This window comes from Vombatus ursinus, unplaced genomic scaffold, assembly GCF_900497805.2.
Source record: "Vombatus ursinus unplaced genomic scaffold, bare-nosed wombat genome assembly UNPS02014811.1, whole genome shotgun sequence".
Classification (NCBI taxonomy): Eukaryota; Metazoa; Chordata; class Mammalia; order Diprotodontia; family Vombatidae; genus Vombatus; species Vombatus ursinus.
In genome coordinates this window covers 5,604,181-5,727,792 of record NW_020954589.1, presented here as the reverse complement: position 1 = coordinate 5,727,792, position 123,612 = coordinate 5,604,181, and the positions used below count along the sequence as shown (strand labels likewise).

Sequence of the window (123,612 nt, the reverse complement as noted above, 5' to 3'; positions counted from 1 at the left end):
CTACTACTACTACTACTACTACTACTACTACTACTACTACTACTACTTACTCCTATTTTCCTGCCCGCCCCCCCCCAGCCCAAGACAGCATGGGGTAATAACTATACTGTGATAGATAACTGTTGAACTTGGAGTCAGGAAGACTTGGGTTGAAATCTAGCATTTACAAGTTGCATGACCATGTACAAATCATGCAATACCCCTTTGAGACTCAGTTTCCTCAACTGTAAAATAGGGAATTTTTAGTATTGTTGTAGAGTTGATTGGAATAATGTATCCGAAGCTCTTTGTAAACCTTAAAGCACTTGTTTTTCTGTGTTCCAAGATTGGTAGGGCAGGGAGCTAGCACTAAGCTTTAGCCTCAGGGCTGAGGGGGGAGAGTAGAGGTAGTTGGTCTTAGTTATAGTGACATCCTGACTTGGGAAATTATTTTCAAGTGCAGGGTGTTGCCATGTGAAAATAATAAAGCAGGAATAAGGGAGTGAACATGGTGTAGTAGAATGAATCCTGGCCCTGAAGTTAGAGAACCTGGGTTCAAATCCTGCCTCTAATTATTGTTCTTGTGTCAACAGGTAAGATTCTTAATGTTTCTGAACCTCAATTTCTTCATTTGAATGAGGGGGTTGCACTAGATGTCCTATAAGATCTCTTCCAGTTTTAGGTCTACAATTCTGTAAACATAGGATCTTTTGAATAGTTACACTCACCTGAATTATAGTAGCAATCTACCAACAATGCAACTTGGTTGAACAGTGGATAGAGGGCTCAACGACCTGGAGTTCAAATCCAATCTCAGACACTATGTCCTGAGCAAGTCACTTAAGCTTACTCAGTCCCAGTTTCCTCATCTGTAAAATGGGGGTAATAATAGTACCTACTTCCAAGGATAGTTATGGCATAATATTTGTAAAGCTCATTGCAAATCCTGGAGTGCTATGTAATGCTAGTTATCATCATCATCATGATTATTATATTTATTAGAATTAGAATGGTTCCATGTAGGCCCAGACTACAGAATGGTGGAGCAGAAATTTCAAGAAGCTAGATCTCTGCTCATAATGAAGAACTGTCTGGAAATAAAATATGCTGCTTTGGATGATAATGCATTTCCTGTTCTTGGAGGGCTTCAATCCCAAGGCTGAATGATCACTTGTTGGAATGTTGTTCAACGAAATAGACATAGGTAAGTGTATTAAGCATCTTCTATGTGTGACGCTATGGGAGGTGCTGGGGATACAGAGAGAAAAATGAAATGTTTCCTCCCCTCAAGGACCTTACATTTTGTTGTTTGGGTGAAGGTTGGACTAAATGACCTATAAGGATCCTTCTAAATCCAAAATCTACTTTTAGGACTCCTGTTATGTTATGGAAAGGGGTCAGAGAATCAGGAGATCTGGGATGAAGTCATGGATCTCTCCCTATCTTGGTAAATTTTGGTCTTAATTTCCTTGTCTGAGAAAAGAAGGGATCAGATTAGATGATCTCTCAGCTTCTGGTTCTCAATCTTACGATCCTATTAATTATACCCATGTCATTAGGAATTCAAGGGGCTAAATAATCAGCAGTTTCCAGAAGAATTCTGTGCTTTGTATCTGTTTATGTACTAGCCTGTAGAGCCATACCCCTTGGCAACTCGTGGAGGCTGGGTTTCATTGAGAGGGGATGAATTGGCTGGCTTGAACTGCTGTGGAGTGTGAGTCACCTCTTTGTGCTGGGCCTATTAAAAAAAAAAAAAGTAACAATCGCAGTCATCCTTTTTCTTTTTTGATCTGTAAGAGCCTAAGAGAGCTGAACACAGACCAGAGAGCAGCAGAGCTGAGTGCACCTGGAACACTATGGGGAATGAGGATAAGGGGAGTTCCTGGGTAGCATTGTCCTTGTGGAGAGAAAACAAGATAGTTCAAAGTGTTTGCAGAGCTGGAGAGAGATGAGATACTAAATACATGATGTGGGGGAAGCAGGAGGTCTGGACTTTGCTCTCTGGTATTACTCTGGGTTGTGTGAATAGGCAGGTCTGATAGGAAAGAGGGTTGCCTATCCAATAATCACAAGTTCGTTTTGTTTCTAGGAGAGATCAGACTCTCCTCATTGTGCCATCAAACCAGATGCCTACTTGTTACCTCTGCAGCAATGCAGGACTTATCAGAAGGTAAAGACAGTTATCCCTTTAGCAGGTTTGTTTCTTTTATGAAAGGGGCCCAAGGCTTCAGGATATTATAAAGATGGGTGCCTCTCTGGGGTCTTCAGGCTCAGAACAGAGACTCTCTAGAGAGGCAGAAGAATTGTGTTGATTGTTTATGGGCTATTGGGAGGGTTTTCTGCCCTTTTTTGGGGGTGGAATAAAGGCTGTCCTGAACCCAATATAAGCATTGTTATTTGAGGGCTCATCCAGGAGCTGTGGACACTTTTACCCATACGTGGAGACCTAGACATGAGCCACATTTGAACCACTTTTGGAGATTTTGCATAGGAGATCCTGGGGGTGAGAGCAACATAAGCCAAGTAGCTTTGATTTTGGAGGTGTTGTTTAAAAGATTGTACTGGTCCATGTAAGCCCATACCTTGGGGAACCCAGTTTTACTTAGGGTAAAGGTTATAAGATGGTTATAAGATGGCATTTACTAGGGATAGAATGTTAGAACTGGCAAGTTCTAAGAGAGCAGCTAGTCAACCCCCTCATTTTATAGTTGATGAAACTAAAGCCCAGAGAGGGGAAATGACTTCTTCCCCATTAAGTGACTCAGGATGTATCCCTTTCTAACACCCTCCTTTTCCCCACCCTCCACATCTCCCCTTTCCAGTACCACAGGAATAACAATTGAGTAGCTCAGTAGACATTCAATAAACTTTCATTCAATTCTACCACCACTGACATGTAAAAGTTAGGAGGTTAATTTGGCTTCAGCATTGCAAGTGAAACACTCTTGGAACAATTTCTATAAATGTAGAGATTTGACTGGAAATGAGCTGAAAAGGGAGGGAGTTAAAAGTCTGCTCCATACTAGAGCCCAGTGAATGCAGGAGTCCGGGAAACAGAAGTGGGGAGATCATCTCCTTTAGGGTTTCAGAGTGAGTCGGGAGCCCTTTTTCCAAATAGCAAAGAAAGGAAAGATTTTGCCTGAGAAGGAGGCAGGAAATGCGAAGATTGTGGTCTGGGTCTGCGCGTCGGAGAGAGTCACGTGTCCCCCATTGTAGTCCAGGGTCACCCGAACCCTGTGGGGAATTTCACTCAATGGTAGATCAGTACCTGGGGAGGTGCTGGCCCAGCACTGGTGATAGGAGAAAATCACAGCCCAGACGCCCTCCTCAGTGCTCAGGCCCAGCTCCCCTTTCCTCTTCATGTCTTCTCGGGCCACACCCACAGTACAACCACCTCCATCACCCAGCACCACCTCGATTTCCCAGGAATGTTTTCCCGAAAAGAAACCTTGAGCGCCCAATACAGCAGGTAGCCTATCAAAACGCCGGGGATTCTCTGGTAGGTTTTGCTTCTGTCTGGTGTATCTCACTGACTTTCTGTCCTCGGAGAGGATCAGGCTCCAGCTAGCGGTCTGGGGATCCAGAGTGACACCTGCTACAGAGAAAGCAGCAGAATATTAAAGCCTGAGCTTTATCTAGGCCAGTAATTTTACTTCAGCTCCTGATGGATTCAGGATCATTCTCCTATCACACCTCTCGGATATGCTCCATTCCCTCCTCCGACAGGGCTACCAGCTTGGTGCCGGGTCTTATCTCTCCTCGAGCCTGGACTACCGCAATATCCTCCTGGTGGGTCTCTTTGCCTTGTCTCTCCCTACTCCAGTTCATCCTCTGCTCAATTGTCAAATTGATCCTCCTGAAATGAAAGTCTGACCATGTGCCTCCGTATTCAATCAACTCCCAACAGCGGGCCGCCTATTGCTCCCAGGATCACATATAAAATCCCATGTTTGGCTTTTAAAGCCAGTCTTAACTGGGTCTGTTCCTGTCTTTCCAGTCTTCTTATACCTCTCCACCCTACCCTGTACTCTGTGATCCAGCCTCCTGGCTTGTTCCTCACACAAGACACATCTCTTGACTTGGGCCATTTTCACTGGCTGTCCCTCATGTCTGGTACTCTCTCCATTCTCATCTCCATTCTTGGCTTCTCTGACTTCCTTGAGTGTCAGCTAATGTCTGACCTTCTACAAGAAGATTTCCCCCAACTTCCTTAGTCTTAGTGCCTTATGCTGTATATATCTTGTTTGTATGGAGTTGTTTGCATGATGTCTCTCCAAGGCCTGTGAGCTCCTTGAGAGCAGAGACTATTTTTGCTTTTTGTTGTGTCCTCAAAACTTAGCATTGTGCCTGGCACATAGAAGGCACTTAATAAATGCTTCTTGCCTTGATTTGACTTGACAGCAGAAGTGGTGATGCTGTCAACAAAGGGATTTAATAAGCATTCAATTTTGGAGTTGAACGCTCCTTAGAAAAGGGCATGGAAATCAGGAGTAAGGTGACTGGGTTCAAATCTCAGCTCTGACTCTTAGCACTGCCATGGCTAAGTCACTTAATCTCACTGAGTTTCATTGTCTTCATCTGTAAGATGGGTAATCACATGGTTGTTGGGAGGAAAGCACTTTGTAAACTTCAAGTTCTCTGTAAATATGAGTTGTAATTATTTTCTTTCTTATCTTACAGATGAGTTCATAGAGGCCCAGAGAGGGCAAGTTACTTAAGATCCCACAGCATGTTAGTGGCAGCATAGAATTATAGGACATGTAGTTGGAAGAGATCATTGAGATTTTCTAGCCCAACATCCATTTCCCTCTTTTATTGTACAGTTTTCAAGGAAAATGAGACCAAGAACTATAGGGGAAATCAATCAGTCAATCAATCAGTCAAAATGCGTTTATTAAATAAATTATATTTATTATTTTATAGTAGTACCATGTGTTAAGCACTTGCTCTGAAGTCAGAAGACCTGGGTTCAAATCCTCTCTGACATTGCGTATGTGACCTTGGGCAAAGCCTGAGATGCCTCATCTGTAAAATGAAGAGTCGTACTCGATGGCCTCTGAAGATTCCCCAGTAGCTCTAGATCTATGATCCTGCGGTAAAAGGACTTGCCCAAGGTCATATAGGTCATCAGTGGCAGAGCCAACACTCAGACAAGACCAGGTTTTCTGCTTCTAAGTCCAGTGTTTTGCCTACTATGTTATCATCAAACAGAAGGTAAAGACCAAATTTGGTGGGAGGGAGTGGATTGGCTGCAAGTCAGATAATTAAGAATTGAAAATTGAGGTAACGAGCTTCACCCAACTGTTCCCTTCCACCCCATCATCTCCATGTGTCTACCTGTATTGGTCTCCAGATGAAGCAGCAAATTTTCTAGGGAAGAGGAGAAATAGAGAGATGAGATTGGATCCAGTCGAGTGTGTCAATCAGGTACCCCCCTCTGTACTGAGGGCCTGTTGCAGACAGAGCTCTTTCTGTCCTAGGCACTGTGGGGAAATCAAGAGGGATGAAAAGCTCTCGGTTTAATGGAAGAGAAATGTTCTTTCTTTTCAGGAAACTCCTAGTCTAATGAGGAGGGGGATATCTGGCACTTGCTCTTAGTGAGCAGGGTTGGGAGGTTAGGAGATTATTGAATAAATACAATGACTGGCATATAATGGGGTCAATTAGGGAAGGCTTTCTGGAAGAATGGAGTTTTAAACCAGGTTCTAAAGGCAGAGAAGGCAAGGGTTTGGTAGGGAGGAGAGGGTCTTGAATTCTTCCTTTCCCCAGAGCTGTGCAGGTGGAATCTGGGAAAGCTACAGTTCCCTTATTCTTTACCTGAGAATTTTCCCATCATCTCCGGGAGAACACATATTTTTTGGTGGAGATCACGAATCTTTCTCACGAGGCCAGGAGAAATAGGTTCTGGACTGATATATGTCCCCTTCTCATACCTGCAGATACAGTTTACTAATAAATTATTAAGTCCACTGAAAGATCAGGGTGACACAATCCCTGATTGTTCTGATGTTTCTTCTTTTTTTTTTTTGTCTTGTGTTTAAAAAGAACATTTGTTATATGGAATGGCTCTCTAGGAAGGAGGGGAGGGAGGATGCCTATGATGATTTAAAAACAAAATACATCAATAAAAATGTATTAAAAATAAAATAGAAAGTGGAAAATGGGAGAGGTCCCACAGGATTGGAGAAGGGAAAATGTCTCAGTTTTCAAAAGAGCAGAGAGAATGGAGCCTGCATAGGCTATAGAACAAGCTTGACTTCAGGCTTCATTTCAGCCAAAATGGTTTTTGAACATCAAGAAAAGCCATTGCATGACTTTTCCAAAAACAAACTTATTGTGGATTAAAATTATTTCTTTTTTGACAGGAATATTAATTTACTAAGTCGAGAGTATTGTAGATATAGTTAGATTGTAGCTACTTAGATTGTAGCAAAGCATTTGATAATCACTTATGTTAATCTTGTGGTAAAGATGGGGAAAATGTGGATGAAATAATTAGGTTGCTTTGGAACTGGTTGAATGGCTAGACCCAAAAGTAATCATTAGTGGTTTGATGTCAACACAGACTGCAAAAGAAAGTCGAAATATCAATAAAGAAAACAAAGCTGCGAAGAGAAGCTGTTCTAAACCAAGTATGTACAGAAGAGGCAGGTAATGGAGGCAACACAGTTTCGAGGATGTTGGAATATCAGTTCTTAATATGTCTAAAAGAGAGGAGCCTTGCAAAAAGTTTCCAAAAATTTCAGACCTTATTATTAGCACAAGAAGATGAACTAGATTATATTAATAACTACTGACCTACTTTCTTATTTCTACAAAATTTTTATGAGAATGTCATACACAGGCATTGAGGGCATCCTTGATGAAGGTGTGAGAAACAAGCAGGTTTTTGCAAATAAGATTTATAAGATAATAGTTTTAGAGCTGGAAGGGGCCTTAGAGATCTCATTGAGCCTAACCTTTTCATTTACGGATGAGGAAACTGAATCCCAGAAAGGAGTACTAACTTGCCAGAGGTGGCCCAGGAAGTAAGTGGCAGAACTAGGATTTAAATCCAGGCCCTTTGACTCCAAATCCATTACCCTTTCTAGTGTACCATGCTATCACTCTACAGTAGACCATACCTTTGCAGTCACATAATTGAAAGGCATAGCAAACACAAGATCCCACCTTGCTTATTGATAGCTTACTAATAGAATATTTTGTACTTCATTGAGGACGATGCCACTTTAAAGACTTTATTCTCCAATAAGCATTTCCCACGTTTGTAATGTGTCACTCCTTGAAAGATGTAACATCAGAGATAACTTTATTCAGAGTCCCTCTGATTGATGTCAGGTGAGACATGAAATTGTTAGACATATGCTTGCTAAAGTTTTTTGTTACTGTCATGACATATATACAATCTAAATCAGAAAGGGCTTCCTTGTAGATAGTGAGTTTCTCTGGATGTGCCTATTTTTTATTTGTTGATTACATCTCCTAAGTGAGGTATCTCCTACATAAATGCTCAAAAGAGTCCTTTATAACTATCTCCACTAAAAGAACCAAGTGGATGAACAATGCCAATTTAATAGACTGTCTGATATAAAATTGGATTAACAACCTATCCACTAGTGTGTCAGCCTTAGAAAGACACTAAACATGAACAGTGAGCCTGGACCCAGAGTTGGATAGGAAGAGGAGGAAAGCAACTTGGATTGCATATGGGAAATTGTGCAATGATTTTAATGATCTCAAGTTTCACTCTGTAATAAAGGCATGTCTTCTAAAAAAATAACATTATTATCCCAGTGCTGTTCTGAGTCATGGAATACTACAGTCTTTGAAGATTTAAAGTTGAGAGTCATTTTATTAGAAGCACTTGATGGGTGTGAGTGGGCTGCAGCATATCATCAGTTCAGAATTGTTGGAGGCAAGTGGCATAAAGGCAATCATCAGAAAGATGCATGACTGGAAAAGAAGGTGGGGCAGTTATATGGTAAGAGCAAGTGTTAACCAGTGTACTACTCATGCTCCAATAGTATCAATGTCAAGAGAACTTCAGGGAGAATCTTAGATGGATCCCATGTGAAGATTTTACAGTAGGATCAATCAAACTTGTCATCACTAAGCCTACTCGATTCCAGGCACTGTTTTAGGAACTGGGGATATAAATCCAAAAATGAGGCAGTCCTTGCCCTCAGGGAGCGTATATTCTATTAGGTAGATACAACACATATCAACTAGTGGTGGCCAAGAAGGAAGCTTTGGTCTAGGCAGTCATAGGGTTTGTGAGTGTAGAACCACAGGGCAAATTGTCAAGCCATTTCTGAGACTTGCATAGGATTAGAGGGTATGTTTACACCATTAGTGAGAACACCCAAATTGATGAGATCACAGATCTATCAATATCAGTAAGTCAACATAATAAGAGGTCTCCAGTGGAATACCCCTGGGGATCTGTGGTTGGCCTTGTACTATTTAATGTTTTTATCAGAACTTGAATAAAGGCACAGACATTAGGCTTACAAATTTGCAGATGGCTCAAAGCTAGAAGGGATAATTAGCATGTTTTGATGACAATCAATATTCAAAAAGATCTGAATATAACAAGATGAAATTTAATAAAGATAAATGGAAAACCCTATACCTGGGCTCAAAAAATTGACTTTGATTATTTTTGTAAAAGATAAGAGAGGCATGGCTCACCAGCAGTTCATTTGAAAAGTATCTGGGAGTTTTAATGTATTTCAAGCTCAATAAATTAATAGCATGAAGTAGTAAGCAAAGAAGTTAATGCAATCTTAGGTTGAATTAAGAGATGCACAATATCTAGGAATATGGAAGGAAACTTCTCTAGTGTGGGGTGGGGAGGGTGGAAGGGAGACAGTTCCGGACTTAAAATGTAACAAAACAATAAATTTTTAAAGAGAAGAAAACATTTTTTTAAAAAAAGGAATAAGGAAGGAACAGTCCTTTTGTTTTCTGCTTTGGTCAGAACATATCGGCAGTACTGTGCTTAGTTCTAGATGCCACATTTTGGGGAGGACATTGATAAACTGGAGAGCATTTGGGGGAGCAATTAGGCTACTAAAGAGTCTCAAGGTCATGTCATATGAGGGCTTTTTGAAAGAACTGGGGATGCTTAGACTGAAGGAGAAAGGCTTTATGAAGACATGATGACTCAAGTATTTGAAGGGTTGTCATAGAAGAATTAGATTCATTTAGCTTGGTCTGCAAGGGCAGAAGTAGGTACAATGTGGGGAAGCTGCAAAAAAACACTTAGATTTGATCTAAGGAAAAACTTCCTAACAATTAGTGCTCCCCCAAAATGGAACGGGCTGCCTTGGGAGGGAGTAGCCTCCTTCTCATTAGGGTCTTTAAGCCCCCATTGAATGATCACTTGCTGAGTATGTTGTAGTGGGGATTCTTTTTCATGTATGGATTGGACTAGATGGTCATTGTGGTCACTTGTAACTCTAAAATTCTACGATTTTGTGAAAATAGATAACTGTTAAAGCAGGAGCGATTCTAATTAGACGTAAGGAAGAACTCCCTGGTGTTATTGATGATAGCATGTTTAGGTTTGCAATGCACTTTCCTTAGGACAGTCTTGTGAATGCATGATTTTCTCCCTTTTATAGAGGAGGAAACTAAAGGTCAGAGAGGTAAAGTGTTTTGCCCATGGTCACACAGCTAGTAACTGATGAAACAGGTACTTGAATTTAAGACTTGTGATTCTAAGACCATTGTTATCACCCAAGATCAGGGATGAAATGGGGTGATCTAAGTGATGGTGTTAGGCCTATCCCACCTCTGTTGTCATCTCCAACTGTTGGCTGAGAGAATGTAGTGCTATTCGATGACCTGAATAATCCTGAAAAGACATCCTTTTCTGTCTGTTTGGTAAGAAAGAATGTGGATAGGGTAGGGGTGGTGTGGGGAGGTAGGGAGATAGAGGGAAATAACAAGGTGTGGATGAGAATGTATAGAGATCAACATCCCAACTTACAAAAGGCCTATTTATGAGACTCCTGTATATGTGAACAGCTGGCTTATTGTACTGCTAGTCACTGCTCCCCAGCCCCATCTTAATGAGTGCCTTATATGGGCATGGGTCTTTCTAAGCACAGCAGGGAGATCCAGAGAGAGGAAAAGCTAGAATTCCTACTGTATTGTGAAAGTGGGGAGCTGGGGAGAATTTGAAGTGACTGGTATGATTCCCAATTAGGTGGAATAGGTCAGGAAAGGCTTCTTAAAGGACACCTTGGAAAGCTGAGGTGGGTTCCCTACAGAGCCCCAGGGACTACATATTCACTAAATCCTGTGTACGTTAGGATCCGCACAGGAATAATTGGACCTGTTTCCAATTTAGCTAGTATATAGCTTGTTTTACATAGTTATTTGCATATTGTCCTCCTCCATTAGATTTGGAATACAACTAGTTCAGTTAGAAAGACTGTGTGTGTGTGTGTATCAGTTTGCCATGGAGCATTTGACATCATAACTGTGTTTGTCACTGTAGGGGTGTGCATATGTGTAAAAGAATATGTGAGACAACATATGCATGTCAGTGGGCTTGAGACTTCATGGGACTGTGTCACTGCAGGGGTGTATGTGTAGAAGACAGTATGTGTGCTCTTGAAGAGACAGACTTTCTTTGACCTTTTTTGGTATCCCCAGTGCCTGACATGTAATAGACACTCAATAAATATTTATTGATTGAAAGCTGCCACGTTGTACCAGAATGAGAAATAAATTTATAAGCTTTATTGTCTGGAGGTAAACCGTGGTCTCACTACTTACTTCTGGGTGATCCTAGGCAAGTCACATATACTTTCTGTGACTCATTTTCCTCATTTCACATGTTGGTGTGGTGCTCTAATGAAATAACATATATTTTGCTGTGTGTTATGAATGGTTCATGTTGCCAAAGGGAAAGACGTATTCACTTCACTTACCTATGAAGTAAAGAAAAGGGGGAGGTAGATGAGTTCTGGTGTTCCAGAGTTCCTTTCACTCAGTCTACCACAGAAAGCTTTCCTCCATACAAACAACTACATACATGGAAATTAGATCCCTGGGGAAGTCCACAAAAATCTGATTGTAGCTTAAAAAAATTTTTTGAGCAGATTTATGATTTCAATGGCATAGAGAACACCTGAAGAAGATTAAGCCAGCATCATGCAGCCACTGTGTTCCAGAAGCAGTACTTGCTTGAACTGAGTTATTCCTTACTCATGGCTGGTTCTCCATCCTCACTGACACTTTTTCTTGTGCCTTAATTATTGTACTAGTAATAATATGGTATAGTACAGAGATGTCAAACTCAGCCCACACACCTGCCAAACCAGATTAAAATGCAATTGTTTAACAAAATAAATAAAAATACAATACAATGTAATGCTAATTTATGGTTTTCTAAATCAGTATGTGGCCTGCAGGGACCCATTTTTATTTGAGTTTGACACCACTGATATAATGGATGGGTACTGGACTCGGAGTCAGCAAGACCTGGGTTCAAATTTTGCTTCAGATATTTACTGTGTGACTCTGGGCAAGTCACTTTACCTCTCTGTGCCTCAGCTTCCTCAACTTCAAAATGAAGGACTTGTATGACATAATGTCCTCTAAGATTCCCTTCAACTCTCAGTCCATGACCATATAACTTCTTTGGATTGTCCTAGAAACCTAACCACTTGTTGATGTGGGGAAATATGTTTGAATGCTAAACAACAGACTTTGGAATACAACTAGTTGGTCAGTTAGGAAGACTATATGTGTGTGTTTGTGTGTGTATGAGTTTGCCACAGTGTTTGTCGTTGTAGGGGTGTACATGTATGAAAAAGAATGTGTGAGAGCATATGCATGTTAATGGGCTTGAGACTTTATGAGGTTATGTCAGTGCAGGGGTGTATATGGGGAAGACAATATGTGTGTTTGAGACCCTGCTAGGCTTGAATTCAGAAGACCTGGTCCTGGTATTAGCTTGAACACTACATTCTACATACATACATACAAACACACATACACATATACAAATGAAGAATGTTTGAGAGAGTCCCCTGCAATTGTAAGGTGTTCACATACCTGTTTGGAACTTAATTATAAGCATTTTTCTCATTTATAAAATGGGATGATAGTACTTGTATTACCTACCTCACAAGGTTGTTTGTGATGAAACCCCTTTTAAAACTTTAAGATGCTATATAAGTATGTTCTGTGACTATGAGAATGTCAGTTTGTCAATAAGTCTGTGTGGATGCTAGTGTAGGTTTGTATTTATGCAAGGCTTAGTGCTTGGTATGAGGGAAGGAGGACTGAGGAAGGAAGACTTACCTGTTCAGAGTCATTCTGACATCCTAGAAGAAAATAAAATAAGAACATATAACTCAGTGTCCCTCCTCCTCAGGAGCTCCCATCCACCTTAAACATTGCCTATTCTGTCCTTCCAAATCCACCCACAAATCCTTTTCTTCAGGGAAACATAAAATCATAGGATATGGGAATTGAAAGGGACCTAAGATACCATATAATCTAACCTCCTCATTTTACAAAAGACGATAATGAAGTCCAGATTAGGGGAAATTCACTTTCAGGTCACACTGAAAGCGAATGGCAGAGCTAGGACTAAAGCTGGCATTCAGTCTAGTAAAGGGTAGGGAAGGCTGGAGCTAGCTTGGACCAGCACCTGGGAGCCAACTGTTAGATTTTCAGTGTAAGCATTTACACTTCGGAAATTGGCAAACATTAAAAATCATAACTTGATTTATTGTTTTGTTGATTGTCTAGACTTAAGAAAATGATGAGGGAAATGTTAACAACGCAGATTAAACTTTAAAGTGTGTCATGCAGACTTTTTTTTTCCTGGAGAGCAGGTCCTTTCTACTGTAACATATTGCCTCAACCCTAATTTGATACCACCCTTCTTTAATATATGTCCACTTATCCTTTTGTACTTGTTTCATGTTTTCTGTACTTTATACATGTTCTTTGGGTGTGTGTCATGTCTTCATCAATCTGGGAACTCCCTGAAGGCAGGAACAAGTTATTAGGACATTGAATCATATATTTAGAGCTGGAAGAGACCAGGAAGGCCATTGAGTCCAACTCCTTTTTATAGACAAAGAAACTGAGGCACAGAGAGGTTAAATGATTTCCCCCAAATCACACAACTAAGAAGTGTCTGAGGCAGAATTCAAATTCAGATCTTCCAGACTTGAAGTTTTGTGCTCTATCTGTGTACAAGTTCTGGATCTGCCACTAACTCGCTGTGTGACCTCCTTAATCTAGTTCTCAATTTTCTTTTCTCTAAAACAAGAGCTCTAGACTAAATGATCTAGGAGGTCCTTTCCATTTCTGATATTCTATGATTATTTCCTTCTTACCAGCAATTCCTTATTCCCTATGCTTAGGGAAGGCTCTGTCCAAAGTGCTGATAGATCGACTGGTCTACATTCTTATTTATGTGGATAAGAGAGGAAGTATTGCTTACCTTTAGGAGCTCACTTGCTGGCTGTTGGCACTTCCCCTCTAACTCCTTTATGTGAGCACCAAGATGGGCAATCTGTTCAGAGATCTTGGCAATATAATGATCTCTCTCCTTCCAGATTTCTTTTTCTAGTTTCCCCAGCTGATCCAGGAGAAGGCGCTGTTGCTCCCCAAGTACTTGCTGCAACTGTTCAAATGCCTCTTCCATCTGCTGCTTCTTGGATTCAATCTGGGTCTGCAGTGGAAAGACAGGGAATAGGGGAGGAGGGGTATGTAGTTGGGAAAAGCATTGAGGGGAGTCATAATCACTCACATCCTATGTCCCAGAAAGGTTCGTCTTTGGGAGTGGATGAGAATGATATAAGGTAATCATTCCAAGACTGATTCTCCAAAGCACTAACTCACCTGTGGTTCCAAGAAGCTGTAGCATGCACAGCAGCTACACCCTGGTAAAAACTTTCTCAGCAGAGGGCCTAAACCAGGTTGAAGGTAATCGACAGGTCTCAAACCCATCGATGAGGTAGGGGGGTGTCTACCCCAAGCATGTGAAGACTCCCCCTGGTGGAAGAGGACGATGAGAACAACTTGTTCTAATGGCCATTAAGATGGCTGAAGCAGGCTCTGTGGAGTGTTTAGAGCTTGGTCTGACATTGAAGATGGCAAGGTCATTCACTGCATCCTGGGCTATTGCTAATCATCTTGACTTTTGTCCTGCCACTGGACTTTGACGACTGTGGAAGAGAGATTGAGGCTGAATACTTTGTGCCACTTTGCCTCACTTAAATCCAGTTCACGCACAAGTCAAGACATCACCCATGATGTCATTGGTTCTCTTTGTAAAAGACAGATGAGGGGTTAGCTAGGTGGTGCAGTGGATAGAGCACTGGCCCTGGAGTCAGAAGGACCTGAGTTCAAATCCGGCCTCAGACACTTGACACTAAATGTGTGACCCTGGGCAAGTCACTTAGCCCGCATTACCTCACAAAAAACAAAACAAAACAAAAAGAAGGATGAGCAACAGCCAAGTGTGTATACTATAACAGTAGGATATACTTAAGTTAGATCCCAGGAAAGACTTATTAATTAATGGTCAGGGATTGGCATCATCTGCTCATCTACTCTAGAAATCTTTTAAGGTTCTTAAGAACATCCCTTTGTAATTTTAATGGTCCTTTTGGATTTTTAGTAGTTTCATATGTATAATCTATTAATGTCCTTATAACACCGTTGTGTGATGTACTGGGATGATTCTCTCTATTTCACAGTTGAGGAAACTGAAGTCAAGTGATTTACCCAAGATCACAGTTTGTTACAGACAAACTGTTAGAATGAGAAGGGAACAAGCATTTTATTAAGTGCCTACCATGGACTAGGCACTGTACTGAGTGCTTTAATAAGATATTATCTTATTTGATCCTTAAACCAACTCTTTGAGGTAAGTCCTACTATTACTCATTTTACAGGTGGGGAAATGGAGGCAGACAGAGGTTAAGTGACTTGCCCAGGTCACACAACTAGTATCTGAGGGCAGATTTGAATTCAAGTCTTCTTGACTCCAGGTACTGTGTTTTATCCACTGTGTGACTTAACTGACTGTTGTTACGGTGACAGAGTAGGCCAGCTGCCCTTAAACATAGATGAAGTAGGTGGCTACCTACATACTGTAATATTAAGAATGCTTAGCAGGATCTGTTGTACTAAAGAATTTTCTCCCAACCCCAGAAACTTTTATACCTGATATTCTACTGTAAGTGGATAATATCTTTCAATTTGGAAACCTTCAAGTCTTTTTTTTTTTTTTTTGGTGAGGCAATTGGGGTTAAGTGACTTGCCCATGGTCACACAGCTAGTAAGTGTCAAGTGTCTGAAGCTGGATTTGAACTCAGATTCTCCTGACTCTAAGGCTGGAGCTCTATCCACTGTGCCACCTAGCTGCCCCCTAGCCTCTTCAAGTTTTTTAAAAAATCTTTCAATCTTTGAACAACCCATAGAGTTTAGACATGATTTAAGGAATGGATGAAACTCCCCTGTGGAAAGTTCCTCTGGCAGTGCAGATCAGCAGTTCATCTGCAACTTACATGTTATCTTAATGACTGTAGCTAATATTTATTTAGCACTTACTGTGTGCTAAGCACTTAAAAATTATCTCATTTGATCCTCACAACAACCCTGGGAGGTAGGTGCTGTTTTCTCCATTTTACAGTTGAGGAAACTAAGGCAGACAGAGGTTAAGTGACTTGTCTAAGGTCATATAGCTAGCCTGAGGCAGGATTTGAACTTGGGTCTTCCTGACTCCAGGCACAGCACTTTATCCACTGCATCACTTAGCTTCATGGAGTACAGAAATGTACAGATGCTTGGAGTACAGAAAGATTATTTATCCATGGTCATACAACTAATATGTATCAGAAGCAGAACTTGAATCCAGAACTTACTGACAGTAAGGTTAGCTTTCTATCAGCTATACCACACCACCTGTCAAAAGTCTCTTATTAGAATACTAATATCCTAATACATAGACAGCAGAGGACAGAGGCCCAAATGACAAAAGACTTAGAGCTTGGAAGAGTAGGTATCATTCACATTTTACAAGTGAGGAAAAAAGAAGTTCAGAGAGATTGAGTGACCTACAATAAGTAACAAGTCTCAAAGCTGGGCTTTGAACTCAGGTGCCTTGATTCCAAATCCATGGAATAGACTTCCTGAATATTATCCCAGAGACTTTCCACTAGGCTACTTTTCCAGGATGACATTTCCCTGGCCTCATCTAAATCAATTGGTTTAGTTAGATTATTGGATTTAAAGTCAGGAGACCTGGGTTTGAATCCCAAATCTGCTATTTATTAGATTTGTGATCTTGAACAAGTCATTCTCCTACTCGTAGGCCTTGATTTCCTCATATATAAAATGAGGAGGTTGGACCAAATGGTCTATGAGTTCCTTCCTAGCCCTAAATCCTATGATCCTGTTGCTTTATTTCTCAGGACATCACTTTTCTTCTCATAAAATGAGGCATAGATCAGATGATCATAAATACCCCTTCCAGCTCAAATCCTCAATTTTAAGGGGAAAGGGAATTTGTGAGAAAGCCAGGTGATGTTTCTGAGCATGAAGACTAAGGCAATGGAAATGATAAATTTTCAGTAATAATAATAATAACAATAGCTGGCATTTATATAGTGCTTTAAAATTTGTGAAGCACATAAGCATCAAATCATTTGAACTTTACGTCATCCCTGTGAGGTAGATATTATTCCCATTTTACAAATGAGGAAAATGAAGTTTGAAGAAATTAAGTGATTTACCCATAGTTATACAGCTAATAAGAGGCAGAGGTAGGATCTGAAGGTCATCCTGACTTCAGAACCAGTACACTACCAGAAAACAGGTGTCCCTAAAGTTTGTAAGGGCAACCTTCAAGAGGAACAGCTGTCTGGCGATGCTTCCTTACCAATAGCACCTGGAGCTTCTGGTCTTCCCGACATTTCATGCCCTCCATTTCTTCTTTCTCCACTCGAAGGACCTCTAATCTACTCCGGAGTCGTTCCTGGTGGAAGGAAGGAAGTAGAGGGGTTCTTGAATTAGTGGTAACTCTTGTGTATCTGATAGGTTTGGTGGGATAATCTCCTCAAAAGCAAATGGTGAAAATTTTTAGAAGACCTGTGGTCAAGTATGAGGTCTGTTACCTAGTACTCTAACCTTGGGTAAGATCCTTTCTCTGTATTTCAGTTTTCCCATCTGCAAAATGAGGGGACTGAACTAATCTCTAAGATTCCTTCCAAATTTAACTTTTATGAATCTATGAATTCCTCTCTCCTAATAAGTGCAGCCATTTCAAGCTATCTTCACAACTGTCTAGGGGCATTATAAAATCATCAGTTAAAGAGCTGGGACCTTGAGATCTTCTCCCAATCAAATTGGATGATTTATTCATTTATGTACATAGGCTTTCCCCCCCAGTCATTTGGTCCCTTTGCTCCCATCTCCCCACACCACCCCCACACTCCTGTCTCACTCTTTTTCCCTCTGGGAGATTTCTGTTCTGAAGAAGGCTCTCCAAATTCTTCCTCTAAGGTGCCAGAAGTTAGTAATTGTGGTTCCCCTATTTGACTGGCAGCTTCCTGTGAGAGAGGAGTATCTACCTCTATTTTCTCTCCTATGTCTTGCCTCTCTCATCTGACTGGGAGCTCTTTCAGTCTGGGGAAAATGTCCCTTTCCTCTGGATTCCTCCTGTCACCTGTACCCAGGACAAGACTCTGCTCTGCCTTACTGACTGTGAAAATGGGGGCCTCTGGGGTTGACCTAAAACTATCAAACCACCCCTACACAACTAGGGATAATAGAGAGCTTCCTACCCTGTAGGGTTGAGTGGCTTCATCCAGGAGTACCACAGCATGAGCCTGGTGATTGGAACTCTCCCGGCAGAGCACGCAAAGGAACTCCCCATCATTCTCACAGAAGAAGTAAATTTTTTCACCGTGCTCATCACAGTGAGTCTCTCCTATTTGGCCCAGGATCTTAATGTTCTCTGTGGCGCAGACCCGGGGCTGGAGGACCTCTGGTTGCCTCTTCTCCATGCAGATTGGACACAGCCTAGAGGGGTTGGCACCCATCGGTGAGGGTGGCTTGAGGCAGGATCTGCAGAAGATATGTCCACAGGGGGAAGTCACTGGGTCCTCAGGGGGGCCGGTACAGATGGGGCAATACACCCCTTTATGAATTGTCTGCAGGGAGGGGGTTGAGGGCATCACGGTGTGTCCCAGCTTGAGCTCCTCTGGGGCTCTTCAACCTTTTCGGCAAACTCCCTCTCTCCTCAATTGACCTTTAAATAAGTCAGTGAAGGAAAGGAATAGGAAAAGGGATGAGCCTCTGTTTCTTCATCTGTAAAATGGGGGGGCTGGTCTAGAGATGATATTTAAGGTGCCTTCCAGCTCTATAAGTCCTGTGATCCTATAGATATCTGGAAAGAAAACTAACTGGCCTTCCACTCTTCCCTATACCCCCAGCCTCCAACAGTCAGCTGAGAAAGTTCAAACTCCAGGGAATCAATCATTCTTTACCCAGCATTCCCCAGGTTCCAGAACTGAAAGCCTTTGCCAAGTGAGTCAAGCTCCTATTAAGGTTTTATTGTAAGGTCTTCCTGAAGGATGGGGAGGGGAAGGTGATGAGAGATGCAAGGGAGACGTAGTTTTCTTGAATGCCTCACCCTGGCTGTTGTGTGTGCAAGGGGCTGGGGAGTGCAGCAGGGGAGGAGATCTAAGGGAGGACAGGAAACAGGAGGAGAGACTTTTTGTTAAATAAACTGGTGAGAGGCCATAAACTTAAGGCAGCAGGGAGTGCCCAGGGCTGCAAAGTCCAAGAGATGGTGATTTGCTTCCGGCATTGGGGGAGGGCCTTACTGTAGCTCATTACAAATTGGGAAAGTATAGGGAGAGATCGCCAGCCCCTTCCAATGTACTCCTTTCTCCCTTCAGCTGCTACTTCAAATTCCCTTCCTTTACCTCCTACTTTGCCTTTCTCCATTCTCTTCCCTGCATTCCATGTCTCTTCCCCCAACCCCTACAGTTTCTGCAACACTTTATAGAAGGTAGCAAGGTGCAGTGGAAAGAGTGGTAGTGGTCATGGCTTCCATCTATATGGTGCTTTAAAATTTAAAACCACAGGGCAGGGTGTCAGAAGATTTAGGTTACAGTCCTGGCTCTGCCCCATTTACCTGTCTGACCCTCAGTTTCTTTATCTGTAAAATGAGGATAATAATTCTTCTAGTGACTTATTGGTAGGTATGAAGTTCAAATGAAATAAATGACCCTAGAGACCACAAAGTCCCATGTGAGCATGAATTATCATTAGTAAAGTTTCCAAAGGAGAAAGGTGACAGAAATATGGAGGGAGAGGTACACTATTGGCAAGGACTTAGTCCAGATACTGTGGAACTGTAATTCCTAAGAAACCAACACTTGATGACTATTTCACCAAGACTGAAAAGGAAGTTGTTGAGAGGCACCATGGTCTAGGTCAGCAGTTCTCAAACATTTTGATCTCAGGACTCCTTTACACTTTTAATAATTGTTGAGAGCTTTTGTTTATGTGGGTTATATCTATTGCTATCTACTACATTAAGAATTAAAGTTGATAAAATTTAAAAATATTCATTTAAAAATAATAAATCTATTACATGTTAATATAAATAGCATATTTTAATTAAAAAAACATTTTACAAAGCAAAAAAAAATTAGTGAATAGAGTAGCATTGCTTTATGTATTTTTGCAAATCTTTTTAATGTCTGGCCTAAGTGAAGATAGCTATATTCTCATATCTGCTTCTGCATTCAGTCTGTTGTGATACATTGTGAGAAAAGTGATTATTAATAACCAATGATTTGGGGAGATCCAGAGTTCCCTCCTCTTTTTAAAGTTCTGATTTCAAAAATTCAGTCTCTAGAAGGACATTACTGATAATGAGATTGGACTAATTTAACAATCTTGGTCAGACCTCACCCAGGTGGGGAAGCCATTATGCTCGACTCAGGTTTGGGTGGGGATAAATTCAAGTTTGGGAGTAACTTAGAATTAAATGATATAATCAAAGTTCATTTGAATAAGTTTAGCCCCTCACTGTAATATTAATTCTTTCATTGTTAACCTATCAGAGTTGACTACCACCCTTGAGAACACCCCTCTTCCAGTGGGCATGTAAGCTGTGAACCCACCTCTATGATTGTCTTTGGTGCAAGAGAGACACCAAATGATCATCCTTTTATTAATAAAAATGCTGGCATTGTTAATAAAATTATTCAATTACCCAGAAATTATGTCTCTTGAACATTTTTAAACATCACAGTCATTTTGGTTGAAGTTTATGAAGAAAGTTCAGCCTTACACAGATATGTTGGGAAAGGAAACATTGTTTTAATAAGCAAATAATGTCTTTTAAAAATTTTTATTTTTTTAAATTAATTTATTTTGATTTATCAACAATCACTTCCATATACTTTTGAGTTTAAAATTTTTCTCAACCTTCCTCCCCACACCTCCCTCCCCAAGATGGTACACAATCTGATATAGGCTCTACATATACATTCCTATTAAACATGTTTTCTTATTAGTGATGTTGTAACTAAGAATTAGAACTAATGGGAAGAATCACCAGAAAGAGGATACAAAACACAACAGGAAAAAAAAGTAGCAAATAGTATTGATGTGGTCAGGGGCTCTGGGACCCCAAAATCACAACACATGGGTCCTGCCCGAAAGAATTCAACCCAAGTCTTCTTTCAGCCAAAGACAAGGTTTATTAGAACATCAATCATGTTAGGCAGACTCATAAGGAGTCTGAACATTAGTAAGCTATTGGCTAGATTTTAAGAATCCGAGCACCTTAATGGTGACAAGATAGACCTTATATACAGAAAGACTGTGGGAGGGATCTAGGAGTGGCCAAGTAGTTTGGGGTGACTGGAGGAGGGGTCTAAGGAGGATTTGGATAGGAGTGGCCAGTAAACTGGAGTGAGCAGAACTCCTGGGACCTGGACCAAGTAGCTGAGGGAGAATGGAGCCTAGCTAGGATTAAGGGTGGGAAATGGCCAGGAGCCATAGGGAGGTAAGACAATGGAGGGGAGATTGGGTGTAGCTACAATGAAAGGCCAGTTGATGGGATTATAGCCTCAGGCAAACACCAGAGATTTGGCCATGTGAGAAAGTCTAGGGTTTTTCCTTTCTAGAGTCCAGATCCCAACCTCATCAGTATGCTTTGATCTGCATTCAAACTCCATAGTTCTTTCTTTGGATATGGATAGCATTTTCTATCTTGAGGCCTTTGGAGATGTCTTAGATCCTTGTATTGCTAAGAAGGGTTAAGTCTATCAACATTAGTCATCGCACAATGTGGCTGTTACCATGTACAACGTTCTCCTGGTTCTGCTCAGTTCACTCAGCATCAAACCATACAAATCTTTCCAGGTTTTTCTGAAGTCATCCTGTTCATCATTTCTTATAGCACAATAGTATTCCATTACTTTCATATACCACAACTTATTCAACCATTCCCCAATTGATGGGCGTCTTCTCAATTTCCAATTTGCCACCACAAAAAGACTAAGGCTACTATTTACCACTGTAGAGATTTATTAAAATTTTTTCCTTTGTCTTTTTTTTGTGTCTAGACTATAAGTTGAGAACAAAATTTTCAACACAATTCTAAAAGGCCAGACAAGTTACTGTTATACTGTTGTGTGTGTCAGTCTTTAAATTTTGTTGCTTATTGCTGAAATGAAATTGTGAAATTGTCATTATACATAGTATATGTTAGCATTGGACTGAATAGTTATTATGGAAGCTTAGAAGAGGATGAGAGGGTCAGCTAGGTGACACAGTGGATACAGCCCCAGCCTTGTGATGCAGTTTAGAGGTTCAGGGGTCCTGGGACCCCAAAATCACACAGGTCCTGCCCGAAAGAATTCGACCCAAGCCTTCTTTCAGCGAAAGACAAGGTTTATTAGAACATCCATCATATTGGGCAGACTCTTATGGAGTCTCAACATGGGTAAGCAGTGACTAGATTATAGGAATCTAAGCAGTTGCTAGATTATAGGAATCTAAACTGTGGCTAGATTTTAGGAATCTGAGCATCTTACCTTATAGACAGAAACACTATGGGAGGGATCTAGGAGTGGCCAAGTAGTCTATGACTATGACATATGACTATGAATAGAATTCCAGGGACCTGGGCCACCTGGCCAAGGGAGAAGAGAGAAATGGCCTGGAGCCATAGGGAGATCCACAATGAAAGGCCAGTTAATGGGATTATAGTCTCAGGGTTATGCCAGAGATTTGACGGTGTGGGAAAGTCCAGGGTTTTTCCTTTCTGGGGCCCAGATCCCAACCCCATCACTTGGAGTCAGGAGGACCCGAGTTCAAATGTGACCTCAGACACTTGACACTTACTAGCTGTGTGACCCTGGGCAAGTCACTCAACCTCATTGCCTAGCCAAAATGCAAAAAAAAAAAAGAGGGTGTGACCCTCATTGAGGACTGTTGGTTTTATATGTAACATTGACTACTTTGGCCTCCAATGCCTGAATTCCAGGTAAGTTACATTTCCAACCCTTCTCCATGGCTCTCCAATACCCTAAGGGGGCTGAAGGGTTTCTCATCTGGATTTAGATCATTTCGATCAAGCTCTCACTGCTTGTATTCTCCCAGTTTGGGGGATCTAGTTCCCCAGTTCCATTTAACCACTTAACATTCAGATCAGCTTTTACAAAGAAATATGAACTTCAAAAATATATCAAGAACATACAAACGTCCTCCCCTGCCAACACCTCAGAGTACTGGGACTGTTTTTTGTCTTTCTTTGTATCCCTAGCATTTAGCACAGTGCCTGGAATATAGTAGGTGCTTAATAAATGTTTATTAACTGATTTACTGATTTAGGGGACATAATCCCCTCTATACCACTAAGAGATTGAAGCCTCTGAGGAAGGAAGAGGGATTAGGTTCTCAGTTTAGCTTTATTCCCGGTTTGCTTCCCTGAACCTTGACTTCTCAGTTTAGTTGTAATGGGATTCTGAAGTCCCCATAGCTTAAACTCCTGGGTCTGTGATTCTATATCACAGAACAGCTGTGTTCTACGTGGACATAGAGTAGCCAGTGGAGCAAGGCTACTCCAAGTGGTAGGCCAATGAAGGATGTCGCCTCCCAGAAGGAGGTTCCTAATGTCTTCATCTTAGGTCATCGGACATGTGTGAAAGACTCATTGTGGAATATTGCTTGTCTGTTCCCTTCTAATTCCCTCATTGAGGATAACCTCAAAGCACATGTAAATTATTCTTATAAAAATTTCATATAGGCAAGAAAATTGGTATATAAGCAGTTATTGATTCTAGTAGGAGAGACAACGGAATAGGGGAATGGTAGCCTAGGAAAGGGATTTTTGTCTGGGGAATCCCCAGAATAGTGAGTGGAGCTGAAGGACAGCCCATTGTCATGTCCTTTCCAGAAACAATGGTAGTATTGATTTGTTTGCAGTTTCCAGAAGTCAAAGAGAAAGCTGGGGGAGAATGGCAGGGCAGATAGCAAGGTAACTCAGGATGTCTGGGATGAATGGATGTGAAGCATATTCTGGGGCTAGTTTTAGTTTTTTCAAATTAAAAAAAAAAACAACCAGACAACCTTGGTTTGAATCCTATCTCCACCACTTAGTAACCATTGTACTTATGGCAAGTCACCTTACTTCTCTGACCCTCAGTTTCCTCATTTGTAAAGGATAAATGCTGGGTCTTAGATTAAGAACTGAGAGAAACAATAGAGGTCATTTAGTCCAACTGCTTCATTTTACAGATAAATTTTAGAGAAGATAAGCCACTTATCTTATTATTTTAGAGAAGATAAGCCACGTAACTCCTGTTCCAAAGTCCAGTGATAGAGAAGAATACTCTGCTTTGTTTGAGGGGTGAGATGGAGTTCATAAGAGTCAAGGGAGTTTAGTTCAAGGCCAGCCCCTCTTTGGAACTCATCAAGCTTCAAGTCACTTTAGGCACTTCTGATTTTGGGCTTCAAGAAAGAAGATGGAAGAGGCCAACCCCATTTCAGTTTGCTGAAGGAAAACACTCTGGGAAAGCATAAAAGGAGCTGGCACTCTCGATCATGTCTCTATTCCCAGTTTGCTATCATAGAAACTTCAGAGGGTTTCCCCTTGGGTGAGATCAAGGACCATCTCTCTTGGTTGAGCTGAATAATCTTGCATCCAAACAGGAGTGCTCCTTCACTCTGTATTGTCTATATTTATATTGTTCATCCACTCTATATTGTATAGATCCTCCTATGTATACCTTCTGTAGTTTCTATTTTAAATAAATAAATCTATGATTTAGATAAATGGGTTTCTTTGTTATTTGTTACATGTGTTCATTGTAGAACCAGGGGTCAAGCCTTGCATATAGAGCTTGGGGTTCCCTTTCCCCACCAAAGGACAAAGTGATCAAAAGTTAAATCAAATCTAATCATATCCCCTAGATGAATAATGTGAAGGGAATTATGATTTTTATATTAATATGATATGTGTAATGAATAAACTAATCAGATTTTTCAGAATTGCCTCCTCTGGCTTTCAAGTCAGAAACTTACAGTGCAGCTTGAAATGATCAATCAAACCCTTGACAATGCTCTCACAATCACTGCATTCTTGTGCCTGTATACTTTAAGTGAAGTGAATCAAAGACGGTAGAACCTGTTCCCAGACCCACCAAGTAGTGACCCCCAAGGATGTGAAACAATACTGTTCCCACAGAACTCCAGAATACCTGATTTTGGTCTTGTCATGGGAAACAGTTTGGGCCCTGAGAAACAACTGTTTGTAATCCACCTCCCCTTTGTGATTTATGTATATAATGTCTGCCTTCACTACAGCAAGGTGGAATTCTGATCAGGAGAATTCTCGATTTGCAGATCTGTTCTTCATAATGAAATTAATTAATTAAACTGCTACCGAATTGGCACTTTGTCTCTGGCCTGCTGTTTTGTCATTCCTGGGTTAGAGATTGGCTCAGTAAAAATCCTGTTAACATTAATATTTAAAGGAACAGATGAATATACTTCTAGCCCAGTGTCCCCTTCCTCTGAGGAGAACAGAGTGGTGGCCTCCGAGCAACCTCCTGCTTCCTGTCCTGGCAGGAATGAAAGTCTCCCTTGGAGAAGGGTGGGGAAGAAGAGGTATAGCTGTGTATTCTGCCTGCCTTTGAACCACTCAAGGATAGGTCTCACTGTAGGCAGGCCCCTCTCTTTATGTGGGACTTATTCTTAATTGAAGATAGTAAATGGCAGAATTAACATTTGAACTCAGGTATTTTGACTCAAAACAGCCCTCCTATCTTATCACACTTTATCCTTATACTTATTACCTGTCTTAAACTGAGTTATTGTGAGGAAAACATTTTTTAAATCTTAATGTGTTGTACAAAAGTCAACCCCTAGAAAGATCATGTCTGAAGAAATGATAATGCCATATTGGTCTGAATACAGGTTGTATTCTCCCTCAAATCTGGCTGGTAGGAGATCTACGTGCAGCCTAAAATTGTTTTTTTTTTTTTGGTTCAGCAAATACTTCTCTTTTTCTTTCTCTTTTTGTTTTATTTTTTTTCCCCCAAATAAATCTCATTTTGGGGCATAGCCTATATTCAGGTGTGGCAAATTTTGATAACAATACCCTGATATTAATTATTTACATTTATATGGCGTTTTATGGCAGAGATTCTTACCCTGGGGACCATGAATCTATCTTTTTTTTTTCAATTTTGATACCTGTATTAGAATATTATTGATTTATCTTGTAATCTATGTATATAATTTTATCCATTTAAGAGCATTATTCCAAGAAAGGGTTCGTTGGCCTCACCAGACTGCCAAAAAGGCCCATGATACAAAAAAGGTTAAGAACATCTGATTTGTAGGTATAAATCCGTTATCCTATTTGATCCTCACATTAATGTTGTAATGTATGTAATTACAGTGATTTTTCATTCCCATTTTACATATGAGGAAATTGAGACTCAGCAGGGTTAAACAAATTGCCCAGGGTCACTCAGCTAATAAGTGACCAAGTCTTCCAACTCCATTGTCTCCTGTCTCCTACTCAAATATCTCACTTTCCTTTCTCCTGTTCAAAGCACTGTTTGTGCTACATGGCCCCATTCCCCACCTCATTTCCCATCCTAATTTGCTTGACCTCATAGCATAAAGGGAAACCAGAGCGAGTATAATCCCTTGAAAACACCAAGGACCAGTTCCCTTATCAGAACTTCCTCACATCCCTCCCAAACAGCTGTTAGTAGCCTGAGGCAGTTGATAGAACCTATCTCCCTAGAGACATCTGGCCCCCTCATGGGGGCTGGGGTTGGGAGAGGTCAGGTTTGTCATTACCCCCATGTGACCCAGGGCTCTCTCCTTTCCTATTGCCCCACCTACTTAAGAGGAGACGCTATTTTTGCAGTGGATTATCTGGTTACCTTGCTGAGTTGAATTTGGGTTTAGCCTCCCCAGTCATAGTTGTGCGGACTGACAGAGGGGGTGGGGAGCACCGGACCATGGAGCCCAAAGCAGAGAGCTTTTAAGGTCATCATCCCTGGAGTCTCTGCAAGTCTCTCTTCTACCATTCCCCCTTCTCAGTTGTTGACTGGTATGGCATGTTGGCTTGGGTTGGAGAAGGGGACAAAGAAACCTGGAGTCCTGTGGCTCCGGGTAGGAGGTAGCCAGCTACTTCTGTGTGTGACTGCATATGTGCTCTGGGGTAAATAAGGTTATATGTGACTGTTGAAATTTATATGTGGCTATGTATGTAAATGTGTTTGTGCACATCAGTTTTCACATATAAATGTGTATTTGAGTATGTGTTTGTCTAAATGTTTTTTTGACTGTGTGCATATCTGAGTATATGTGTGTTTGTCCCCTCCTTGCCTTTCCTTATTCCTATCCCAGACAGTCAAACAGAAAAAGGGGAGACAAAGGACTAGCCCTGAGGACAGCAAAGGGTTATTGAGACCATTATGGCCTCAGCTACTTCCCTGACCATCCTGGAAGATGAAGTCAATTGCCCCATCTGTCAAGGCACCCTGAGAGAGCCTGTTACCATTGACTGTGGCCACAACTTCTGTAGGGGATGCCTTACTCGCTACTGTGAAATCCCTGGTCCTGATCCTGGTGAGCAACCCATCTGTCCACTCTGCAAGGATCCCTTCCATCCTGAAGGACTCCGGCCTAATTGGCAGCTGGCTAATGTTGTGGAAAACATCGAGAAGCTAAAGTTGGCACCTCCTCCAGTCCTGGGAGAGGACCTCTGTGAGGAACATAAGGAAAAAATTTACTTCTTCTGTGAGGATGATGAAAAGCAGTTGTGTGTGAAGTGCCGGGAAGCCCTGGACCACAGGACTCATACTGTGCGTTTCCTAGAGGATGCAGCAGATCCTTACAGGGTAAGAAAGATTGGGGAGAGATGTTGCCATGGCCCAAACTCCCCAGGACCAGATCTCTTCTCTTCAAGTAAATAACCCTGGGACTAGAGATAGACAATATCTAGTGCTTGTGGATACAGTCATCTCTCAGTTATCTGCTTTGTGGATTATCTATAATGATCTAGGGTCACTTTTCCTACCTTCTCAATCCCCCCATCTCCCCATCCATTTGGATGCTAAGCTCCCAGAAGAAGAACTGGTCGTGGAGTATGGTGATTATATGTGTCAGTGTTTACATGAATGAGTGTTTGTTAGGTGTATATTTCAGCATACGTGTTATTGTATGTGTGTATCTGAGTGTACAGCTGAGTACAGAAGTGTAAGTATATGAGTTTGAGGTTGAGTAAATATATTTTTGTTGAGTAATATTCATAGTACTTAAGGTTTGTATTATCCTCAATGGTTACAAAACATTTTTATATTCATTATCATTATTATGTGGAGGCAGCAATGTCTTAATGAAGACTTTTGGGATTCCCTCTGGAGTCAGAAGACCTGGATTCATATCTTGGCTTTGTTACTTACTGTGTGGCCTGGCAAGTAACTTAACCTCTTGGCTTTGATTCTTCATCTGTAAAATGAGAGAGTTGGGTAAGATGGTCTCTAAGTTCACTTTTCTAGTTCTCAGCCTATGATCCTATGGTGTCATTTGACTTTTCTAACTGCTGAGGATTATTATCCTTATTTTAGGGATGAAGAAATTGAGGGTCAGATGGATTGAGTGAATCCTACAAATTCACACAGCTGGCATGGCTGAGGCAGGATTCAAACCCAGGTCTGTTGATTCTGAGTTTATTCCTTTTTCATTACGACATACCCATAGGATCATAGATTCCTTCATTTTACAAATGAGGAAATTGAGGCCCAAGTGCTTCGCCAAAAGTCGTACAGATCTGGTAATTGAATTGAGGTACCCAGTCTCCAAATCCATTGCTCTTTCCACTCTACCACTCCAAATGATTTTTTTTTCTGATGTGTATGTATGTGTGTGTGTATTTGTGTGTGTGTGTCTGTGCGTTTATGTATTTGTGACTTCCTATTAATGGGAGTGGGAGGGATGTCTTTGGAGACTAGAAGAATACCTGCTGTTGAGAAAATTCCTGCTCAGGGAAGGATTGAACTAAATAATCCCTGGGGTCCTTTCTAGTTCTGAGATTCCATAATTCTATATCTCTGACTCTCTTCTAAAGTCAAATGAATTTTTCTTCAAATTATTTATCTTAAAAATATTATCAATGTTTTTCCTGTTCCTGATCATGGATTTTTGAGAATTAGCTTTCCATTTTTTGGAAAGGGATTTAGAGATTATGTAGTCGAGCCTCCACATTGTACAGAGGAGGAAACTGAGGCCCAGAGAAGTCATATGATTTGCTCAAGGTCACAGAGCTAGTTAGGGATCGAGACAACAAGAGCAGTGTGTTCTCTGGACTCCCATTCTAGTACTCTTTTCACTACGCTATTTTGCTTTATTAGGGTCTATTCCCTTTTCCAGGAGGGATGTCAGGTACTCCTGGAGAGACCAGGGGAAATACCCGGAGAGCTTGTGAGTCCTAATAAGACCAAAGCAAATAAGCCAAGGGTAGGGATATATGTCCTGTCAAAAAAAAAAAGAAGGTGGAAAGAAAGTAGATGTTTATTTTTTTTTGGTAAATGTTTATTTTTCAGGAAAGATGGTTAGGGATAGGTATGATAAGATTATATCAATCATGGTAAATATTATGCACATTAACAGAATGGGAGGGAGGAGAGAGATTTGAGACTTTTTTGTTGGCTTTTTTAAAAAAAATCTTTTCATATCTTTAAACACTTATATTATCAAGTTCCTATCACTAAGATAGAAACATGATTCATTGATGGTGTAGGTTATTTTATCTTAGTTTTTAAAAGGCTGGATATAATTTCAACTCTCTGGTACATATCTATTAATATTTAGTTGTGGATATTGGTAAGAAATGGCCTTTGAACCTAAATACCTAATATTGTAAGTTTTGGGGGTAGACAGGGGGAAGGATCAAGACCTATGATTTCATTGGTGTAGGGAACCCTCACTACTATTGCAATTGTTCTGTAACATTCTTAGAGAGTCTCTGGGTCACTGAGAGATAAATTCACTTGATGAGGGTCACATAGCTAGAATATATTTAAGGCAGGGCTTGAATCCAGGTCTTCTGACTCTGAGTAGAGATCTGCTCTCTATCCACTACCCCACACTGTTTCTCTACAGTATAATATCTCATACAAATATCATATCATGTATGTCTGACCATGTATTTCCCTGCTCAAGAATCCTCCATGGCTCCCTATTGCTCTAGGATAAAATAGAAATTACTTAGCTTGGCATTCCAAGTAACCCACATTCTGGTTCCAGTCAACTTTCCAGGCTTATTTCACATTATCCCCTTTTTGAACTCTCAATTCTAGTCAAACTAACATACTTGCTTGCTGTCCCATCTCTCACCTCTGTGCCTTTGTATAGGCTGTGCCCCAATGCCTGAAATTCCCTCTTTTCTCACCTCCATCTTTTAGAAGGCCTAGCTTCATCTCTCACTCCTTGAATCATTTGTGTATACTTTTTTATTCTAATAAAATGTGTGCTCTTTGAAGGCAGGGACTATTTTTCCTTTTGTCTTTGTTTTTGTATCCTCAGTGTATCCACCAGTGCCTTGCACATGGTAGTAAATCAATAAATGCTTGTTATATAGCATTGGATTGTAGTGGAAACACTACCTTTAAAGGGAGAAGAGAAATGAGAAATGTAATGACCATACATGACTGAGGACCAAGCCAGAGGAAATTGGGCCTAAGCTTCAGTGTGATGGATTCACGCTGGCCTTTAGGACAGGCTCCCCAACAGGGTAGGATGCAAGGAACAGACAGAGGCAAAGGAGGAGAGGGCCATCCAATGAAGGATAGTCAAGGAAAGATTGTGACAAGGATCTGAGGAAAACCGGGCAAGTGATTTGGGGTCTGAGGGAAGGAGATTTGAGAAAAGGAGCCCAGGGTCTGAATGTGCTCTGAAAAACTTTGGAAATTTCATATTTTGAATCCAATGTAATGTGAATCCTGGCCCTCCTGGGAACCATTTAATTTTTGTCTTTGTTTCCCCAGATGCTTAATGATTTTTGAGTTGAATGGGAATAGATAACTGAGAATGTTGACAGAATCTCCTTGTCTGGGAATATTTAAATAAATGATCAATCAATCAATAAGCATTTTTTAAGTACCCACTATGTGCTAGGGGCAGCTAGGAGGCTCAGTAGATGCAGTGCTGGGCCTGGAGTCAGGAAGACTTCAGTTCAAATCCAGCCTCAGATACTTATTAGCTGTGTGACCTTGGGCAAGTCACTTAGCCTCTGTTTGCCTTAATCCACTGGAGAAGGAAATGGCAAACCATTCCAGTATTTTTGCCAAGAAAACCCCATGGACAGTATTTGTGTGCTATGGTCCATGAGGTCATGAAGAGCTGAACATAACAGAATGACTAAACAACAACAACAACATGTGCTAGGCCCTGGGAATACAAACATAAAAACAAAAAAAGTGCTTGTCCTCAAGGAACTTACAATCTAGTTGTGAGAGATAGTGCATCTATATTATGTATAAAACTATATATAATTATTTATTATGCATATAACTATATATAGTTTTATATATAGTGTATGTTATATATAATATATAGCTGTGTGTGTGTGTGTGGAGAGAGAGAGAGGGGGAGAGAGAGAGAGAGAGAGAGAGAGAGAGAGAGAGAATTATATACAAAATAGATACAAAATCATTTTGAGGGGAGGGCACTAACCACTGAGGACATCAGGAAAGGCCTCATATGAAAATGATGGCTAAGTGGAGCCTTGAAGGAAACTGGTCATTCCATGAGATTGAGACAAGGAGAAAAGCATTCCAGGCATGGAGAACAACCAATGCTAAGATCAGAGAGGGACATCTATGTATGAAGAACAGCAAAAAGGCCAGTTTGGCTGGATTGCAATAGATTCTGGGAGGAGTAATCTGCCATAAGACTGGAAAAGTAGTTTAGGGCTATGCTGTCAAGGGCTTTAGACGTCAGACAGAGGAACTTGTATTTGATGCCTGAGGTAAATGGAAGCCACTAGAATCTATTAAATATGGGAGTAACATAGTGAGAACTATGGTTTAGGAATGTCACTTGGGCAACTGTGCAGAGATTGAACTGGAGAGGAGAGAGACTGAAGGCAGGGCTTCCATTAGAAATCTTGTATAATAGCCTAGGGGGGAGGTGATAAGAATCTGAAGTAGTGGGGTTACTGTGTGTATTTGTGGAGAGAAGGGGGCAAACATGAGAAGTGTTGGGGAGATAAAAATGATGAGATTTGGCAACTGATTTCAGGTGTGGGATAAGTGTTAATGAGGAATTAGAGATGACATTGAGATTGTGGACTTCGGTGACCCGAAGGATGGTGGTGCCTTAACAGAAACAGGGAAGTTCAGAAGACAAGTGGGTTTGGAGAAAAGATGATGAGCTCTGGTTTGGCCGTGGCACTTATGGGGCATCTTGTTTGGAACGTCCTATAAGAAGTTAATGAAGTGGGACTGGAGCTCAGAGGACAGACTTGCAGGGGTGGGGAACCTGTGGCCTTGAGGCCACATGTGGCCCTCTAGGTCCCAAAGTACAGGCCTTTGACTGAATCCAAACTTCACAGAACAGATTCGTGGCCAGGCCCAGAAATATAGATTGGGGAGTCATCCTCATAGAGATGATAATTAAACTCATATAAGCTGGTGAGATCGCCAAGGGTAAGAGTGTAGAGAAGAGAGGGTCCAAAACATAGTCCTGAGGAACACCCGCATTTATGAGTAATGTTATATCCATCAAAGGAGCTTGAGAGGGAACAGTCAAATAGACATAGAGTTAGCTAGTATTTACGTAGCACTTTAAGGTTTTCAAAGCACTTTGTATATATCTTCTCATTTGAACCTCACAACAACCTTGGGAGGTAGGCACTGTTATTATCTCAGTTTTGCAGATGAGGAAACTGAAGCACAGATTAAGGGACCTGTGCCCAGGGTCACATAGCTAGTAAGTATCTGAAGCAGGATTTGAATACAGATTCTCCTGACTCCAAGATCCATGCTGTAGCCACCGAATCACCTACCTGCCCTTAGGAAGAGAATCAAGGGAGAACAGAGCCTAATTTGTAGGGCCTGCCGGGAGGCAAGTGACTGAAAAAGATAATTTCCCTGACCCTCAAAGGATTCCTCTGATTTTCCATCCTAAGGATTCTTTCCCTCTTCTTTTCAGGAACAAATCCATAGATGTCTAGAATCTCTGAAGAATGAGAGAGAAGACATTCAAGGAATCTGGTCCAGGGAAGATCAAAGGATCCAGGTCTTATTGGTAAGTCACTCATGTGCCATCCTCTTCTTGCCTCTGGTGATCTCCTAGTAGAGATTCCGTCTCAATCTGGACAAGGCCTGGGAGCTCATTTTACGCCTCCTCTCTGCCTCTAGACCATACGCATATGAGGGATAAAGGAGATGGTTTCTCTGGGACTTTTGAGTGTGTCTGGTGCAGGGGAGGATCAGCATCACTAAGTTGAGGCAGATGGAATGGGAGTGAAGGAGGGAAATGGGGAAAAGGAAGAGCCAAAGGAGAAGAGGAGGAGGAGGAGGTAGGGACCGTTTTCTGGGCGTCTCTCTGTTGTTCCCTCTCCCTGCTCCCCCAGACTCAGGTAGCCACCAAGAGAGAGAAGGTCATGTCAGAATTTGAGCACATGTGCCAGTTCCTGGAGAAGCAGCAGTCCTCACTTTTGACCCAGCTGGAAGACTTGGATGGACACATTTTGAAGCAGAAGAATGAGTTTGAGTCCCTTGTCCAGAGTGAGATCTGCCGTTTTAATGCTTTGATATCAGAATTGGAAGAAAAACTGGAGCGCCCAGCAAGAGAGCTCCTGAAGGTGAGCGGTGTGGAGACAGACCCACTTTTTTCCATCTAAGCCATTTGGATAGGCATTGGGGCACACTGCAAATGTCATTATGTCTGGCATTTCAAGACTACAACACTTACTATGTGACCAAGGGCAAGTCACTTAATCTTGAGCCTCAGTTTCTTCTTCTGTAAGATGGTTACAGTATTATTTGTTGAGGTAAATGGGAACAGATAACTGAAGGAGCCTATAGAATCCCCTTTTCTGGGAATCTTTAAATAATCAATGAACAAGCATTTATTATATACCTACCTCACAGTCAATCGATAAACATTTATTAAAGGCCTACTATGTGCCAGGCACTGTGGTGTTCTTTGTAAAGAACTATAAAATGTGAGTTATTATTACCTCTTTTTTCCTGTCCCTCCTGTACTTCCTCTCTCCCTTCTCTTTCGTTGTTTTTCATTTTTTTTTTTTTCCAGCGAGGCATTTGCCCAGAGTCACACAGCTAGTGAGTGTTATGTGTCTGGGGCTGGATTTGAACTCAAGCCCTCCTGATTCCACGGCTGGTTCTCTATTCACTGTACCACCTCGCTGCCCCTCCCTTCTCTCTTTTGTAGGACAGAGATAGGACCAATGAGTTCAGGAAAGCAAATTTCAACTCGATATTAGGAGGAACTGAGTAACAATTTGTTGTTCAGTTATGTCCGACTCTTCATGGCCCCATTTGGAATTTTCTTGGCAAAGATCCTGGAATGGTTTGCCAATTCCTTCTCCAGCTCATTTTACAGATGAGGAAACTGAGGCAAAGAGGGTTAAGTGACTTGCCCAGGGTCACACAAGTAGGAAGTGTCTGAGGCCAGATTTGAACTCAGGAAGATGAGTCTTCCCGACATGAGGCCCAACACTCTGTCCACTGCACCACCTAGCTGCCTGGTAACAATTAGAAGGAAATAATGACAAAATGGTCTACCTTGTGAAGCAGTCACTTTACAAATATTCAGGATTTCAGAGCTCGAAAGGATCTCCCTCCCTCTTTCTGCAGTAAAGATGTTTTGGACTTTCAAGTGGGCAGCAGGAGCATGGGCAGTACCATGGAGGTCAATTCCTGCCTCCCCAAGGGCTAGCAAAAATAATAGGTAGAAGTTATGGAGGAAGGAAGTAAGAGAGAGATTTAGTTGTGTGCAGGAGCCAACTGCTAAATTTTCAGGGTGAGCATTTTACATCTCAAAAATTAACAGATGCTACCAATTAGGGCTTAATTTTGGACAGCTGGGTGGCACAGTTGATAAGGTGCTGGCCCTGGAGTCAGGAGGATCTGAGTTCAAATGCAGCCTCAGATACTTTCTAGCTATGTGACCCTGGGCAAGTCACTTAACCCTGTTTGCCTCAGTTTCCTCATCTGTAAAAAGAGTTGGAGAAGGAAATGGCAAATCACTCCAGTATCTTTGTCAAGAAAGCCCCAAATGGGCTCACAAAGAGTCAGATACAACTAATTGACAAAACAACAATAAAAGGGCTTAATTTATTGTTTTGTTCATTGTGCAGACTTAATAAAATGATGGAGCTAATGTTTATGATGCAAATTAAACTTAAAAGTGTTTTATGTATACATTTTTTTCTTCCAGAGAACTGGTTGTTAAACATTTATACCCAGAGGGAGAGTAGGGATAGGAACGACCACCTCCCCTATCTTCCAGTCCTAGCTCTGCCCCTGGCCCCTGCCATGATAAGAAAAGAACAAAAGAAAGACCAAAAAGAACCACAAATAGGACAACTTTGAAAGTTACATATTTAATTTTTTTAATATTAAAAAGAAAAGCAAGCTCAACATAATGGAGATTCACATTTGATGTGTGATGCTTTCCTTCTGTTCCACATTGAATGTGGAATGTTATTTTTATTTGTTGTTTTAAGTTCAGAATAAAAAGAAAATAAAATGGGGGAAAAGTCAGTAGAGAGAGACAGATTTCTACCTAAAATAAGGGAAAATAATTTCCTAATAATTAGTTGTCCCAAAGTAGAACAGACTGCTTCATAATGTAGTGAGTTCCCAGCCTCTTGGAAATGGCAAATCAGAGGTTGGATAATTGCTAAGCACTAACTAGAAATGTTGTAGGTGAGATTCATACTTCAGATAAGCCCTGAATTAGATGTGACTTTTGGAGTCTCTTGCAATGATGAGATCCTATGATACTGTGCTCAAGAGTTTTGAGTGACCTTCAGGAAAGATGGGAAACATGGGAACTGAATGCTTGGTATTTCTCTTTCTTTTAGGACATCAGGAGCACCTTGATCAGGCAAGTGATTCTTGCTTTTCCCTTCTTCCTATCTCACACACAAATACAAAAAATACATATACATTAAACATATATGCATGAATTATATACACATATATTATACACATATATTACACGTATGTGCACATAGTCAATTTTAATTTGATCATCATCATCATAATATCATCATCATCATCATCATCATCATTATCTGATTCAGACCTGTGATTTCACTGGTGTAGAGGATTCTCAGTGAGGAAACTGTCGACCAATGCAGTTATTCTTAACTTAGAGTTTTGAGAGTTTCGTGGAGGCATTGGATGGTGGAGTGGGCTTGCCCAAAAATCAATACTCTAACCAACCAAACAAATACCTACTATGTGCTGAGCACTGGGAAGGTTCCTGCCTTCAGGCTACTCATAATCTAACAGATGCAATAAAGTACTTACACAATAACTAACATAAATAAAATATGAGAAGAGCATGAGAGGGATGGGGCAGCTAGGTGGCAGTGGATAGAGTGCTGGACCTCAAGGCAGGAAGACTCAATCTTCTTGAGTTCAAATCTGGCCTCAGACACATCCTAGCTGTGTGACCCTGGGCAAGTCACTTAACCTTGTTTATCTCAGTTTCGTCATTCATTACATGAGCTGGAGAAGGAAATGGAGAACCACTCCAGTATCTTTGCCAAGAAAACCCCAAATGGGGTCACAAAGAATTAGATACAACTGGAAACGACTGAAGAACAATAATGAGAGGGGTACAAGGAAAGGGCTATGTGATGTTTCAGAGGCAATATACATGCACCAGACAAGTAAGCTCACACCTGTATACATATAAACAGACATATACAAGTACCCACAAACCCATGGGGAAAGAGAGAGAGAGAGAGAGAGAGAAAGGGAGGGAGAGGGAGAGAGAGGGAGGGACGGAGAGGAAGAGGGAGAGAGCAGAGTGTGGAAATAATCCTGGAGGTTTGAGTTCCAGCCTGTTACTCTCTAGTTATGTCATCTTAGGTAAGTGACTTCCCCCCCTCTGAGGCTTAGTTGCCTCATCTGAAAAATGGGAATAATAATTCTTATACAGTGTTGTTGTGAGGAAAGTATACTCTCATTCTTAAAGTGCTATTTAAATTTGGATTATTAGTATTATTATATATCCATATAAGAAGAGAATCAGCATACAGTGGATAGAAATCTGGCCTTGGAGCCAGGAAGACCTGGGTTCAAGTTCTGCCTCTGACGTTTTCTGACTGTTTCTTCTTGGGCAAGTCACTTAACTTCTCTCTGTCTAGACAGAGACTATAAGTTGCAAAGATGGTGTTGACCTGCCTTGATACAAGGATTTTATTCACTGGGGTGTGAAATCATATGCCTATGAAATCATTAGTCCAATCCCTGTATTTGGGGCAGCTAGGCGGCACAGTGGATAGATCTCTGGCCTTGGAGTCAGGAAGACCTGAGTTCAAATCTAGCCTCGGACACTTGACACTTACTAGCTATGTGACCTTGGGCAAGTCACTTAACCCCAACTGCCTAAGCAAAAAAAAAAAAAGCCAATCCCTGTATTTATTGCATATATATGTATATACATATATACATACACACACGCACACATACATACATCCCCAACTTTAAAAAAGCCTCAAAGGGAAAATTGGGTTGGCCTCAATCTTGGCCTTTTGGAGAAAGTGTCCCTGGGCTGTGGGACTTGGGGCTCCAGAGCTAAAAGAAACTAGTGACCAGCTCAGAGTGCCCAAAGAATCTCTAAGAAGGGTAATAGCTAGGATCTCATCGTTTTTCTTTGTGTGTGTGTGTGTGTGTGTGTGTGTGTGTGTGTGTGTGTATGTGTGTGTGTGTATGTGTGTGGTGTTTTTCTAGGTGTGAAACCAGGAAGTGCCGGAAACCAGAGGCTGTGTCACCTGACCTGGGTGAGAAGATCCGGGACTTCCCTCAACAGGCCGTTCAACTGCAGAGGGAAATGAAGATGTTTCTGGGTAAGAGGATCCACATATGCCCAGATCCTAGGGGCGTTTGAAAGGTTGTCCCAGATCCCACATGTTGTAGTCTCAAGTGATGTAAAGTTCTTTCTTGATAGACAGCACCTGGATTTGCTTCGTAGCTCCCCTGCTGATTTGCTGCATGATTTTTGGCAAATTGCTGTACCGGTTTGGGTCTGAGTTTCCCCATCTCCAGATTCGATAATACAAGGAGGATAATCTCTGTTCCCTTTCATGGTGATGATGTGAAGAGAATGTAAAATGATAGTTAACATTTCTGAGGGGAAAAAAAGTATCTAAAGTGCTAGAAAAAATGGATTCATATCAGTAGTAAAATAATGAAAATTATTAACAAAAGTAATCCTCAACAATAGGAAAAATCAACAGCATTTATAATAAATATTGATAATGAAGAATCAAAAATGCTAGGTCTGGAAGAGACTTTAGACACCATCTAGTCCAACTGCCTCATTTTACAGATGGGGTAACTCAAGGTGAGAGAAGGGAAATGGTTTTCCCAAGATTGCACAGCCAATAAGTAACAGAGCCAAGACTTGGATGTAAGTTTCTTGACTTCTAGTCCAAGACTGTCTTTATTATTTCACACTGCCACCAGTAATGTTAACCCATCTCTTCTCTGTTTCTCCCTTGTTGCTAACATTGACCCCAGGGGTATTGTGAGCTTCAAATGAGATTATGAATGTAAAACACTCTGCAAACCTTAAAGCACTATATAAATGCCAGTGATTATTATTATCAGCCTATAGTATGTGTGAGTGTGTGTGTGTGTGTGTGTGTGTGTGGTAAATATTTAACAGCAGGCTGGGGGTGGGGATGGGGAGGGGGGACGGTACAAATATATGCATATACACTTAATAATCTGCATTTTGAACATTTTCTCCATCACTTTCTTAAATTTAGACAATGAAAATAATAAATCAAGTCCTGATTTGTAGTAATTACTGACTTCTGAGGTATACATGCTCACACTAAAAATTTAACAATTGCCTCTGGAAAGCCAGCACATCCCTGCATGGACTTCTATGAGCCTCTTTCCCTCACTTTCTGCTTCTCAGCGTCTGACAAAAGAGGAGTTGAACTCTTTCTAAGTGCTCACTTAGATCTGGCATAAATCCCATCTGTTTTTTTCCCCTCTTTCCACAGAAAAACTGCTCTTTGAACTGGACTATGAACCAGGTGAGTGTCTTGGGGCCAAGAAAAGTGTGGACATGTGCGTTAGGGTTATCCTGGTTTCCCCAAACAAGAAGAGAGAATTGTGTAGGACCTCTGTATGGGACATACCTTAAGGAGATGCCAAAAGAAGAAAAGACAATATTTACCGTTGGGGACTTTCTTGGGTGGGCTACATATATGAATAGTAGATTTAGTCCAGGGCTTGAAGCCAGGAAGGCTTGAGTTCAAATTTGGCCTCAGACACTTACTAGCTGACACTGGGAAAGTCACTTAACCTCTGTTTGTCTCAGTTTCCTCTTTTATACAATGGGGATAATAATAGCACATATCTCCCAGGTTTGTTGTGACAACCAAATGAGATAATAATTTTAAAGCACTTAGCACAGTGCTTGGCACATAATAAATGCTAATAAATGTTAGCTATTATTATTAGGTTTGCTCCTTTACTAAATCTCCAAGTACTGTTTATTGAAGGGCAGCTAGGTGTAGTGAATAGAGCGCTGGCCCTGGAGTCAGGAAAACATGAGTTCAAACCTGGCCTCAGACACTTCCTACTTGTGTGACCTTGGGCAAGTCACTTAGCCATGTTTGCCTCAGTTTCCTCATTTGTAAAATGAGCTGGAGAAGGAAATGTCAAACCACTCCAATTATCTTTGCCAAGAAAATTCCAAATGGGTTCACTGAGAGTCTGACATGACTGAAACCACTGAACAACAATACTATTTGTTGAATTGAATGGTGAATCCAAGTGGAATGGATGTGCCTTAGAGAAGGCTTCCTGGAGCCTTTAAGTCAAATTTGGAAGATGGGACTGGCCTTTACTGGGCAGGCAGGAGGGGAGAGGGCACTATAGATATGAGAAAAGACCTATACTAGGACTCAGAGCACATCCTCATCAGTCTACTAAGAATGGAGTCCATGTAAGTGGATCATGGCATTGCAGAAGATCAGGCCTTGAAATTTGGGATGTGCTGGTAAGTGTTTAACAACTGGTTATCTGCAGGAAAAAATATATATATATTCGTGACACACTTTATCACTTTCTTAAGTCTGCACAATCAACAGGACAATAAATTAAGCCTTATTTGTAATGTTTGCCAATTTCCAAGGTATAAATTTTTGTTGTTGAGTTGTTTCAGTGGTGTCTGATTCTTCATAACCCCATTTCGGATTTTCTTGGCAAAAAGTGGCTTGCCATTTCATTTTCCAACTCGTTTGACAGATGAGGAACTGAGGCAAGCAGAGGTTAAGAGACTTGCCCAGATTCGCACAGTACATGTCTAAGACTGGATTTGAATTTATGAAGAGGAGTCTTCCTATCTCCAGGCTTGGCACTCTACCCACTGCACCACCTAGCTGTCTAAGGTGTTAATGCTCATATTGAAAATTCTAGCAATCGACCCTCCAGAGCTGAATAATCTAACTCCATCTCACCTCTGGTTTGAAAGGACTTTGTTGACTATCTAGACCAATACCCTTAATTTACAGAAAGAACTAAGGACCAAGTATCAATAGTTGATAAACATTTATTAAGTCCCTACTCTGAACCAAGCATTGTGCTAAGTGCTGAGGATACAGATATGAAAAAGACAGGCCTTGCCCTGAAGGAGTTTACAATCTAATGAGGGAAGACACATAAAGGAAAGCTGAAAAGGGGAGAGAGAAGTATCTGGCATGGGGGTACAGTGGAGAAAGCAAACAAGTCCAAAATGAGTGCAGTGACATGGGAAATGAGGAGACGGCAGTCCTGTTCCCAGATGGAAGAATGCTGGATTTTGAGTCAAAGGACCTGCGTTTGAATCCCAGCTCTGCTACTTACTATATGTGTGTCTTGGGCAAATCACTTTGCCAGCCTGGGATTCATTTTCTTTTGGAAAATAAGAGGGTTGGGTTAAGACCTGTGATGCCTTTTCTCCTAGGTAAAGTGACCTGTGTAATGTCACAGGGTAAGTTAGTGGGAAAGTTTAAGATTAGACTTCAGGTCTGTTGATTTCGAGATCAAGTTTTCTTTCCAAGAAGGGCAGACTAGTTGAATAAAGGAAGGGGCCGTCTTGGTCCCATAGGGTAGGTTGGAAGTTAGTAATATATATAGGGTGATCTAAGGGGCAAGGGCCTAGGCTGCAGTGAGAAATTGATGCCAAATGCAATTTTTATACCTTCTCCATGCAGTTATGACATCAATGTTAATTGTATGCATTCTTCTCTTCCTCTCAGCCCATATCTTCTTAGACCCCCAGACATCCCACCCCAAGCTCCTTCTATCAGAAGATCAACAGCGGGCCCAGTTTTCCTACAAATGGCAGACCTCACCAGACAGTCCACAACGTTTTGACCGGGCCATCTGTGTCCTAGCTCAGGCTGGCTTTGTGGGAGGGAGGCACACATGGGTGGTAACTGTGGACCTGGCCCATGGGGGCAGCTGCACTGTGGGTGTGGTGAACCAGGATGTCCGACGGAAAGGAGAACTCAAGCTTAGGCCAGAGGAAGGGATATGGGCCGTGCGCCTGGCCTGGGGTTTTGTTTCAGCTTTGGGCTCCTTCCCTACCAGGCTGTCCCTGGAAGAGAATCCCAGGCAAATCCGTGTCTCCCTTGATTATGAAGTGGGCTGGGTGACATTTAGCAATGCTACCACTCAAGAGCCCATCTATACCTTCACTGCCTCTTTCACTGGGAAGATCTTTCCCTTCTTTGGGCTCTGGGGCAGAGGATCCAGTTTCTCCTTAAGCTCTTGAGAGGGAAAAGACCCTTTTCTGGATGAGGTAGGGGTGAGAGGGGTCAACAGTGTGTCACATATAAGCTTGGTCCTAGTCACCTGTGAAACTAGGAGAGATTGTGTCCAATGTCACACATTAGTGAGAAGCAAAAGAGGAATTTGAACCCCTATTCTCTACCTTCCAAATCTACTAGTGACTCCCAGAGACTTTCCACTGTCCCTTTCCTCCCCAGAGAGGCTCAGGTTATGGCTATTCTCCCTCTTAAACTACCTTAGAGAATTTCAAATGATTCCCCCAAGCCTACCCATGGAGGAAGGGGAGTCAGGAGTTCAGTGGTGCCATCCTATGTGCCTGACAGTCTCAGACCCCACTGTCTGCCATTCTGGATAGATACTCAGCCTGAGGAGAAGAAGATAGAGAAAGGAACCTTGCCCAAGACTGATGGGCTGAGAATATGAAACCAAATGCCCTTGTCTATCTTACCCATCTTTTTGCCTCTGTACCAGGATCACACAACCCCTGGGGGCATTTATCTCTCTCTTGCTCTCTCCCACCCCTAATCTACTTACCATCTAATGCCAATGAAGGGAAATAGTGAGAAGAAGGAAATGAACAAAAGATGTCCAAATGGTAGCATAAGGGTAGTGAAGCCATTTGCGGGGTCCTGAATGCAGCCAAGGGGTTTGTGTTCCATGACCCATGGTCTCCAGCCCAATGAATGGCAAATGAATTCAACATTCTCTTCTAACACAGGACAGTAAGGGTTGTCCGAGGGGGAGGGAGGAAGGGAGTTGGAAAAATTCAGACTAGAAGAAGATTAGCAGTGGGAATGGGGTTGAGCTGAAGTGATGAGTGAGGTCTTTGAGAGATGGGCTTCCCTGTGGAATTCTGTAAAGGCGGCTATAGCTACATGTGTGATGTGTGCAGAGTAATAGTGATTCCCAGAGATCTGCTTCACTGTTGCTGGGACTTAGTATATGGCCTAACATTTTACTGCATGGGTAAATAGGAAATAGAATGATACATTAGCTTTGTTTGACCCATTGTTGAATCTTAAGTTCTGCCAACAATAAAACATCATCTTGATTGCAAGAGGGACTTGAGTTCTATAGCATAAAGAACTTCCCATTTAGAAGGGATGTAGGGCACTGGAGAGAAGGGGACTGAGGGAGTTAAGTGATATCTTCACTTTAAGTATATCCATCTACAGTGATTTCACTGGGACTCTTACCTAGAGATGGATTCAGATGTGATGACCCACCAATAACAGAATCCACCTTTATTGATAGCAAAGATGGATTCTGATTAATCTTGCCTCTCTGGAGTCCACAGGCAGCCAGTCTGCTCAGTTCCTTCTTCTGTTTACAATCAGTTCACAATTATCCAGAGTTATGGTTTATTTGGAATAAATCTTATTGTCATTATTATTTATTTGTTTAACTGCCTTCTTTATTAAAGCATTCAGTCATTCCACAAACTTTTATGAATTGCTCTCTCTACAAGACACTATGTTAGTCCCTGAGGGAGATGTCAAATTTATTTATTTATTTTTTAAAAAATCTTTAGGCGATTGGGGTTAAGTGACTTGCCCAGGGTCACTCAGTAAGTATCAAGTGTTTGGTCTGAGGCCAGATTTGAACTCAGGTCCTCCTGACTTCCCGGCTGGTACTCTATCTACTGTACCACTTAGCTGCCCCTGGAGATGCCAAATTTAGTTAGGGCTTGGTCCCTACTCTCATGGAACTTACAGTCTAGTAAGGTAGATCATATATACACAAAAAACTAAAATACAAATGAGAATGTCAACAGCTGGAGTTGGTCCAGAGGCAATTCCAATGTTAATTAATGTAAGAGAAATCACAGAGATCACATGGATCATGTTTGGGGACTGATGCATAGTGCAGTTTTGCTACAGTATAGAATCCATGAAGGGGAATAACAATAGATAAGCCTAGGAAAATAGGTTGGAATCAATCAATCATTCAAATAAAAATAATTTATTAAGCAGTGACTATGTACTGTGCTAAACCCTGGGGTTACAAAGAAGGCCAAAACTAGTCCCTACCTTCAAGGAGCTCACAGTATAATGGGAAGAGGCAATGAAACTACACACAAGATATGCAGAGTAGGTTGTGGAGGGCCTTGGATGTGAGGCTGAGGAATCTAGTCTGCGTTCAGTAGGTAAGGGGAAACCATTGAAGTCTTTTGAGTGGAAGAGTGATGCAATCAAAATTGTGCAGAAGGAAAATTAATTTAGGAGCAGCATAATAATAACTAGCATTTACATGGCCTTTTAGGCTTGTAAACTACAAACATTCTCATTTTATTCTCCAACAACCTTGGAAGGTAGAAGCTATTATTATCACCCCTTTACAGATGAAGAAACTTAGTTGACCTGTCCAGTTGATGTCCAAGGTCAGATTCAAACTCAGGTCTTCCTGACTCCAGGTCTGGTGCTCAATCCACTGAATCAGTCTGGATTGGGGTGTGAGGGACCTGGTGGAGGCTAGAGATGGAGCAATCAGTTAAGAGACTGCATGTTATAGTCTAGAAAGGAGGAAACAAAACTAAGCAACAAGCTTGGTGTTGGTAGAAATAGAAAAGTGGGCAAGTGTTGAAGAGGTGTGAGGAAATTGGAATTGAATTAGATGAGTACAGGATTGGAGGTGGGAGGAGGGTGGAGTCCTAGATCACGTTCAGGTATAACACTATTTCCTCCAGACCAGACCTAAACAAAAAGACCTTAATTTCTCCTCCTCTAACAGGCAAGGAAGAAGTGAGCTGACAATATGCAAATAGTGTTCAGGCTGGGACTTTGACTCCATCTAAGGGAATGCTGTCCATTCCAAGCATGATTAAAGAGAGGTGAAGTCAGAAGGAGTGAGATAGAGAAATTGGCAGCTTTTCAAATCTTTGTGAGTCAGTTCTCCCTTGGGGGTTTTCTTTGTGTAATGATAATATTAATAATAATAATAATAATAATGACCATGATGATGCAAGATTAGCCAACTGTACCAATGTATGTAGAACATTTAATATAAAAGAAAAATAGAAAGCGGCTTATCTTTCTATATGAATTCCCACTGAAGAAGAGAATGAGAATTTAAAAAATAACTCACATTTATGTAGCACTTGGAGGTTTGTAAAGCACTTTCTTGACAACACCCCTGTGAAATAGATAATATATGCCTATATAACCTATAAATAATATAGGTATATGACAAGCATTATTATAACCTTTTTATAGATTAGGAAACAGAAATCTAAAGAGGGTAAAGTGACTTGCTTAGGGTCATGTAGCAAGTAAGGGCTGAAGCCAGGACTCAAATCCAGATCTTCTGTCTCCAAAAACAGTATTTACTCCATTATGAAATGTTACTTTTGAGGGATATACCCAGGATATCAAATATACTTAAGTTCATAAATACGGCCGAAACCACATCTAGTGGTCAAAGAAAGATTAATTTGAGTTTATTTGTATTATCTTCTGCCTGTTGATTTTTATTGCTTTCAATTGGGTCATTAAAATTATTTCTATTGCTTTCTATGAAGAATAGGGGTAAAGCTGGCAGACTTTCAGACTGGTCCTTTATAGAGACTACACCTTGACAGAATAACTACGGTTCATTGTTCCATTCTTAGCTGTGCAGTTCCTTGTTCTAATCAGTTCAATTAGGCATGGTCAGGTTCTGGTAAATGAATTCATGCTAACCACAAAGATGGCCTCTGGTAAGGACAAGAAATACTTGAAGCAAAAGCAACATTCCCATTTTACAAATATGGAAACTGAGGCCCAGGGAGTTTTCAATGACTTGCCCATGGATATACAGCAAGTAAGTGTAGAAGCAGGATTAGAACTCAGGTTTTTCTGGTTCCAATTCCATTCCTCCATCCATTTTGCCATTCTGGCTTAACAGAGAGTTTTAGTCCAAGGTATCCAGAGTCAGAGTCAATAAATACTCATTATTTGCCAGGAACTGTGCTAAACACTAGGGACACAAAGAAAAGTGTAAGGCAATCTCTGCCTTCAAGAAGCTTATAATCTAATGGGAGAAAACAACTAAAAAGGAGCTGAAAAGGGGGTGAGAAGTGTAGTTAGCATGGGAGGCATGATGAAGTCCAGCAGCTGGGGCAATGATTTGAGGAGGTGAGAGTTAGAGTTAATTTTCTCTTGCAGGATGATGGGTTCTGCAGATCATTAAGTCCAGGAGAGTAGCCTATCTTTTTTTCTGAACCCTTTTTAATCTGCTTCCGCCAACTTTAGGGTGCACACCAGGCTGTTCCTGGCTCTCCTTCCTATCTTTATGACAAATTCTCATATTAAGTGATCATGTCCACCTTAGGCTCCTGGCATTTCTACGTTAGCTACATCAGGTGCACTTCTCAATGGAATTCAAGATTCCTTTAGGTTTTTTTTGGCAGCCACATCACACAGCTGACTCACATTGAGCTTGCAGGCCAGAACCTCTTTTAGAGTAAGTGCTGTCTAATCATGCCTCCTCCACCTTGTCCTTGTGAAGCTGACTTTTGTACTCAAGTGTAGGACTTTACATTTATCTCTACTGAATTCCCGTCTTGTTAGATTCAGCCCAAACGCTCAAGCCTATCAAGATCTTTTTGGGTCTTGACCTCCTTGTTGGTAAGGATCAGATCAAGACTATCAGTTCTCCTCACTGCTTCTTCTAAAGAAGGATTGAAATAACCACTAAGTCGAATACATTTCTATTGATTGTGGCCGTGACTAGGTTCAGTTCTGGGGAAGCCTGGACTCTGATAACAAGTTATGCTCCTTTTCTCAAACTCCTTGGCTCCTTATACTCCCATTCTGGTGCCTAGGAGACGATTTATGAGAAGATTAGATTTGGGATCACATCTAGGGTTTCCTCAAAGTACCTGGTAGAAAAGTACTCAGCGGACAATGTGAATCCCAGAATTTGAGAGTTCACAGGGTTCTCAGTGGCCATCCAATACAGCCCATACATGCAAAGAGCCCCCATTATTACATACGGGCAACCTCTGCTTGAACATCTACCAGGAGAGGGATCCCATCACATCTCAAGGCAGCCCATTCTACTTCTCTTTGTAACCTCCACCCATTGCATCAGGATCTTCCCTCTGGGACCACACAGAACAAGCCTAATCTCTCTTCCACACGATAGCCCTTTACATTCTTGAAGACAGTTATGTTTCCCCTGGGTTTTCTCTTCTCCAACTTAAACATCCTTACTTCCTTCAACTGATCCTCATACAATGTGGTCTAAAGGAGAGGGAGAGGGGGAAGGAGGACAATGGGAGGGGATGGGAAAGGGGAAAGGAAAAGAGAGCGATCCAACAAGTGCCTGGATAATTGAAGTCTTACACTGACACTAAATCTTGCTTCTGTGTCAGGTTTGTGATACCTTCTTGTAACTCTTCATCTATTACCTCTTTCTGTCCAATTCTAATGACAAAATCACTTCAGTTTCTCCCTCCCTCAGATCTTCCCCTTTCTGGCTCCTATATTTCCTCACATAATTAGACCTTCTTAAGATACAGTATCCTCCTATCCCCCTTTTCCTAACCTGTTCTTTTGAATCATTTGAATCAACCCATTTAGAGCCATAGTCCAGTCATGAGTTTTAGCCCACCAAGACCCAGTGATACTTATGAGGTTAAATTTACCTCCTTGCATTAGGACCTCTAATTCCTTTTGTTTATTATTTAGATTTGGGCATTTATGTAGAGACAATTGAGGCTATGTGTTTTATTATTGACTTTTTTAGATTTTGTGTCCTGTAAATTTTGGAGTACTTCAACTACTTTTGCTTTGTTGCTGCTTTCTGTGGTATATAACTTGGAAGACATACACAGGTAGTCTTCTCCTTTCCTTGTTTCTTTTAGTTTGAAATTCTTTTGATTAAATTTGTAAGGCATCTAGAAAACACATTCTTATCAGCCACTGTCAAATGCATTCCATTTCAGGTAAGGAATCTCTATTTTTTAAGCTATGGTCTAGAACTCCAAATCCAATTTTAAGCACTACTGAGTCAGCTATTCACTTTCCAGATTAATTTTTCTCTTCTGAATCCTTTGACTTCACTGGATAACAGTGGGGAAAAATACAGCCTATGACCCTATGGTCTTCAGTTTCTTGTCCAAAACTTCCTAATTGTTGGCAATATTTTTTATTCCTTCTGGAAGTGTCATTGGTGCCCATGTAAATCACTAGAAATGGGTAGTTAACATTTAATTGGTAAGTCTTGAGTGTTTCCCTGTTATGCCTTGGATACATGCCCTGGGAAGATAGCATATTTCTTAATTGCTGTTCTAAATTGGATAAATAGCTGCCTCAGTATCCCTGAGCAGGGAATCATTGACTACTAATATTCTTCTCTTCCTCCTTGGGTGTTTACTGGATGATCTTTCACCTGATGGTTTCAGCGTTTCTACTTTCTCTGCCATTTGGAGGACAAGCAATTTCTTTCTCTTAAGAGCCTCCAGCTCCTTCCTCTTCAGGAAGAATCTCAACTCTTTTTAATCCCTAATTATACAATTGTCTTTCTTTTCTTCTGTATAATGCTCTCCTACTCTTTAACACCTTGACAAGCAAGAATCATCTTCTCTCTTCAACTCCCTCACTTTCCCTCTCCTCCTCCCCTTCCCTATTCCTTCAATTGAAGCCTCACTTCTTATTCTCACCAACAACCTGGAGTGTGGAGAGGCATTCTTTTAGAAAACAGATAACAGAAATCGTTAACAGATGAAAAAATTCTCGTCTTCTTGTTCAGTCATTTTTAGTCGTGTCCAAGTCTTTGTGATCCAATTTAGGATTCTCTTGGCAGAGATCCTGGAGTGGTTTGCCATTTCCTTCTCAAGCTCATTTTACAGATGAAGAGACTGAGGCAAACAGTATTAAGTGACTTGCTCAGGGTCACACAATTAATAAGTGTCTGAGGTCAGATTTGAATTAAGGAAGATGAGTCTTTCTGACTCTAGGACTGGCATCCTATCACTGTGCCACCTAGCTGCCACAATTCACATCTGGAAGAGAGAAAAAAGGCTTTGGTAGAAATATAAGCATTTTATACAATGCAAATTTCTGCAAACTTTTCCCTACTCTTCATAATTATTGAGTGCTTCAGTCTTGTTTTTTTTTTAAATACTATTTGTGGATGTCTTACAGTCTAACTCTAATCACCTTTTCAGTCAATTATTTTATACACAGAAGAAATACTTAACATAAAACTCAAGCAAGCTTTGATAGAATACTTACGCTAACTAAACAAGCAACAGTAATAACTACTGTTAATACTGCTGAGAAAGTTGAGACTTAAAACCATAAAAATACAAAGCATTTGAAAGGACTGCCAACTAAACATTGTATATCTCTTCTTGACTCTATGCTATGCCCCTTGTTTTCTAGCAAGTCAGGCAGGGGATTAGGTTACTCTGTTGGCTGACCACCATCTATCCTCTCCCAGATCACTGGCATAGTTGCTGGAGATTCATTTTGAAGTACAGCCTGATTGAGGACTCAGAATCTCTGGACTTTCCAAACTCACAATCTTTTTTTTAAGATATATTTTTAATTTATAGGCAGTTGGGGTTAAGTGACTTGCCCAGGGTCACACAGCTAGTAAGTGTCAAGTGTTTGGTCTAAGGCTGGATTTGAACTCAGGTCCTCTTGACTCCAGGGCCATCAAACTCACATTCTTGTCTCCGAGCCTGGAGGCAAATCCATCTCAAGTTTGATTTTCAGTCACCCAGGATGAGGAAAAGAAACCCAAAACTAAAGATGTTGTCCAGGGCCTATCCTCAAGCTTGACTAGCTGAACTTCCTTTCTCTAGCTGTTATGCAGGAGTAGCTGACCTGCAGTTAGTGTGAAGAAGGACCAGAACTTCCTCATCCCCAAGGAAGTTCCCTAGTTACATGATGCTCCCTGGAGGGTGGAAAGAAAAGAGAGCCAGAGGTAGAGCCTTTTTAATGGCCCATTGAGATATTGGCTCTTTCTGTTCATCATTCCCAAAATGTCCAAATATTGATTTGCACATGACTAGTCAGAAGTAACCAGGGAGCTTGTCATCCCCAAAGTACCCAAGCACTGAGTTAACAAATATGGATGGCCAGAAACTGGCAGGGCAGCTCAGGGAATGCCCTGTTCAATCCCTGGCTACAAGTTGTTCCTGGGATTGCTGACGCAAACATTTTGAAGAGCAATATACAATGAATCACAAAACTGATCACAGCTTTTGACCCAGCAATTCTTTTGCTATGATTCTATCTCAAAAATCATTAAAAAGGGAAAAAAGGACCTATATTTACAAAAATTAATGGTTGCTTTATTTGTAATAGCAAAAAGCAAACATATTTAAGAATTGTAAAATTACTGATTAAATTATTATACAGTAATAGAATGGGATACTTTGATGTTATAAAATAAAGGTACATATAAAGGTACATATAAAATAAAGGTACTATAGAGTGGTGTTTGAGTTATTTGACATAAACGATAGTTTTGATATGGTTTCATCTTGTGATAGCATTCATCTTTTATGTATACTTCTTCAGATAGTAGTAGGGGGGCAGCTAGGTGGCTCAGTGGATTGAGCACTGGCCTTGGAGTCAGGAGGACCTGAATTCAAATCTGGCCTCAGACACTTGACACTTACTAGCTGTGTGACCTTGGACAAGTCACCTAATCCCATTGCCTAGCCCCCCCAAAAATTATTGAACACATACTCTGTGCAAGACACTCAGCTGGGCAATGGGGGATGCAAAGAGGTATAAGAAGTGATCTCTGCCATAAAGGAATTTATAATCAATCTAGATGGTCCTTTGGTTCTTGGAAAAAATGAAGTGACATTGGAAAAAAGAAAAATACGATCTTATTCAGATTGATCATGTTCTTTTCAGTTTGGATCAGTTTGGACCCTTAACCACATCATGAAATTTTTCAACAATACCACTTAATACATTTGATGAAAACAAATTGATACTATAAAACTCAATGAGAGTTGGAGTTGAACAAAAAGGTTTTATATCTGGATGGAATTGAAATGGATTGTAAGACAAGATGTATAAAAACTCTGTAGACCTCTATCCAACCTCAACAAATCTGAGGTTTCTTTTTCTTGTTGTTGTGCACATCTGATTTATCCCCATTGCCAAAGTCTCCTATTATGGAGCAATCAGCACCCTCTGGAATATTTCCATTTGGCTGGAGAAGTTTAGAATTTGGTTCTTTGGTGGGGAATTTGGTGGAAGTTTAGAATTTGGTTCTTTTGGCAAAGCCTTGAGTAAAAAAGTAAGTTTCATCAGCAAAAATTACCTTTTTGTGCTTTAAGTCACTACTGATTAGAGAAATGCAAATTAAAACAACTTTGAGATACCACCTGTTGAAGCTTAATGACAATATATTTTTTTTTAAAAAAGCACCAAAAACCAGAACGAGAATGCTGAGGGTCTTGGTAAACATACTTTCTGATGGCAATGCAAGATTTTTCAAGAAAAAAAAAATCAATTTCTCTGTCATTCCTACAACTGCTATTACAATTACTATTCCAAAGATGAGCAGACCAAAATAAACATGAAATGGCAACAAGAATTGCTCAGAGAGCCAGTGGAGCAAAGGGAAGCAGAAATACAAAAAAGACCTAGAAAAGGTAGACTGATACAAAAGATAGCAGCAACCAGAACAATTCAGCGTCAATAGGAAACAAGATCAATTGCATCAAAGGAAAGTGTGGTAGAAAACAAAACAAAAAATGTCAAGAACTGACAAACTATTGCTGTAAAACTGTGTAATCGACCCCTTAGAAAACAAGCAAAGGTCTCTGGAAGGACCTACAAGTGGATGAACTTGTTATTAATTCTTCTACAGGGTTTTTTGAAGTTGGAATAAGAATGAGGAGGCCAACAAAAACAAATGAACAGCAAGCTGCAACAACAACCACAACAACAACAAACAACCCAGCTGCTGTTACCATGAAGAAAAAATACTTGACTTGTCATGGGCAGGACAGTACAGATTGAAGTACTGAAGATTGCAAAAGATAATTTATTTTATGTTATTTTTTTCTTAATAGTATTTTATTCTCCCCCTCCAATTACATGTAAAGGTAGCTTTAAACATTCATTTTTGTAAAATTTTGAGCTCCAAATTTTTCTCCTTCCCTTCCTCTTGTCCCCCCCCCACCCCCCAAGTCAACAAGCAATCAGATATAGGGCATACATGTACAATCATGTTAAATATATTTCCACGTTAGTCATGCTGTGAAACAAGAATCAGAACAAAAGGGAAAAACCACAAGAAAGAAAAAAACAACAAAAAAAACTCCCCCCAAAATGAAAATAATATGCTTCGATCTGCATTCAGACTCTATAGTTCTTTCTCTGGATGTGGATAGCATTTTCCATCATCAGTCTTTTGGAATTGTCTTGGATCTTTGCATTGCTGAGAAGAGCTAAGTCCATCACAGATAATCATTGCACAATGTTGCTGATGCAGTGTACAATGTTCTCCTGGTTCTGCTCACTTTACTTAGTATCAGTTCATGTAAGTCTTTACAGGTTTTTTTCATCATCATTTCTCCTCATCATTTCATCGTTTCTTATAGCACAATAGTATTCCTTTATATTCACATACCAGAACCTGTTCAGCCATTTCCCAATTGATGGGCATCCCCTAAATTTCCAATTCTTTACCTCCACAAAAAGAGTTGCTATAAATATTTTTGTACACTTGGATCATTTCCCCTTTTTATGATCTCTTTGGGCAGGGGTGGGGAACCTATAGCCTTGAGGCCACATGTGGCCTTCTAGATCCTTAAGTGTGACCTTTTGACTGAATCCAAATTTTACAGAACAAATCCCAACATTTCCAAATTATTCTCCAGAATGGTTGGATCAGTTCACAACTCCACCAACAATGTATTAGTGTGCTAAAAGAGATTTGTAGAAATATACAAAATGATGCCACCTTTTTGGAAAACAGTTATCTGTATCAATATGTAATAAAATTGTTTAAAAATTAACACATTTTAAAATGTGTGTTTTAATTTCTAATATGGTAAATATTGTTATAACCTATATAAAATTTTTTTTGTTTATATGGGTCCTCTTTGGGGTTCTCAATAATTTTTAAGAGTGTAAAGGGGTCAAAAGTTTAAGTCAAAAAGTTTAAGAACTGCTGTTATAGAGGGTTCAGTAAGTACTTGTTGATTCAATAAATCAATCAATTGATAAGCATTTATTAAGTGCCTACTATGAACCAGCACTGGGTTAGGTGCTAGGGATATATAGAAAAAAATAATGAAATAGTCCCTGCCCTCAGGAAGCTTACATTCTATCTGAGAAGATATTTTGCACATAAATGAGTAATTATGTCAATTCTTCTTGGCAGTATTGCTATTCTATCTCTTCCTCTTTATTCCAACTTTTAACTATTCTAGATTAGGTAATCATTTCTTCTTACCTAGATTATTCTAAGAACCTCCTCCTTGATCTTTCTTTCTTCAGTCTCTGCCCTTGCTTATATATTCTTTACATGAATCACTGCTCAAGTATTCTTCTGGTGACATTGTTTATTTCATTCCTCCCTTGATGCTAGAATTCAAGGCCTTCTATAATCTGGCCAGCCTTTCTAGTCTTATCTCATGCAATTCTGCATATTCCATGTTTTGGCTAAATTGCATTATTCTCTGTTATATCCCTCCTTACCCTGTCTGCTCTCTTCTCTATGCCTCTGCTTATATCGATCTCTATGCCTAGAATGGACTCCCACACTCCCCAAATATCTATCCATTGAATTCCTTGCCTTCCAACAAGGCCTAACTCAGTTGCCATATCCTCCATCATTTACCTTTTTATTTAAAAGTGATTTTGTCCTCCTCAGTTTTTCATTGTACTTTGCCTGGATGTATAACGTCTCCTTCCACTTTCCACCAATTATATTGGCAGCTCTTTGAGAACAGCATCTGTGTCTTTGTATTTTCATTGCTCAGCCCAGTGCCTCCCATCAAGTATAAGGGTCATATATTTTTGTTAAATTGAAATGAATTAATAAACATACTTTCTATTTGCATAGTAATTTACCATTTATAGAGCTTTACACATATAGCTTCTCATCTAATCTTCACAATTCTGTGAGCTAAATAAAGTAAAAATTTCCATTTATAGATGAGAAAGCTGAATCTCATAGAGAATAAAACTCCAGAGAAATTTCAAAGACACTATAAGGTTTTCCCAATCACTAGTAACAAAGAACTCTCCCACAAAAGCACTTAATATACAGTACAGGTATCAGGTATAGGACAATGGTTTATTTCCTCTACCACAGAAGCTACATGACATGCAAAGAACTCACAGGTACACATAAACAAATACAAAAACATCAAACAAACAAATAACTCAAACCATAACAAATAGTCCATTATGCTTATATGCTGTTCCTGGAAGGGAAAGACCCTTTGTGGGATTGCTGAACAGAGAGTTCACATTAATAACAGACCTGGACTGCTCCAGCAACTCACAACAATTGTTATGGAGGGTTGTCAAGGTTCAGATTTCTGGCCAGCTCAGGCATGGTTTTTGATGGTTCTTCGGTGCAGGATTGTCCTGGGAATGATGTTCTTCCCTGAACAGTGAACTGGTAGAGACTCTCTCTGATTGTCTGATGCCTGGATCAAGAGCTCTTAACTCACAAGGTAATCATCAAGGCTGGAAATGTCTGTCTTTAAGGGTCACTAGTCACTGCTGTGTATTTATGATGGAAGATGCCAAAGCCAATTCAGGTAGAGGAGAGAAATCCCTTTGTCTCCCCGCCCCTGCCCCCTTTTGCTGGAAGGTAGAGAAAGTGCTAGGAGAATTTCTTAAGGATAAGTTGGAGCAATTTTTCTTTGGATTTTTCACAGGTCATAGAGAGAGGTGCTCTTCCTACATATATCTATTCTGCTGGGCCTCTGTCAATCCTCAGGAGAGAGTTCTAGCCACTGAGGACCAATAAGGAATTTACTATGTCTTCCCAGAAAGGTGTCAAGCATGCATTTTGAGCTCGATTGGAGGTGCTTCTGGTAACTAACAAGGCTTCTTGGCCACAATTTCATGTGGTGGAACCAGGGCGAGATTAATCAAATCAATCAAGGGTTTCCATGGTCACCCCTGCTATAACTAAGGCCCCCAACTACAAATTTAGTGCTCTTCTCTCTACATTAAATACCACTAATGTCTGCTGCATATGCCCTTAAGCAACCAGGATGTTCTCATTTCCAAGCTGCTGGTGATGGTGGGGGGAAAGTAACTGGTAGCTACTATTATTTTCTCAGCAGCAGGAGAGGTAGTTAAGAACCCTGAAGATGTGTGCCATCTTGATCTCTGTAGGTGGGAGTCACAGGGTAAGGAGAAAGGAGTCTAAGAAGGAACTTATTGCCATAGGCCAAGTGTAAGTGGGTCAGGAATCAGGGAGGGACGTAGGGACAGGCCCAGGAGCTAGTGCCAAGGAAGAATCAGTCCAGCCTGGAAGTTGGTTGGAGGAGGATGGTGGAGGAGAGAGAGGAGAGTCAAACAGTTCTGAGGTAGGGGCGTTCACAGATGAGGACGTCTGTTGAAGCAGCTTTCCTACTTTCTGCTCTAACACAGAAGAGTTGGCCTCTGGGTAGCATAGTTTTCCTGGAACACTCCTAGAAAGAGAGAAAATTCTTGGGTTTTTATATTGGGTTATACAATTTATAGATGGCTAACCAACCTTTTGGGCAACTAGGTGGCGTAGTGGATAGAATGCTGAGCCTGGAGTCAAGTAGACCTGAATTCAAAACTGACCTCAGCCACTTAGTAGCTGTATGACCCTGGGCAAGTCACTTAACCATCAGTTTCTTCATCTGTAAAATGAGCTGGAGAAGGAAATGGCAGACTATTCCATTATCTTTGCCAAGAAAACCCCAAATGGGGTCACAAAGAGTCTGACAACTGAAACAACTGAACAACAACAAGCCCCACCTTTTATGTAGTAGTGTAGTATAGATAGAGAATAAATTGCATGTCCCCACTCTATGTTGGTGAGGGGGTCTCTATTCTTGGCTCCTTGATAACAATGCCATTCCCCCGCTCCAGCTCCATCCTCTTGCTAAGTATGGAGACCCCAGACTCCAGTTTGGAGAATCTGAGAGGATTTCAGTGGCCCTAGATGGAGAGGGAGAACGGGAAGGAGAGCCCTTTCCTTGGTGAGTCCTTAGCCCTAGTTGTTGTATTTAGGCAAAATTTTGATAAAAATTACAGAACAGGGTTAAATTTTTTCTATCAAGTTTGAATTTGGAAACTATGAGCCAAACAGCTGTAATGTACCTATTTGAATAAATTCACAAAAGTGATATAACTCCTAGGATTTAAGAATAAAATCTTTACCACTGGAAAAAAAAAAAAAGAATAAATTGTGTGCTCCATGACAATTCACTGTTGGAGGAGAAGCACATGGGAGCAAATTGTTCATGAATGGGAGTAAGGGAAGCTCAAGGCCTGAAAAAGCTCTGTTGATGCTCATCCATAAATGCAATTAAGTAAGGGATAAGTAATGATCTCTCCCCCTCAGTTTAGCTTTGTTTCCATGCTTTCCCCTTTCCTACTAATTTTTGTGGTATAGGAAAAGTTTTAGAACTGAGAAATAGGGGCAGCTAGGTGGCACAGTAGATAAAGCACCAGCCCTGAAGTCAGGAGGACCTGAGTTCAAATACGGCTTCAGACCAAACACTTGTCACTAACTAGCTGTGTGACCCTGGGCAAGTCACAACCCTAATTGCCTAATAAAAACAAAACAAAACAAAAACTGAGAAATAGGGATGACCCTGACTCCCAGATCCCTAAGCAGTTCACTAGAAGAATCTAGATATATTGCAACAGTGGCTAGCTTAATTTAACTACAGGAAATTAAGCAGGGAGTCATATAGACTTTCTATCTCTAAACTAGGGAGCATTTTATTTTTTGTTTGAAAGACTGGTTCTCTCCATCTTTACCAGATTAGAAATGAAGTTAGTACTTATGGGCCTGATCCCACTACTAATCAGCACGGGAGATTTGACCTATTCTGTTTTTTTCTCTCCTTAGGCAACCTGGTGCCCCTTCCCCCTCTCTGAGGGGCTCACCGTATTAATACTGAACTCTTGATAAGCATAGCTGACTGCAGCTCAAGAGACCTGAGCTCAAGAGATCTTACCAGCCTCAACCTCCCCAGTGTCTGGGATTACAGGCATATGAAACTATGTTCAGCTAGGGTTTAGGACAGATTCAAACCACAATGGCTAGGAAATGTAGTTTAAAAAAAAAAAAGAATTAAACCTGAGATCACTAGGGAGTTGGGTAAAGCCCTGCTCTGTGTTTCAGAGATGTTGGATCCTGGGGTAAGAAAAATCCTGGAGAGGAAAGCTTCTTCTAGACAAGTTTCTAAGAAACATAGACCACTGCTTCAGAAAAAAAAATAGTAGGAAAAGTTTTTTCCCCTTTACTCTGGGAAGATTTCCATCCCCATCACTCTGTTCCTGTCTAATGACTGGGTGGGTAAGAGTTTTTGCATTTCTGAAAGAGCATTAACATCTCCTCATTCCTTGCAAAACCCATGGACTTAAAATTAAAGAAGCAATGCAGAGGCCACTCATCCTCTTAAGAAAGGGATAGAATCCCACCTAAGGTCTTGAGCTGAAGTTTGAAGCTAGGAGTGGAGAAACTCCACCAACTCATTCATGCCCAATGGAGTTGTCCTTGGCAGTAACCAATGGTAGTCATGGGACCAGTAGGAAGCAATGCCCAGTGGAGACTACACATCTGGCAGAGATTATGCATCTGGCAGAGAGTACATGCTACATGAAGAATTTGGAGTGGTGGAGAGAGGATTTGTCAGGAGAAGATCATTGGTATCACCAGAAGACATCAGTGACATCAGTGGTCCTATTGTGTAAGAGGCATGAGTCATCCCTCTCCATTCTTGCATTTTGGTCAAATATGTTCACTATGTATATACCCCTTTATGCAAATTCCTTGTGCATGTCCACTCTTCCCACTGATTATGTATGTATTTGTGGGAGAATATGCTCCAGGTTTATGTTTTATTGCTACTTGTTTTTCTATGTTATTTCATTAAATGTCATTGCTTTAAACTGTTTGTGTCCTTTGACTGACTAGTAGAGGTAACCATACTGGGGGCTTGTGAGATTCTGGTGATCCACATGCAAATTATATTGAAATTGTGTGTCTGTATGTATATTATTATACACCTGTGTGTCTGTCCATATATCTGTATGTTTGTGTTTTTCTGTATGTGTTTAATGAACAATTGTGTATGAGTCCAAAGGAAAAGGGGGGAAATAGAGAAAATGAAGTTCCATACCTGTTCAATAAATCTCTGACACTCTAGGAGAAAAAAGAGAAAATAACAGGAATTCAGTTCCAGATATTATGTCCATTCTACCATCCCACCCAAGGGTTACATCTACATCCTTAGGAACATAGGAGACGATTATTTCCATTCCCAGGCCATCTAGCTCAGGAATTACCTCTCCAAACTGAGGGAAACAGGGTGTGGTCAGTCTCCTCATTGGGCTATGAGGAATAGAGGCCACGTAGGTGGCACAATGGGGAGAATGCAGGGCCTGGAATCAGGAAGACCTGAGCTCAAATTGGACCTCAGACACCTACTAGCTGTGTGCCCTTTGGCAAATCATGTAACCTCTGTCTGCCTCAGTTTCCTCAACTGTAAAATGAGGACAATGATAACTACTTCCCAGGGTCATTGTGAGGATCAAAAGAGACAATATTTATAAAGCACCTAGCACAGTGCCTGGTACACAGCAGGTACTTAATAAATGCATTTTTCTTTTCCTTATTTTCTTTCTTCCTGCATGTCCCATTCTACTCTTACATTACAGATAAGCTGTGTGACCTTGGGCAAGTCACAGAGTCACTTCTGGGTTCCAGTATCACTCTGTGTAACTGGGGAGAATCACACAAATCTTAGAGACAAAAAGGAGATAGCTGTAGTGCTTCAGAGGTTCCTAATTTGGGGGCAAGCTATTGACCTTTAGCAAGGTGATGTTCAGTTCCTTAGATGTCTTCTCCAATTCAGTGATCAGGTCATTCAGATAGGTTTCTGCCTCAGAGATTTTGTCATGGAGTTCTTTCACCTCTTCTGAGATGCTATTCAGCCCACGTAGCCACTGCTGAAGGGGAGAGCCCAACTGTTCCCCTGTTTGTTGTTTCTCCAATACAGCCTTCAGCCTATGCTTTTCTGAATCTATCTGTTTCTGCAGAAAAAGAAAATCCTGGAGCTTAAGGAACGCAAAATGAGTTCATCTTTCAGCCCTGGAGGAGAGGAGATAAAGTGACTATCAAGAATCTGAATTGGCGATGGAAAGAGAGCCATGGAAAAGGATAGGTCCCTCAGCCTCACTATCACTCCTCTGGGACAATTGCATCAGGCAGCTGTTCACTGGCAAAAACAATGGGTTTGGAATCAGTGAAGTGTCCTTGTGTGGTCACTTCAGCTCTCTGACTTGTATCTTCCTCATTTGTATGAAATGGGGACACCAGCCCTGCTGGTCTCACAGGGTTACTATGAGAATCAAATGAGACAACTTGAATAGAATGCTACATGAACATCAGGTGATGCAGCATGTCATCATGTATGAAGAGGTGACCTCAGAAACAGGGAGACGTGGGTTCAAGTCCTGATCTGACACCTCCCCTCCAACCTTTCCCATCTCTTGCATTTTACTTCCTGCCATATACTTTATGATCCAGCGCCACTGGCTTCCTTGCTCTTCCTCGCTCTTCCTCACACAAGACACTCTATCTCCCGATTTGGGACATTTCCACTAGCTGACCCCATGCCTGGAATGCTGTTCCTGCTTATCTCTACTTCCTAGCTTGCCTGGCTTCCTTTAAGTACCAGCTACATTCTCATCTTCTACAGGAAACCTTTGCCCATTCCCCTTAATGTTAGTGTTTTCCTTTGTCTCTAGTTTATCCTGTACATATCTTGTTTGTACCTAGTCTGTATGTTGTCTCTTCCATTAAACTATGATCTCCTTGAGGACAGCAACTGTTTTTTGTCTTTTTTTGTATCCCTAGTGCTTAGTACAGGGCCTGGCATACAGTAGGCACTTAATAAATGCTTGCTGATTTGAGAGAAGGTGCCCACCTTCATTAGTGGAGGCTTTCCTCCATTTGAAAGTTTCCTATGCCAATGAAATCACAGGTCTAGTCCCTATTCCATATATAATATCAACTCTAATTACCCCATTTCTGCTCCTGAGAGACATGTAACCCACAGACTGAACACATGCCACCTCTCTTTGATCTCCTTTCTATAATCATTAGTAAGTAGCTTAATTCTCTGAGTCTCGAGTTCTTTATCCGTAAAACAGGGTAATATTACCTCTATGCATGTGCTATGTATCCTTCTCCCTCCCATCATCATTTCCCACCTGGTTGCACTTGCCGCTTCACAAGTACCCCCCTCTTTCTTTTCAGCTTTGTTTTATGTGTGATGTTTCTTTATTTGATTATGAGCTCCTGAGAGCAGAGACTGTCTTTGCTTTTCTTTGTATCCTCAGTGCTTAGCATAGTGCCTGGCACATAGTAGGTGTTTCATAAATGTTTATTGACTAATAGATAGATGGAAATCACAAAACATGAACACAAGCACAGATTTCCTCTACCCCTACACTATAATATACACCTTCATGTTCAAAGAAATACATTTGCCCTCAAAGTCATGCCATAAGAAGTAAACTTATGTACATAAGAGATGTTTCTTGTTAAGGTTTTGGGGACCTACCAACAGAGTCTGGAGTTTTCCCTTTTCCTCGGGAAGGTGGCAAAGTTCCCCTAAGAACTTCCGGAGCTTTCTGACTTTTCGGTGGATCCGTTCCTGAGGAGACAGGCACTTCTTTGTAATTATTAAGGGAATGGTACATCTACTCAAAAGAAGGAGTTCAGTGTCAACTTTCTGAACCCTAACCTCCCAATTTTTTAGTCAAAGTCACCTCTTGAACAGATATCCATTCAAGGAGAGGAAAATACTTCTTAGCTTTTCATTCATGAAATTATCTCATTGTATTTATGGAATGTTAGAACTGGAAGAGACCCTGAGGGTCATCTAATCCAACCCTTTTGTTTTAAGAGGAGGAAACGGAATCCCTGGAAGAGAGGGAGAGAGTGATTTGACCATGGTCACATAGATAATAAATGACAGAGTTGGTGTTTTAACCTAGACTTTCTGATTCCAAATACACTGCTCTGACTCCAAACCCTTTGTGACCTTGCCCTAATCTACTTTTTCCAGGTTATCTCTCACTGGGTTAATAGACAGGACAATATTTTTCCTTCAGCAAGTGTGTCCCTAACTATATTCTCTGACTGCAATGCCCTCTCCCCCAACCTAATCTCTACTGTTGAAATCCTACCCATCCTCCTTGACCTAGCTTAAATGGCGTATCTTCCATGAAGGCTTCCCTGATTGCCTCACTTAGAAGTGATCTTTCCCTCTTCTGAATCCTTAAAAGCATTGTATGAATCTTTCCTATGTATTTAACACATTCTATCTTGTACTATAGTTATTTGTATGCCTGTCTTATTGACCCAGTAGGGTCATAAGCTGCTGGAGAATAGTGCAGTTTGGGGAAAAGGATATTGGATTGAGAATCAGAGGCCCTTTGCTCCAACCCCGGTTCTCTTCCTTATTACCTGTGTGAGCTTGGACAAGACATTTAACATTTCTGGGTCTTAGTTTCTATATCTGAAAATGAGGGACTTGGATTAGTCATCATTTCCAGCTCTAAATTTATTGTCTTAGGAACCTAGGCTCTAGTGTTGTCTCTGCTTGGTTGTGTGAAAACAGGCAAATCACATAACCTCCCTGGGGCTCAGTTTCTTCATCTTTAAAATGGGTATAATACTTTTTATTTTTCTACTTCCCTCACAGGAGTTTTTTTCTTTAATGGAGAAAGCATCTTTGAGATCTTAAGGTGCTTTAGAAATGTGAGTCTTACCCATGGTAGGTACTGGGAAAAATGTTAATTGAATGAATAAATGACTGTCATACATTGGGAACTGAAGGGAACCTCTGAGGCTCTTTGTAAGGAAACTGCTTTGTGAAAATTGAAACACACTATACAAAATCGAAGTGGTATTATCACCTAGCTTTTTACATGTGGGTGAAAATGGACCAGAGCCCAAGGGAAGGAGGGCAAACATTTTCTTTCACCTTTGTGGACAGTGCAGTATGAAGGAAATAAGTTAGACTCAAGGAAGAATATTCCAATTAGGAGGACATGAAAGAAATAATGAATATGATAAAAGTAAGAGTGACTTGGGGGACTAAGGATACTGTATGCTCTGAAAATGGTGCAGAAGAGGATAATGTCCCAGAGAGTCAGATGATTGGCTCTTACGGACTTACCTTATAGTGGATGATGGCTATATCAATGGATAGCTCATGGTGGGTTCGGTGTTCAGGAGATGTACGGCAGTGAGAACACAGGAAAAGTTGTTTTTCTTCACAGAACCAGCCCACCAATTTTTGGTGGTCCTCACAGGAGTAGCCTGCCCCTAGAATGTTCGGAGACCAGGGCTTCCGGCAAACAGAACAGTTCAGGATGTCCCCATCTGAGGCCTTTATAGCTTGCTGGATGAGGCAAAGTTGGCAAAAGAAGTGCCCACAGTCAGTGCTCACTGGCTCCCTTAGATGCTCTTGGCAGATGGGACAGAGTCCTTTCTCAGGACTGTTTGCCAGCTGGGGATCCATAGCTGCAATTCTGTTGTGGTCTCTCTGCCCAGGGTCTACTCTGTTTCCTTAAGAATGGGTTAGATCCAGCTCCCCAACCTCAATTAATAAGGATAATATTAGCATACATAGAGATAGAGCTTTAAAACTTCATATTTGTAAAGAGCTTTCATTATTCCAAAATGCATTTCTTAGAACAACCCTGTGCGGTAAGAAGTGCTAAACCTCTTTTGTTGATTAGGAAGTTGAGGTTTTGAGAACCCAAGGTCAAACAGCTTGTATATGCACAGAGGTCAGATCCAAACCCAGGTCTTTTAATTCCGAGTCTACTGCTCTTTCCCTGACACTACACCATACACTTCTTTACTCCATATCTGCCAATAAGAACTCTATAAACAGGAAGAAGCAGTGGGAAAGATAATCTAAAAATAGTAGATAATTTTAAAAATGTCTGTTTGGCTTTGGAATTCATCCTATGATGAAGACTCCTTTATCCATCTTCCAAATGGTGTTGGGTTTGTTTGTATTGAAGGTGGGGCGGGAAGAGGCCAGTTTATGGCTGCCACAGAGCTCGGAGGCCAGGCCCACATGATGCCACCCCTCTCTTCCCTTTCCAGGCTTTACTCTTTGGTAAACCAATTCAACTTGTCAATATCTTCTCTTAAATCCATTTACTCCTTTTCCTTTTGATGATCATGGCTTGTCAAGTCCTAACCCTGGATTAGCCTCACTATCTGCTTCCTTTGCTCCTGTACATGTGCTACTAAACAGAGCTTGAGGGAGTAATGAAAAAATGCTGATTGGTTCCTCTACACATTTGTTGTATAATTTCACCTGTTTTTTTTCACTGCTGCAAGGCAATACTTCTTTTGTTGCTGTTACTTCTCCCTAATAGATTCTCTATCCCTCTCACCACAGTGGTTATCTAGTTACCAAGCATTCCCTAAGGGATGTCTAGGTGGTTCAGTGGATAGAGTGTCAGGCCTGGAGTCAGGAAGACTCATCTCTGTGAGTTCAAATCCAGCCTCAGACATTTTCTAGCCGTGTGACCCTGAGCAAGTCACTAAACCCTGTTTGTCTCAGTTTCCTCATCTGTAAAATGAGCTGGAGAAGGAAATGGCAAACCATTTCAGTATCTTTGCCAAGAAAACTCCAAATGGGGTCACAAAGTTGGACACGACTGAACAAAAGCATTTACATCAAGTACCTTCTTGTGTTCCAAGCCCTGTGTTAAGCACTATTCCAACTCTTTTTTCTCTCTTCAAATCTCCCTTGGTACTTCCTCATCCTCCCAACTAAGGACTTCATGTCATATATGCTTTACTGAAAAATTTGGAGTCGTTCACCAAAAACTCTCTCCTCTCTCCTCATTTCACATTCCTCTGACATCAACTCCCTCCATCTCCTCCTTCACTCCATTCTTTGTTGGCTTTCTCCCTGATGAGGTCATTTTTTCTACATATACTTTCATTTCTATCTCTTCCTGCCTTCCCTAGCAAATTGCTACCACTATCATTACCACTCTCTTCCTAATATTCCATTTCTCTCTGCCTACTGGCTTCTTTCCTACTGCCTGAAAAATAAAATATCCATGTCTTCTCCATCCTCAACCCCCCTAATCTAACTTTATCCTTCCATCCCAGCTAGCTATCATCTTATATCTCTCCTTCCTTTACTCAGCTAAATTCCTTGAAAAAGCCATCTATCCTCAATGCCTCTACTTCCTCTCCTTTCATTTTCTTGAAAAATTTCCTGAAACCTTGACCTGAAAATACACTCTCAAGAGTTACGAAAGATGTCTTTCAGTTCATTCTGGTGGTCTTTATGGCACACAGGGAATAGTTGATTCAATTAGGTGTGAGTGGGTTGCTCCTGGTATCACCTCAGTTACTGCCTGTATAACTTAACATTGCCCCATCTGTCTGGCCTTTAATCAACACGCCTTTAAGACTACAGCTTTTGGCGGCCACCCCCTTGCTCATACCCCTTTTGAGCATTTACTTTATAAACTTAATAGATTTTATAAACATGCCCAAGGCAGGATATCTAAAACACTGTTTGCTTATAGTTGATCAATTGGCTCACTGGGTAGAAGCTTTCCCTACTTCAAAAGTCACTGCTGTTTTTGTTATTAAAACATTGCTTAAAGAAATTATGCCTGGATATGTCCCACCTGCCTTCATTAACTCTGATAGAGGAGTTCACTTTATTGACTCTGTCCTCTCCCAAATGTATTCTAACCTTGGAATCTCTCCCAAATTCCACATTCTGTATCATCCCTGGAGTTCTGGTCAGGTTGAGCATATGAAGAAGTAATTGAAATCCCTTATTGGAAAACTGTGTTCTGTAACTCATTTGAAATGGCCTGATGTTCTCCCTTTGGCTTTCTTCCATCTCAGAAGTAGACCAAGGGGGAAAGTCATGTGTCCCCTTCTGAAATGCTTTTTGGACACGCTCCTATAAAATCAAAACCTTTTTCTTTAGTGTACATCTCATTGCTTGGAGGGGATACTTTTGTTGCCTCCTACACTCAGGAGTTATAGCATAGACTGAAGGAACTTCAGCAAATAGTAACTATGGTACAGATTGGGCCACTGGACTTCTCCCTCCATGACTTTCAACCTGGTGACTATGCTTACATTAAGAATTTTCATCGGACTAATGGAATAGAACCTACCTGGAAGAGACCATTCCAAGTCCTGCTGACAATTCCAACAGCCCCAAAGATAAGAGAAAAGGACTCATGGATCCATTGTTCACACGTAAAACCTGTGCCATTTTCTGATCAATGTTCTTAGGGGATTCTTCTGAGGGCTTTCTTAATAAGACTTTTTTAAATGTAAAAGAATCACCTTTGCCCAAGTGGGTATGGATGATTTTCATTATTTTAGCATTTACCGGCTTTTTGCTTTTGTATTTCACAATGGCATTAGATGGATTAAGACCCTATCATACTGTAGTTGTATTTTTAATGCTACACCTGATGCTTACCATGGAGATATTTTCCCTTTAAATTACATCTGCCCTTGCACAGGAAAAGTAAAGGCAGCTTCCTTATTTCCTTCCCAATGGATAGAAACTGCCTGCTATTTAGTAACCCCAACATTCTTACTATTTTTCACCATGAAATGGGGATAAAGAAAGGCTAGTCAGAGACACAGGCCTCCCTTGACATACATTCCAATGCTAATTGTGGCCTAAATGCCTCTGCTTTGTACAGGTATCTACCCACTAACTGTAAGGCTGAAAAGGATGAAGTCTTATTTGTGCTTCCAACATAATGTTCTGGAAGCAAATCGATACATCTGTGTTTTGCTACCCCAGAAGGTCTTCCTCCTCTGACAAGGAAACTATGGTTATTAGTGTCTGTGGAGATATAGATTTTTTTTTCTAAGGAGGAGGTAGCCTGTATGTGATAGACACTAAGTTTGTTTTTTTTTTTTCCTCCGAATGGCCACCTGCAGATGGCTTAACACATCCATGCTAGAGCCCACACAAGGGCCAGATATTCTTATTGCCTCATTAAAGAGTATACCTAAGCAACACCTTGGTTATAATACAACCTTCAATAATAATACTGGCAATAATTTTCTCACAACTATTACTGAATCCTCCATGACTAGATATCTGTCTGATTCACTTGCTGACCCTTAATGAGCTTTCTTATGAAAACTCAACCAGTGAATTCTTTTATGATAATCCTGCTAATTTGACAAATGATCTTACTGCAAATCCTTTCTCTTTAGATTGTCTTCTTGGAAAATTGAGAAAATACATTTCTAAAAGTTTGCATGACAATCACAATTTTTCTTTTGCAACTGTCACCTATAATGGACGCAACATTACTAATGGAACTGTTAACATTCCTGAACTGCCATGGGGTTTGGTAACCCCTGGACAATTTTTAATCTGTGCTGGTGTAGCTTTTTTCTTCCCTCCCATGAGGATGATATGGGACTTGTGGGACAGCTTATTTGATCCCACCGGTGACTGTGACTAATCACTCTATAAGACTGGTAGGAATAAGAACAACCAGGAACATGGGAGCATGGTGGTATTGCCAGAAGCGAAGTAATCTTTGGGGAGATGGCAATCCTATGGCAAAGCGAGGGGCTGGTGGACCCTCATTCCTAGTGTAGGTACATTTGCAGTGATAGATTCTGTTAGGAATCTGTCTGCTATACTGGAGAGTTCCAAGACTTGCCCAAGACAGCTCTGCTGTCATTCAACATACCACTGCTGCCATTTCAGATTTGCAAGCAGAAATTGACTCTCTGGCTCATCTGGCAATGGAAAACAGAATGGCTTTAAATATCCTGACTGCTGCTCAGGGAGGTGCCTGTGCGGTTATTAATCAATCTAGCTATTCTTATGTAAACCATTCAGGCGATATCATTGCAAACATAAATGAACTTCGGAGGATTCTGAGTGACACTCAGTGAATAGCACAACTGACTCATGTGCCTACAGTGGTGCAAAGTGGTGGGACTCTTCATCCTGGGGGTCTTGGGTTGCCTCTTTCTATCGGGGTGGAGGAATTCTTGCGTTGATTCTTAAATGGGGCTTAGCTATTTCATGCACAATTATTCTTTTCTGGGTATGCATTAATTGTTGTACAACATGTACCTCCAAGCTAGCTACCAGATGAGCATCCAAAGTTTATCGCTGATTGTTTTCTTTTCTCTTCTCTTATCTCTAAAGACATTAATGGATTCTTACTCAGTTATCCTTCTACGAAAGACAGAAGTCAGTGTTTCATCCACCCTTCCTGTAACGCTTCCTGAGAGACCAGACTGTATTTCAACTCCTATTGATACTAAGAAAGTTACTTGTGATGTTTGTGGGGATCTTGCTTATGGCTTCCATGATGGAGCCTATACTTGTGAAAGCTGTAAGATACTCTTTTGCAGACCACAGAAAGGGGACATTGTTTTCAAATGCTTTTCTTCTGATAATAATTGTCCTCTCTCTTATATATGAAAATGTCCAGCCTGCTGCCTGAAGAGATGCTTCCAGACAGGAATGTCAAGTAAGAAAAAGAGGATCAGAGGCCCTGGTCCTTCATTATCATCTCAACTTTTTCAAAGCTTAAAGAAATTACAGGGACCTAATGTTTCCAGTTTATCCAAAGCAACTGATGAATTATCCCTCCAAATTGACAGGTTATCGGGGATTGTTGAAAAATTTAATATTTCTTTTAAGGACCAATTAGTTACTTTATCTCTGCAGGCCACAACCCTTACAACAGAAATTGGTCAAACTAGAGAACTTGATGTTTCTTTTTTCACATTTATTTTTTTTTTTTCGGTTACTCTAGGCTTCCACAGACTTTTGCTTACTTGGCTACTTATCCAGTATGACTTCCTTGCAGAGGAGGGGCTCCTCACCGCTTATGTTAAATCATGTCAGAAGATGAGCAGATTCAAGATCTCAATGAGGAATTGATTCCCTGTGCTATTTCAACAGAGGACTCAAATCACAATCAGAAACCTCTTGCTGTTTGCACCAGCCCATCTGGTCCTCTCTTTCCATTCCCTGATATGGCACAGAACTTAGATACTTTTCTCAAAAGTATTGATGAACGCTGTTGTGTTGTTTCTTATGAAAGTGTTTATCTGGTGTGTGGGAGTATTTTCTCTCTTGGCCAAAATTACGGAGTCGTTACTTGTGGGCCATGTGCCACCTTTTTATATGTAAAGGGAAATCCAACTGCCCCATTACTCCCTATACCAGAGGACATTGTTCTGTGTAAGACTGCACAAATATTATGATCTGGGTATGAAGTTTCAGTCTTGGACATGGCCAAACTAGATAGGGCTAGATTTTATTCTTTGACTCTTGTCTCTGCAAGATCATGGCTGAAGCTTCTCACTCTTCCTTGCAGCTGTCCTCCTCCACTCTGAAAGAAGATCCTACTGCTTTTGTTTTACTCACTGTTCCCCCTGGCTCATCTCATGTTCATTCTTCATTATTGCCTCCCTTATCTGCATCTGGGACAAGGTGAGTAGTTCCACAACAATTGCTTTTTTTTTTTTTGTACAATTTGTGGTGGGTTTGCTGTGGGCTATTGCTATGGGGCTTTGTGTTATGATAGCTGCAGAAACTTTTAAAAAACTGCTTCAAGGAAGCCATACAGCCCCATATGCCACTTTAACAATAATTGCCTCAGTTGTGCTGCATGTAACCTAAAAAAGTGCCACCTTGCGGGCATGCATCATGGAGTCCTTAGGGTTGTGTTTTCTGTGGGGCATCATGAAATCTTCATGAGAGGTATTAACTCTAATTTTCTACCATCAACACCCTCTCACACTTCATGATCTGTTCCACTAAGCATGTCATTTTTATCATCATCATCCTCTCCACAAATAATTTCTAATCCACCTGCTCCTGAACCTGCCAGTGGCTGGAACTTTGAATCCTCCTTTTCAGTCTTCTACTTTGGCTTTTGCTCCACCACCAACAGCAGTGACTGATACTTCTTTTGTTTATGGACCTCAACCTATTACTCATTTACCTCTACTTTTTATGTTGCAGTCATCTAAGACTGCTAGTGTCTGCAGGAATGTTGCCTCTTATCACCATCATAGAGCAACTGTTTGTTAAAATTGTTTGAATCATTTTCACAAAATCAAGAAATTTCCAGAACCTGTGTGTAGGGCAAACAATGGTTGTGCTGCTGCCATTGAACAAATGCCTTATGGCTTCCTGATTTATATATCTTGTAGGGTATGTTTTATTAAGAGGTATTTGTCCCTCCTGATTCTTGGATAGTGAGTCACCTCAGACATTTATTATCACATTTAGTATATTATGAGTTATTATCTAATCAAATGGAACATAATCAGTATTTTATAAGTTGTGCTCATTTCCCTCTTTACTAATGTCTACCTCAGCAAGGGGATTGCTTCCTACTGGTTTTGAGTGGTCCATGGAGGGACTGCCCTCTATGCATTTAGATTGTAATGATCCAAAGAAAGACTGGGGTCTTTCTGTAGATTGAAAGGGGGAATGAGAAAGTTGATTCGTTGAGGACCCCTACTCAAACTCTAATCAGTATTATTAGTCCATTATGATTTTATAAGGGGTAATGATTGTCAGTAATTATTTTAATGTATTAATTTAGTAATACATATTTAGTCAATCACCTACTAATAGGTATAAGAATAAGCAGTGTATTAGTCCCATATTTTATGTAAGTTATATAGGAATAGAGATTTTAATAGGAGGGCTTTATAATTGACCTCAAATTCTAATATAATATTTACCAGCTATGGAGCTTACTTGCACAAGAATGCTGACATGGATATCTCCATCCTGTTTTACTCAAATTCCTTGAGCAAACCAAGCATGGGTAGTGGCATGGTATAGAAAATCCCCCCCAATATGTTCTTGGAGAGAACGTATAGCTTGTACCATCTCCTCTTGCCTAACCCAAGGAGGAGCTCATCCATCTCGTGACCACATAGTCAGAGGCAATATTTCTTGCCTCACCTAACTGATGACCCTTCTGACACACCATTTTTGTTTATTTTAGTTTATGAGTCATGTGTCAACCAATGGAATTATGCTGTTTTTTGTATAAGCACTTTAGAATGTCTAGGAATTAAACCCTATAAAAATGAAGCCCTAGAAGGAGGGGGCATCTCAAATTGGGAGGAAGGTCTGAGGTCTACTTCATTGGAGGGGCCAGGTCCCTTTAATAAAGTGTTCTGGCTCAGACCTCTGCCTCAGTTTCTCTTTTAGTCATTTGGGGTGATTTTTGTCCCCACACATTTTAAACAGGATGTCCTGCAAGCAACATGTCCAAAATAGGAAATAATTATCTTCCCCTTGGCCCTAAACTCACCCCCCTTTTGAACTTCCCTACTGTTGAGGAGGGTACCATCCTAGTCACCTTGAGGGAGAGTAGATTATATATACATCAATATATATATAGATAATATACATATATATATATATATATATATATATATATTTCTCAAACATATACTTCCTATAACCATTAACCAAAACCAAATAACCCTGGCATTGTAATCTGACCTTCTGATGCAATCCAAGGTACCTGCACTTTGCCACAGCTACACCCTTTGGATTTCTGGAATTTACCATCTGCCTTGCAGCTGAACTCTCTGTTATGAGTTCATTCCCCTACATCTCTTCCTGACCCCACCCACATTCCCACTTCTATTAGAATATGAGTTCCTTGAGAGCAAGGACTATCTTGTTTTTTTGTATTTGTATCTCCAGTACTTAACACATTGTTTGGCACATAGTAAGCACTTAAGTGCTTTTTCAGTCATTTAAGATGCTCTCTCAAATAATAATTTGAGACTGAATTTTGAAGTCAGTTAGAAATGACTTTATTATCTCTTGGCTTGGATTTTCTTTAGCTTGGGATTACCAAGTATTTGGAGATAACCAAAGCGGTGGGTCGCTGCCACTAGCAGGTGGTGTGAGAATTAACTGTTGTCCCACATAACTTTACTTGCTTATCAGCCTTTCTCTGTATTTCATGAGTAGATTTCCAGAGTTAGAAGGAAGAAGAAGAAAGAAGCTATCTTTCTGATAAATTATTTGGCTTGTTTTGTGAAAGAGAAGAAAAGATACAGAGCCCAAAGCAGAGAAAGCAAGACACAACTAACTCTCCACAGCTTAGAATCACCCTGGAAAGTCAACTTGTACAATTCCTTGATTACAAAGGACTATTGAGAGATGGGAGAAGGGAGCAATGGAATAATCATTTATTAAGAGCCTGCTATGTACCAAGTACTGTGCTAAGCATTTTACAAATATTATCTCATTTGATAAGGAAGGGGGTTCCTTGCTTGACTTCAAAATTTCCCAGCTTTGCTCATTTATCCATTGCAGCATAACCCAGCTTTTTCTCTTCTAGAAGTACCTACTATCATCCTACCTTGAACAAATTCAGGTGATTTTCTTTTGATCCAAGTCTCAGGAAGTTGGTGCCTAGGTGACAAGGTCTCACTCTTGAAAGAGAGGCTCAAAAGGCTATGGAGCAAGAAGGAAGGGAACATCATAAACCAGAGATGATGTCTACCCTTTTGGGAAACTTTGAGTCAGAAAGAAAAACTCCTCATGAGGCCTGTTATCGTTGTTGTTTTTTTTTTTTTCCTTACGGGTGTGGAGAAATGGACTTTGGCTGGTCAGGGGTGTGGCAGTGTTTGTTTTTGGAGAATAGAAAACCCTATGTCAGCCTTGTCAACCTAGGGCTCCTGCTCTTGGCAGCCAAATAGGACAGAATCTTTGCATAGAATTATAGAATGACAGAAGCAAACAGAATCAGACAGTTCTCAGGTATAGTGAAAAAAGCACTGGATTTGGAGTCCAAAGACCCTGGTTAAGAGCTTAGCTCTTTCTACCTGTATAACCTTGGGCAAGTTACTTTCCCTTTCTGGGACTTCACATTCTTATCTGTATGTAATGCAGATTTGACACATTCCCTAGACCACCTAAGATGGTGTCACTTATGTGGGAAAAACTAGGAACTGGATTCAGAAGAATAGAAAAGTGGAGCTCGTGTGGAATTCTGTATTGACACATGGTTGGGAGCAGCCATTGGCTGCATAGCTGGAACTGTAGGTATATTTAAAATGACTGGACTCAGAAATAGCCATAGTTTTGGTGGCATTCACATCTGAGGATAAAGCTGCATCCTTCACTCACAATACATAAACAAGGGGTAAGGTTCCTTTTCTCCCTACCTTCCCTCCCTGCTCCCCTCCCCTTTATATGACTATATGTGCCTGAGAAAGGGACTTAAGTCTTTGGTCTTTTCAGTAATTCTTTTCTGGTCTAAGGGTCAAAGAACACAGTCCAGGAGGTTGAGCCACAGGAAACTTAGAGTCTAGGAATCCAGCCTAGCCTACCAGAAATGCCCTGAGGAGTAATGGTCTAGAAACAGCCAGGCCAGCAGAAGCCTGCATTGCCAACTTTTGACTTGAACTCGGTAGAACAAATGCTATGTAGAAACTGAGCTAAGCTGTGAGTCTAATTCCCCCACTCCTCCTCTACTCCCTCAGAGACTGAGAAAGTATAAGGGGAAATTATTCCCCAAGGTATCGGGAGAAATGTTATGTATGTTGTTTTGTGGTAACATTGAAGTAAACATCCCTTTGTAAAAATATAATTCCATGCTAAGTAATTAAATGGAAGTGGGGTGTTAGTCATTTGACTCCTCAAAAACAGGGGGAACACAGCCGGGAATTTGAGCCAAAGGAAAAAAAAAGAGACAACCCCTACCTCTTAAGGTTAGAGAACCAGAGAACAGAGTGAGAAAGAATACACCCAACACTTCTAAGAAAAAAAAAAAAGGCCTATGCTGCAAACTCCAAGATACATAGTAGTTAAATTTAACAATCCCAGTGACAAACATCAAATTTTGTTAAGTGATCAGTATGAAGATCTTCAAATACAAAGGAAAGGAAATTCTGATAGCACAGGACTATTCTGCACGCACCAGAAACCAAAGGAGGGAACAGAATAATACATTCTGAAAAGCAAAGGAACTCAAGATATAATCCAAAGTGACTGACCTTGTAAACCTGAACCTAATCATCAATGAAAAGAGATGAATGTTCAATAAAAAGAGGCATTTGAAGTTTTCCTTCAAAGAAAACCAGATCCAAAGAGATTATTTATTTTGCAAACACCTCAGATAACAGAAATACAAGTGAATCAGAATTTTGTTTTATTTTTTGGTGGGACTAAATAGAGAATAGTAGGGTACATAGAAGGAGGGGGTGGGGAAAGAAGATAGAGGGGAATATGTAATGTACCTTAATCAAGTCAATGGTTAACAATGAAGGGAAAATACCTACTATAGTCTTTCAGGAAGAAGAGGGCTTACAGGAGAATGAGTAAGGTGGGATAAGGTGAGATTGAAACAGGGTAAAAGAAAGGGGGAAATGTCAATTCAGTGGTGGGTTGTAGCCCCACATTGAAAAACATTCACATGAGGAGAGAAAGGTACTCTATAATGGGAGATGAGAACATTGCAATGGATATAATCTTCAGGAATCTGGTATTGCTTAGAGAGACCTCTAAGAGAGTGCATGCCTCCATGGATAGCATCCTGTTTCAAAAGAAGGGGAATCAGAGTCCCCAGGGGCAACTGACACCCAGTAGAGTGGAAGGACATAGACCTAGAGAGATTTCATGGCACATGGTGAAAAATGATAATGGGGAGGGCAAGGGGCAGTAATGAACTACCCAATCAGGGACAAAGGAAAATTTCTACCATAGGGTAATACTTCTATTCTCTCTGTCTCCTATAGACAGAATTACTGTTTCTAAATGTGAGGCACAAAAGAAAAGGGCAAAATCTACAAGGCAATACCTTAGAAACTATTTAGATGAGGGAACTCGAGATAGGTACTTGAGAAGCTTTAATTGCACAAAAAATTAAATGAGACTAAAGAAGGAATAAGCATAAGGGCCATGAAACACAGAATAAAAGTTTAGAATAGACAGAAAGAGAAGAGACAATGAAGAGAATGAGGGAAATAAATCTGAAGAAGAAAAAAAAGAGGGGAGTAATTAGAGAGCTAGATAAAAGGAAGAAAGAGAAAGGAATGAGTAAGTTAAGACAAATGAGGGAGGAGTGGGGTGGGGAGTTTGAGTGAGAGGTGGAGAGCCAATGGGAATTGCCTTAAAGTAGATTAAGCAAAAATAACTGAAGATATAAAATACTGTCTTTACAAAGAAAGAACAATGAGGAAAAAAATCCTAGTTAGAAGCCCTCCCTCCCAAATATTAGAAATAATAGGAGGAAAATATAAACCTAGCTTTTATACCTTTAAATGTGAATATATAAACAACCTAAAAAAGTGATAGATTAGATTAAAAAAAAACCACTCCATAATCTCTGGCTTATAAGAAACACACCTAAAAACAAAGATACATACAGAATGAAAAGAGAGGCTAGAACAAAATTTATTAGGCATCAGGTCAATGCTAAAAAGCAGTAGTTGCAATATGTTATTGGACAAAGCAGAAATCAAAATTTGTGACATGAACAGAGACAAAGAAAAGAAACTACATTATAAGCAAAAAAAAAAAATCAATAACAACATTAAATTTATATGTTCCAAATACCTTTGCTTCTAAATTCATAAAGGAAAAATTAAGTGAATCACAAGATGACATAGAGAGTAATAAAATAGCAACAGGAGATTTTAATGTAGTTTTGGTCAAATCTAACAGAAATATAAACAAAAGGGAAAATTTAGAATTGAACAAATTGATGGAAAAACTAGAGGTAAAATACTTAAAGCATCTTCTAAAAGGGACTGCTAAAGAATATATGTATTTGTCAGCACCACGTGGAACTTTTTTGTTTTGTTTTGTTTTTTGTTAAGCCATTGGGTTAAATGACTTGACCAGGGTCACACAGCTAGTAAGTGTCAAGTTCTGAGGCCAGATTTGAACTCAGGTCCTCCTGACTCCAAGGCCAGTGCTCTAGTCACTGCACCACCTAGCTTCTCTCTCCCACCCCCCATATGGAACTTTTACAAAAAATTGGCTATGTTAATACTTGGTCAGAGATATTGGAAACAAATGTAAAAAGGCAAAAAAAATCATGTGATATAATTAATAATAATAGCTAATGTTTATATCAGGCCTACTCTATGCCAAGCACTGTGCTGACCCCATAAGTGATACAATAAAATAGTAATCATTTCAGCAAATACAAACAAAAGACATAAACCCAAATGGAGACTGAACAATGAAATCTTAAATAATGAATGGGTCAAAGAACAAAGCATAGAATCAATTAATTGTGTGAAGGAAATAATAATGATGAAACAACTTGCCAAAATTTCTCAGAGGGAGTTAAAGTAGTCTTCAGAGGAAAATTATATCCTGAAAACATACATTAATAAAATAAAAAATGAAGAGGATTAATAAACTGACTATGCATTTAAAAAACTACCATCCATCATGGTTATTGGTAATGGTAAGATCTTTCTTGTATAGTTCTTTGTGTATTTTTGAACAAATCACTTAATCACTGTTTACCTCAATTTTCTCAGTTGTAAAATGTGGGTAATAATAGCATCTACTTCCTAGGATTGTTATGAGGATCCAATAAGATAATATTTGTAAAGCATTTAACACAAGGCCTGGCACATGGTAGACATGAATAAATGCTTGTTCTGTTCTCTTTTTTGTATTTTGGAAGGTATTCCTCTTTTTCTTTTTGCATTCTCAGTTTTGTTAGCATATATTTGTATATAGTAGGTTCTTATCGTTTTAAAAATTTCTTCTGGTTTTGTTGTGGTTTTACCTTGTTCATTTGATATTTTGTTAATTTGATTTTTATTTCTGTCCTCTTCTTTTTAATCAAGGTGGCTGAAGTTTTGTCAATTTCACAAATCTTTTCAAATAATCAACTTTATTTATCATTTCAATAGTTTTTATTTCCAACATCTACTTTTATTGTTTCTTGATGTCTCACAGAGTCATTAGTTTCCAATTACCCAATTGTAATTTTTAAGGAATTATTTTTCTTCATTGAGCTTTTATACCACTTTTTCCATATGGCCAATTCTGTTTCTTAAGGTGTTATTTTCTTCAGTATTTTTTTTTCCTTTTTGGTGAGGCAATTGGGATTAAGTGACTTGCCCAGGGTCACACAGCTAGTAAGTGTCAAGTGTCTGAGGCCAGATTTGAACTCAGGTCCTCCTGACTCCAAGGCCGGAGCTCTATCCACTGTGCCACCTAGCGGCCTTCCTTTAGTATTTTTGTGCTTCTTTTTACCAAGCTGTTAATTCTCTTTTTGTAATTTTCTTGCACCACTCTCATTTCTTTTCTCAGTTTTCCTTTTACCACTCTTATATCTTTCTTTAACTCTTCCAGGAATTCTTCTTGGGTTTGGCTCCAATTAATATTTTTCTTTGAGGCTTTGTTTGTAGCTGTTTTCACATTGTTGTCTTCCTCTGAGTTTATGCCTTCCTCTTCTCTGCCTCCATAGTAGCTTTTTATAATTAAGTTTTTTGTTGTTTTTTTTTATTCATTTTTGCAGCCTATTTCTTGACTTTGAACTTCATGGTTTTTTTTTAAGATTTATTATTTATTTTTAACATTCTTTTCATTTTAAAATTTGCATTCCAAATTTCTCTCTTTCTACCACTTCCTCCCCCACCCACTGAGAAGACAAACAATATATCAATCATACATGTGAAATCATATAAAACATATTTCTATATTAGCCATATTCAAAAAAATGCAAGAAAAATAAAGTAAGAAAATTATAACTTCAATTTGCACTCAGAATTTATCAGTTTTTTCCTCTGGAGGTAGATAGCACCTTTTCTTTTTTTCTTCTTAATAGTATTTTACTTTTTCCCAATTAAATGTCGACAATTTTTAGCATTCATTTTTACAAGATTTTGAGTTCCAGATTTTTCTCCCTTTTGCCCTCTCCTCCTTTTTTCTTAAAATGGTAGGCAATTTGATATATGTTATGTATGTGCAATATTAGTCCATTATTATTAGTCCAATTGGTCCATATTAGTCACAGTTGTGAAAGAAGAAACAGATCAAAAGGAAAAAAAAAAGTACATGAAAAAAGTATACTTAGATCTGCATTCAGAGTCTATCAGTTCTTTATCATGATGTGGATAGCATTTTCCATCATAAGTCCTTTGTACTTGTTGATCGTTGTGTTGCTGAGAAGAGCAAGTCATTCATAGTTGATCATCATACAATGTTACCAATACTGTGTACAGTGTTTTCATGGTTCTGCCCATTTCATTTTGCATCAGTTCATACAAGTCTTTCCAGGTTTTCCTGAAATCTGCCTGCTCATCATTTCTTTTTTCCCCTTTTTTCTTTTTTAAAATTTAAATAGTATTTTATTTTTTCCCCAATTACATATCAAGAAAAAATTTTAGCATTCATTTTGACAAGATTTTGAGTCCCAAATTTTTCTCTCTCTCTCTTCCCCTACCCTCTTCTACCCTCTTCTGAAAATGGTAGGCAATTTGATATAGTTGATACATGTGCTATCATGTAAAACATATTTCCATATTCATCACAGTTGTGGAAGAAGAAACAGATCAAAAGGAAATAAAATTATGAGAAAGAATAAAGTAAGTTAAAAAAAATGCTTTGATCTACATTCTGAGACCATCAGTTCTTTATCTGGATATGAATGGCATTTTCCTTCGTGAATAACTTTGTACTTGTCTTGGATTGTTGTGTTGCTGAGAAGGGCTGAGTAATTCATAATTGATCATCACACAATGTTGCTGATATTCTGTACAGTATTCTCCTGGTTCTGTTCATTTCACTTAGCATCATTTCATGTAAGTCTTTCCAGATTTTTCTGAAATCTGCCTGTCCATCATTTCTTATAGCACAACAGTATTCCATAATGTTCATGTGCCACAACTTGTTCAGCCATTCCCCGACTGATGGGCATCCCCTCAATTTCTAATTCTTTGCCACCACAGAAAGAGCTGCTATAAATATTTTTGTACATGTGAGTCCTTTTCCCTTTTTTATGATCTCTTTGGGATACAGACCTAGTAGTGGTATTGCTGGGACAAAGGGTATGCACAATTTGGTTGCCCTTTCTTTGAACTTTATTGTTAAAGTTGGGCTTTGCTCACCTGGGGGTAGGGAGGCATTGTCCCAAGCTTCAGGCTTTTATGTGCTGCTGTTTTCAGAGCTAGCTCTGGAGGTCTGCAAGTTTTTGGTGCTTCCAGAGTGGTATGGTCTGGGGAAAGGTATGGGCACTGCTCTCTTGGTCGGCTCTCTGGTCTTCATCCAGGAAGTACCTGACCCTGGTCCCTTGAAGCCATAAATGCTGGAGCTCCTCTTTGCCTTGGAACTGAGACCAGGGCCTCTGCTTCCTTTTGATCAAACACCAACAATCCTCTCCATTTTGGAACTGAGACCCAGAGCTGTGCATGGGCAATAGAGTTGCCAGTTAGTGCCAGCTGTACCCAGTGCCAGCAAAGGACCCTCTATAATCTCTTTCTGGACATTTTTCTGACCCCCTTATTGTCTCTGTTCTGAGAGCACTGGAAGCTGCTGCTGCTCACCCCATCTCTGCTCTCTGGACAGGCTGGAAAAATCTATCGCCCTGAACTTTTGTTGGCTGTGCTGCTCCAAAATTTTATTTGAGGTGTTATTTTAAAGTTGTTTCGAGGGGAATGTTGAGAGAATTCAGCTGAGTTGCTGTGTCTAATCTGCCATTTTGGCTCCACCCTCCCCCCCCAATTTATTTTCAGTCTGTCTACTGGCCACTTCCCTACTGCCTACAAATATGCCTATATCTCACCCATCCTCAAAAAAATCCCACCTGACCCACCCATCCCCTCTATCATCTTATATCTCTCTTGCCTTTTCTGCCTAAACTCCTTGAGGAGGACATCTATAATAGGCATCTCTACTTTCTTTGCTCTGCCTCTCTTAGCTCTCTACAATCAGCTCTCGACTTCAACATTTGACTGAAACAGCTTTCTTCAGTTACTAATGATCTCTTAATTGCCAACTCTGATGGCCTTTTCTTAATCCTCTTCCTTTTTGACCCCTCTGCAACCTTTGACAATGTTCTTCACTTTTTTCTGCTTGATACTTCTCTCTAGATTTTCCTGACACTGCTTTCTCTTGGTTCTCCTACCACCTAATTGACCACTCCTTTTCAGTCTCCTTTGCTGCATCTTCTGAAAGTTCCCAAAGTGAGCAATACTGCCCCCTGGAGGGTGCTGGAATAGTGCATGTGTGTGTGTGTGTGTGTGTGTGTGTGTGTGTGTGTGTCTGTGTATGTGTCTGTGTGTGTGGTAGTGGCCTTGGGTGCAATTGAGGGGTGTTGAATAAAAATAAGGGGGTAGTGGAAGCATAAGGAAAGAAGAGAAGTGATTTTACCTGAAGTCACACAGCTAGTTAAGTGTTATGTGTCTGAGATGGGATTTGAGCTCAGGTCCTCCTGCCTCTAAGTCTGGTGCTCTATCCACTGTGCCACCTAGCTGCCCCTGGAGAAAAGGGGATATATTAAAAAATGTTGTGAATGTAGAAACGACAATATTTAGCACCAGATTGGATATGTGGGGTGGGTGAGGGAGAGGAGTCTGACAAGGAGGTTGTGAACCAGGGTGAATGAGAAGATGATGGTGCCTTTGACAATAATAGGGATGTTAAAAAAAAGAGTGAGGTTTGGAGAGAAAAATAGTGGGTTTTGATTTGGGGATGTTGAATATAAGACATCCAATTGAAAATTTCTAATAGGCAGATGGTGATGTAGGATTGGGACCCAGGACAGAAACTAATGCTTGGATATATAGAGCTGGGAATCATCTGCATAAAGATGATAATTCAACTCATAGGAAGTGATAAGCTCACCAAGTAAAATAATCTATGTGGGGAAGAGAAGAGAGCCCAGGATAGAACCTGGAGGGACATTCATAGTAAGTGGGTGTGACATGGATGAAAATACAGCAAAGGAGATGGAGAAGGGACTGTCAGACAAGTAGGAGGAGAATCAGGAGAGAGCAGTGTCATGAAAACCTAAAGAGGAGAGTGTATCAAGAAGAAGAGTATGATGTCAAAGATTAAACAGCATGAAAGGACAAGACGTATAAGAATTGAGAAAAGGCTATTAGATTGGGCAATTGTGGTAAGTTTGAAGAGAGCAATTTTAGTTGAATCACGAGGTGGGAAGCCAAATTACAAAGTTTAGAAGAGTGAGAAGACAGGAAGTGGAGGTATTGATTATAAGTGGTTTTTTCAAGGAGTTCAGCTAAGAAAGGGAGTAGAGATAAAGGATGTATAGTATATACATGTACTTGTATAGATAGTAGGATCAAGGGAGGGTAAGATAAACATGTTTGTAAGCATCAAAGAAGGAGCCATTAGGTATGGAGAGATTAATTGTTAGGGGGAGTTATTAGTGGGGATAATAGAGGAGTCAATTTACTGAAGAAGACAGGAGAGGACAGAATCAAAGGCACATGTAGAAGGGTTGAACTTGATAAGGAGAAGGCCATCTCTTTGTCAACTGGAGTGAAAGAGGAGATGATAGTAGGAATAATGACAGAGGATGTAAGAGGAAGAGAAAAGGAGAAGAGGGAGCTCTTGGCAAATAGTTTCAATTTTCTTTAATAAAGTATGAGATGAGGCCTTCAGTTGAGAGGTGGGAGGAGGGGTACCATGGGAAGACTGAGGAGAGATAAGATATCTGAAATAGCTGCTGTGGTGAGTAGGATAGAGAATTGATTAAGGAGGAGTTGAAAGCTTGCCTTGTGTCAGTGAAGGTCCACTTAATAGAAGCGATCCTAAATTTGAAATGAACCCAGTCAACACAGTTTCATGACTTCTAGTTCTATTCAGAAGCACATGAGTAAGAACAAGGTAGGTAGATGGTGGGAGTAATCCGGGTTGGGGTTTGGAAAGGTGTGATCAAAGACAGGACAATGGGGCAAGGGATTCAAGGGTAGAGTTGAACTAGTTAACCAAAAAGTTGAGTTGAGAAGGGAGGAGAGTATAGCCAGTGAAGGAATGATAACCTTGGAAAGTATTGAAGTGTACTATGAGTAAAGAGCAGTTAGGAGGCCAGTCTCAACTGGCCAGAGTATAAGAAGGGTAGTAATATATAACAAAGCTAGAAAGCTAGGTTGGAGTCAGTCTTTGAAAGATTTTAAATGCCAAATATAGGAATTTATGTAAAAGGGAACTGGTCCTTGAAAGCCCAGAACCTAATCACAGAAAAGGAGCCAATAACAAGGTGAGACTTTTGTGAATCCCAAAGTGGTTAAGAGTTTCTCAAGGACTTTATATTCTATTGGAAGGATATATCACATACACATAAATACCTTTAATACTTTGATGAAAATATTTATCTATGTATATGGTATATATACCTCTTGTTTCAAGAATTGCTTTTAAAAAAAATTCTAAGCATCTACCACAGTGCCTTGCACACAGTAGGTATTTAAAATAAATGTTTGTTGAATTGAATTGGGTTAAGTTACCTCAGAGGTGTTCTCAACAGTTAGGTTTTATGATCCTATTATTCTAAGAAAGGGCTAAAAGGGATCTTTGAGGTTACTGGGATTTGAACCCAGGTCTTCTCATCATTCTGAATCCAGCACACTTCCCATTGTACCAGACTGACTCCCCTATGAGTCCAGGAGATTCCAGATCTTCATTTAATGTTGGGGCTGTGAGGCATACTGGAGTGAAGGAGAAGGAAGTCTCTCCTCTGGAGCACTTTCGGAAGAGAAGAGTAAGTTGTCATCCTGGCTTTCTAGTCTTCTTTCCTCTTCCCCCCACCACACAGGGAAGGCAGTGGATTCAAATGATCTTCAGAGAGCCTATACAACTCAAGGGAAAAAATCCCATAGGTCACTCTTCCAAATCAAGTACTTGCTGTGTGATGTCGGGCTTTTGGTTTTAATTCTTGGGAGTTTCTTCTATTCTCTCTCTACAGGAAACCTGGGAGCAGAGATCCAGAGAGACATGGCCAGATTCTTCAGAGGCTTGCCAACCTGGAAGGAAGATTTGAAGATTTCTTTTACCCTCTGGGGAAGGGGGAAAATGGAGTTGATTCTGGGTGGGCTGGACAAAGGAATGGTTTGATCTATGTACTGACTTAGAGTCATTAACAACAATGCCTTGTGAATAGAAAGTTGTAGAGGCAAAGGATGTTCACACATGCAATGGATAATCCAGAGCCAGCAACTGTGTGAGGTGGGTAATGAAAGTTCAATTTTACATGTGAATTAACTGAGGCTAAAAGAGATGAAGCCTAAGATCACCATTACTATACTGACAAACAGAGTCAGGATTTGAATTCAGGTTCTCAGATTCCTAGCTTGGAGCATTTTGTCCGTGGATCATCTATAAAGAAGAGATCATTAAAGCTATAGCAATGGATCAATTTGCCATGGATGAGAGTGAAGAGAGGGAACATGAAAGTCATTGCCTTAGGGAGTGCCTAGACCCAGGGAGCAAGAGGAAAACTAGAGACCACTGTTGCCCAAGTTAAGAAAAAAGTACTTGGGAAAGAAAAGGACTTCAACAGGAGTAAACTACTTAGAGGTCAATTAGGAGAAAAAGTTTGAATTTGGTGATGAAAAGGTCATTGTTGAGCTTGGATATAGTTGTTTTGTCAGTGTGGTAGTGGTGGAAGCTGTACTGCAAGGTAGGTTGAGGAGTGGGTGGTGAGGATATGGAGGCGACAAATGTACCTAGATCAAATGAGATAATAATTGTAAAGCACTTGGCCAATAGTGCTGTATAAATGTTAAATTATTGTTATTATCATTATTGTTATAACCATCATTATATATCATTATTCCAACCCCTACCTTCATCATTAGGGACTTCAACAGATATATTGCTGTCTCCTCAAAGGCCCTGGACCCCCCCCCTTTGAAATGAACTTCATGAAAGTAATTCCTTTCTGCTTAATTGTACCCAAAGATCTCTTTCTTTGTGTCAGTCATGTAATCATATTGTCACCTTTCACTTTTCCCTGGGTTGCTTGGGATCTTCAGTCCACACCTGGTCAAGAGAAATCCTTCCACCTCCATCAAGAAGCCCTGTCCTTATCCCTCAAAGTTCCCTCCCAGTGGAAATGTCCCAGGCTCCTCTCCCTCCTCCTCCACCAATCCCATTGTCTCGCCCTTAAGGGTTGAGCTGGAGCAGTAGCTACAGAATAGGAGGTGGATCAACTCCTCTCTTACCTCCCTCTTCCAGTAACCCTGTTCTGTGACTCTTTAGCTGGACTACTCTCCCCTGCAACTGCTTTGAGGGTATGGGTTGACAAAAGACTGAGGGGGACAAGTTGCTAGGAATATGGTCTTCAGACCAAAGCTGGGAGGAAACACCGCCATTCCCAGATATTAGTATCCAGGAAAACCCTCAGAGCCCCTGCTCTAGTTACAATTCTGGCTACTATTATCTGGCTTTCTTGCACAAGATGCCCAGTTTCCCCTATTTCTTATTCTCTGCTGCCCTCTTATGGTTCTCTTAAGTCATGACTGAGTCCTGCATTCTTTGTTAATTAAATAAATTGGCTATTAATGAGCCTACTATGTACTGTACAATACAATGTACAATACACTGGGCTCTGGGATCATAGTTTTGAAGACAGAAGTAACCTCAGAAATCACTTAGTCCAGCCCCTTCATTTTACATTTAAGAAAACTAAGACTCAGAGAGGTTTAGTAACTTGCCCAAGATCACACAGGAAACAGAATTAGAATTCAAATCCAGATCCTCTGATTCTAAATCCAGTATTTGGCTCCACTATATACTCCCACACAACTTCTGCTCCCTTCAGCATACTTCCCCAACTCTTGTCCTGAAGGAACAGAAAAATCAGAATCCCAGAACTCGGGAAATGGAGGAATGACTAGAGAGTTCTCCCTGTCCCCTATTCTCCTCCCTGCTCTGCCTTTAGCTCTGTCTCTAGCCTCTAGCTTTTACATCTGTCTCCACATTGGAGAATTATCCAGGTCCTGAAATTCCTTCTTACAGATGAATCCCAATAATTCTTCACTATAGGGCGTATGTAGTTTGGTTTTTGGAGTGGGCAAATGAGAATCTAGCCTTCTAAGTCCCATTTTGAATACAGAGAGTAGAGAGGAAGGAGGACTGAAATGACAATTAACTAAGTCAGTGAATAAACATTTATTAAGTACCATCTTTGTGCCAGGCACTATGGTAAGCTCTGAGGATACAAATATAGAAAAGAAAGCAGTCCCTGTCCTCAAAAAGCATACAATCTAATTGGGTAATTACCCTGTGCAGGGGGTATGATGGAGTCCAGTCTAAGGACTAGATTGAGGTTAGTCTACAGCATTAACTTCGTTCTACCCTTTAGGCCTCCTAGTTTCAGCAAACCTCATGTGTGCTCAGTTCCCTGGGGGATTTCCAGGAGCTGTAGTAACACTTGAGGTTAGCTTTCTATGAAAACATACATGTACATTTTCTACATTCCCTGACATTTTTCTTTATTGGGTTTTCTGTTTTCCAACTCCTGATGCCTGCAGCCTAGATCAAGCTGAGCCTCAGAGAGGCAAGCCCGGCTGGTCTCTGACTGTCCCTACTTCTGGGATTCCTTGGAAAGCCTGTTAGTAAAAGGAATTCCTATTAGGGACTAAGGATTCCTTTCCAGGTCGTGTTTTCCCATTTTTCTAGCTCTTGAATTTCAAGATTCAGCTCACTTAAAGCTCCCTTGTGTAAAACTATTTTGAAGATGTAGCTGCTGGTGGGATGAAAGTTTGAGATTTATATGAATGACTGTCCTGAAAGATTGGGACCGTCTAGGGGAATTGGCACAAGGATATAAAAGGATGGAGGAGTGATATATTAATGGGAAAATTTTACCCCTTTTCTGGGTCCTACAACTGAAGAACCAAGTTCATCCTAAGCCCCAGAAAGGTGTCCCTTTCCACATCACCCTCAAACTCTGTCTTGTTTCATGATTGAGCATGATAGATCAAAGTCAGACCCTAAGAAGGACTGCTCTTATTTCCCCCCATAATCATGAGGATTTAGGGCATGGTCTTGGAGGAATGATGGGTAAGAGGAAGAACACAGGAACGAAAGAACAGATGAGGGCATGGAGGCAAAGGGATGGACAAGATGATTACAGAGGAGCTGGGCCAAGGAGCATATGCCTGATTTGCAAAATGATTTTGGGCTTCTTAACGTTTTACTCACTGCCCTGGGGCAAAAGTGTGAATCTGGCTGAAGTGTGTGAAGGCGATGGAGAGGAAGCTCCAAAAGTTTTTACAGCAGCTTGTTAGTGTTCAGAGATTTTCAGATAAAAGGTGAAGTTCAGAGGCCAACTCATGGGCAGCCCAGCACGTGTCACTCCCATGGAAGGGCAGAACCAGCAGAGGGCTGAGGTGTTGAAAGGCAGGAATGTGTCAACGCCCCAGAGCAGAGATTCCAGGAGTCACGAGTCACACCCTGGCCCAGCTCCCCCTTCCGGTTCCTCTGGTCGACAGTTTGACGCCAACTTACATAAGGTTTCAGGCTGAACAGATAAGCTCATCAACTCCAATACTTAGCACAGTGCCTGGCACATAGTAGGTGCTTAATAAATGTTTGTCGATTGACTAGAGAAAGGGGTAAAGAAGACTTGGGGTCTCTGAGATCCCCTTCTCACCTACATGTTCCATTTTGAACCTCTATCCCCCTTCCTCAGCCTTATCCACAAAGAAGGGGAGAAACAAAACAAAACCTCACAACTAAGTCCTCTATTCAAAGCATTTGTATAGAAAGCCTCTGAGTCAGGAAAATTTAGGTTCAAGTTCTGCCTCTGAAACATACTGGCTATGTGACCTTGGCAATCAATTAACTGAACACATTATCTTTGTCTGCAAACCCTCCCCTCTTCCTAACTTCCTTATTACCGTAGAGGGTACCACCGTCCTCCCAGTCACTCAGTCAAATCCTGACATTTCTACTTTGCCAACAAACTCTCACACACACTCCTTTCTGTTCTCTGATACTGCTACGACTTTGGTATAGGCCCTCATTTCCTTGTGCCTGGACTATCATAATGGCCCACTGGTTGGTCACCCTACCTCAGGTCTTTCTCTTCTTCAGTTCATTCTCCATTCAGCTATGAAACTGATCTTTCCCATAGCACAAGTCTGACCATGTCACCCCTTATTCATTCAAGTCCAGTGATTCCCTATTACCTCTAAGATCAAATATAAAATCTTTTGCTTGGATTTTAAAGCCTTTTGACTCTATCTTACTTTCCCAGTGTTTTACTATTATACACCAAATTCAGGGTATTTTTACTAGCTGTCCTCTGTGGACACTATGCCTTCTCATCTTTGTCCCCTGGCTTCCCTGGCTTCCTTCGAGTCTCGACTAAAGTACGGCTTCTGCAGGAAGTCTTTCCTAGTCCTCCCTAAGCTTACTGCCTTCTCTCAGAGACTACCTTCAATTTAGTCTGAATATACTTGCTTGTTGCTTTTCCCATAGACTCTGAGTTCTTTCAGAGCATGGACTGTTCTTTGCTTTTCTACGTGTTCCCCTCCCCCCCACTGAGCATAGTGCCTGGTACATAGTAGGCGCTTAATAAATGCTTGTTGACTTAAATGAAAGGGTTGGACTAGATGATCTCTGTGGTCTCTTCCAGTCTTAGTTGTGTGATTCTTTTAAAACTTCAAATTATTCCTCATTCCTTTCCCCGCAAAGGGCTGCATTGTAGAACAAAAGATTAAACTAAGATTGTTAGGTTTTCCAACAATGGAGAGGGTTAGGATGGGTAGATGTTCCTACTCTCTCTTTCCTTCCCTTTGCAAACTCAACATTAATTCCCAATATCCATAGAACTATATATTGATAGAGCTAAAAGAGATCTTTGGAAATCATCTGATCCAGCCTCCTTTTTTTTTTTTTTTTTTTTGCAAGAGAGTAAACCAAAACCCAGAGAGTGAGTAAATGACTTGTCCAAAGTCACACAGCTAGCTAGTGCCATAGCCAAGGCTAGGCTCGCAAGTCTCTTCATTCCTAGTTGTTTTTTTTTAAACAATATAGTTACTCCTTAGCTTCCTCATCTAATCCTCTCTCTACTCCCCCAAAAAATGGAAGATAGGGGAGAAGCAATGGCAAAGAAGGATTAGAAGGAAGAGACAAACAAGCGTCAGAAGGGAACTAAGGAAGGAGAGAGGAAGGGCACAGAGAGGGTCTGGAGACAGAGGGTGGAGTTGTCAGAGAGAAGGGAAACAAGACCCTAGGATGGAGGGGAGAGTTGGAAGTGCAAATGATCAAGAGAAGAGAGGCGGCTTTCAAGAAGAGTTGGAAGTTGAGGAACTAGGAGAAATGATAGAATTTCTTGGCTCTCTAAAAGGGGAAAATAAGTTATCTTTTTCAAGGGGGTTTCAATACACTCCATGAACATTCCAGTACACACCTCTCTTTCACTCCCACTCTCCACCCTGAAACTCAAGGTGGGACAGAACTCTCCCCATTTCAAAAGTTCTGCTTCAAGAGATTCTTTGGTACCCTGTCCTCTGGTCCTGGCCTTAAATGAAATCCATTGAAGTCCTTGATACAGATCTGTACCTTCCTCCTCCACAACACTCCCAAATATGGAAACCCATGTGCTAGGATTTCCTTGACAACTAACTACCCCTGAAGTGGAATGATTATAAAAGGAAGACAATAGAAATATCTCATATATAGATAGTACACTAATGTTTACAAAGTACATTCCCCACAAAACCCCTGTGAATAAGTCAGTAAAGTAGTATTAGCCCTCACTTTGCTGAGACATAGAGAGGCTAAGTAAACAGTTTGTCCAGGGTCACCCAGCTAGTAATATCAAAGACTGGAAGGCAGGTTGCAGGTCAATATTCTTTATCTGGCCTCCTAAACTGCTTTCCTTCCTCAAATGTTCCTATTTCCCCCGCATCTCGCCCCACTCTCTCTTTTTTTTTATTCCTACCACACTGTACTTTGTATTCTATTTAGTTGTGTACATGCCATATACTCATATTCCCATATTACATTGTAAGCCCCTTAAGAGCAGGAAGAATTTCATTTTCATCTTTATCTTCTCCCCAGAAACTAGTACAGTGCCTTGCACATAGTAGGCACTTAATAGTGTTTGTTGAATACTGAATACTTGGTTCAACTCAACTGACTGAGAAGTCCCTAGGATCCTGGAGATGTGTCTACATTGGTGAGGTTGTGCTGGGGCTTCCGGAAAGGTCAAGGTTTACCTTTAGGGCTGAGCTCAGGCTATAATTTTTCCTCAGCTTCAATCTCCTACTATACCTCAGAGTCCCTTGGGGAAGAAATTTAGGAGTTTGTTTTCCTGGTAGACTATATTTATGTTTGTCTTCTTCATCTTTTATTGTTGTTTCAACAGTGACTCTCATCCATGCCCCTTTAGGTACCCTGGAGGATACCTATTATCCTCCAATTTTTATTTGTTTTGGGATACTAAATAGGCTCTGCTCCTTGGATGAGTGGGGCCAGACAGGTTGGGCTCCCTGAACCCTAAGGGCCTCATTGTCCTGGGGTGCCTACCACTCCAGGCTGTGACATCACTCTTGTCTCCAGTTTCTGGGATTCAGTGACTCATTTCAGAATGTCAACAGGATGTTTGGAGAGTTAAGGTATGTTTTCCAGAGATGTGGAGCTGTCTCTGCTTACTCTTCTCATCATTCAATTTTTCTTTAAAGTTATTTGTCTCGAACTCCCTTTGCTTCCTTCACCCCTACTTCTTCTATTCAGCCTTCATTATCCTCCCCCATTTTATTTTAATCCCATTGCTTTCTAAAGACTTTATTGTCTCTATTCAACATGCTTTCACTCTATTCTCAGCTCCATTGAACTCTCTTAAAAATCTGTCCTTGGTTTCTAGTTTCTTTTGGCAATTAGGGTTAAGTGACTTGCCCAGCGTCACACAGCTAGTAAGTGTCAAGTGTTTGGTCTGAGGCCAGATTTGAACTCAGGTCCTCCTGACTTCAGGGCTGGTGCTCTATCCGCTGTGCCACCTAGCTGCCTGGTTTCTAGTTTTTTTGCAGCTTTCTCTCACTTCTATTTAGCTCCTTGAAACTCCCCACAATTTGCTAAAAGCCAAAAGCAGCTGTTAACCTCTTAAATTGCCTCACGATAATTTCATCCTTCAAAAAGTGGAGGTACCAACAAGAGGAAAATCTATTCAGATTCTCACTAACAGGAAGGAACTGGTTCTTGGGGATGGAAATGATGGAAATTTGGGAGGGAAGTGACCATTCCTTCCTAGAATTTGTGGAGAGGAAAATTGGGCACATTCTGACATACACCCAGATTTGAAAAGAACAGATTTCAAAGAATTCAGAGAAAGAATAGATAGGATGTAATGAACTAAAATTCTATAGGAGAAGTCAGCAAAGGAGGGATAGGAAAATTTCAAGAATGAAATTCTGAAGGCACAAAAGAAAACAATTCCATTGAGGAGAAAAAAATGGAATTTGTCTGAAGAGACCAATCTGGATACACAGAAAATTCTCTAACCAATTAGGATTTTACTTTTAAAAATTCATTTTTATATGCATTTATAATCTTTGCCTTAATTTCCTCATCTTTAAAATGAGGAGTTGAACTAGATGATTTCTAAGGGCCATTATAGGTTCATGATTCTGTAAGTCTGCTATCACCTCACTCCTCTTTTTCACAAATTTGGTGCAAGTCTCTGCCTTCTTCCGAGTCCTTCTTCAATATCTGTGACTACTTTGTATTCTCCCTTTTCCTCCACTGAGTGTCCTAGTCACTTTCTGTGCAGACTTAGAAATTGCTTTCCAGAATGGTTGGAACATTTCCCAGCTCCACCAGCAGTGTATTAATGTGCCCATCCTGACATTATTTTTATAGAATTGTGCCATACTCTTATATTAATCCTGTTACCCACCCTTGCTTTTGTACACTTTTAAAAGTCTAATTTGGTTTTGAAAGCCTTTATGACTCTGATCAATTCAGTGATTAAACCATGACTCCAGAATACTGAAGACAAAATACTTCCTTAGGGTGGACTCCCTTCCTACCAGAAAGGTGATGAACTTAAAATAGGAAAGTTTGTATTGCTGGACTATATATATCGGGGGTTTTTTTTTGAGGCAATTGATGTTAAGTGACTTGCCCGGTAATATATATTGTGTTCTATTCGTTGTTTTTGTTGTTGTTGTTCATTGTGTATATGGCTAGAAGTTGGGGGGGAAGGAAGAAGGGGTTTGCAATTCCCTCACATTCATTACTTCCTCACAACCTTCCTCAAAAGTTTTGGTGGCTACTTTATTCTTCATCACCTCCAACTACACTCTGATGGATCCTCCCTATACATGCTCCATATGCCTTAGACCTGAGGAGAGGAGCTAGATCAGGGGAGGGGTGTGAATGCCTCTCCCACAGCCTCAGTTTCAATGATGCTCACTAAGGTGCTTAGAGATCATTAGATAAAAAGGTAAGAGATGCCACACTCTGGGTGGGGAGAGTCTTGGTTCAGAGGAGCCATAAACTCCATGGCACTACTCAGATGTCTCTGTTGCCCTCTTCAGAGATGCAGGGCAGGGTAGGGTAGGGGTGTGTGGCAAAGAGGAACTGGAAGTACTATGTGGCTCCAGAGGATGCTGGAGGGAGAGGCTGCCAGGACTAATTGCCAAGCTGAGTGCCAGCAGCATGCCATTGATATTTGAGTGACAAGTCACCAGAGGAGAGGAAGGAAGCCAGGAAGGGAAGGAGGGGCAGATCAGTCCCTAAGAGAGTTGCGATTATGTGATACCACTATGCCCTTCCTTAGATGCTCTCTGGGTGTTCCACTCATCACTTAATTTGTGGCTCACTTTCTGTCTCTCATGATCATTCTTGACGACTCTATCTTTCTAAGCCTTTTTGTCTTTATCTTTCCCTCTCTGCTTCTTCTCTCTTTTCCCATCATTCCATGTTTCTTCCTTTGCTTTTATCTGCTTTCTAGTCTACATCTTTCTCTATCTGAGCTGTCGGTCAGTCAATGAACGTTCACAATGTCTATTATGTGCTGGAACTCTGCTGAGTGCTGACACAAAGGAAGAAGAACACAGTCTGTTTTCAGGGGTTTACAGTCTAAAGAGGGAGACAACGTGCAAATAACTATGTACAAATAAGCCATTTATGGGACAAATTGGAAATAATCACCAGAAGGAAGGCACTAGAATGAAAGGCTTCCTGTAGAAGGTGGGATTTTAGCTGGGCCTTGAAGGAAGCCAGGAAAGCTAAGAAGTAGAGATGAGAAAGGAGAGCACTATGACAGAAAGACTGGCTCACTGACCCCAGTTTGGCTGAGGCTCAATGACTCTCTGTCTCCCACACTTTGTTTTACTTTCTCATTCTTCCTCTATATTTTTTACAGTTAAAGCGTAAAGGTGAAAGAAAGAGGCAAGTAGCCACTCAGCCTAGGCTCCATGGGGAAGCTAGGTGGTACAGTGGATAGTGCATTGGACATGAAGAGATGAAGACCTGAGCTCAAATTTGACCTCAAACACCTACTAGCTATGACCCTGGGCAAGTCACTTAATTTCTCTCAGCCTCAGTTTTCTTATCTGTAAAATGGGGATAATAATAGCACCAGGATTGTTGTGAGGATAAAATGAGATAATAATTGTAAAATGCTTGGCACACTGCCTGGCACATAGTAAGTGCTATATAAATGTCAGTTATTATTATCATGATTGTTATTATTGTTATTAAAATTGTGCTTTGGAAATCGTAAAGCACTGTAAAAAAGCTAACTATTATTAGAATACTGGGTTTGGTCATAAGCTTTGTAGGTTCAGAAACTTGATTTTATCATTCCACTAAATGTGTTTTATGTGGACTATGGGGATGAATTCATTATATCCACACAAGATTTACTGCCAAACAGGAATGACAATGTATTTACTTACACTGAGCAGTATAAGTGCTAAGTGGACAGAATATTCTTATTATAGAGAGACAGAGGCAATATTGCATAGTATAGGTTCTGAAAGATACTGCATGACTTTCCTTGTGTGACCCAGGGAAAGTCATTTAACCTCTTAGTGCCTGTAAGCAACTCTCTTCAAAGAAGTTGCCTACCTTCATTGGCAGAGGGATTTTCTTCATCTGGGAATTCCCTGTATCAATGAAATGAGAAGTCCAGTCCCTGTTCTCCAAAGCACATTCTTTTTGCACTGAGGAACCAGTCCACTATTAGAAGGTGGTTTGATGAGCTTAGAGTCAGAACAAAATGATTATAGGATTAAAATCTGAATAACAGTATATTATATTTGGAAGAGATCTTAAATCATTTAGTTGAATCTCTTCATTTGATAAAAACAGAGGCCCAAAGAAGTCAATGACTAACCCAACATCATAAATGTAAGTAGCAGGGGTGGGATTTGAACCCATGTCTTTACACTCCAAATTCAGATCTCTTTCTTCTACACCATGAGCCAGATGATCTGACTCCATAATGCCATCAGATCAAAAAATGTATCATTGACATCTGGTGGGATGAAACCTCTGACTAGAATATGGCTATGGATGAGCATACCTAATTCAAAAGAAACAGGATAAGCAAAAGGAGCATATTAGTGGAATAGTATTGTATATTAAAAAAAAAAAATTCTCAGAGGAAGAAGTTCAGGAGCTAGCAGGGGGAAGCATTGTGGAGATCAATGAGAGAAGAAACAGAAGGATTTTGTCATTGTAGTGTACTATAGACCACTTGAACAGAAAGAGGAACCAGGTGGGGAGTTCAGGAAATACAACACAAGCCTAACACAGAGGGATTTTATAGTAATAATGTTTAATCATATGGAAATTTTCTGGAACTTTCTCTACCAAAAGTAGAGTAGCTAATAAGCTTCTTGATTTGTCTTAATGACAATTCGGTTCTTTAAAAGATGGAGAAACCAATGAGGGAAATTGAATTCTGGATCTGCTGCTCAACAGCAGGAAGAAATGGTTGCTAGGAAACCTTAGCAGAAGTGATGATTTCCTCCTAGAGCTTGAGATAGTAATGACCAGGAAAATCATAGGCTGACATGTCCTCAAGGTTTAGAGAGAACAAATTTCAAAGGTTTCAGAGGAAGGATAGACAGGATCCATAGACAAAAGTTCTATAGAGAAAGTCAGTTGAGTAAGGATTGGAAATCCTCAAAAATGAAATTCTGAATATACAAAGGAAAACAATTCCAAAGGGGAGAAAAAATAGAATTGTCTTAAAAGACAATTGAGACAATAAGACACAATCCTCATTGGTATGGGGATGGAACTAACCAACCAATTTAGACTTCTTAAAAGATACATACAAAAAATGAACACAAGAACAGAGTTTGACTATAAGAGCATGGCACAGTCATACCATAATGAAAGGCAAAGCTCAGATTGAGCTAAGCTAAGGACAATGAAAAGCGCTTAGTCAGTTTTTTTTTTTTTTTTTTAAGTTAAATTGGTGAAAAGAGGAAGATTAAAGAAAGGATAGGATCTTTGCTTGAAGTGGATGGGATTATGATAACTGATAGAAGGCAAATCTGGCTCCTTGCATAGAACTTTGGACTTAGAGTCAGGAAGACCTGAATTTCAATCCTACCTCTGATCCTTAGTAGCTGTGTGACCCTGGACAATTCACTTAACCACTCTCAGCCTCAATTTTCCTTATTCTGTAGGATGCGGATAATAATAGCATCTACCTCACAGGATTGTTGTAAGGATCAAGTGTGATAACATATGTGAAATGTTTTATAAATCTTGAAGCAGTAAATAAATGCTAGACATGACTACTTTGCTTCTGTTTTCTCTGCCAAGGAGAATGACTTTTGCATTGTAAATAACAAGAAAGAAAGGCTAGTGGGGAGTTTATATTCAGTTTACATAAGAAGATTATAAGAAAATAACTATTTAGTGACATTGGTGAATTCAAGTCACTAGGCCTAGGTGAACTACATCCTTCTTTCTGAAACAAACAGTGGAACTGACCTAGCGTTGAGTCCCTGCCACCCTCCCCCCATCACTTTCCAGCATTCTTATACCTTACTCGCCCATGTATGCTTTTCAATTCAGTGACAAAAGCCTCCTGGCTGTTCCATGGACCAGACACTCCATCTCCTCTCTCTGGGCATTTTCTCTGACTGTCCCCCATGCCTGGAACGTTCTCCCTCCTTTGCTTCAACTGCTGACCTCCCTGCCTTCCTTTAAGTCCCAACTAAAAATCTCACCTTCTACAGGAAGCCTTCCTCAACTGCTCTTGATTCCAGTGTCTTCCTTCTGTTAATTACTTCCCATTTATCCTGTATATAGCTTGCTGTGTGTATATTTGTTTGCATGTTGTCTCTCCCATTAGATTGCAAACCCATTGAGGGCAGGGGCTGTTTTTTGCTTCTTTGTTTATCCCCCAGAGTTTAGCACAGTGTCTGGCATGTAGTAGATGCTAAATAAATGTTTATTGATTGATTCCTGAGCTGTTGTCAGTGATATTTGAAAGATTTTGGAGAATGAGAGAGGTACAGCTGGACTAAAAAGGGCAGATGTCCTAGTTTTCAAAAAAGGGAAGAGAATAGTCTCCAAATTACAGGCTAGTGAGCTCAATTTAAATTCTTGGGAGAACTTTAGAACAGATTATTAAATAGAACTTCTAGGAAAGGAAGTGGGGATTAACAATGAGCCACCTTAGTTTCATTAAGAACAAGGTATGTTAGACTAATCTCAATTTCCCTTTGTAACAGGATTACTAAAGGAATAGATCAGAGGTATACTGTGGACATAGTTTATTTAGACATTAGCAAAGCATTAGATAAAGTATCTTATACTATTCTTGTGGAAGAGATGACATGATATGGACTTGGTGATAATACGAGAACAATTAAATGGATGCAGATCTAGTTGAAGGCCCAAGTAGGATGATTAGTTAATAGTTTCATGTCAGCTTGATAAAAGATCTCTTCAGCGACTTGAACAAAGGCATAGATATGAATGCTTAGCAAATTTTTAGATGACTAACCCAAAACTGGGAGGAGCCAGGAACATTCTAGATGTCTTACATTTGGATTCAAATCATTATCACAAGTTCAAAATGGGAGAGTCATGGTTAAACTGAAGTTTTCTGAGAAAAGATCTGGTTTTTTTTTTGTTTTTGTTTTTTTTTTTAAAGCAGATTGCAAGCTCAATATGAGACAGCCAAAAAAAGCTATTGGAATCTTGGGATGTATTAAGAGAAGTCTGGTGTCCAGGAATGGAGAGGCAACATTTCTACTGTCCTTTGTCCTCATCAGACCACATCTGAAATATTGTGTTCATTTCAGGGTGTCACAGTTTAGGAAAGACATGGATAAACTTGTCCAGAATGGGGGGCAACCAGGATGGTGAAGAGTTTTGAGTCTGTGTCCTATGAGGTCTTCTTGAAGAAGCTTGGGATATTTAACTTGGAAAAGATAAGATGAAGGTAGAACATGATTCAAATATTTGAAGGGCTGTTGTGTGGAAGAGGGATTAGGCTTACATTTGGTCAGAGAGGACATTATTGAACATCTAGGAAAGGAAGTGGGGATTAACAATGAGCCACCTTAGCTTCATTAAGAACAAGGTATGTTAGACTAATCTCAATTTCCCTTTTGTATCAAGATTACTAAAGGAATAGATCAGAGGTATACTGTGGACATGGTTTATTTAGACGTTCTATCCCTCTCTCCTGTTTTCCCACCCAGAGCAGACATGCAACTCTTTGCTTCAGTGTCTTCCTAGAGATCTATTTTACAGGTAAGGAAACTGAGGCCCCGAGCAGAAAAGTGACTTGCAAAAGATCACACAAGGAATAAATAGAAAAGTCAAGCTTTGAACCTATATCCCATGACACCAAATATAAGACCCTTTCCGCTAATAATAACAGCTGACACTTATATAGTACTTTATAGCTTACCGAATACTTTATAAACATTATCTCACTTGCTCCTACACTTAAGCTTGCTGTCTCCAAGCTGCTCAGGACATAATATCCATATATATCTAGCTTTGTATCACTTTCCGGCTCTCTCTTTTCTTGGTGTGATTTGACATCTTTCTATATTGCTGCTTTGCTTTCAGTTTTTCCCCTCAAGTCTATATTAGCCTAATGTGGAAATGTGTTTTGCATGACTTCATATGTATAATGGATATTGTTATCTTTTGACTTCTCAGTGAGTAAGGGAGAAGGTAGAAGGAGGGAGAGAATTAAGAACTGAAAATAAAAATTTAAAAAAAAGGTGTTTTTGTTTTTGTTTTTGTTTTTAAATCTATTAGCCCTAAGGGACAATCAGAAGGACAAAATAGACAGGGACAAGGAGCTGAGAGACACAGAGACCAGAAACCAAAGGACAGACAGAAACAGAAACTCTTTCCAAAGATAAAATAGTTTCTTGCATTCAGTGATCACTCAGTTCCAAGTAAGTTAAAGCAAAGGGAGCAGGTTGATCGACTTTCTCAATGCATTGTTTCACCTTTGTTCCACTATGCAGGGAGGGGTTTGGCAAAAGCTGTACAGGAGATAAATGGGGTCCCTATAAAAGAAAAGGCAGAATCATAGGATCATAGAATTAGAGCTTATTGATAGAGGGGATTGCAGAGCTGAATTAATCCAATCTCTTCACTTTACCAATGGGCAAATGAAGCCCAGATAAGTTACGGGATTCATCCAAAATCACACAGATTCAGAACTCGAACACAGATCTGTTCTTTCCACTGCACCCTGCTGCAGATAAGAAATAGGAAGGGAACGTGACTCTGTGAGGGATGAAATGTAGCCAGGAAGGTCAGGAAGTATAAATTGAGCAGGAAGTCAGATCACCTTACCCTTTTCATCTTCTGCATTTCACCTTGAATTCTGTAAGCTACTTGAAAGCAGAGATGGTATCGCACTTCTCTGTATCCACTACAGAGATTAGTTCAAAGTATTTTGAGATAGGTAATAGACTAATCAACAATTTTTTTGTTTTGTTTTGTTTTTTGGTAAGGCAATCTGGGTTAAGTGACTTGCCCAGGGTCACACAGCTAGTGTCAAGTGTCTGAGGCCAGATTTGAACTCAGGTCCTCCTGACTCCAGGGCTGGTGCTCCACCTACCTAGCTACCCCTCTAATCAACAATTTTTGTTTTTGTTTTTGTTTGGTTTTTTTTTTTTTAGTGAGGCAATTGGGGTTAAGTGACTTGCCCAGAGTCACACAGCTAGGAAGTATTATGTGTCTGAGGCCGGATTTGAACTCAGGTCCTCCTGACTCCAGGGCCAGTGCTCTATCCACTTAGCCACCTAGCTGCCCCTCTAATCAACAATTTTTTAATTGAGTTGAATTAATTTTGAATTTAAAGGTTTCTTTTATGTCAGTTACTAAGCTCTTGCATTTAGTGTGGTCATTAAATGGACAAGGACATGTCAATTAAGAATTAGTTCTGTAACCTCAAAAGGGTCTTAGATGGGGTGTTCCTTAAGCATATGAAGGGGGGAGATGGCAATAGTTATCAAAGACAATGGGGAGCAGAAGAAGGCCAGCTGTTCCTTACCTTTGCCTCTAAGCATCCCTGGCTTCCCTCAAAACTCAGCTCCAACACCACCTTCTTCCTGAGGCTTTTCTTTTCCTTTTTTTTTTCTTGGAGAGGCAATTGGGATTAAGTGACTTGCCCAGAGTCACACAACCAGTAAGTGTTATGTGTCTGAGGTCGGATTTGAAATCAGGTCCTCCTGACTCCAGGGCCGGTGTTCTATCCATTACACCACCTAGCTGCCCCACGTGAGGCTTTTCTTGTTCCCCCAGAGTGGAAGAAGGAAGGAAAGGAGGGAAGGAGGGAGGGAAGATTTATTGAGAATCTACTATGTGCCAGGCACTATGCTAAACACTTTACAAATAACTCATCTAATACTCACAACAACCCTGGGAGATAGGTACTATTATAATCCCCATTTTACAGTTAAGGAAACTGAGGCAGACAAAAGTTAAGTGACTGGTTTAGGGTCAGATGACTGGTAAATGTTTGAAGCTGGATTTGTCATGTTTTCCTGACTCCAGGCCCAGTCCACTGTGCCATCTATCTGCCTATTTAGGCTACTTTAAGACTATTTTCCGTGTACTCTGGGTGAATCTTGTATATGTCATGTGTGTATGTGCATATATAATATATACATATGTGTATATATAAACACATAAGATATGACATATACATATGATATGTGTATATATACACCTATACTTATGACATATACAAGATATATGTGTGTACATATTTTTCTTCATATCCTCACAGTTGAGGACAGTGCCTGACACATAGTAATTGATTAACAAATGCTTGTTGATTGACTGACTGGAAGAAGGAAAGGGTCATGGCCTCAGTGGCATAGGGAAGATTAGAGAGTGATGTTAGGTTAAAGTGCAGGAACTTTTGAAAGAAGATGGGAAATTTTCCAATGAGGATAAGGAGGAATTGGAAGGAAGGAGGGTCACTGGGAAGGATTGGAAAGGAGAGTGTTAAAGAAATTGTATCCACTGAGGAGGGGTTCAAAGGAGAGGGATTGGGAAAATGAATGGAGGTACTGAGAAGAATTTTAAGGAGAAGCAGGGTGAGACTGATTTGGACATAGGAGTCGAATTTGGTCCTGGTTCTACCACTTACTATTTGTGTGAACATGGGCAAAGTTCTTTATTAATTTGGCCTTCATTTTCCTCATGTGAAATCACAAGGCTTGTTCCTTACCTAATGAGATTGTTTTAATGAATATGCTTTGTAAAACCCAATGTGGTTTAGAAATCCATTACCCTTATTAAGGGAGAAGGAAGGGAAAGAGAAAATAGTCATCATCAGTCATCAGAGGAATTTGGCCTACTTCCTTACATTCATATGCTTATAGATCAAGAACTAGAGATGACTTCAGAGCCTATTTGGTCCAATTCTTTTGTTTTACAGATGAAGAAACTGAGGCCCAGGGAGGTTAAATGATTTTCCCAAGGTCACTGGAGTAGTAAGGTGGGATTTGAAGCCTGATCCTTGGACCCTGAAATTCTGTTTTTTCTATTGCATTATGAAGATTTTATTCTCTGGGCTTTTTTCCCCTGCCTTTGCCCCAGTAGCCCTAAATTTGTAAACCAGGGTTTTTCTCTTCTTGCCCATCACACCTCATCCCTCTCTTCCTTGACATTGTAGGTCCACTTCATTTTCTTCAGACAGCCTTCTTGAAAAACCTTGCTCTCTCTCTGTGTCACTTAGTGCACCTACATACTTTGGTCATCATAGATTTCAGATGATGACATATACGTATACTTTGTTGCTCTTGTCAGGATACTTGAGAACGAGGACAATGACTGTCCTGTAATCAGACTCTTAAATGCCTACCTATACCTCTTTGTAGGCTCAATAAAACCTGTTGACTGGTTTGAAAGAGCAAGGAAGATGGCACAGAAATGATTGACATTAAGAGATTGTGAAGGGAGTGGCATCAGGTGGAAAGGTGGGAAGGTGAGGAGGTCGAGGAAAAAGCAACCACATTTAGGAGAGATTTGAAAGGGAAGAAGGATTAGAAGGCAGAGGCATTAGAAGGGGAGGGTGATTTCTCTTTGCTTGGTTACTCAACTACATCATGGCTAGTTCTTAGGACTTCAGTTCTCTCATTTCACAGAAGCACAGAGTGTTAGATTTGGAAGGGATCTTAGATTAGTCCTTTTGAGCTGTCTTCATTTGCAGAGGAGGAGATTGGGGCCCAGAGAGGAGAGGAAACATGCCCAATGTTTCACATTTAATGGCAGAGTTGAGAACCTAGGTCTTTCAACTCCCAGCCTCAAACTCTTTCCACCATGCTGAAATCCTTCTTTAGTTTTAGCTACCCTTGTAGCAAAATCCACAGAGGATTGTGGATGAAAGGTGCCTTTCAAGTGGACAACTATTCTATATTTAAAAAAAAAATACTCTTTCCAGAAATATTCTTCCTAGCTTCCCTTTCCTAAAAACAAAGTGGTGGGTTATTAGAAAAGGATCTCTCTATTCACATATTAGGGCGTTTCCTAGAACAGGGGTTTTCTAAACATCTGGGAGATTAGGGAGTTATCACAAGGGGTTATCTCATTAAATAAGCAAACATACCCTGTATAGACTTAATTAAATAATCTGTATGATACACACAATTACAGTTTTTCAAATGTATGCTAATGCCATTGGTATTGATAAAATACAAATTCATTTGAAAGTGGAAAAAAAAGAATTGGAGGGTAGAAGGAATCAGTTGATACTGAAGAGGAGATGGTTGGCAGAGGCAGGAACTAGACTCCATGAATTAGAGCAAGGAAAGTAAGATCAATCCCAAAAGACCAATTTCACCCGTCCGCTTTCCCAAGTACCATGGACCCAATGAGGATTGCAGGATATAGTGTAGAATTAGGCATTAATAATGGAAAGGGAAGGGATGCGACCTGGAGTTGAGACATTGATTAAGAGAGCCTCTCCCAAAATGCTTTGCTCCCTATGTCACTGCTTGGGCACAGTGAAGTAGGAGTTAACAACAACAGTAAAGAAAAAGTGGGGACATTATTAGTATCAATCAGTAGCTGGCAAAAATCAGATAGACTGTGAGTTTGTCCACCTAGATTGGTTGCAACTTGAAGGCCAGGAGTGCAGTTTATACTCTTTTTTTGGGGGATGGGAGATGGGTGGGTAGTGGTACTCACAGCATCTTGTTCAATAAATAGCTGTGTTTTTTCTTTCTTTTTTAAGAAATGTCAGATCCTGACATTCCACAGAATCACAGTATTCAGGAGTTGGAAGAGACCTCACAGACCTTCTAGTCCAAGGATGGGGAACCTTCGGTCTCGAGGCCACATGTGGCCCTCTAAGTCTCAAGTACAGCCCTTTGGCGAAATCCAAACTTCACAGCACAAATCCCCTTAACAAAAGGCTTTGTTCTGTAAAACTTCGACTCAGTCAAAAGGCCACATCCGAGGACCTAGAAGGCCACAGGTTCCCCACCCCTGTCAATCTGTTTATCCATGAGGATGAAGCCACTAGGCCATAAACTGGAGCCCTGGAGAGCCTTCTCTGGACAATTCTCAATTTGTCAATGTCCTTCCTTAAACATGGCCCCCAGAAAGGAACACAATGATCTAATGATGTGGTCTAACCAGGTCAGAGTACAGTGGGACTGTGGTTGCCCCAATACATGGATCACAAAAGCAAATTAGCTGTATGGCTGCCATATCGCACCATTGACTTATTCCAAATGTATTCTTGGCTAACAGGCCCAGATTTTTTTTCACTCATAGGAACTCTTGTCTAGCTCTACTTCTCCCATCTTGGATTTGTCAACTTGGTTTTTTCAACCCAATTGTAAGACTTTACAGATCTAATCCTTCTCACTCTGCTCCCCACCTCCAATTACTTAGAAGGGTAGAGATTGAAAAAGGGGATGAGATGATAAGTGAAGAGAGACTCACCTAGAATAAAGAGGTGTCACACTCAAGGTCACAGAGGAAAGGAATTTGAGGACATCCTGCCCAGGGTGGTTACTGAGTCTATTTATCCTGTTACATGAAGAGGTGGAAAAGGTCAAAGGTTTCTGAGAGTTCCATGCCTCAGAATGAGCCAAGCTCCTAAATTGACCTAGATTCCTAGTCTGTTCCTCATGATGTGAGGATCAAGTTCAGAGTCCCTTGAAAGTGTCTGTCTCAGGGGGCAGCTAGGTGGCACAGTGGATAGAGTACAGGCCCTGGAGTCAGGAGGACCTGAGTTCAAATGTAGCTTCAGACCAAACACTTGACACTTACTAGCTGCGTGACCCTGGGCAAGTCACAACCCCAAATGCCTTAAAAAAAAAAAGTGTCTATCTCCTCATCTAGTGAATTGAGCAATGAGGGTCTATACTCTTTTGCCTGCCCCAAAGAGAGCAGTAAAGGAATTGAAACAAAATTAAAGAAAAACAAACTATACATTTCTTAAAATGCCTGGATTTTATGCCAGTCAGCCAGTCAATAAATATTTATTTACCTCTTACTATGTGCTAGGCATTGTTCTAAGGGCTGGAGAACAAAGAAAAACAAAAATATTGTCCTGACCCTTACAAAGCCCACATTCTAATGGGGGAGACAATATGAAAACAACTAAGTACATGTAAGATATATACCGCGTAAACAGAAGGTCATCTCAGAGGCAAGACTCTAGCATTGGGAACGGAGAGGGCACTGGGAAAGGCCTCTTGTGGAAGGTAGAATTTGAAATGAGTCTTAAAGGAAGCCAGGGAGGCTAGGAACCAGCATTTTAGAAGGGAGAGCATTCCAGGTATGGAGGACACAATCACTGAAAAGGTACAGCATCAGGAGATGCAGTGCCTAACATGAGGAATAGCAAGTAGGCCAGTATAGCTGGAGGGAAGGAAAGTCTGAGAAGACTGGAAAGGGAGGAGGGGGTCAGGTTGTGAAGGACTTTAAATGTCAAACAGAGCATGTTATATTTGATCTTGGAGGTAATAGGGAACCATTGGAGCTTATTGAGTGACATGGTTAGACCTTCATTTTAGGAAAATCACTTGGGCAGCCAAGTGGCTGGATTGGAATGGGGAGACTTGAAGCATGGAGGAGACTAACCAGAAGGCCCTTTCAATAGTCTGCATATGAGGGGATGAAGACCTAAACTGGGGTGATGATTGTGTGAGAGGAGAGAATAGGATATACGTGGGAAATGTTGTGAAGGTAGAAAGGACAAGAATTGGCAACAAATCGGATTTGTGAGATAAATGAGCGTGAGGAGTCACGGATGACACTGAGGCTCCTTGCCTGGGTCAAACTGTGGTGTCTTATAAGAAAGCTAGGAAGAAAGGAAAGGGTTGTCTGGGGAGGCACTGAGTCTGTAGCCTAGTTTGTAGATGTTTGAAATGTGTTTATTATGAAATGTGTTATAATTATTATGCACTGCTTATCTATTCTATGCTAAGAGGAAATTCTGCAGAGTTTGAGCACAGGTGTTGGTCTTCATGGATGGTCAATTCCATTATGCCAAGGATGGTAACTAGCAGCCACTGAAATACAACAAATTAAGAAGAAAGAAATGGGGTTTCACTAGTGAGTGGTGAATTAGAAAAAATAGAGCTAATTTTGATTGAATAGATCCATAAATTCCCATACTTGTTTAATGCAGTAAGTCAGGATGCTCCAAAGAAAGAATTGGAGTTAAGGGAAAGAAAATTGCTGTCTGGTGAATAGAGAAAGCATAGTAGTTACTCAGTCCTTTTACTCAGTGGGGCATATGAAACTGTCAGGGTAGACGTGGGGCTCCTCTGTGAATTATAATAATAGCTACTATTTACATAGAGCTTTAAGGTTTGCAAAATGCTTTACATCTGTTATCTCATTTGATCCTCACAATAACCCTTGAGGTAAGGCCAATTATTATCTCCATTCTGCAGATGAGAAGACCAAGGCTGAGAGATTAAACGACTGGCCCATGGTCACACAGCTTATCAGTGTCTGAGGCAGGATTTAAACTTCATGTCTCCCTAAATCCAAGTTCACCACTCTATCTGATGGGGTGCTTGAGTATTTGTGCTTGGACCCCAATTTCTCCCTAGCCCCAGAAACACTATCCTTGGCAATTTCCTTACATCCCAAAGACCCTATCTCTGGCAGTGACTCATGAGTGGGCCCAGTGAGGCAAACTATCTTTCCCTGTTACAAGAACAAGCCGACCTCTGTAGAATTTCCCTTGTACTGTCTTGTATCAAGAGAACTATCACGTACTGATTCCCACAATTATCGTGTACAATCCAGGGGTCAAGTTATAGACATCAACTCCTGAAGCTATCTTGTCACAGATATTACAGACCAAAAATACACCCCTTAGAACCCCTTCCCCAGTTTCCAGTAGTGAATGATGTAGTTGTATGTTGTCACCTAATTAGCATACTTGGCACGTAATCTACTACTTTTCCCATATAAGCTTTAGTATCGTTCTTGTTAGGTGGCAGGTTCCTTAAGAATTCTTGTCCGATAAAAAGCATAACAATAAACTTTTGACAATTTGACAAAGATTACTTGAGTTTGTGAATTCATTCCAGATGACCCCATCCTATACTCCGGTCCTTGAGGGGTCAAAATCTCTTGGTCCCACCACATGCACAATCCCACCTAAGCTGCTGCCTAACAGCCATCCACCACCTAGAGTTGGAAAATTTGTCTCTTTTTAGAAGCAACGACCACGTGCAAAGGGGGAAACAAAACCATTATCTCTACCTACACCATCCAAGAGAGAATGCCAATCAGAGATGGCAAATGCAGATGGATGGAATTAATTATGTGGCTTCACCATGACCCCTAGGCAGACACATATACTCCCAGTTCTGAAAGCCTTTATGAGGGGAGTGTTTTAGTGAATGAGAAGAATGAAGAAATGCAGAGGGTAAAGGAGAGAGGAATAAAGAGAATTACAGAAAAGTAGAAGAGAAAGAAAGACCAAGACATGGGTAAATAGAGACAGAAGAAGAAGGTGACACAGAAACAGAAGACTAAATACAGATGAGATAAAATGGTTGTTAATTCATCTCTCCCTAAAGTTCTTTGTTTATACTTACATTTGTATTTCTATAGCTTCAAGGATACACATAATTTCCACAGCATTTGTTATAGACCTTGATAAGTATGTGTGTTTTTGTTATGGTATCTTTGTATTTGGGTGTCTACCTCTGCTTGGATCCTTACTAATATAAGTGTGGTCCCTCCCCTCCCCAGAGCCGTGTCTGCAGTGGTGCCTAATAAAAGTGCTGGAGTTCAATAAAGGTTTATTGTTGTTGTTGTTGTTGTCCTTATTGACAATAAAAGTAATGACAGTCTCTCTGTGTGCATTTTATTTGTGTAATTCTTTATCCATGAATATCTGTGCCTGGCTCTATGAGGTATATGAAGTTAACTAAGCACATTTTGTCAGTGTTATCTGTATCTGTATGAGTGTGTGTGTGTAAGTGTGTAGCTGCTTATCCCTGATCATAGTTGCATGCAACTGGGTGCTTATTTATTTATAAACCCTAGAGGGTAATCATAAAGAGGGACCTAGCAGGATGAGCAAAGAAATGGAAAGAAAGAGAGAGTGTGAGGACAGAGAGACAAGGGAAGGGAGAGAACACCTGAATGACAGATTGGCAGAGCCAGAAAGAAACAAAAGGAGAGAGGCAGAGGAGCACCTAAGTAGATGGAAATAAAAGTAGAGAAATAAGAAGAAAGAAAAGTGACAACAAAACATAAATGGAGACAGAATGAGTGATAGTGAAAAGCCATGTAGAAATGCACAAACATGTCTCCGATGGAGACAGCCAGCCAGAGAGACTCCCAAAGATCAGAAACTTGGTGGAAAGCTATATCTGGGAGGTCCCACACTAGAATTCTGTTGCATCTGGACAGAGGGGGACTCCGGACTGGTGAGATTTCAGTTGATTCACAGGAGTTCATGAACTAACTTACAGGGGTGTGTGTGTGTGGGGGGTGTTTAGTGAAATCTTCCCTGGACTCCAAAGCAAAAAGGATCCTGGAAAGACAGTAGAATGAGTGCTTGATTTGGAATTGGAGAACCCATACTCAAATCCTGACTCAGTCACTATCTCTGTGATCCTAGACAAATCATTTAACCTCTCTAGGCTTAGGTTTTCTCATCTTTGAAAGAAGATTAAGCTTAGATGACTTTTAAGTTTCTTTCCAGCTCTAAATCTATGATCCTAGATTTCTGCTATGGCTTAGGAATCTTTACTTAGCTGGTGTGGAAGGTCCTAGGAGGTCTGTCAGGTAAAGATGTGAGTTCAAACACCATTTCTGTTATTTGCTAACTGGGTGACCTTGGGCAAGTCACTTAACCTCCATGTGCCTCAGTTTTCTGATCTGTAAATGGCAAACCACTCCAGTATCTGCCTAAAAAACCCCAAATGAGATCACAAAGAGTCAGATGTGATTGAAAAAATGACTGAACAAAAAAAAGAAAAGAATACATTGGACTAGATAGTCTTTGAGATCCCTCTAGATCTGTACTATGAACAGAGGCAAAAGGAGTAACTAGGAGAGGAAGAGGAGTAGAACATTTATTGGGTTTGGACACAGATGGCCTGGGTTCAAATCCCACAGAACTGGTGCCATTGACAAGGTCCTTGGAGTTATAGTCAGAGCACATGGAACCTAATTCTGAATCTGCCACTTACTACTTTTTGATGCTGAACAAGTCACTTAAACTCTCTGGGCCTCAGATTCCTCATTTGCAAAATGAGAGAATTGGTCTAGATCAAGGGTGGGGAACCTGCCAAAAGGATTTGTTATGTGAAGTTGAGATTCAGTCAAAGGGCCAAACTTGAGGACCTAGAGGACCACATGTAGCTTTAAGGCTGAAGGTTCCCCACTCCTGTTCTAGATGATCTTTAAGGTTCTTTCTAGCTAAATAAATAAATCTATGGCCTGCAGAATGAAAAGGTTGGATCTCCAAGATCTCTTTTATTTTAAATCTTACGAGCTAATGAACTGGGAGACAAAGTAAAAAAGTCATTCATTCAACATTTATTGAGTGCTGTGTATTTGGGACAGTGCTAGGGTTGTGGATGCTTAAAAGATGAGTAAAACACGGTTCTTGCCGTCAAGAAACTTATAGATCTGTAGGGATATACGTCTTGTTCATAGCACAGAAATAATTATAGCAAATGAGAGTATTAATAAATTCTTAAGACAATATAAGCACAGTGCCATGAGAGTTTAGAGGAGGGAGAAATCTCTTCTAATTGGACAGATCAGAGAAGGCTTAATGGAGGATGAGGAATCTGAGCAGTCTTGAATGATGGGCAGGGTTTGGAAAAGTGAGAATGGAATGGAAGAACAATCCATTAGTAAAGTAAAAGAAGGTGAACAAATGAGAGAGAATCCTAGTATGGCAAAGATGAAGGTGGTACACAAGACATCCTTCCCTCCTACTCATGAACCAAAGTATCTTTGAAGTCAGGAAGATGGGGATAATGGAGATGCAGAGCTAGGAGTTAGAGCTACGTAGACGCATAGACACAACCAGAAACAGACAGAATGTCAGAGAATGCAGCACAGAAACCATCTGGCCTCTTCCAGAAACCAGCCTCCTGAACAACCGCTCCCCCGTCTGCGGCGGCCCGCCCCCCCTCGCTTCGGCCCCCAGTTGAAGAAGTGCCAGACACCTGGAATGACTCATGCCTTGAAGATGCTGGTGCAAACGCCAAGAGTGCACCTGGGCATTTTGCCCACCCTTCATTGGACAGATGCTAGCGGTGGGAAGAAGGCTGAAGTATAGAGACCACTGGGTAGATGGGGGGCACCAAAGAGGTTCAGAGTTACTTGGCTCTGCTTTAGCTCCACAGTGCCCCCTAGTGTATCTCTCTTTTGCCCTGGGGACCCAGGTGTCCTATCCTCTCCTCCCCCTTCCCCTTGGGAAGCCGGAGAACCAGATGCGCTGTTGCGCAAGGTCTCTGCCTGCTGTTTACCTCCCGCGGGGGCCTCCTCCCTGTCTATAAAGTCTGTGCGGAGCGGGGGAGACGCGGAGGGACAGAAACTGAGACTGTCGAAGAGAGGAAGACAGACTAAAAGAGATCCAGAACGGAGGGAAAGAGAAGCCCAGAAGCTAAGGAGGCAGAGGAAGAGAAATAGACAGATCTTGTATTGCGCTGGGGTGGGGAGAAAGAGAAAGAGTAAGAGTAAGGGAACCCACTGTGGGGGTCGAAAGAACATCAGGTGGACCCTTGCCACATCTCCCCATGGAGGTTTCGGAGTTGGGTCCCGGGCTGGTGGAGCGTTTGGAGCAGCTGTCGACTTGCCCGCTGTGTGGGGGCCCCTTCCAGGACCCAGTGCTTCTAGCATGCGAGCACAGTTTCTGTCGCGCGTGCCTGGCCCGCCGCTGGGGCGCCCCTCCAGGGCCCGGTGACACTGACACGGCGCCTCCCACGGTTTGCCCCTGCTGCAGTCTCCCGTGCCCTCGCCGCAGCCTGCGGTCGAACGTGCGCCTGGCAGTGGAGGTGCGGATCAGTCGCGGGCTGCGGGAGAAGCTGGCAGAGCCCGGGGCTCGGACCGGGAGGCGCCGTGGGGGACGTATCCCTACCATGGGCTGTCAGGATCCTCACGGAGAGGTGAGGACTTGTCCCTGGAAAGATGGGCGGGCTAGTAAGAGCTAGGGACTAAGGTTCAGAGTGAAGAGAACTGGATACTGGGAGGCTGTTATGTATGCCTGGATCTGGGGGCGGGAGGGAGCGGGGTAGGCTGGTTTACTTGGCTTCCAAGGGAAGTGTGGGGGCAAGAACGGGGTACCGAAGGAGATAGAGGCTGGAAGGCCGTTTGGAACACACTATGGAGTGCTGAAAGTTGGAGATGAGAGAGAAGGGTGGAGTCGAACTTGAGGAGAGAAGGAGGATTTGGGGGAAGGGCAAGGAAAGTAGATTTCAGCTGGGGTCCTGGGATGAGTGACGGTTGAACGCCGGAGATCTTAAATGGAAAGAAAGATCAGAAAGTGCCGGGTCCAGCACTTGGGGCCTGAGAGGCAGGTGGGACCTGGTAAAGGAAGGCGAGGTGGAAAATGAGAGGTGTGGGCACTTAAAATATCTGAGCCCCGAGAAGGGATTTGGGGGTATAGGGAAAAGCAGGGAGTTAGACAGATTCTTGGATGGACTGTAGGATTTCCTGAACACAGCTGGCATCTGTGAGTGAGTGCTTGGGCTTGTACACCTGGGCTGGAGTAGAAGCCTGGTTGTTATTGTTGTTGATCTGTCCTTCCCAGAATACTAGGTGGGGATTGGGGGAGGGGAGGGGGTGAGAGGAGGTGAAACCAAGGCTGAGGGCAGCAATCTGGTGTATGGGTTCTTTGGTTTTCACCTTGAATCCTGGCTACCTGGTCCCAGGCCCTCCATTCCCCTTGAGGACCCAGGTAATCTGGTCCTTGGCCTCCTTCCCTTCCTGGGACAGAGGAGTTTAGAATCTCTAGCAGCCCTAGCCACTTCCGCCCTTTGAAGCTCTCAGAGACCTAATTAGTCTTGTGGCAATTAACATAATGAGGCTAATTGCCTCCTCATCCCCATTCCACCTTGGCTCCAGCCAAGACTGGTCCACACCCTTGCCAACAGCAAGAGACCCCTGACTGAGGAAGCTTGGGGCACTTCTCCCTGTTTCTCAGACTTCTCAAGAAACTATGTGCCTCAGTCTCTTTAGCCTCTGTTGGGGGCCACACCCCACATCTAAATGCCTCTTCAGGTTGTTGGGGAGTCCCAAAGTTTAGAGAGGCTAATAAACACTATTAGGGTTTTATGGTGAGAGGGGAAGCAGCTTTTATTAGAGAGCCTGGGAAAGGGATGGGGGGTGGGGTGGGGGGAGAGGTAAGGGAATAATGCAGCATGAAAAAAAGTTCTATAAGCAAAGAGGCTTCTAATACCTCTCTAACAGAAAAGTTTGAGGAGTTGTTTGTTGAAATAAAGTTCTGGAGGATATGGCCATGTAATATGGTGAAAGATCAAGGAAGAAAGGATGAGCCTAGCCAGGCTGGGGTAGGATAAAGGAAATGACAATGTAAGAGGTTTGATGGGTGGGTCGAGAGACAGACATATTGAGGGGAAAGGTTGGGGATTGTACCTTTAGAGTTAGAAGGGACCTTGGAAGTCATCTAGACCAACTTTTTCATTTTACAAATGAGGAAACTTCATCCCAGAGATATGAAAGATGACTTGCCCAAGGTCATTCAGGTAGTGGCAGAGATGGAATTCCAACTTTCTACCACATTGTGCTGGAAAGTATTGAGAGGGGGATAGCCCTGTGAGGGATGGAATGGGAAATCTCTAGAACAGGAGTTCTTTACCTAGGTTCACAGACTGGATAGCTTTCAAGTGGTCCATGAAAGTGGATTAAAAAAATACATCTTTATTTTTTACCACTCTCTAACTGAAACTTAGTATTTCCTTCAACTATTTAAAAACATTTTTCTGGGAAGGGGTCCATAGGTTGAAACAAAAAATGGTTAAGAACACTTGCTCTAGAAAAAGAGTTCCTCCAAAGGAGGAAATGGGGTAGGACTTGAAGGACTGGGTCCTGGGATAGGGTCTTCCACAGCATCAAAGCCTAGAGCTCACCTGTGTTTTCTCTTCTACCCCACCCCTAGGATGTGAGGAAGACATGGAGAAGGTGAGTTCAACTCTGGATGTTCCTCTTTCCCTACCAATCAAGTGAGATAATATGTGAAAAGTACTTCTTAAATCTTATCTTGATATAACAGCAACTGTTATTAATAAATAATAATAAAAATTCCTTAGCCTCACCTATTATGGTCTTCCCTCCCACCTCTATTTCTTCTTTCTCCATGATTGATTAATCATGAAGCAATGAGTTCACCCATGCTGTACCTTTTTACCAATTACCAGTAGCAGGACATTTAGGCTTTCAGAATGAGGGTTAATGGGGTTTTTATGTGCGTGTCTATAATAACTACACCTTTCCCAGACTTGATGCCACAAAGCCCAAACCAGCGGAATCAGATGAGGACATCCCAGAAGATTATCCTGTGGTCAAAAACATGCTCCACAGACTCACAGGTGAGTTGGAAAACGGGAACAGGGAACCTAAACCAAGACTGGGGAGGTTCCTCAATCAGGAAGTCCTTGTTGATGTCTAACCTCAGTTGCTCTTCTCCCCTTACCTAGGTCCCTCTCCCTTTTTACTCTGCCCCACCCCTTCCCCAGTCACCTTATATTCCTAAGATCCCTTCTTCTCCTCCTTCCTACACCATTATTTTACCTTCTTAGGAAGTATCCCCTGGCAACTGAGGAAGGCCATACCTGTATTATTATTATTATTATTATTATTATTTTGGCTAGACAATGGGGTTAAGTGACTTGCCCAAGGTCACATAGCTATTAAGTGTTATGTGTCTGAGGCCGGATTTGAACTCGGGTACTCCTGAATCCAGGGCCGGTGCTCTATCCACTGGGCCACGTAGCTGCCCCCATACCTGTATTATTTTGGTCAGAGATTATTAACCTTGTTGGAGGTACCCAAAGAAAAAGATTCTCCACTTATTTTGGTCACTGACCCCAACCATCACAGGACTCCTTCCCTTCACCACTGGTAAAGATGTCCCTCCTTATGTCTGTCTTCTGGCTTTCCTGCAAATTCCTTTTCTCTCACTACAATCACCACAGAATGTGCAGCACAGTGACTGCTTATTCTTGTCTTCATGGGTAATGCCACCTCCCCACTCCACTCAGGAGTTAGGTCCATCCACCCCATTGTGTTTCAGTGGGTGGGTGGGCTGGTTTCTCAAGATACCTCAGATTCCTCCTCAGCTCTCACTCCTGGTCCTTCCCTCCTAGCTCCTCCACCTTAGGTTCCTGGTATCAATTGCCTTCACTTGGTTTCCACCTTCACGGTCCTGTTGGCCCGGCTCCCTCAGCTCCACCCAGATTTAGTTGAAGCTATTTCCCCCACCCTTTTCTTGGGAGCCTCCTCTCGCCTTCCCCACACTCACTCATTTCCGACAGGACCCTCAGTTCTCTGCTGTCAGTTCCGTGCACGATGCCCCAAATGGCACTCCAAACACAACCACCATTCTCAGCCCCCATTCTTTTTCCTCTTCCTCCGCCTTCAGTAATTCAACTGTCTTTTGATTTTCCATCTCTTTCCAATAGCTTCCTCAGCTCCTCCCTGGCTGGCTTCCGATCTCCCATCCTGGACACCCACCCCCACCCCCACATTCACCATCCTCAGCTCTATTAAACTCTTCGTGTTTTCTCTTCAAACTTTATCTCCTTTCCATTCCCAGCCTTCATTTTTACTTTTTTTCTGACAGGCCCCTTTCGCCCTGGGTAGCAGAAAGCGCACTAGATTTGGAATAAGTGGACCTGGGATTCTAAGCTGTTTTCCCCATTTTTCTTCGTCTGTCAAATGAGGGTTAGCTTATATGATCTCTAATGGCCCTTCTAAATCTTAAGATTCTTCACATGTATCTTCCCTTCCTTGCTCCCCAATCCACCAACCAGCGGACTTGACTCTGGACCCTAGCACTGCACACCGTCGCCTCCTTGTGTCCCCGGATGGTCGAAGCGTCTGTCTAGCCCCACCTGGGACACCCGCACCACCGGATGGACCAGCCCGCTTCGACCAGCTCCCGGCTGTGCTGGGCGCACAAGGCTTCAGAGCTGGACGGCATTGCTGGGAAGTGGAGACAGCTGGCGGAACCTCTTCCGGGGAGTCCTCTGGTGAAGAAGACAACAGAGAGAGCCGCTACGCCGTCGGTGCGGCTGGAGAATCTGTGCGGCGCAAGGGCCGCGTGGGGTTATGTCCCGCGGGGGCCGTGTGGGCTGTAGAAGGCCGTGGGGGCAGGTTATGGGCACTGACAGCCCCGGAGCCTACGCCCTTGGGGGGCGGAAGGCCCCCGCCACGGAGAATTCGCGTAGACTTGGACTGGGAAAGGGGCCGAGTAGCTTTCTATGACGGCCGTTCCCTTGACTTGCTTTTCGCCTTCCAGGCATCCGGGTCCCTTGGGGAGTGTGTCTTTCCGTTGCTCTGCACCCGGGACCCCCGGACCCCACTCCGTATAGTACCAGCTGATGGCTGATCCCTCCACCCTGCACTTTTACTAAGGGATTCCGCGCTCCTCAGTAACCACTTGCAGACTCTAGCTCTCCTGGACTTGCGTCGCCTACTCCCAAGAAATTCCCAACTCCCTCCCGGCCAATTTCAGATCAAGTCTGTATAGCTCGATATGTAAACTTGAGATCCATTTCCCCCCCAAACCTCAAAGCTTCCTATCCTAGAATTCTAATATGCTATACTTCTGAGTAAAGTACTTTCTAAATAAACCTACAAACCACTATCTTCCTACATCCCATAGACCACTCTAACTCCACCCACTTCCACAATCAGGAATGCTCCCGTACTTAGTTCGCTTCCTACTAAGCCCCGCCCAGCTGGAGAAACTGCTTTCCCAGCAGGTCCCCAGGACTTTTCACTCTTCCATTCCCTTTCCTAGAAAGTATAAAAGGTACTATTTTTCTCAACTGTTTTCAAGACCCTTTTCCTGAGGTCGGTTATTACTTGCCTTCTTTTTCCTGATGAGTAATTTCTACCCTGCAGCAACCTGTAAGGTCTTTCTACCATCCAAATTTCTCTGATCTTACCCACTTGAGGATAAAGCTCTCTTATACTCACTGCCTCCCTTTCCTCTGAGGTCTGGCTTGATGCTATGCAAGCCCTCTCCTACATTCTTCCTACTTCTATTCAGGATGGGGTACATGGTACTACCTCTCCCCACTCTGGGGGTTCTGGGCACAGCCCAAACTAACCCTCTTGTAAATACTCCCTTTACTATATAATTGGCCCCATATTTGACACATTCTGTGATGTTGGGTTATTTATTTTGAGAGCCTGTAGCAATAAATGAAATCTCAGTGAAGAGGTGGAGTTGGTTGACCTTTGCAGATAAGTGGAAGAACACAGGAGACAGTGGATGACTCACTCCCAGGTATCAAGTAGAGGGGCCTATTAGTTGGTGTTGCTCTTCTGGGCTTATTTGGGATTTGGGTGGGTAGAATACCAACATCTTTGATCCCTCTCATCCTCTCCTAGGTTCCCCTTAATATTATGCTGGATCCAACCTCTGCAATGGGAAGACCAGAAAGCTGAGGGAATCAAATCCAGGCAACCCAGAATTTCAGCTTCCTTTGCCAAAAGTCCTAGAAAGGACACAAAAACTGGGAGAGACTGCCCTTCTCCCTTCAACCCCTTCTGAAGACGTTTCGGGGAGCAGTAGTTAAGAGAGGGATGAGGAGTGGGAACTCTCTGCTGTCAGCCTCTTTGGAAGGGGCAGACATTTTCCAACCTACTGATGAGATTTTAAGACATAACCTGAATCCCTTCCCAGCTGATGAGTAAGAATTAGGATTGCATAATACTTTGGAGTAGGTGTTTTAAGCCAGGATTAGAGTTCAGCTTGGCAGCAGGGCAACTGGCCATTAAGGGGAATGGACATCTGGGTCTTGGATGGGACAGAGGCCTGGCAGTGAAAGCTGGGGTTATAATGAAGCCCACTCTGAAGTGTGCTAGAGATTCAGAGAACAGGGGATTGAGGGTTGGGAGGATTTGAATTCCAGGAAAGGGAATTTGGCAGTGAGAACAAAGGGCTGGATAAGAATGGGGCTGGAGATTAGGATAAAAGATGCCTGGGTCCCTGAGAACAGGGATGGTATGGAGGAAGAGGAATGAGAGCTGAGGGAGCTAGATGCCTGAGTCCCTCAAGGGTAGAAGGAGCCTGGAAGCCTGGGTTCTGGAATAGCAGCAAAGTCAGGACTCCAGGATTTTTGCCTGTCTTCCCCTCCCCATTCCCTCCAGCAGGTAGAGGAGAGGCAAGGTGAGGGGATGGGAGGGAGTGGGGGTGGGATCAAACCATGGGTTTAATCCCCAAGTAGTGACACAGACACGTTCAGGTCCAGATAAACGGAGGGACAAGGGAAGGAGAGTGAAGCTCAGTGCTGCATGGGCCCAGGTGGGGGTTGGGAGGGGTTAGGGAGGTGGGAAAGAGTGGTTGGGGGCCCAGTGGCGATACGACGCTGTCCCTTTCGGTGGCCCCGAACACAGTGAGTGTGACCACAGCCTTCATCATCTTCATCATCGCTCTCTGTGGAGCTCTCACCAAAGGCCCGAGGCTTTTCGTAGATACAGCAACCTATGGAGGGAGGCAGTCAGAAAGAAAAGAAATTCAGCTCTTCAACTCAACTCCTCCTTTACTCCACTCCTCCCCTTAGACCAAATGGAATATTTCCCTTTACTGTATAATTGGCCCCATATTTAACACATTCCATGATGTTGGGTTATTTATTATGACAGCCTGTGTCAATAAATGAAATCTCTGTGAAGAGGCAGAGTTGGTTGACCTTTGCAGGTGAGTGGCAGAATATGGGAGATAGTAAACAATGTACTCCCGAGATTGAGTGGAGGGAGGGGCAGCTAGGTGGCCTAGTGGATAGAACACTGGCCCTGGATTCAGGAAGACCTGAGTTCAAAACCGGCCTCAGACACATAACACTAGCTGTGTGACCTGGGCAAGTCACTTAACCCCATTGCCTAGCACCCCCCCCAAAAAAAAGATTGAGTGGAGGAACCCACTTCTACTTGTACCCTCCTCTCCCTCTGCAGAGTAAAATTCTTTGAAGTTTTCATTTCTCTCCTAAAATTCAGGCATCTAGTCCCCTATCTCCTGGCTCTTCCCTTAGAGTATTGGGGATTCTTCCACTACCCACTCTCTCAAAGTAGAAACACACCATGCTCCAATGCCTTCTCTCCTCCATTTCCACTAAAGACCTAGGCATTCCCCTAACATCACTGAACAACCATCAACAGGATCTGGGACATGTGTAAGACTGGGGAGAGAGGTAATGTCTGGGATTTGGAGGGTCTGAGTGCTTTAGGGACAGGCTGAAAGTACTGTAAAGATCCTGTAGGGAGGTTGCTACTCACATTTTGATGAACGGCGTCCTAAATGTTCATTATCCACAGTATCACTTGACCATTCCACCTTCTTGTCTGGCTTCCGTTTCCGAAGTTTAATAGTTAGGCTACGGTTTTCCTGGGAGGTGGGAGAATAGGGAGGAAGAGATTGAGGTGGAGTGATTAATTTCCCCATGTAAGTCTACTACTTCTTATCACTCTCCTTTGGGGGCTTCTAGTCAGTCTCCCCCTGCCCTGTTCATGTAGTTCATACCATAAACATTGTATTATATATCCTAGAGAGCTAGGAGATAGAGGTACAGGAGCACACTCAGGGTTTCTCAGTTTAACAGAAAAATATTTCTTTGGGGGTAATCTCTGGACCTTGGAGAATTACTCAACTAATGAAGGCTCAGAGGAAAGAAGTTATTACCCTCCATATGTTCCCTGAATGTTCATTCTAATCATTATTATTAATATTAAAAGTTATTTTTCCAGTCTCCGATGACATCTGAAGTTTCCTATGGAATCCTACTTGATTTTTCATGGCTAACCTCTCCATTACCCTCATCTCCTTCCAAATCCCTTTCTCTCCATCTCTACCTTTATGTTTCCACCTAAGTCAATGAGTAGAAGATGGGTGAAGTAGGGGATAAGATAGGAATCTCTTCTCTCTTTTCTTAAGCCGGGTTTTGACCATCCTATTCTCTTATTTTCATTCTCTTGCCTAGCATTCCCTATATCTCGTTCTAAGTCTAACCTCCCCAACCTCTAGCCTCATTAGTTTCCTAAACCCATCACGTCTCCCCATCTCATAGCCAAGCTGCTTCCTGACTTCAATTCCCTCTCCTTCCAGCTCCTTTTTCACATTTGATCACCCAACCCTGCCCCTCTTCCAAATCTTTCTTAGGAAAGACCCTGCCAAACACCTCATCTCCTGATCCTAACACCCCCATCCAATACTTCTTCCGTTCCCTGAAACTCCATGACGTATTCCTCCCAAATCGGCTCCCCACCGCTACTGACCCCTCCCCGTGGCCGCCCAATCTCCAGCCCAGCCTTTCTCTATCCTTTCCCTTCCTCTCCCCTCCGCATCCTTTTCCTCCCCCTCCCTTCCCCCATCCTTTCCCTCCCCCTCTCCTCCGTCATCCTCTCCCTGTCTACGCTATGTGCTCCACACCCCTGTCCTCCTCACGGGTTCGGTTGTCACAGTAACCGATGTCTCGGTGACGGTCTCGCTCAGCCCAGCCGTGGCCTCGGCCATGGCGGGGGCTGAGGGTGGGACAGGGACGTCGTGGGAGGCGTTATCTTCGTTTCCCTGGCTCTCTGAGTGAGTTTATGCCTCCGGTGTCGGGGGAAGTAGGAGTCAGGGTCGAGTTGTTGTTGCTCCTCTTTGGTCTCGACTTCCCCGCCCCCCGAGGACAAGCAGCCCACCCCCACTTCCGTCTCTTGGCTTCCGGGTATGACGTTCCTCCGCACCCGGCTTGTCCCGCCACCAATCGGAAACGGCCAAAGGCGCAGGCGCTCCAGAACTACTTTCGCCGTAATCAGTGAGCCGAGCTACTTGACCGAGAGCCTGTGAACGCTTGGGGGCGCCCGCTGGGTGAAGAAGGCGACGCAACTAGCAACTGTAAGGGCCAGATGCGCAAGCGCAGCAGAGAAGCTATCGTGAGGCTAGTGCCTGCTTGGTGGGTAGGAATGTGGTTCTGCACACGCACTAGCTGCTCTCAAACTTGTGCTGCTGCTGGGAAGAGAAAGGATCCCTCTGAACTTGAGGTACGGCGAAATCTTAGGTGCTCTCATCACAACAAACATCCCTTCCTCATTCAATGCAGGAATTGAGGCAGGAGGAAATGGGTGAGACTGTAATGGTCCGTTAAGAGCCAAAAACTCAGGTGTTTTGTCCAGGCTGTGATAACACTAACTAGCCGTGAGATTTGGAGCGCGCCACAAGTTCTCTAAGATGCTGTTTCATTACCAGTAAATTGGTCCTGCCTTCCCTCCTAGATCATGCAGTTTGATAGTGGATGTAGTTAATGTACACCCTAATTCGTTGAAATGCCTCAAGTCTTGAAAAAATTACCAATGATTACAGCGGTTGACATTGCTTAATATTGTGCAGTCCATCTCAGAGTTTCGTCCTCATCCCCGGCAACTAATGCTCGTGAAAAAGCTGCAATTATTTTCCTAATAATTTTTTGTAAGCTTTTTTCATGGTCATTACTCCTCCTCTGGTAGCACTTTCCTCCCTTTGAAATGGTGACACTGTAGCATGTCCTATACACTGCTCATGCCTTCTCAATCTTCCGTCTCGAGTTACCTCTTGCCTTCCGGGTTGCTGAATGACAAAGGATGTCACACTACAGATTTGTTAATCTCTGCTGGGTGGGTTCTCACTGCTGAATTGCAAATATTTTACTTTTCCTTAAGAGATTCTCCCCATTGTATTCCCCACGTGGGTAGTTTCAAACTTTCTTTCCTTAAAACACTTACCCCATTCTTCTTCCCTCCCCTCTCAGCAAAGTACCTTAACTGTGCTTTACTAATAAAATTGAGGTCATTCATTGAGTTACTTTTTTCCTCCAATTCTTCACTTCACATCTTCTTCATCACCACTCTGGTGCTTCTGTAAGAAGAGGTAGTTCTTCTCATCAAGGCCAACTCCTTCAACTTGTGCCCTTGATCTATCTCATCTCCTGCCATCTTCTTTTCGAGCTTTTCCCATTAATTGTCCCCTTTCTAATTTTCAATCTTACCATGCCCAGATTTGCTATTTCCTCAAGCTATCAATTATATATAGGGTGCCCCAAAAAGAGTTTAATTTTAAGCTAATAAAATTAATATGCAATAGCTTAAAACTGCACTAAGACTTTTGGAACACCCTTTATATGTATTCCTCTTTTTACTGCAAAACTCCCAGAAAGAAAAGCTATCCACAGTGGATACTGTATCCACACTGCATCCATTTAATCCTTTGCAGGCTGGCTTCTGAAGCCACCAACCAACTTAAACGGTTTGTCTGAAAAGTTACTAATGATCTCTTAATCTTTAAATTCAGTGACTTTTCCTCAGTCTTCATTTTTCTATTGACCTTAAGTATGACATTGTTGATACCCTCTACCCCCTCCCCCACCCTTCTTGAGTACTCTCCTTGGGTTTTCATGACACTGCTTTTATAGTTCTCTTCCAGTATGACCCTTCCTTCTCAGCCTCCTTCAATGGATTGATTGATTTTAAAACCTTTATGAATGGATGTAACCTAGAGCTGTTTTGGGCCATCTTCTGTCTTGATCTCATTAACTTCTATGAGTTTAATATGTAGATGACTCAAAAATGGAAATGTTTAGTCCTTATCTTTTACATGAGATCCAGTCCTGTATCACAAATTTAGCCTTACCATGTCTAAAACAGAACTTGTTCATCCCAAACCCCTATCTTTCCTCCTTTTGTTTGTGTTGTTATTATTCAGTCATGTCTAATTCATTGTGACCCCATTTAGGGTTTTCTTGGCAAAGATACTGGAGTGGTTTGCCATTTCCTTTTGCTCATTTTACAGATGAGGAAACTGAGGCAAAGAGGGTTAAGTGACTTGCCTAGGGTCACATAGCTAGTATCTGAGCCTGGATTTGGACTCAAGCCTTCCTGAGTTCAGGCCAGCATCCATTGTGACACCTAGTTGCCATTTTTGTTGATAGAATTACCATTAACAATGAAGTTCTCCTCTCCTCACCTTCACCTCTTGTAATCCCTAGCTTCTTTCCAGGTTCCAGTCACCTAAATTACCTATCCTGGCCCCAGCCTCTCTGCTGACTTCTAATCTTGAATCTCCAACTTTCAGACATCTCAAACTGGATGTCTAATAGACATCTTACAGTCAACATGTCCAAAACAGAACTCATTTATCTTTCCCCCTAAACCTAACCACACCTTACTTTCCTTATTACTGTATAGGGAAACACCATCCTCCCAGTCTCTAAGGCTCAAAACCCAGGAGTCATCTTTGACTTCTCACTCTTAGCCCCTATGCCCAATCTGTTGTCAAGGCCTGTCAATTTCATCATTGCAGCATCTCTCAAATATGCCTTTGTCTCTCCTCTGACACTGTACACCCCTCTACAGTGTCAGATCCGCACCCCTCTGGTGCAGGTCCTTATCACCTTATGCCAGGGTTATTGCAATAGTCTGCTGGTGGGTCTGCCCACCTTCTCTCCCTATTTCAAGCCATACCTCAAGTGTAGGTCCAACTATTTCACTCCTGTGAAGACAGGATAAACACTACTTGGTGTTCAAAGCCCTTTATAGCCTAGTTTCTACCTTTTCAGTCTTTTTACACCTTACTCTCCTTATTCTTTGATCCAGTGACATTGTCTCCTTTTTGTTCCATTAACAAGACATTCTATGTCTTGGCTATAGGAATTCTGACTGCCCCCCATTCCTGGAATGCTCTTCCTCTTGTCTACTGGCTACCTTTAAGTCATAACTAAAATCTCATTTTCTACAGGAAGCCTTTACTAACCTCTCTTAATTCTAGTGCCTTCCCTGTTAATTATTTTCTAGTTATCCTAAACATAGCTTGTTTGTATTTATTTATTGCCTTCCTCCATTCCCTCTGAGGGAAGGTACTATCTTTTGCCTTTTTGTATCCTCAGTTCTTAGCATAGTGTCTGGCATATAGCAGATCCTTGATAAGTGTTTGATCCTACATGACACCTATCTCTTGTTAGTGCTCTTCCTTCCCACCTTCACATTACTTTATACATTTTTTCACTTATCTATATACTCTTTCCCCTTCAGTAGAATGTAAATTCCTATAGAAGGCAAAGACTGACTGGGTTGTTGTTTTTTAGTCTTTGTATCCCCAGCACCTAGTCCAGTGTGTGGCATGTAGTAGGTACTTAATTATAAGCTTGTGAATTGAAATGAATACTGCAACACCTGATGACCAAATGTCCCAAAGGTGTGTTGCCTTTCATGTTGCCTTTGAACACAGGATAAAACTAATTCTCCTAACTCCTTTATTTACTTTTCCCACGAGAGCAAGTGCAGCATACTTCTAGTTTTATTCTCTGGTTTAATTTAAAATGAATGTAAAGACTGATACAATTTTTCTAGTAGTATGTTTACTTGTTGGTCAATGGACAAAGATCTCTATTTGAGTTCTTGTCTCTTGTCACTCTACCACTCTGACAGTGCAGAAAGGGGCCACTGTTACAGTGACAGCATTTCATATTTTTCTGTTTCATGGTTTGTGGTGGCCAAATGACTCATCACCAAATGGCAAGTCTATTAGGAATGAGCCTCTGGTTTCTTGGAACTAGGCTAGTCCTTGGAAAGCAGACATCTGTTTCTGGGATTGTATCTGAAGCCTTTCCAGCACGGTAGAACCTGCCAGAGCTTACACTTCGTAGCTCTCAAGAACCCAGGGGTCACCTCTGTACAATGATGATAACATAGTAGGGCTTCGTGAAGAAGAATGCCAATTGTCCAAGCTACGATAAACCTTTGGATAGACAACCCATTGAGCTTGTCATCTGTACTATATTTCTGGGGACCTTAAAAATGGATAATGAGCTAAATCTAGAATTGAAAAGAGAAGAGCTGGACTGCCTTGGGAAACTGCATAGTTCTTTTAATGGACCCCTCCAGGTTTTCTCAGAAACAAAGGCCCATTCTCCTAATTTCAATATTCTTCAGTGATGTAGTATGGTTGTGAGTAATGGAATCATATAGTCTCTAAAGTTGAGGATCACCCAAAGTGCACCTGAGGTTACACTCCATAGCCTTCAAGAACCCAGGTCACTTCTATATCATGAGCCATCGAAGCAGGACTCTGTGGAGGAAGAATGCTGAAACACATTACAAATGAGGAATTATGTGGGAGAAGTGGTATAAAATATGACATCAAAGAGTATGACCAGAATGAAGTGAACACAGACAACCAATGAACAAACATTGCTCCACACAATGGCAAAAGGATGCCAGAAGGGGTCCTGTGGGCAGGGATGGGTTACACTCTGTACCACTGGAGGGAATACCTAAATTGATGAGAATGAATATCCCTCTGAAGATATTTATGTTGCATGTGCATTACAGCTCATTTGATCCTCACAATAATTGCAAGGTAGTATATGTTATCCCCATTTCACTGATGAGAAAACTAAGAATTAGAAAAGTTAAGTAATTTATTCATGGTCAGTCACACAGCTAGTAATGCCAGAGGCAAGATACAAACTCAGCCCACTCCTGACTCTATATCCATTTCTCTTTCTCCCACAATGGCACACAGTAATAATACCAAGTAGCAGTATTACCTCAAGGACTCTATCACCCTGCACTGCCTTGCTCCTCTCCTCCACTCCCTTCCTGGGATCCTGACTACAAAAATCTGAATGGAAAACACACTAGAGGTTTACAGAAAATATATAGTTTAATCACATACAAGAAGATGAAAGACAAGGGAGGGTGATACCACAGTAGCAGACAGGGTCCAAGGTGTCAGATAAGGAACTCTAGAGACTCAACATTTAACTAGGGATTTACCTTTCAAATAGAAGGGACTGAGTCCAATAGGGTAGCTAGAGATCAAGAATCTTCTTTTTCTTGGAACCTAAAGAGAACAGATTGTCAGATTAGATAGAAAGTACTTCTTTGCAATCAAGAGAAGTCACACATCTTTCCCAATCTAATGTGTTTTCTCAGAAAAGACTCAACTAATTTGGGCTATGTGGAAACAGTGGGAGGAAAAGGATGACTGTAGTCAAGCTGGACCAGTGTTGAATGTGTGTTTATAATCATAATTTTCTCATTTAAGTGTCATGAGAACCCTGTGAAGTAAGTATTAAGATCTTAGAGAAGTTAAATGACTTACCCATGGTGACAAAGCTAGTAAGTATCAGAATCAAGATTTCAATTGAGGTCTTTATGAATCCCAGGCTGAGAACAAAATCCATGTGACATACTGTGGGCTAGGGCTTTAACTGAATCCAGATGTGGGATTCATGTCCTAACACTCTGGGAAGAGGAAGTTGGAGGAGAAGGAAAAAAGGAAATCCTTGCTCACCGGCAGTTAGTACAGGTATAGAAGACAGTCTGTCCTTCATCAGCTGAACGCATCTGCCGGGTGTGATATGCCATTCCCTCATGACCACAGTTGGAACAGCGCCTATCAATCTGAGAAATTAGTAGATTAGAAGGGACTCATAGCTCCCTGCTCAAAAACTTTCAGTGGTTCCTTAGTACCTATAGGACTTAATACCAACTTCTGAGGCATTTATGGTTTTCCCACCACAATCTGTCTCCAACTTATTAACTATTATTATATACTATTCCCTTGCTTGTGCTCTACAGCCAGACAAAATGGACTGCTAACTAGCTGTTTCCTGATCCTAACTATAGGCTACTGCCCATATCTAAAATGTTTTTCATCTTATACCCACTCATTGAAATGATTCTCTTCCTTTAAGGCCCAATGTGGTACAGGAGAAAGAACAATGAATTTGGATGTGAGATCAAATCTCAAACGCCCAACCCAAGAGCTGTTTGTTCCTAGGCAAGTCACAATCTGCCTGGGCCACAATTTCATCTTCATTGAATAAAATCAGTTAGATTAGATAATCTATAAGGTTCCTTCCATCTCTGGCAGCCTAAGATAGACAACTCCTCTATGAAACCTTCCCTTATCCTTCAGCTGAAATTGATCTCTACCTTCTCAAATTTTCTTGATGCATTTTGCATGAATTAGACTTAGTCTTTACCAACCCCCTTTGCCTAAAAATATTGCAGGCTCTTATTATATCTAATGATATGACGCCAGTATATAGAAAAGATAAATGTTTGTTGAATTTGCTGGGCTCGATCCATATGTTATGACTTCAAGACCTAACTTCCCATTGACCAGTGTATCTAATAGGGAATACCTCTTTCAGTCAACTCACCACTGGTCCCTGGAACTCGGGTCCGTCTTCCTCTGACACCATCAAAGCTGTTGTTCCCAATTTGTGGAATACGACTGAAGTCTCCACCACCTTCCCCTCGAACTCTGTAAGAGGAGGAGGAAGGCTGCTCGTTTATCAGGCACAAGGTGGGATCCTGCGCCGTGTCTTCCCCCACTCTCTCCGTCCCTAGGGGCCCCACCCCTTTGTTAATGACATCTTCAGGACTTTTCTCTGGATACCAGCTCGTCTCTCAACCTCTGGGGCTTCCCCCATAACCTTCCTGCACCGAGAATCCGCGCTCGTCCAAGCCTCTTATTCTAGAGGGCTCTTACCCCGCACGTCTATGGAGAAGCCACACCTGGGACAAGTTACTGTGTCCAAAGTTCCAGGAAGAGGCAAAATTGAGCCGCATTCGGGGCAGAAATCCGAGTCCGAATGGAAGCTGGAGGAGGCTGGAGGGCGGTCCATGGTGAAGAGC

The 123,612-nt window shown here is 41.4% G+C and overlaps 6 protein-coding genes across 8 annotated transcripts in view; 2 read left to right on the top strand and 4 right to left on the bottom strand.

The window, feature by feature from the left end:
* Positions 1-2,579: 2,579 nt before the first annotated feature.
* Positions 2,580-18,200, bottom strand: TRIM15 (tripartite motif containing 15). Its single transcript, XM_027876233.1, has 7 exons — positions 17,808-18,200; positions 16,904-16,999; positions 13,457-13,687; positions 12,301-12,323; positions 5,797-5,912; positions 5,317-5,349; positions 2,580-3,574 (listed from the first exon to the last, which is right to left on the bottom strand). The coding sequence occupies exons 1-7, from the start codon at positions 18,198-18,200 to the stop codon at positions 3,057-3,059; spliced, it is 1,410 nt and encodes a 469-aa protein (XP_027732034.1). The 3' UTR covers positions 2,580-3,056.
* Positions 18,201-26,842: 8,642 nt separating this feature from the next.
* TRIM10 (tripartite motif containing 10) lies at positions 26,843-42,962 on the top strand. The gene is made up of 7 exons (XM_027876573.1): positions 26,843-27,416; positions 32,731-32,826; positions 33,155-33,385; positions 35,633-35,655; positions 37,515-37,630; positions 38,798-38,830; positions 41,042-42,962. Exons 1-7 carry the CDS (start codon positions 26,991-26,993, stop codon positions 41,557-41,559), a joined length of 1,443 nt encoding a protein of 480 aa, XP_027732374.1. The 5' UTR covers positions 26,843-26,990; the 3' UTR covers positions 41,560-42,962.
* A 12,006-nt stretch (positions 42,963-54,968) lies between these two features.
* On the bottom strand, positions 54,969-62,307 carry TRIM40 (tripartite motif containing 40). The gene is made up of 5 exons (XM_027876661.1): positions 61,963-62,307; positions 60,340-60,432; positions 58,580-58,804; positions 57,892-57,914; positions 54,969-55,197 (listed from the first exon to the last, which is right to left on the bottom strand). Exons 1-5 carry the CDS (start codon positions 62,305-62,307, stop codon positions 54,969-54,971), a joined length of 915 nt encoding a protein of 304 aa, XP_027732462.1.
* Positions 62,308-107,247: 44,940 nt separating this feature from the next.
* On the top strand, positions 107,248-112,775 carry RNF39 (ring finger protein 39). Its single transcript, XM_027876252.1, has 4 exons — positions 107,248-107,870; positions 109,883-109,905; positions 110,221-110,312; positions 111,756-112,775. The coding sequence occupies exons 1-4, from the start codon at positions 107,502-107,504 to the stop codon at positions 112,331-112,333; spliced, it is 1,062 nt and encodes a 353-aa protein (XP_027732053.1). The 5' UTR covers positions 107,248-107,501; the 3' UTR covers positions 112,334-112,775.
* Positions 112,776-113,115: 340 nt separating this feature from the next.
* PPP1R11 (protein phosphatase 1 regulatory inhibitor subunit 11) lies at positions 113,116-116,620 on the bottom strand. Of its 2 annotated transcripts, none has more exons than XM_027876255.1 (3): positions 116,381-116,620; positions 115,231-115,339; positions 113,116-114,439 (listed from the first exon to the last, which is right to left on the bottom strand). In XM_027876255.1, exons 1-3 carry the CDS (start codon positions 116,462-116,464, stop codon positions 114,240-114,242), a joined length of 393 nt encoding a protein of 130 aa, XP_027732056.1. In that variant the 5' UTR covers positions 116,465-116,620; the 3' UTR covers positions 113,116-114,239. The 2 variants fall into 2 exon arrangements, with proteins under 2 accessions (XP_027732056.1, XP_027732057.1); XM_027876256.1 differs by having other exon boundaries at positions 116,396-116,616.
* Positions 116,621-120,804: 4,184 nt separating this feature from the next.
* The window catches only part of ZNRD1 (zinc ribbon domain containing 1), a 3,078-nt gene continuing 270 nt past the window's right edge, over positions 120,805-123,612 (bottom strand). The window contains exons 2-6 of one of the 2 annotated variants that reach the window (XM_027876253.1): positions 123,467-123,611; positions 123,135-123,238; positions 122,261-122,370; positions 121,741-121,807; positions 120,805-121,046 (exon numbers count right to left, since the gene is read on the bottom strand). In XM_027876253.1, coding sequence (XP_027732054.1) covers positions 121,783-121,807; positions 122,261-122,370; positions 123,135-123,238; positions 123,467-123,611 — 384 coding nt within the window. In that variant the 3' untranslated portion in view covers positions 120,805-121,046; positions 121,741-121,782. The remainder of the gene's footprint in view (positions 121,047-121,740; positions 121,808-122,260; positions 122,371-123,134; positions 123,239-123,466; position 123,612) is intronic. The other variant, XM_027876254.1, reaches the window with a different exon arrangement.

Bases quoted from the DNA above. Each gene is read 5' to 3' on its own strand.
- TRIM40 (XM_027876661.1), bottom strand. From the start codon at position 62,307: ATGGATCCCCAGCTGGCAAACAGTCCTGAGAAAGGACTCTGTCCCATC. The intron at 60,433-61,962 runs GTAAGTCCGTAA...CTGTCTCCTCAG, and splicing joins TAGCCATCATCCACTATAAG to GAACGGATCCACCGAAAAGT. The intron at 57,915-58,579 runs GTCAATAGCTTG...TTTTTCTCCTAG, and splicing joins TGAACATCACCTTGCTAAAG to AGTGTCAGAGATTTATTGAA.
- RNF39 (XM_027876252.1), top strand. From the start codon at position 107,502: ATGGAGGTTTCGGAGTTGGGTCCCGGGCTGGTGGAGCGTTTGGAGCAG. The intron at 107,871-109,882 runs GTGAGGACTTGT...CCCCACCCCTAG, and splicing joins GTCAGGATCCTCACGGAGAG to GATGTGAGGAAGACATGGAG. The intron at 109,906-110,220 runs GTGAGTTCAACT...CACCTTTCCCAG, and splicing joins GTGAGGAAGACATGGAGAAG to ACTTGATGCCACAAAGCCCA.
- TRIM10 (XM_027876573.1), top strand. From the start codon at position 26,991: ATGGCCTCAGCTACTTCCCTGACCATCCTGGAAGATGAAGTCAATTGC. The intron at 27,417-32,730 runs GTAAGAAAGATT...TCTTCTTTTCAG, and splicing joins ATGCAGCAGATCCTTACAGG to GAACAAATCCATAGATGTCT. The intron at 37,631-38,797 runs GTAAGAGGATCC...CTCTTTCCACAG, and splicing joins GGAAATGAAGATGTTTCTGG to AAAAACTGCTCTTTGAACTG.
- TRIM15 (XM_027876233.1), bottom strand. From the start codon at position 18,200: ATGCCCTCAACCCCCTCCCTGCAGACAATTCATAAAGGGGTGTATTGC. The intron at 12,324-13,456 runs GTAAGCAATACT...ATTTTCTTCTAG, and splicing joins CAGCAAGTGAGCTCCTAAAG to GATGTCAGAATGACTCTGAA. The intron at 5,350-5,796 runs GTAAAGAATAAG...CCTCTTCCCTAG, and splicing joins GATGATGGGAAAATTCTCAG to AAAATTTGCTGCTTCATCTG.
- PPP1R11 (XM_027876255.1), bottom strand. From the start codon at position 116,464: ATGGCCGAGGCCACGGCTGGGCTGAGCGAGACCGTCACCGAGACATCG. The intron at 115,340-116,380 runs GTGTGGAGCACA...CCCACCTCCCAG, and splicing joins AACCCGTGAGGAGGACAGGG to GAAAACCGTAGCCTAACTAT. The intron at 114,440-115,230 runs GTGAGTAGCAAC...CTCCCTCCATAG, and splicing joins AGGACGCCGTTCATCAAAAT to GTTGCTGTATCTACGAAAAG.